Source organism: Anopheles stephensi, chromosome 2 (assembly GCF_013141755.1).
Source record: "Anopheles stephensi strain Indian chromosome 2, UCI_ANSTEP_V1.0, whole genome shotgun sequence".
In the NCBI taxonomy this organism is placed as follows: domain Eukaryota; kingdom Metazoa; phylum Arthropoda; class Insecta; order Diptera; family Culicidae; genus Anopheles; species Anopheles stephensi.
The window spans coordinates 70,489,844-70,602,005 of record NC_050202.1 but is presented as its reverse complement, the minus strand read 5'-3'; the positions used below and the strand labels follow the sequence as shown (position 1 = coordinate 70,602,005).

The window sequence follows — 112,162 nt, the reverse complement described above, 5'->3', positions numbered from 1 at the left end:
TGAACAAGGTTTTTGTTTCTCCTATGAAGACAGCATGGATGATTTTCTTTAGGGGTGTGTGCGTGTACGCTTATAATAAATGACGAATGTTATCCGTGGGGAAGGAAAGAAAAATAAACCAATCTCGAAGGAAATAAGTTTTTGTGTTACTTTGACCTGGTTGGAAGTTTTCCTGATGAAGTTCGGGGAAAGATTTTTCAAAGTTTGTTCTTTGTTTTTTTTTTTGTACTGGGGTGTGTAAGAATAGAAAGTTGAAAATACCTTAAATTCGTAACTCGTTTCTGGTGATAATGATTATTCCTGACATAATAGGAAAAATTGTTTGGAAACAAGTGTTTCATGGGAGGGATTGAGCGCATGAACTATGGCGCTTACTAGAGGAAACCTAGGACAAAAATACTGTGTTGGTGTTGATAACACATTGAACTATGTATTCTTACCCTCACATAAATTAAGCCGGTTCCTTAGGAACGCACTATCACACTATCCGGAAACATTGTCTGAAGATGAGGCAGCACTCATCTCATATTATAACATATTTATAATATTTAGTTCAAAGAGTTCAAGATATTTTAAATAAATTGTTTAATATTGAGCGGAGCATCGTCTTCTACTTTTGTAAAATTTGGAACTGATAAAGTGATTATGATTGATCAATAAGGTAAAGTACTGGGCGTCTCCATGATTAATTAAAATAAAAGAGTACTTTACCTTCAAATTAGATCTACCTTCAGTGGCATGAAAAACTGTCAAAGGTAACATATATAATTAATTTTTCCATAGATAAAATTCATTCAATATTATATTTTGCTTATTTTATGCCAAGTTTATATTATAGTTAACTGCTAACGTAAAGTACTGGGCGCCTCCATGAGTTTGTTTTTTTTTTTAAAGAGATTACTTAATTTTTAAGTTAGATTTACCTTCATTGGCATGACAAAATATTTTTCAATCCAGTGCACACATAATTTTTACAACGCGTAGAGAGGATATTCAATCACTAATCATTAAAATATAAATTTCAATCATCATGTTTTAAATGTTTCATCGTTAACACGACCTTCAGTGTTTCATATCTCCTTCGTATTTTAATTCATTGTACACTCATGCATTTCCTATTTTCATCAGAACAGGTAAAACCGTAATAGCACAATCAGAAAGCAAATAAACCCGTTACGATGAACGAAACATATTTTTCAATTTTATTGCCATCGTTCCACTAAATCACGTCGCGCGAAAGCTTACCGTTCACTTTCATCTCATCCAAAATTGCTAACCCAAGTAAGTGCTGTGCGCGGTCACACTATATCGTGTGGTAGAGAGAGAGAGAGAGATAGAGAGAGAGAGCCTTGGTCACCTTTCATCAACCGGTGGGTTGCGTTGGAAAGTTGGATTCGAAGAAAAGAAGTGCCACAAAAAGCAGCAAAACTCCGATGCAAAAGTTTGCTTTCGCAAATTGATTCAAGTTTACACCGTTCCAGTTTCGGCCAGCACTGCACGCACTGCTCATCCGACACAACCATCCGTCTGGTATTATTATTACTGACCACACGCCGAAAAGGGTGTCCCTTTTCCATGGCGAAGAGTTTCGTTCGGCTCTAAACAGAACACATTATGATAAAATCATCCAAAACATTGCTATCCATCCATCCACACTTGGTTCCCACCCACGTCTCTCCGCTGTTCTCGCTTTCTAAAACTTCGCAAAGGGTCACCGGGACACCGCGAAAGATTAACTCAATCTGAAACTGTCGTTAAAAAAGCGAGCGAGAAGCGAATGGGAGGGTGAGGAGCTTTCCAGGCGAAACTTCAGACAAATATCGCCATTCTTTGCGCTGGGAGAGGGTCGATTACGAGGGTTAGGTGGAAGGGTGGTAGCCAAGTGAAACCTGTCGAAGGAAACAGGGCGCCAGACACAGGAAAACATGGGGGCGTCTGTTGTTTTGGTTTTGTGGAAGTGAGTTATTTATTTTGCAACGTCTTTTCCTTTCGTCCTGGGAAAGTTTGCCCGGGCGCGTCTCAAGATGGGAGGTGAAAATCTGAGACTTGCCAACGTCCTTTTCCTTGTGCTTCTTCTTGCGCCCAGAATCAGCGATCCGCAAGTTGGGAAGGATGCAAAAGGAAATTAATGGGTAGCAATGGGTTCCGGCGAGTACTTCAATTAATTTCCTTCGCGTTCATTGCATTTGGCTCGGTTGCGTAAGCGCGCTTCGCAAGTACGCCAGTAACGACGGACAGAAGGGTTGCCAGAAGACTGAACCCCCTCGACCGGAGGTCTCATCCTACTGTGGCGAGTGTTATCGTTCGAGATGCATTTGCATAGCAAACCATTTGGGCAATTGCAGCAGTGCCACTGACGCTTACCGTCGTCTTAATCGGTTTTGATCCTTCTGGCTTCTGAGGGAGCTGGTGGAAAGTCAGTCATCGCGAGTCGCACCGAGTGTTTCATGGCGCTCGTGGTAAATTTAAGTGCTCGAACTTAGCCCGAGTTTATTATGCAGACGACCCTTTGCAGGAGAATGAATTGCATTAGCACAGAATGCATAAATTTCTCATATTCATTTACCTGACATTATTGGATTGTTCCCGTTGGTGAGGTCGCTAGGTCAACACAAACACCGAACTTTCTGATTTGAGATCCAATTTTTCTCTCTCCTCTTCTCGCTGGGCAAGTCAAAGATCTTGAAGCGTTTGAAAGCGCTTAAACTAATTTGTTTAAAGTAAAGACGTTGATACACTGAAGATATCGCTTATCGTGCATTATTATCTGTGGGTGGATTGTTGCGAAAAGAAAATCATCTTCATGACCCGGGTGGCAAGCGAATGCTGTACGATTGCTCTCTCACCGACAGCAGTTCGCAATTAGTCACAGTCTGGTTGTCATTTTTCGCTTTCATCTTTTCATCTTCATCCCTAGTCAAGAAGGGAGAAGGGTTTGTTTTTGGGCCAGTACGTTTCCTTTGGAGTTTTGGAGCTCAGGAGGTTTTAATTACCGTACAAACTGCATAAGTGTAGAGTGTCAATGGGAAAAGCATAATTTACACACCGGTTGTGAGCCGGAGGATCTCTCGGAGTAAGGATTAAAAAAAATAAACGCTTCAAACGGTCCCTACGCTAGTGTTGGTAGCATAAAAACGTCCCGATGTATATAGAGCAGTAGGGTCAGATGAATAGCATAAGGTATCCTGTTGGATTAATCTTTCAAGGCATTCTTTAGAAAAAAAGGAAAGCACCTCTGAGGCTGTGGGAAGGATGAAGTGTTGTGGGAAATAAGAGTATTTCTGTAAGGATGTGTTTGTATGTCCGTCCGGATCTTAACTACCACTTGCTCATCACAACACAAATAGTTGACTAGACTAAGCCTGCAGACAGTCTGAGGGAGGACTCAATCCTAGTGAGACAGTTCCTTTGCAGAAGCCCTCTGAGCTTACGGGAGCTATGTTTGATGTAATAATTTCTTAATTGAATTCGGGATAATTCTCAATCTTCCCCATGAGCACATTGAAGTTCTTTTCGTTCATTTCTCAGTACACCAAGATAGTAATTGAGGTGATAAAGCGTAGATGTTGATAATTTTACGATGAATCATGCTGTGAATGAACGGTTAGTTAGTGGAGGTGCATTACTTGACATTTTTGTACAGAGTGAGGCAGTGTTAGCAATTTGAAGGAGTGTTCTGACAAGTTTATGATTTTCATGGCTTAAATTAGTCCTTACAGTTGGTTTTTGCACTTCTCAGAATATTAATTATGAGATTTCTGACTAGCTAACGCTGAACATCTTGTTGGAAAGCATTGGAACACTTACGAATACAAGCTGTAATATAAGCTGAAGCTGTATCAAAAGACATCTAATGACGATCACAATGAAAGTAATAGTAACCCAAATTTCATGTTATTGTGATAAAGAAAGGCGTCTTTGCAAAACAAATGTTTTTGTCAAAAGAGAGTGATGTAAATATTTAAAAACCAGATGGCAGATGAAGGGCGTTGATCGATTGCCCACTCGTAAAAAATGGATAAGCGACCCAACGCGTCAAGGTTAGAGCGTGACAAGATTTTATTTGATCAGCCTGTGTTTGGTCCAGAGTTTCTTCCTCTTCTCAAACAACGTTTCGCCTTCTGTGACAGAAAGTTCCTGTTCGGGTTGGGAAATACGTTTTTTTTTTGCGTGTGCTATGCCTCAAGGGGATCATGGCGAAAGAAAATAAATTTGTGGCCAAACTTTCGTCCAGTGTGATAGACATTGGGTGGGTAATGTAAGCGATACATGGCGGCCATTGTTAATAGTATTGCTATTCCTCGGTTGGGAAAAACTTTTTCTGCCCCGTAGGAAAATGAAAGGAAAAACGCTCGCACCATTTCTTTCGCAAATTTTACTCCACTCCCGAAGTCAGGAACGATGGTCAGAGGAACAAGTTTTTCTACGTCGATGATTGCGTGTCATTAGCTTTTTGGATGGAGAGGCAGAGCGTTTCCCATCTTGGATTATCATTTTTGGGGAAGCAAGTTATTTTAAGCCCTCTGGATGCTTCGAATCAACGTCGAAGAAAGGCGAGTTTTGAGACGGTTCGCCACAATTCAGCAATCATAATAACAATATTTACTGTTTTTGGACAGATGTATTAAATTCTACGGGAGACTGGTGACTTCAAGACGGAATACGTAATGCTGTCTGCTGTAAATAGTATGCCTCACAGGCTGGATCACGATATTGAAGTTGTTTTTGAAGAAGATAAAGTAATTTGCACCGAAAAAAAGAAAAACAACAATTGATGGCTATGTTTAATAACGTTATCAAATAAATTAAAACTCACATTTCATCAGCCTGATACAGACAGATAATGCTTCTTTCGTAGAATATCTATGCTCATTTCATTACCGAGAAACCCGACCCGGCTGCATTTGCCGTTTCCTCTCGGTGAGTCGTCCTCATAATGCCGATGTAACAAATAGATATCATCAATCTCTCGGGTCAAAGATATCGATCCCGGGAATGTATCTCATTTCCGTGTCAAATGTGGTTCAGTGTGGTGCTGTCCCCGAATAGAAATACACCCCCGATTCGCACCATCATTCATACACTTTGCGAAAGAGGCAGGCAAAAAAGGCGAAGCAAAAAGTAAGCAAAATAAAATATGGGAATGTTGTGTAGTGGCAGTAACCCTCCGGAGGGTGAATTTTTGATAAGTCTGAATGGAGCTGGCAATACCGGGCAAAAAAAAAACAAACCCCGGCCTAGCATTCAGCTCCCAAACAGGGAAGTAAAAACACGCTGAACTGGTCAAACGCATCTTGTGTTCTGACCTCACGGGCAGAATTATTCAATAAACCCTCGCGCGATTGGGGAACGTTGTTGTTTTTTGGGCTTTGCTTTTATACCACTCTTTTGTATTAATGTGTACGCTTTCAGGGGCAGATTTATTTGCCGGAAGGTATAATTATAAGGTATAATATAATTGGCTATGGAAGGGAACATGGCAACAGAAACGAATTCACCAGACAAGGATCAGCTAAGAGCATATCGACATAGAAATTATCACTCTTTTCGACCTGTTCAAATGAATGATGGGTAGAGTATGTCACGGCGAATGAATCATGTTTTTTTTCAAGCTGGTGCTGGCAAAAGATACACTATTTTTCAGTTGTCGTGATTAGTTAGGACTTAGAGCAGGTGTGTAGAACTCTTGAACCAACCAGGACGGTTGCAATCACATTTGCATTAACTTGTTTTAAAACAGATATTCACTGATAAATAATAAATTTGTAAGAAATACTTGGGGTCTATGATGCATCTTCGAGACGGTCCGATGGTCAAGGCGCTAGCAGCACTCGTCCTCACAAAGCAAGACCGGCTTCACAGGAAGCCAGAAAGAACAGATGAAGACCTTTTGAGACTAAAATGCCAAAGCAGAAGAGATATATGAAGGATGTTCATCTGAAGTGCTGCTGTTACTACACACATACCAACATATTAAGTTGTTAAATTTAATACTTAAATTTACCCGAGATTCTTTGAAAATGGACATGCTCAGGAAACGCGGAATTTGAAACATTAAAATCGAATAACCCGGAGACTTCATTAAACGTCACGCACATGGCATAAATTGGATCGCTTTGTACGAAATAGGTTCGATAAATCAAATCATGTAATAGTTGAAGTGATCATCCCTTAGACTATTCGTTAGTTCCGTATGAATCTGAGTATGATTAAAAGAGATGTCGAGACGGTCGGATCCAAAAAGACACTGCGATAGTTTACGCCGAACTGGCAGGCCTGGATACGGATCTGCATCCCTCGAAGGGCTTTGTTGCGTAGCGAGTGAGTAATTGTTGACTCCAGACTACCCTAGCAAAAGCGAGTTTTTTTTTTTGTCAGAGGGTCGTGAAATTATCTTGCTGTTTGTTGTATTATCTAACTAAAGATTACTGATTCGATGTGGGGCCTAAGACTAAGACAGCTATCGAGTAGGATACTCAAATCACAAATACATTAACATTCATTGTTCCAGTGCTGACATGAAGGATGGAGGAGCGATGCCAAAATAAAGGCGAACTTTATGAGCTGTACGAAGATCACATCACTATGTAGTGAGTAAGATGCGCCGGGCTTTAATATTGTAGTTACGTCATGAGAGCGACACTGGGCGATCCAGTCCTTGAAGTATTGTTGCGATGTGGATAGAGGGCAGAATCCTCAAATGATAGCGTTAATGCACCTGCCAAAATGGTAGCTAATTAGAAAAATTGGGTAGCTTAGGGACGCCATTAGGTATTTAGCGGAAAAACAAAAGTAAGTAAAAAAGAAATAATTTACCGATAATTCTTGGTGAAAACAGATAGGACATAAGAGATACTTTCTTGAAATGAATATACAAAAAAGGAGCAATCGTACGAAAAGTCCTGTAGTCCTATATACTTTGACATACCAGCCAGTATAAAGGGAGTCAGAAGATGTGATGTTTTAATTTTTTTATTTAAACAATTAGCGTTATGATGTTCAATGTTAAGTAATAGAATTCTATCACGCACAGGATATATCGCTTCTGTTTGCATCACGATGGAAAGGCATCCCGGGCGCATTACATCACCGTTTTGCTGTCAAAGGTCGCACGCTTTGCTTTACATCATGCAAAAACTTATTCCATTACACGGTCCCGGTGTTAATAGGAAACGGAAGATTGCACATTGATTTTTCCTCCGGCCGATACCAGCCCACTCTCCCACCTTTCCTTCCTACCAGCTATGATGGACCGGATGTGCAATGTTCAATAAAGCACACCCCATTTATCACGCTTATTGATTGAAAATATGATTTATACGCATCGGTTGACATTTGTCGAGTGGTCCGTGACTGACGTGCCCTGGGCCTGGTTGCGCCTTCTCGCAACGATGACGACGTGACCATGAAGGGGTTGATTTGTGTGCGTTATTTTCACCGCAGCCCTGTACCGTCGCCCGCCGGCAACTCTAACTTCTTCGGTAAACACATGAAAACTCATTGTTGTGCACAACAGTAATAAAATGTGCTTTTTTTTTTGTTTAGAGAGAGGTGTCTGCCCTAGCCTGGTTTGCGTACCGTGCGAGAGTGTTTGGAGGTGGATCGAACGTGTCCTTTCATCGGAAAGTATTTATCCTCCGAACGGACGGAAATCAGGAACAAATCGATAGACGAGTTATCCGTGCGTAAACTGCGTGACCGTGTGTTGTGCTGCCTTACCGGCGAAAAATCCGCTTCGTAATCAATCAATCCAGCTGACAACGGAACCGATTAGGAAGCAACCGTTTTGCCACCGTCCATCCCGGTTGATAGATTGTTTGATTTTGAGCCCATCGTGCGCTGGAAGCGAAATTGAGACATCTTACTTTTGAATGTCTTACTTTTGGTGACTCGAGCTCAATTCCTGGATGATTACGTTCCTGGAACGAAACAGGAACTGGAAGTGTCAACCGTTTCAAGAATTCTTTTAAAAATTCTTGGAATGCTATTTTCTGTAAATATGATTCTTTCTTTATCGAGCACCAAATATGTCACACCAGTAGAAATAAAACTAAGATCCTTTTTCCTACCCCCCTGGAACCACATACGATGGGAAAAGATTTTTATGATGTGTTTGTTCTAGTCCCTATTCCATACTCCTACACGCCCCAAAATTCCAACTATGCTCGCAATTACTTACAACGACAAGCTCATAAAACCTGACTATCATCGCGATCGATTGTGCACGGCTCGATCCTTTATCTTGGCCTGCGGGTGAGAAATAATCGCCGACACGCCGAAAGCAATCACATACTTTCACGTTACGTTATTCATGGCGTTTGCAGTGGGCCACATTTTCGGCTTACCACGATCGGCCCCGCTTCCTTGCTACGTCCTGCCGACCTTCAACCGAGTGACGTATAGGAATGTGTGAGAGTGTTGGGTGTAAAGATGTGAAGCAATGGTCAGGTGGTTTTTGAAATATGACAAACATCCTTCGGAAAATGGAATGTGGCCATCATAATTCCGATGCGTTTGTAGTGTTTTATGGGGTTGGTTTGGCGAGGATGGCAAAGGCAGGAGGAATCCTGTACACAACTGGTGGCAATGGTGGTCTGAGTATCTGTGTGTGTGTGTGATGGCTTTTCACAATGTTCAAGCGTGAAAGCCCGGTGCGGTTGATGCTGTATGGCACTTTGCAAAATGCCTAACGAGCATGGGAATGTGTCTTAGGCGCTCGCTGGTGGACGCCTTTTGCATAGGCAATTGTTTTGGCACGCGTGAAATATGTTTATGGTGGTTTTGTGTTTAGCGCTTATCCTTTGAAAGTGAAAAGGTGCACGCGCGTGCGGGTGTGTGTGTGTGTGTGCTGGTAAATGATTTTACCCGTGAAGGCGTGCTCAAAACGTTGCGGGGTTATATCAACAGTACGCTGCTCGGTACGGTGCGGTGGTTTGATCGCACGAGCTTTGAAGCAGATTTAATGAACGAGCAAAGGCGTAAAAGTAGCTACATTTCGTTTGCTAATGTGGCACAGCGATTTGTTAAACTGAGCAGCACAATCATACTAATGCTTAATTAGGAAACGTTTCGCTGTAGTGTCAAGTTACAGGAGGCGTTTGATTTTGATTTTGACGTTTGACATTTCTTTTGAAAATTTAGAACGATTATTTTTTTTTGATCTTGATACTCTAAAAGCAATGATCGTTCTTTGTACCTCAGCAAATGATGTTGTTAGGTCAGTCCGGAAGTTTTACTGTTTTTAGTCGAATTGAACAAAAAAGGTAACAAGAGGCTCAGGAAGACATTTCTAAGATCTACAAAAATGATAACTTGAGCGGCTCAAAATGTTAAGAGAGGCTTTTTAAGATTAAGCTGCAAATTTAGTTCCTTAGATCTTCGATGATTGATTGAGCACTGCTTAGGAAGACTCAGCACGGCGTGATATACCATGCGCTATTAAGATCGACAGCTCTCCATTCGATAATTGTTTATTCCGCTCAGAAGCAGTTCCCAGTCACACGAGAACATTGAAAATTGTGTAGTTTGCCGGTAGTCTATAACGGCGGTTAATCCTTGAATTAAGAATAATAAAATTACGTGAAATAAAGCTTTTCTAAAAAAAGTCATTATTTTTCGGCTTAAATTTTGTTCATTTTTGTTATGACTGGTGATGGAACTCCCAACCTTCACAATATCTTATACGGAATTGATTATTTTAGTCCGTGGATTTTGTATGCACTGGTCGAATACAGGTTGAATGAACAGATAGCCGGTAGGTTGTAGTGTCGGTTGGCCTACTAACTTTTTATATATTTTATATATTTCTATAAAGCAAAACAATGTTAAAAAATATCCTTACTTACAAGAGGACCTGATATTTGCTGACTGACGAAAACTTGCATTAAAGATAAAATCCTCATCATTTCCATGAATGCTTGAGATGTGGTTTCGTGATCATTACTCATCAGCGCTATTAAACATTAATGGAAACGGCACCAGTCGGTGTGGTGCCAGTTTTGATGTTGGCTTTTGCATCCATTTACCATAAAAGATTGTTCGAATGGGCACATTCAACCGCAAACACACCGTCTTGCAGCTTCTGATGATAGTCATTCGAATTTTAATACAGCTTTGAATCACTTTTATTGCACTTATCTTTACATGAAAGCAGATGGTAAGGCATAATCTGTGATATATGGAAACGTTGCATCGAAGGACTCTTAAACTCACAAATCATTCAGGTTGTAGTTGGTGAATCATTCAAAAGAGAAATTGTAGAAGGTAGGAGCAGTTGTTTGTTCATGTTGTGTTTGTATATTTAATAAATCATTTTAGTAATAAATAGTTTCACATACACACACACACACATAGAACTGTACACTTTCCAATCTGCTCTTTATCTTCATTGATTACAGGTAAATGGACTCGATGTTTTTCATTTCCGTTTTCTTTTCCATATTTCTCACCCACCTGTGATGTCCCTGTGTGAAGGAATCTTTTCCTTGCGGCAACCTCACCAACAGCAAGTGGTAACGTTTTGCTGGAAGCAGGTGCTACGAATGGCTAGGCTAACTGGCACACGATTGCTCGTAAAAAGAAAAGTGAGAGCATCGGAACAATTGAACGAATCGTAAGACAATAAGCAAGGAACGGACAACGGAGTGAGGGACTGAGGGTGGTGGTACAATTTATTGCTCCAGAAGATAATAATTGTTTTTCGAGGTCGTTCGCACGACGAGAGTATGGAAAATCGGGGAGGGGTGGGCATTTGTGGCGCCATTCCGAAGATAACTGGATTGCCATTCTGGGCACACGTGAGCGAACCCACCAAAGCATTTATTCACGCTTTTACTCCCAGCTTGTGGGTGGCAAGAAAGGAGTCATCATGCGTTCCACGCTATGGCTAAACGCGCATAAATCATAAAACGCATTACCACATAACCGCAGATCAGTCAGGCCGGTGGGTGGTAGGTAGGCGGATAACCGGGGACGTCTTTACATCGCAATCCACACGCACGACGCAACCGTGTCCGTGTCGTTTGTAAAATGAATGAACGGTGAGTATTTCACCACGTTCTAAGCATCGTGTCGGTTGGTGGGTCGGTTGATTAAGAGTCGAGTTCATCTGGTGGTCAGAGTTGGTGGTTGCTTATGTGCCGAAGCAACGATTCAGTCGATTAACGGACAAACGCAATCCGTTGTAACGTGTGCGATGTAATCGTTGTGCTGGACCGGGTTGTGTTTTATGGAAGCTATGTACATATGTTACGTGATAAGCATCGGAAGACCATCAACAACCGACATAGGGAGATCGTTTTCGTATCTTAGGAGCTCTTTAGCTTAGATAGATTGTGTCTAGCCTTGCTTATATCGGGCCTTTACGTCTTTTTCTTTGAATTGAATAATTTCAATAAATGATTGTCTTTGGCCTCGCCTGGAGTCCGGTTTTTGTCAGATTTCAATATTTATTGAATCATCGAATTAAACTTTAACGTTAAGAAATACGAAGATTCTGAAATTATTTTCTTTTTTCTTAGCCTAACGGCCTCTTACGTCACGCTTGCCATTCCTGGCTTACTAGACTAATTGATACATAGTTGGATAGTCACCACTCACTACGGGGGAACGGACCAGATGGGATTTGAAACCCCGTATAAACATTAATGTAAATTAGCATTCCTTAATAAACCGAACTATACTTAGATTTGATTTTAGAAACACTTGCTACGACAATATCACGGGCATTAAATATATTACTTTAAGGCTTCTTCTGATTTTCAGTTTTGTTGCATATGTTGTGAATTAGAATCGCCAAGCTCCGGTGGGATGGTCATGTCATGAAAATGGCATCGGACGACTCAGCCTGCAAACTGTTGAAGTCTTTGAATGACAAATAAATTCATTTAAAATAATTCATGCGTGACAAACATTAATAGAATAAACATCAGTTTAAAATTGCGATATAATTCGACGTTTTTGAACCCAATTTAAACTGAGAACGGTAATGACATCGTTTTTTTGTTCAGACATTTTTAAAAATTAGCATTCAACTCGTTTATGGTTTTTTCCTCGTTAAGCTTAATAACGCACTTATCATTCTGCCTCCAGGGAATTAAAGCGATAATGTACCAACGCTGCACTTTTCCTGCCAAAATGGACTTTAAAACATTTAAGGAGACTTTCGGCCGGCTAGCGGTTCGATAAATTATCCTCGTCCTTTGCTTATCCCGTTGCAATTATTCACGTGGAGGCTTACGGCTACGAGCGTGTAATGCCTTACATGAATAATCCATTTCCACCACCCTCGTGCACTTGCGTCTCTTTTCGTGGCCGGCTCTCTTTCACTCTACCGTTTGGTGATGCGTCTCCGTTCTGGTCACCGTTTACCGAAACAAGACCACTAGCCACTAACATTTGTACACCGAACATGGTCCATTAGATCATTGGTGAAGCGAACGAAAATACACATTCTCAGGAGATGATCCGGGCCGTCTGTAATGGGCCGGGGAAGCAAAACAGGCGAAGAAAAAAAAAGAAAATGAAACGATTTTTCCCACGAAACAACCACTGATCTGCATAGCCAGTTTTAAACGCGATTTGGCAACCGGAATTTGTATGCCCTGCTGCTTATCAAATGATGCTGTCTGGTTGGCATGTTTTAGTAATTTAAATAGTAGACGTTGGTCTAGGAATCGTGCTCTGGTTTGGTGAAAGTAAGCTACACACCAAAAAAAGGTCCTAATTCCGAGGAAAAAAAACCCAAGGTAGCAAAGCATGTCCAACCCAATCCTTTCGGTATTTTCGCGGGTTCCAAGCACACACACACACACACACACAAAAAAACGCTCTTCAAACACACTTTACAATACCGTTGGCAAATGCGCTGTTCTGCAAACAAGCGTGCGGAAAACTTCCCCCCCCCCCCTTTTCAAAAGCTCCCTTCTCTCGACGTTGGGTGATAATGGTGTATCCCAAAGAGGGCAAAAAAGGGGGAAACCATGGATATTTTTAACATTCAAGTACGACGCGAAACGTAGCTCCCGAAACTTGTTCCGGTTCATTGAAGCAAAGCGGCATAGTGACACATTTGTACAACCCGAAAGGAAAAAAAAGGTTCCACACACACTGCCATCCTTCGTGTAACGTACTCGGAAAATGTTCAGCGCACCGAAAAGAAGATGAGAGCAAGGAAAAAGGTAGAACGCAGACGAGACTTTGGGAGGGAAGTAGCGCTCTAGCTGCAGCAGGTGCTGTACGCGTGTAGCGGGTTTCCTATTGCTGGGTGAAGCATCTCGCGAAGCAGACACACGGAAGGGGCAAGTTTTTCGCATATTTTCTCAACACCCCACCCTACGGTTATGAGCGTGTCGGGGTGCGAAAATGTAAGTAGGTGCTAAACGGCCTGCCGATCTTAAGCATGTGAAAATTAGGTAGGCGTCGTCTGGTTCCTATTTTACGCCCGCGGCACACTGCCAAGGAAACCAGAAACCCACACCGTTCGGTTGAAGGTTGAAGGTCGGGCTTGGGTAGTGTCAAGGCGCACTAGCTACGGTAAGCAGTATTTATAAGACATCCCGTGCGAGGGCCCGTAGGGTGAATTCGGACGACTCGGTGAAGTAAATTATGTCTACAAGCCGGTTTAAGAAATAGAGCGTTACTGTGGACGATAAAAATAAAGGCGGTGACTTCACAAGTGGCAGGGATTGATTTTATTTTACTGTGATTTTATGCATGTTCTGCAGTGGGATGAGTTAGTTTAGCCGCAGTTTTTAAAAATATAGTTTTTCTCTTTGTTTTCAGTGAAGGAAATCTTGACATTTTGCGGTAAATTGGCTTCGAAGTAGCTCTGCTCTTTGCTTTAAAATGTTATTTTAGGAAGAACATGATGGTGATTTTTAACTTTTCTAGATTTCTAGATAAGGGACAACTCTGGGTTTGGCTGATTCTGGTCATAATTGTGAGATTGCACGCGATATCAAATCATCAGAAAAGGTTATACCAATTAATCTGAAAAAAATCCCATGGAAATGGTGTGAGTTGCTACCAGTATGCTTTCTGGAAACAAAAAGCAAAACACTAGCTAAGCGTTATGCTGGAGGAAGAAAATGAAGGTTTGCGATGCGTTTTCCAGCTATTCTAAGCTTCCTACCTACTGGACATTCACTGGAGTTAAATTTTAACTCTTACTGCAAGGTCCAAGGTGGCCGTTATTCAGCAAGCAACGGCTCAATACAGGTGTCATGCCTATCAAAGTTATGGTTTGCATCATAGAAAATCTTTAGATCGCTTTAGATCTCTGGGTAACAAATTGTATAAAAGTAAAAGTGATTTTCATTTCAACTCATTGAGAAATATGTTTCAAATAGTTGGTGCGGCTAGGAAAAGATTCATTTCCTTTGCTTTTAAAGTTTAATCTAGTTTTTCTCAGCATTCACCTACATTTTCTATATTTAGGGCTTGTATGTTGCTTTCACCCAACCAGGAAGATTGCGATTTAATCATCCACACAAACAACCCAATCGAACGAATTGCATTTCCATGGAGCATGGCAAATTTCGTTCGGTGGCAGATTTAAGAATTGGTCCCAGCAACAAAATGAATGACCCCACCGCTCTTTGCCAAGTCTTACCTTTTCCATTCAGTATTTTTCGTTCCACTTTTTTCCCACTTATCCCCGTGCGCCTATGGAAACTCTCTGCGTTTGCCATGGATGAGTGCAAGAAAGGTTATCTTGGAAGGTGGCGTGCGTTCAGTTGCTTATTTTCGGGAAGAAATGTGGCCGCCTACGGAAGCTTCGGTCGCCCGGTTTTGTTGTACCTTTTCATCGTTGTTGGTTAGTTTTTTTTCTTAGTAAAATTTTCTCAGCAAACCTCACGTCGACATACCGTTGTGTCTAGGCATTGTGCGGTGGTAACTGGGACAGCAGCATTATTGTAAAGGATGATTGAAATTTACCGCTTGATTGCATTTCGAAGTAGTACAGGCTTCGTTGTGTGTGTGTGAGCATTAGAGCGGTACGTTCCACCTAATACACTTAGATACGAATCAATAACCTGGCGGTGGAAGTTAGACTTGAGAAAGGAGTGGTGGAAAACATGAAAGTGGAACAGATTTTGCAGAAAATTCAATGTAATCGAAATGGATGCCTTTCCTGCCAACAATCAAGCCCGAAAGGGAAATGTTAAAGCTCTTCCCGAGAGTGAAGAGAAAAGGTTGCCTTTTTTCCGGCTAATTCCGACATCTTATTTTTATCGGTCTGAGGCCTCATTGCTTGTTCGGAAATATACAATCTACCGCAGTATAATTTCCTGCGCTAAATCCACCAAGAATCTCCCAAAAGGTAGCGATTTATAGCGCGAGCTCTCACTGTGATAAGAATGACTATTTAACATGCTTGATTGTTCACCATAAATTGTGTGCCATTTATGTCCGCAGCCCTGGTGGTCTCGTCTATGCCAAGGGTACATTTTATGCGGTGCTTTAAAGGCCCACCAGTCATACGGCCGTCGACAGCCGTAGTAAACCAGACGTCACCGATTTCGCAGACGCCGCACGGGTTTACGGGATTTGACTCCGGAGTTCGGACGCCGGTTCGTATTTGGCGCACGATTAACTCCCGCGCAAGGGACGTTTCGTGTATTTTTCGTCCTCTTCCTCTTCAACTCAACTGTCTAGCACCATCTGCCGCGTATAGTTCCTGTCAGCCGTATTGTGAAGTGTATAGCTCATCATAAACTTGCTGCTGTTCTTTTGTGCCACGTTAACTGCCTCCGCCTTATCGCATGCGCTTCAACTCACCTCGAGTCTGCCGTGCGCTTGTATCACCTTTCCTGCCGTCACGACGAAGGAGTCTTATTTCACGGACCTAACCTTTAACCAACCGCCACCCCGACGCGTTGGGCAGATTTTGCTTTCCGCACGCGAAAAGAGAAAACCCCTTTTTCCGTCTTGCGGAAGAATTTTCAACTTTATGGTTTGGTGAAAACAATAAAAACCCTCCCAACCGGCTAACTGCTTTGCCTCGGTAACAACACGCACACACACACACACACAAGCAACACCATAACAGCGAGCTCAGAAAGCTCACTTCACCGCCGTTTGGGTTGGACGTGCGGTGAAAAATCCTCCCGAAGAGCATAAGTCTCTTAAACCTTGTCGTAACGTTTCCGGCAAGCGGGCTGACTGTGTGTGTGTGTGTGTGTGTTTGTGTGGCGTAAAGGAAAGAGGACATGAAGATGAGCCCAAAGCACTTGCACAGGAAGAGCCCTTTGAAGTGGTTACAGACGATGCAGCGGGAAACAGCTGGGGGGAAACTGGTAGCCAACTCAGCCAAGGAAACTGCAGCAACTGTTTGTGGACTGTCTTCTCGGACAGTCCTTTCTATTCCAGCACCGGTAAATTGCATCGTTCGGTGTGTGTGTGTGTGTGTGTGTTTGTGTGTTTCCTCTCGCCAAAGGCGTTGGAAGGTAGGTTGAAGGTCTTAGGTGTTAGGTCCACAAGGACATATCGAAAGAATTCAATGGCATTGATAAGAGCGCAAGGTGTAAGACACTTGAGGTGAGAAGTCGTAGCAGTTTGAGTGCACTTCAGATGGTGATCGTTTGCACAGCAAAAATGATACAGTCATTTAAGATAGCCGATATTGTAAAATCAAAGAGTCCCTAGAACCGCACAGACTTGCTTGGATTTGAAAATCATTCGCTGCACTATTTATTCTATTTAGTTGATAGTTTTGAGGAAATATTTCTCAACCTAGAATACACTTTCCGCATGTTACTACATCTCTGTGGAGTATGTTTTAAATCATTTTAGATTATTATCTAGATTGCTTGAAGGCCATCCCTCCCTCCCACAAACCTGGCCCAAGCTAACCAGGTGTATGCATTTTGTTACAAATCCATGGAGAAGCGTGAGAGAAAACCGGAACCGAATCAAATATTAAATAGTCTCCAGTGAAACATTAAACCACTTCCTTTACCACCGTTTGGCACGAAACATTTTCCATCGGTATTACAGTGTCTCGTACTCATGGGAAACATGGCAAAGGTAGCAGGGTGGCGCCACATTAAAGCGATGGTAGCTCCAACAAAACACGTACGAGTTTAAAGTGGGTAAAGTATTGAGATCATTGGGATTTTTCCTGGAGAAGAAATTTAGGTCTGTAAGTAGTAGTTATACTGGAGAGTGGGATGAAGCAAAACAAAACTAGAGTCTTAACGTTACTTTTATTGGAAAAAAGAATTTTTATTTTATTCAAGGTTCTACAACTGCATCTTGCTTTAAGTTGTGTCAAGTAGACATCATCACTGGACTACTAATAGTTGACCTGACAGCTAAGATCTCGGATTAATCATTAGACACCCGTCATTAAAAAAAGTTTCTAGAAATCTATGTTCATAGCATTTTTACACTTATCTATTTATATCGATAATATCTTCTAAGAGTTTCAACCCACGCTGGAGGGATAGAAGGAACCATTGAAGTAATTGCAAAAATAAAAAAAGCCCCCAACAAGCACCACTTCATACGTTTCGCTAAGAACTAATTTAGTAATTATCTTTATAATGATACGATTTTTCCCATTACGTGCATCAGCACCGTTTATCCCGAATTGAATTGATTCCGACACAACCGACGTCTTCAGTTCTCCATTCGCTTGCCGACGAACGACTGGAGTGGAGCTTATTTGCTTGTTTACTGACGATTTTCCCTTCATTGTGTGACCATAATCAGTGCCGTGGGGTGGGGTGGGTTGAAACTGAAAACAAATACATTGCACAGAGAACCCTGTGCCCCTGAGCCGAGAAGGCAGATCCACTGGGCGACTCGGAAACGGGATGGAATTTATTGAAGCCTCATCGGGACGTAATTTTCCGCTGCGACCCTTGCCGGTAATGTCTTAATCGTGTCCTCTCACGAATTAACACAGCTGTTAAGTGGGTGGGTAGTTTACATTTTCCCTTCCTGGCACGTTTCACCGTTCATACATACACACACACGCACGTATACACTTACAAGATGGTACCGGATGGAACGGTTCGACGCTCGGGAAAAGGAGCACAGCATAAAAAAATGGTTCCACAAACAATAGTAAGGCGGTTGGTTCGGAGGATGAATCGCGCATCGGATAATCGTTCGAGTCTCTGCCGAACCTGGTGCTGGTTGCTTTTGGGCTGGCGCTGGTGGCTTTTGCGTTGCGGGTGTCATGTAGCTGATTTTCAAATTATAACAATACTGCTGTGTGCCGGAAAAGGGTTCGTTTGCTTGGCGCAGCAGGGAAAAACGCTCTTCCTTTGCTCAGGTCCTTTGCCGCGGTTTTCCTTCCGCTTTCCATTCAAACAATCTCGTATTATGTCTCCTCCTAGCGCCCGTGTCCTATTATCCTGATCGAGCCAAGGGATCGTTAGGGTTTTCTCGGAACGCTCAGCCGGGCAATAACAATAGCACCCGCCACTCGTTGTCATGGTGCTGATCGTGGTACTTTAAAGTGGGTGTGTGTGTGTGTGTCGAAACCGGATGTGCGGTGGGGGGTCTGTGCTACGAGAGTGAAAGTTTTGCAGGAAAGTGACAATATCCGCACGAAAGCTGTGTATTCTCTGTGGAGGAGATATTTTTGCGTAAAATATTTTTGGAGCGTTGGGAACTGGTGGATCTTTTTTGCATTCGGAATTTGTACATGTTGTAAGCCGTATTTGAGAGATTCATTTTATCTCTTACTTCGCACTCTAGATAGCGATACCGGGGCTAGGTATATTTGTTGCCGAAGTTGTCAGAATTAGAGCCAGACAATTAAAGCATTATGCTATCTTGACGGCACTATGAGCAGGTTCGATGGAACAGATTGTTGCTTTGTGGTGGAGGTAGTTCTTCCATCAAGATAATCTAGAATGATGGTTGAATGAAAATGGAAGGTAGCAAGTGTAAACGTGGGCAACAGTTGAACTAACCAAGAGAGATCTGTACTCATATTAAAGTTTGAAGAATTTAAAATCGCTTTCATAACAAAATAAGTTCTAATTTGGCGGTATTCGGTTGAAGACTTTGGGAGCACGCGAGTGTTTCAAGAGTTTATGAAGCTTTTCAAGCAGGTAAGAAAAGCTTTCCTAGCTTTTCCAGTAGTATGTTTACTTATTTAATTGTTTAATTATTTACTTACTAATAGTTGATAACGTGACATGAAAGCCAAATAGATGCTGAGATTTGTTAAATGTATCTTGAGCTCTTAGAGGGTTATTCTTGTCGTAACGTGTTAGCCTAATTGAGATATGGAGAGGAGATCTTACACAGGCAGAAAGAAGCATCGATATTGTTTTATAAAAATCCTGCAATAAAGGAGAAATGGGAATCAGAATGGCGGGTTTATAGGGTTTCCATGCCTAATAATCAACAGCGTAAAGGATATGAGAGAATTGTCACATTAAGGTATCCCAGCAATCACTGTCACTCAAGCCAGTGACCTAAAACAGAAGCATATTCAAGGATCGATTGTACCATCAACAGTACAGTGTAGGACCTCCAAAGGATCTTGCAAATAGAACGACCTAACGAGATAACGTAACATTTTTGCGTACAAAGTAATAGAACAGTGGCAAAACACTAAACGAAAGAAATCGAGAAAATTTTGCGGAGGACAGTAGTGAGACGACGAGAATACAGGGATTCAAATTTTAAGATCATTTGTGTACATGAGCACACCGCAAGAGAGAAGCAGATCAACACAGTCATTGTACAACAACAGAATATCAGGGTATTCAGTATACTGCCGTGAAGAACCACAGATGATCCTAAGAATAAACCAGAAACCATGAAGAGAAAAAATGGCTACCCACGCCAAGTGTACCCCGTTATGCCAAACAAAAAATCTATCGGAATGCTGTGAAATACTGCTTCAAAGCTATGATAGATTTTCCAAACTCTTATTATCAAAAAACTTTTTTTAATTTTTAAACTAAAAATAATCATTATGCTTAACATTCGTATGGACAGCTATAAGATAAAACTTTAAATTTATCTACAGATTTTACATAACATCTCTTAGGTTAAACAAAAGGAAATCGCTTTAAATCTAAAACATTAAATGAAACACACGTGAGCAGACTGAGACATATAACTAACAGCACGTGTCCCTTCGTGATATGGTAGAACAAACGCAAAACCGCAAATCTCCGGTTAGATGAGATGTCGTACAGTGGTTGGTAGATAATACGCACAGAAGAGCATCAATCTTCTTCCATGCTCACACACACACACACAACCCGGCTGACTGGCACAAGTGGTTCTAATTAGCTATGCAATAGGATATATTACCAACAGCTCGAAAATGGTGCACCATCGAGCTCAGGGACCAGCATGATTGAGTCTAGCTCCCGGAGCGGATTACTGACAGTCAGAAAGTTTGAAATATGATGTTTCATTTAAGTGCAAGATAAAAGAATGAATACATTCTTTGATTCGGACAAAAACTGAATTGAAATGTCAAAGCTAGTGGATACACAATGTGCTTTGCTCTGTGCAGCTCACTCTGTCACGATGAACGAGCAAATAGTAGTCGAAAATGTTGTACGCCGCTGCAGGGCATGCGAGGATATGGTGGAGAGTGTTGGCGTTTTTGCATTTGAATTCATTGAAATCTTTCATCACATGGGACTTTTGTTAGCTTTAGCTGGGAGCATCATGCACGAGTTAAGCCTGTTGGCTAGGAATTGAAAATTTATACGATTCTTCCGAGCGCAAATGTTGCTCGAAGTAAGAATAGAATTTGAATTGTCTTTCACCCCAAAATGGTTGCACCGTACAACTTTATTCTCCCAAGATTTAAAATGAAGCCACTAGTCTTTTCTTTCTACAAAAATTATACGTTAATGCAGTTTTAGGGGGTAATTTTACCATTTTTTCTATTAGACATTTATTATTATTGAAACAACACATAAATTAACGAAAGGGTTTACTTAAGGGTTGCACTCAATTTATGACGGTCGATATTCAGTGCCTGTGATGGCTGTCCTATGTTATGAGAAGTCTAGAAAGATGGCCTAATTCGGTCCGAAAACATTCCGATCAGGAACAAGGAAAGGGTCTTTAAATTTAATACTTTCATGTTCGCACTCATGTTCTTATTTATTGCTTCAATTAACTTTGCAGCTCGAACCCTGATGATGCATGTGCCAGGCCGGCCAGAGGTGGCGTGCGGTTAGCTCGGCACATAATAATGAGCACATAAATCCGTAATTTTACATGAATCTTTGGGAAGTTCATTAGCAAAGTTGCTTTAGAGTAAGGTAAGTGCAGCAATAAATTGTCCGGACCCATGCCCCATTTTGAGTTCCCGGAAGGCGAGTAGACTTGCTGAGTGTGTGAGAGTTAAAAAGGGTTTGTAAGAACATGCTGTAATTAGAATATCTCCAAGAGTCCTAAATCAATTATTTGTAGTATTTTTTTTTGGTAAAGCATATGACTGTGCTCAGGCAATAAAGGAAAAGAAAAGGGGTTAAAACTCTTCAACAAAAATCCTAGTCTCACGATATTATATTATTTTTCAAGAATCTTTGTTCGTATAGCTCTAGGCCACAGACATAAGCAGACAGATTCAGCCTCAACCATCTATAAATAAGACAAGAGGCTTCATATGAACATAATACCTCAAATGGGAAGACAATAATTTAATCGTTTACACAACTTATTTCCAGCAACTCGTTTCCAATCTTTTCAATGTCATTTATTTTCTCACACATTGTAGCCTCGTCGCTGTCCGTTGTCAAACGCCATGTTCAACCGTCTTTGCTATTTTACATTCCAGTGCAGTACTCTCGGAACGCTGCAATAACTTTGCATTTGATGCTGCTTTTATTACCTTTCCTGGTAAATTTAATACGTCATCTTATGTCATGCGAAGCCAAAAGAACATTCATCACCGTTGCCGTTTTACAAGGTTCAGGTTCAGGAGCTTAGATGCTCCGGTTCCGGCCAAGTATTGCTTGTAGTGCAGACAAGCAAGTAGTACATGCACACCTTGGCTTCAAGTGATTGATGGGCAATTAGGTGGAAAGAGCGAGCACGGAAATGCGAAAAGTGAAGCAAAACTTCAGCCTTCCTTTCGCCATCAATTGTGGTTCGGTTAAGCGAGGGCAATTCGATTTCTTGTCTTCGTGTGCAGCCACCGTGGAGTGTCATCGGACGGAAGGATAAATTCCACCGATGGAAACGCTATTGATTTTTATACTTTCTCCCTTGTATGGACGAATCGTGGACACCACCATCACCGAGTGTGGGCAGCACCGTGGTGGTGATATCATCACTCGGTAGGGGGTGGGAAAAAGCTGAGTGCAAGGAAAAACGATCAACATAAATGCAACAACCGGATCGGGTTTTCACGATCGAATCGCCATTGCAATGCACCAATTCCGGAACGAGTTCGCAAACTGTAACGATGTCCTAGCAATGCTACGAAAAAAGAAGCTTCCAATCTGTCCGATCGATCGGAACCCAGTGTGTGTTTGTGTGTGGTATATACCGATTGCAACTAGTTGCACGTACACTAGCCCCCCGTTTGGTGCTCTCTCGAGCAGGGCAAAATAATCAGAACCACAACCCGAGGCCAGTGAACCGAGAAAACACCAAACGACGAAACCTACGTTGACGCTTGCGGTACAGTGTGTGTGTGTATATTTTTTTCCGTTTCACGAGTGAAAACCGAACCCGATATGTTATTCGAGTGGTAATACGCTTTTCCTATGGCGTTTTTTCTTTCCCCCTCCACCCTATACACGCTTTGTATCTGTAGTGGTCGATTTCTTGGTGATTCTAGTCTTTGCTCCGTTGTGTCAGGCTAGAGCGCCATGGGCGGTGGATGGCATGAATAAAATATCAAATGGAAAATTGCAAACATAAATCGTGTCAACTTACTTGCACGCTGTTATCATGCCGTTTCCAGCTACCTTTACCTTGCGAAGAATCGGTCGACCGACTGTTGAGGATGTGAATTTCACCGATGCATTCACACAGTAATGAATTATATCATTTCGGTAATTCAATTTCCTCTTAGAGTTATGCAATACTGAAATACCGAATTGTTTATCATCGATTTAAATAAATCGTTTATGAAAACGTTACCGTGCGCAAAGATTGATTATCGTCGATGTCAACAACGGGAATGGCACTTTTACTTGGAGAGCATGGAGTGCCTTCCGCACAGCACATTCAATCACTGGGGGTATGTTTGTGACATCTCTGACAACTCCACTTACCTTCTTTTTGATCTACTCAACCCTCGCAGGCAGCAACGCACAAACACGCACTTGTCAAAAACCGGTGCCACAGCGAGGTCCCGGCAATTCCCCAAGCTGGCACCCGCGAAGCGTCAGATAAGTCAGATAAGACAATTTTGGACGCGTTGTTCCCTGAGGCAATCAAAACTTCGAATCAAAACTACCAGCCACAGCAAACAATCATTAATCAGTCCGATCATGTTTATCGATGCGGTTTACTTGCTGCCGTGTACCGGGAAAGCGGGAAATCTAGTTTGAATGTTTATTTTTCCCGTGTCTCATACAGCAGCCGCCTACTCTTGACAGGTCCCAACTCCTGCTACTGTTCGTAGTAGCAGAAGGAGAAGAACCACCAAATACAGTTCAATAGGCAAGACACAAAGTCACAAAACTTTTGTCCATCTGGTAGTGACGTGACGGCCTGTTTCGTGGTGTTTGGACGAGCAGCTTCGCGAGCAAACGATTCCTCCCCTGAGGCAGCTCGCAGTCGGCATACGAAGTAAGAATTGAATGAATGGACGTAGCACAGCGGTAGAATCGGTTGTATCGTGTTGGAATAAATAGTGTCACTTTTTATTCGGACCGTCCGTACAACGTCCGCGATAGGGAAGTCGAGAGCCTGCAGCGCCTTAGGATGTCGAGGTTGCAGGATAAAGCTCCTTATCAATGGCGTCACCAATTCCCTCACATAGCCCCGGGTAGGTTGTGCTGCATTTGGCCTGCGATGCGGTAGCTACGCACTTGCCACACTGCGTTCCCTTCCGGTAGACGGGTTGACCGTGCTCGTTGCTGTGTGAGTAGTTACAGACGTAGTACACGTACGACCGTTTCCGCGCGTCGTTGTAGTAGCGTGTTGCACCGCACCCGACCTTTGTAATGCGGTCACTAGCCATCTGTGCGAAATGGGCCACATCCACGCTGCAAATGAAAACCGTGTCCATGGTGGAAAGTGAATGGATGGGACGAAAAAAAAAGGAAAACCAACCGGCAGTGATACAGCATCCATCCGAGCTACACTTACCCTTCGCCAACGGCCCGATAGTCATCCATGACGGTCTGATTGCTTTCGACGTACTCCTGCCACCACTTGTTGGTGAGATCGGTGATGGCCCGGTTCAGGTCGATGGTGACATTACCTGCCCGTGACTTCCGGCCAATGTTCTGACCCGCGCTCCGGTACCGGTCCGTGCTGCGACATTCGTCGTGCAGGTACTGGCACGTACGAGCGTTATACTCGGCCAGCGTGGCCAGTTCGTCATCCCACACCTGCACGGTTCAATCAATCGCGTTCGTTACACAGCGCGTGGGAACCCGCCATGAAACCGGGAAGATAGAATGGGAGATAGGAAAAAAAGAAGTGAATGAAACAGCTCCAGTACCGAGCACGAGGATTGAGCGACATCGAGCGGACAGCGACACAGCACGGCACATGAAAAACTGATTTGAAAAGTGTCATCCACCGTGGCGTTCCGGATCGGTTGATGGATCGGTGGTAAATTGCATTTGACTAAAGGGGGAAGGCGAGAAATGGCGATCCGGCAAACCATCCCAATTTGGAAAAAAGGAGCCGGTTGGGAAAATGCTTCCATTTTACATTCGTTATTCGGAGCAGCACCGTTAAAGGTGGCTGCAGCGAAAGGGTAAAGGTCAATCGGAATCGGTTCTCAAAATTGGTGCCTTCATGCTTCAGGATCAATAAAGCCACGATTGCATTTACTGAGCTGGATCAACCTTTCGCGCAATCAAAAAGAGGGGTTTGAAGGTTAATCAGAGTCGATATTCAACAATTCTTGATTAAATTGACCATCAATTTACAGAGTTCTGAAACTAGAGCAATTTGAACTGCCCTTAGGTTTAGATCAATTTAATGTCGTGAGTTGATGATACCTCAGGGAATCTATTTAATTTTATTAAAAGTCACAACAGGCTTTTCAAAACGGTTTTCATCAATACCTGAGTGGAACATTTCAGAGGTGGCATGATGCTCAAAGGCATCAAAATAATTTATTCTATACTTTACAATAACGTTGCACGAGGTCCTTCAATATCTTCAAAGCACTTAAACTACACGTGAAGCAGACACGTTTAATCACACTCATATACACACACACACATCCACACATACCAGCACAGCCATCCGTTCCGCTTCAGCGAATCCATCCATTTTACCGCTGGCCAGCTCACTCCGAAGCCCATTGTGCAGCTTCAGGATCAGCTCTTTCAGCGGTTGCTCCATGACCACGAGCTGCACCGTCTCGTTCGGACAAAGTTCACCAAACTGGTCCGTGGCATTGCATCCGATATGGGCATGGTTCGGTTTGCACAGCGACTGATCACAATAATCACTACCGTCCGCGCTGTCCGCACTGTGCACGGGCAACGGGGCCGTTACTAGGGCGACCACCGTTACCACCATTAGAACGTTCAAACCGACACGCCACCACCGTCGACCGGTGGTTAAGTTTCCCGTACAGCTTTTCATTTCGTTCCCGTTGAACGTTGGCTCGGCGTCGGATGCGGTGATTCGTTGACGGTGGAATCAAGTGTAACTAAGCGTTACATTTATGGTGGTCATATTTATAAACACTCGAGCACAATGGGCAAGCCGCCGTTTCGTTGCAATGTTGCAAGTAGCGCCGTCTGGGTGGGAGACGATAGACTTGGTCTGTTTGTTTCGCACGCTCATCATTCACATCGATCGGCTGTGACCTCGGCATGCGTGTATCGGTTCATCCGGGGTCGCGCCCGGGTGGAAATAAAGTTATTGCAAAATTATCATAATTTTGCTTGGGAGCATTTAAGCGGAGGCAAAACAGTTTTCCCAGCCAGCCCCGGTTGGAAACTCACTTGCACTCTCGCAGAACGAATTTGTGCGATAAACGTGGTACGTGGCGTTTGCGTGACCGTTCAGCGCATTTGAATTTACATCCTTGATTTAATGATATCGTGCACGTGTTTTTTTTTGTCGGAGTGTCAAACCAACGCTAGCACAGGTAAAGGGCAAAGTGGTAAAACGATTTGGAAATTAAATCAACACATACTAATTGCGACAGAAAAGGGGTGCGAACTTCATGTTTCAGTGTTTCACGGCATTCGAGAGATGCAAAACTAGCACAACTGTGTTTGTAAGTGAAGCTACTAGGAACAATCCTAAGCATTCAATGAACAAGGCTCGGTAAATATTTGAGGCAACAAGTTGCTGTTGAAAATGTAAAGCTCAATGGAAAAATAGCTCCGTACTTACAACGTTTGGCTATAAATACAGGCATGACTCGAACGATGATTCATTCACAAGAGCAGCAACAAGCGTTTGCTCCAATTGTTCCCATGCATTTTTTTGTTGGATTTTAAGGTATTATTGGCGAGGCGTGAGAGTTAATTGAGAACGTAAGCTATTTAGCTCACTTACCTATTAAACATTAAAAAGCACTTACAGTACGATTTGAGTATCAGGTGATTGTAGCTCTGAGTCCGGAAATTTAAATGAAAAATAATAAAGCACACAAAATTGAGACTATCACAAGCTTTTATAGTTTTCAGTCATTGCATTCCTTTTTCTAAAAAAAAAAACAATATTATTTTTAACTTTGGTAATTTGAATGCAGGTCACCCAACAGTGTTGTGCGATCCAGTTGTGGATCAAACTAGTAGCGATAGGAGCGGCCACTAGGGGCCTCGTCGGTAAGGGGGGCTTTATCTGCGAGGAAAATCCTGTGAGGTCCTACTCACAAACGAGTCACAATCAGAGGGCCTGAACTGCCATTCCATTCGGGGCCTCCAAAGACCTTGATCCGCTACTGGTTCGATCCATTAAATACTACATAAGCCGAAGAAGAGAGAGAGGCTTTAGTGTTTAAAAACTTAATTCCTGGAGTCTGACAAATATCCTTGAATCAATGCACTGTATCTAAAAGTCTTCTTGGTGAGAATTACTCAAAATATTTTACCTAGGGCGCTTGTGAAACAAATCTTTTTGACAGTGTGCGCATAATCGATCGAAGCGTGAGTAAACCTGACTAGATCTGACCTAGGCAGATTGAAACCTGAGACCGATCCAAATGACCTGAGTACCGATGAACAACATTCTTAAGTCTATTCTCTTTTAGATGTTTTACTGTATCCAAAACTGATTAACAATAGATCATCATCGGTCTGAAAAAGCTTATCATATAACAACCTTCTTCTACTTCTTCTTACGTGCCTCTACAACCTCGAGAGGACTTGGCATGGCATTGATGGTTTCTTGGTCATTCATTTTACCCACAGCAGGCTAGTCAGTCCTACGTACGGGGAGGTGGTCTGGATGGGATTTGAACCCTGCTTCTGCCGTATGAAGAACTGCATCGCTATCATCCCGATCTGGCCATTTTTTTTAACAAAATCCATGGTCAAGGACGTCGCTACCAATCCAAAATCAGCCTAGGAAGGGATGAAATCATTTTGTAATTTTTTTTCTCGATAGTTGATCCTTCAACCTATCGTGGGTTTCGGATTTTTTAGTAGTTTCAATTTAATGTTTAGCCCTTTTTTCAAATTATGTCTACTTGTTAAGATCTCAATGTTCCTCACTCAACGTATAGCCGCTACATTGTTCTTTTCAAATAATAAATAGAAGTTTTTATTTTCTCAGATAAGCTCATGGCAAATGAAAAAGTAAGTAAAATAAAGTGCAATATTACGATTGTAAAACTTATTGTACAAATTAAATAAAAACAAATTATATTTAAAAGACAGAACATGTGATTGTTTTTTCTAACTAGCTGAGCAGCACTACGGCATATTAAATATAACAATTCTTGCCTACCATTCTAGAACTATCAGACGTTTCCTGCTAAATCTGCATAATCTTAAAGACTTCTTCCAGCTCCACACCATTCACGACGCACAAATGAGCAAACAAACAGTCTGAAGCGAGGGAAATCTCTCTAGCATACCCCGGTTCTGACCGCATCGTAGCTGACCCTCCGGCCTTTGTGACCTAACGATCACCACCGGCTGCATTTGACTTACCGTTAGTTACGCCTCAACCGCTCACTGTGCTCCATTTCTGTGCAAATTGTGGTGCACGCGAAGCTAGCCCGTCGTACCTTGATTTTCCCGGCGCAACCCAGCGAGCGTGTTCGTGGTTGATCGGCGGCGCGGAAGGGGCTCGTGGCCAACCGACGAGACGGCACTGACGAGGGCGCTCGAGCATTGCATTTGACAATTATTCAAATGAGGTTATGAAAATGTAAACAAAACTCGACAAGCGCTTCGGTGCTGAGTGACGAAGGCGCTGCTTCCGTATCGCAAGTAACCGGCGCCCGCCACGAAGCCATTTTGCACCGACCGACATGATTGGAGCGTAACGTTCCGGTGTGTTACGGTGTTGTGCGTATCATATCCACCGCACGGTGCTCGTAACAGGTACAGGGAAACGGAACGGGCACTTTGTTTTAATGTGCCCAGGACTGTTAACTCAATTTCCGTTACGCTGTGCGCTTGTTTCTAACGATGGGTTTCAATCCTCAAAGGATTCTTTTGCGTACTTTGGTGCGCCGGTTCTTTTCTTCATTTTCTTTCCCACATTTACTCACGTGCTTGGTGGTTGGTGCCCGGGCCACCGTGGCTGTGGCACGTGTTTTCCACACAAACGTCCCTCTGTGTTTTTTTATTTGGGTTTTCATTTGGAGCCGAGTGATTTCAGTCTCGAATAAATGTGATATGCGTTCGGTGACACACAGAAGCCATCCATCAGCCGTATCAAGAGTGAGGTTATGTGGGTGTGCGGCTGTGGTATGTCGTCCACGAAACCGCACCATATACGCCATATACTCCAGCTCACACAGATAAGATGCTCTCGCTCTGTTTAAAATATTGCTCACTTACACTTCCTGAGGGCTCATTCGTGGAAAACTTTTCCCTTAACCACATTCGCGTCTCGGGCTCATTCATAATGAATTAAAAATTGTAGATTCGTAGTGATGAACACTCGCCACCAGGAAGACACCAGGAAGGTAATGTTTAGCAATTTTTCAAATGGATCTGCATAAATGTTGAAACAACTATACGTGACGGACGTAGCCCCGCGAAAGGTGACTGTAACGACGCCTGTACATCCACGTACGCTTATTGAAGAAATTCTTAAAACACGGAACAAAGCACTCGGGCAAAGTACTTCCGGGGGTAATGGGACTGAAAGGTTGGGATGCGCCAAAAGCAAGGGACGCGTACAAAATGAAGTTAATTTTATTCATCAGTTTTGTTTGTATGATTCGGCAGTTTTTTCCTCGACAAGGCGGAGTTCAGCGAATCGTGCCACTCACTTTTCATCGCTTTTCCCGGCGAGGTTTTGTTTCCACGAAAGTGTGTGTTTGTGTGTAGGGTGGTTCAGAGAGACACAAATTTCTGATTGAATACGATACACCTCTCGATGGAATTGGCTGAGTGAGCGAAAGGTAATTTTCCTTGACTATAATACAGTGCTGGAGAAAATTAATCTCACGGTGAATGCCAAAAATGACCTCTATTTGTTAATTTATACATTTTTAACAATCATACGATGATTTATGAAATTGAGAAAATACAATGAGATGGAAATTCTCCAAAAAGTATGATACGATGTCCATAGACATTTGGAAAACTGTATGAGTTGTTAAGACAGAAACATATGCCAGAGACGCACTTCAAGAACCATACATTTGGAAGAAGGTGAAGCTCAGCCTACCATTTCTGGCTTTCTGTGACTTGATTTTTCCGGTATCATGATAGTCAGTCATGCGTACGGGAAGGCGGCCTGGGTGGGATTTCCTCGAAAGTCCTGCAGTGTGAAGACCAGCGCCGCCGTCTTCTCAGCCACGAATCGCCACGAAAATAAAATAATTAAAAAGTCTATAACAAATTGCAAATTTTAGTTGATACGTAGAAGTCATGCAAGAAATCTGATTTATTATTTATTTTTCCAGTCCGCATTAATAGTTTTATCCAGCAATTTTTTATGTATCTCTTATTTTCCAAACCAATCAAATTTTTGTTTGAGAACAGAGCATCAACTTTACCATTATCAGATTTGTTGCAATTATTACATTAGTTAATAAATAAATAAATGTAGAACATTATAAAAAGAATATGAAAACGTATAATTAATTTTGTCCAGTACTGTACATACAATCATACTGTGAGCTTGGGGAGCTTGAGAATACATGAAAAGAAAAAGAATGAAGGGGACAATTAATTTGATGAACGCATGTTGTAACAACATTTTCCGTGCTGTTTGTAATGAATAAATTTTTCTAAGCCCAGGCACATAGAAGAAGCGAAACAAAATTCAAAAGAATTTGGCATTAAGTTTCTCAAATGATGTGTGTCTTGCCAAGTAAGTCGAATGAGAAAAGTCGCAGAATTTAAAATCAAATCAACATGTTCGGTTTACGCAGCTGAGGGAGAAAAGTTTAAATTGTTGACGCACAAAATTTCGGATCAATGTTTTTTTTGCACAAAAAAAGAGCGAACTCGCATACACAATGAGCATCATAATTGCGGCTTACTTTTCTCATTCCAAAAGTGTTTAATTTTATTTCGGGGGAAATTCACTCACTTTCACCATCAACGGCTGGCTTGGTAAGCATACGTTGGCGCATGTTTCATATCACTGCTCGAAATATACCCTTCACAGACCTCAACTTCTCTCACCAACATTCATTTTCCCTTTTTCGCTCTGCTCCTGTTTCCTTTTCCCATTTTGTTATGTGTGTGACAAACGTTTGTTTGTTTCGATGGCTGGAAATCAGCGTTAAGATTGTGTGTGTGTGTGTGTATTTTGTTCTACTTTTGTTAGTAAATCATAAAAATAGCTTTGCAATGCTTTCACTAAACCACGGTGACACCTTCCCAACCCAGGAGGAGGAAAATGCCTTCCAACACCTCCTCAAAGTCCTTCCTTCCTTTCTCACCGGCACAAAAACCATCCAAAATTTGTATCAACATTTGTATCCAATAGAGAACATATTGTAAGCGGTGTGCACATTTCGATCGTACTAACCGGCGATGGTTGTGTCCTTTCCTTTTAAGCTTCCTCTTCCCTTACTTAAGTCCCCCTTTTCTACCCGAGCTTGCACAAAGGAGTGAGGGGTTTTTTTAAATATTTTTTTGCTTTAATTTTATGTTGTTGAGCTTTGTCTGGGATGTTTTTGGTTTACAAACTACCAAAACGGACTGCTGCTGAGTCGCGATAGGAGCTTTGTTTAACGTTTGCTTTTTAATGCTTACATGTAGTTACACACATACACGTACACGGACACTCACACATACACATATTGAGAAATCTAGTTTATGTTTTTTGTTTGTTCGTTAAACGTTAATGCTTTGCCTCTGGTGTGGTTTTGTTTTGCTGCTTATTCGATTTTTTGAAGCAGACAATTTCAGCTTTATCAAATCCAGTTTTTGGTGCTTGCTTCCGATTTGCGTTTGGATTGCTGGAAGCTTACTTAATTTTACTATGTAAATTGTGCATGGTTGTGCGTGTGTTTTAAAAGTGAACCCTATTTGGTTGGTTTTTCCTCTTCTTGGTATGGTTTACGGTATGGTCATTTACTTTGATAATCGATTGCTGTTGCACCAAACTCACTGTGGTGTGAATCGTTGTCGAGCTTGTTGTTTTGGTGGTGTGGTTCACCTGTTTAGCTTTAGCTTAGCGATAATTGACATTTAAATTTAAATATTTACCTGGCTAGTTTAAACTCTGTTCAAAAGGGGGAAATGTTGAGTTAGTCGGATTCTTGTTTACTGTTTATTCCCACCGCTTTCCCCGGTTTAGTGTTTTGCCTTTTGCATGGTGCATTTGCGCCTTTTGTAGATGGTTCTTAAGTTAAAGTTGTTTGTAATTTCGCTTTGCTCGCGTTACCGATTCTCTTTTTTGCCACATTTTATTTTATCATAAATTTAGTTTACTCTTTGGTTTATTGTTGCGACATTGAGAGTTTTATTTAATTGGGTTTTCTAATGAATCTGCCTTCGAAAGAGTTTGGTTGTTTGGCTTTTTTGCCAGAATCATTGTACGACACATTTTACTTAATTTTTTTGTTTATTAATTTTGAACAACAATTCATGTTTATTGGGACAACCCCGGTTTGGGGGATCGTCTCGTTAAGTTATCCCTACATTGCTACGTTTTATTGGGGCTGTATTTAAGTAAAGATAAATTTTAAACGACAGGCATGCATGCATTTCCTTACGGATTTAGTGTACGACTACTAGGACAGTTCCATCAATAACACGTATATGTTGGTTTAGGGGAGACATCAGTTAAAGTACTTCTTTTACATTGGTTTAGCGTGTTTTTCAAGTGTCTTTCGAACGGTATCAACTACGCAAGCAGCTAGTGAACGTTCGGGGGAGGATTTTGTTTTTAAATAGTTTTGTGTTAATCATGTGCATCATATGTTTAGTGTTTTGTTATGCAAAGCGTCGTCCTCGGCAAGCTATGTTGAGGTGTTGTGTTAGCAACTGTTGTTTGTTTATTCACAAATTCCAGCACAATATGTTTCTTTTAATAGTAATTGTGTCGTATACAAAATATAATCAGGGCTTTGATGGGAATGGAAATAGTCACAAACCCAATTAGCAGTTTAAACAGGTTTGACTTTATAAAGCAGCATATGAAGTATGTAGAACAATCGGCCAAAAATAAAACGTATGAAGAGGACTTTGAGCAAAGATTCAACTTCATTTCAAATAATTTAATATAAATCAAATAAATCATAAAATTAATAAGTGTTCTCAATATCTTAGCAATAAAGACATCCATGCACTACTGCTCTTCTTTCTTATAAAGTCAAATTCCTATAGCACTGCCATTAAAATTGACTAATGAAACTGAGAGATGATATTGTTAAAGTTAAATTCGTTTTTAACATAAAAATTCTATCTCAAAAACCTCTTTGTTAAATTGAGTGGTTTTGAAACAAAAACCACGGCTCAAATTTAACATTATGGGTCAAGTCCAGTCAGTTCAGTCTAGGTTAGCAGCAAAACTTTTACCAATTTTTAAGAAAACAAGTGAATGTAAAAAGATTGACACAATCTGTTTGCAGGAATACTAAAAATATACCAAACAATTGATTATGGTCGGCTGGGCATAATGGGATGTGATCACTCTCGGGCAAGAATGTACATCAAAATGGTGCAAAAGTTCCGCGAACGGTCTCGTACAAAGGACCAGCCTTAACAAAACCTCTTCTAAGTATCAGGGCTAGACGTTTTTGTCTACGTAGGCCGAACAAGTCTTAGAAGTCATAAATAACCAGACATAATCTTAAACAATATTTAACAAAATGGGAAAACATCTTCTTTGGCTCTTCTTCTTCGAGAGGCATCAGCCAACCATTTCTAGCTTCTTTGCCATTCATTGAGCTGGGTAGTCAGTTTTATGTACAGAAAGACTGCCCGGAGAGGATTCAATAGCTTAACCTGTAGCGTGAAAATGCACCGGTTGCTCGGTAGGTCTTGAATATTGGTAATACTCAAAAAACATTAAAAGAGATATTAAAGTACTAAAAATATTAGGGAAATTTTAAATAATAAAGAAAATCTTTATAAAGAAAACTTTTAAAGAAAGTCACTTTTTAAGATTATGGAAAATGATTGCAAAATCTTTTCTCTAGATTGTTTAAGTTTTTGTTTTGACATTCTCAACATTGCTTAGGTACGATCAATAAACTATTCTGCTACGCGGCTGAATAATATTTTGAATAAAATTTTTGAAAAATTATAGAAGAAGAAAGGAGTAAAACATAATTTTAAATGATATTTAAAACTATATGTGCTTTATATTTATCTGCCTTTTAATTCATCTAGTTACTATACTTTACTTTCAAAAAACAATTCCTGCGATGCTTAAACTTACGCTTGTGTGTTATGATATTACTTCGTTCGTGCCTGTTACCTGTAAAGTGTGTAAAATATGTTATACAAAAATCTCTAAGCCGTACAAAAATGTGTCAACGAGCGTGGGGGCGTGGGGAAGTGGGATAACATTTTGCCAGTATTAACGAACAATATTCACAACAAAATTCATATCAATCTGTATCACTTTTAATGCGTCCGGTACGGAACGAGAAACTAGATGTGTAGAGGGTCCGTTTGCATGTTTAATCGCTTTTTAAAAATTTACATTACCCGGTGCACAATATTGAGCTTATCGTTGAGTAAAATTTAGTTACTTATCTCTGGCATTTTTTCCATTCTCGTTGCTTAAATCAGTAGTTGCATCGTGGCAATTGATCAGTAATGCTCTTGAGGGGTTTACTTGCATGGTTTGGTTTTAATATAAATTATCAATATATAAATTTTGTCTCTGGTTTTTGTGTTTTCCTTTTTCCTGCCTATCATAACGTGCTCTTAACCATGGTGTCTATGCATTTCCATTCGGTAGCATTTTACAGTTAAAAAAACTAGCATAATCGTCGTTCAACATGATAAATTGTGCGCATCATTGTGCGTTGTTTGGTTTTGTTTGTGAAATTTGTTTTAATATATAATTTCTACCTTACTTACGGTTTGTCATCTGGTTCAACGATTGTGTGTGATTGTGTGTATGGCTGTATGCATAATGTGAAACCGCTGTGTCGTCGATCTGGTACATGTATTCCTGGATGGTGGCAATGGTTCTGTAGGATGCCTTGGAGCGTTGTCCTGTTTGATGATGCAGTGCTGGTTGGTTGTTTGTTGCGTGGAGAAGAACCTATTGATCTACTGGTTAGTAGAAACTGAAATGAAAGTTATTTAGGGAGAATCTTAGCAGTTGGTTGGAAAATTGAAATGGGGAACATTTAAGATACAATGACACACATGTTTGCCGAGTTGGATTTTGTTCTGAGCAGCAAATAATTGAAAAAGTTTCAATAAATAAATACAGCAATACGACAGTGTTATATTTTACAGAATTTAAATCGAAATAAATAATAAGAACATAAAAATCAAAGTCTAAGCTTCGTACAAAAATTCAATCTTCCAGCTTTAAACATTGTTTGGTTAACAAATATCACGAAAACTGATTGCTTACATGCTTGCTCAACCAGATGTGTTCAATCGATTGATTTTGAGCAGTCCTGCACACCCACACACACAATCACATATAACCGAAAATCTCAATCACGTCACGTGCGTTACTGATTTGTCAGCTGAGAAAGTGCTCATCTGTCTGCAGTGCCACGTGACGACTGTCTTGATCTTCGGTGCGTTCAGCAATTGTTATTGTGGCACATTTACGTCACTCACGTTTGAAATAATATGAATAGCAATGAGCTTTACGACGACAAGTCGAAACGATACCAGCACACGTGAAGACGAGTTGAGCTGTTGTTGGTGCCTACATCTGTTACAACGTAGATTTTAATTAATTTTCAACGACTTACTGCAAATTAAAAAAGATACAAAACATTTTTTTTTAATAGATTTTCCAAGAAATAACGACCAGTAAAGAAATATTCAATTGCTGCTCAAAAATCTTTTGAAATAAAAATCTTCTAATATCTTCTGCAATTTTTAAGAAGTAAATTTCGGTCGTTCAATTAAATAATGGTGCTCAGACTAATCTTTAATGCTTGAATTCTCACTCTAGTTTCTAGTCAACAGTCATGTCAAGTGACAATTCCTTAAAGAATAGTAGAACAGATCGAAGTTAAGTACGGGAATGGAATATGAATCACTCTCTCCGAAACAAAATCAATACGGGAAGTAATTTGGTACGAGAAAGGAATAGTAACTTTACGAATCAGCAGGTACTGGCTGCGGTCACGTACATAAACGTTTTCTGCATGGCAAAACAAGCAGGTCAAACATCATTCCCCTGCTGCTTAAGCGAGAAATAGAGCCGTCAATCAGGGTCGGGTCAATATTGTGTCTACGTGGCTTTGCCGTTCCAAGAATTACGAAACGTAATTGTTGCTTCTACGTTCAACCGTGTCTGGCTTTAAACTTATTTGTTACTTATCAGTGACATAGAAACGATTTCAGTCGATGTTCGTTAAGAATTATTCAAAATAAAAAGAAAACACTGAAACTCACCTTTGCTGCCTAAAGGTATGCAATATGCTTTTCTTACATCATTTCTTGAACAAAACATTTTCCTGCCAGCTTTTCTTTGCTTGCAATGCTTCACATCATTTGATTGATGGGGCATAAACCGTGTTGATTGTGCAGTTTAAGTTTTCACCGATTGGCAAACACGAGTGCATGACTCATCATAACAACTGAACTTTAACTACTACCATTATAATCAATCTAAAACCAAAGCATTTATGTTTCCTGCTGACAGTATACCAACAAAGGGAATGAAAGAAGAAAAAAAAACAATCCAACACTCACTTTTATAGTTCCGTTTGCGACACAAACACACTCACTCACATACACACACACACACACACACACACACACACACCTTTTGTTAGACGCTTCCGTCCGTGCCTGCTAGTGTGCTGCTTGTTGGCTTTTAAGCGCCCTGCAGAATGTTTTCTTTGGCAACGCCACCGTTCGCCCCTGGCTGCAGTAAGTCCAGCGATGGTTGCAGAATAAGCGGCGAAGTGATCACCTGTATCGGTCTGGGAAGAGGATGACACACATACAAATATACATACATACACACACATACAGTGCAGTTAGTACAGGGTTCCGAGTCTGGAGGGTTATCCGGTATGCAGTAGCAAGGGTGGCAGAGTGGTGTAGGTGGCAGCAGTATGGAGGAAAATGGTGAGCATTATTCATTCACACGGTGCACGGTGGGAGCGAAATGAAAAGAATACAGCATCCGATACAAGCGCAATTAACGTGGTTTTCCCATATTGCCGTGCTCAGATTTGCATGCGAAAATGGAAAATGCTAGGTTATTGCTAACTTGGTGCGGTAGCGGAGAGCAAAAACGTAATAATAAAAAAAACCTTTGAAAAATCGTTCCTTTCTTGCCGGCTGGTATCAGGTGTACAATTTTTCATTTTCCAAAACCTAATCTTCTACCTAGCGTACAACCGAACCAGCGCATTTTCCTGTCCCGTTCAATTTGCTCATGTGAATAATTAGTGCATTCAGGTGAGTTTCAGCTTTGCTTCTTCCGATCACAGTAATCGGAAGCAATGATGGAAAAAAACTGGAATCTCAAAACAATAGGCAAAGCACACCGAACTTAGCATCATCATTTCACACAGCGTTGCGCGAAAACTTTGCGCTAGAACTACGGTACGTCCACTGCGGCATAATCAACCATAATAGATGTAAAACAAATACATTCACACACACACACATATACGTTTATAAAAAGCTGCACAGACAAAAACACACACACACACACACGGGAACACCAAAAAGGAAATGGGAATGGGATAGCATACGAAGCAGGATGGGAGCAAAAAGGGAAACTCGTGTAAAATGGCAATGGGTTTTTGCTATGCAGCGGAAAACTTACTCGCCAATCGGTTGAGCCGTCCGGGAACCGTGCAGAGCTTGGGCCGTGCGTGCACGTGCAATCAGCGTCATCACCGTGCGCTTGGTGGGATTCATGGTCGATCGGGGTCCTCCTAGCAGGGGCCGCTTACGTGCTGCAGTCGGTGAAAGGCATGAACGAAAAACACCGGCAAGAAAAATACATGTGAATGAGTTTTTTTTCTCTACCGCGCCCATTATTCTACCCAAACGCGGCAGGGGAAAAAAGGATCGCGTAATACAGAGGTGTCAAAGTCTTTTTGATTACATTAAGCATACAACATTTTCAACTTGTTTTCTAGTTTATCGTTGGGAAGAATCGTAGAAAATCCGAGAAAAATATATGCGATGATGTAGTGATTCGTATAAGAATTCTTAATGCTACCTGATATTAATTTTTATAGTCACACCATTCTATTGTATACAGCTTAAAAACTAGATAGTCAATGTTTCTTATTTGTTAAGAATAGGAAATAATTGCAAATGCGAAATGCAAAAAATTGATTGATTCGAAGTGTCTGCCGTCAGCCTCCTTATTCGTTTGATTTGTAGCAAGATAAATTATTTTCACAATAAAATATAAAATCACTGGTCTTCATACGGCAAAAGCGGGGTTTAAATCTCATCCAGACCAAGACCGCTCGCGGCAGGCTAAGAACTCTCGGGGTTGAAATGCCGTGTAATGTTACAGTTTTGTATTAATATTGTTTTCTATTCAGTCTATGCTCTTCTGACATTTGTGCTTGATTCTTTAATATATTATTTGTTTCAAAGAGCTTGTACTCTCCTTGCAATTCTCCTTGTTAAGCTTGAACTCCTAAGAAAAAGATGTTTTACAACAATTTAAATATCTTGTTTGGATCATACAATCTATGGAAGGTGAAGAAATTTCGTTTTGTTGTTTTATCGGCGCGGCCATAGAAAATGGTATCAGTGTATAAGTAAATTGTTTCCTCTCCGAGACGCACTTAAAGGATATGTTTGACACGCCTGGCGTAATGAGAATCACACCGGAAACACTCTTTACTGTGAGTACGTGGGTGTGTGTTTGAGTGTGTGTGTGTGAGAGTGTTATGCGCTAGGCGATTTTTATTATACTTTTGTGGAAATTAAACGAGAGCCAGCTTCAATTCCCGTGCAGTTTCCCACCCGTAGGTTCTCAGGAGGTCAGCTGGGAAATTTAGATTTTTGCGGTTGCGATTCGCAGAGTCTCGGAAGAGTTGCATTTTTTCATTAGTTTTTGCGAGCGTGTTTTTTTCCTACCGTGTCCAGTGTTATGGTGAACTTACCTAAGCTAACGGCTTTCACACCGCGCAACGCCGGATGCAGGAATGCATTGGCCGATTCGACGAACGCCAACGTTTGCGCGTCCAGGTCACTCGTAGGTAAGGCTGTGTGTGGGAAGAAAAAAGTTTAGTTTTAATTGGTAAGAAAAGAAAAACAAACGAGCAAAACTGTGAAGCCTGACCGCATGGTGTTGCTTCTCATTGCAGCAAAGGAACGCTGCTTAAAGATACATTACTGGCACTTGGGCAGAGTTAGTTAGGAGAAGCAACAAAAACGTTGTTAAACGTGGCCACAGTTGGGCTTAGCACGGTATGGTGGCGTGGTACAACTTTTGGAAACATTAATTACTGTCAGAGCTTTTGCTTGTTGGAACGTGTCGATTTTTTTGTAACGCTTTTCTCCCTCTCTCTCTCTCACTCTTTATCCATAGCAAACGAGCGTATGAAAGGGCTTTACGAAACGAAAGGCTTATTGAAGCGCAGAGTGTTCGGCTTTAATAGCGTTACTTCCACTTTTTCTGCCTTCCTGGGTGAAACTTCTCTAGCCGTTGGCTAACTTTTGGTGATCAAACAGCCTTTTAATCCTTTCACTTCCGGGTTATGGCCGGTTTTAATCTGCTGCTCTGAAAAAATCGGGCCTGTGACTTACAATTCACAAAATGATTCGCCGAAGTCATGTTCACGTCCATCGGTTGCAGGAGACTGCTCATGTCTGCATCGTTCGACAGGAACTGGTTCTGCGATTGTTGGTGCTGATGGTGCTGTTGTTGCTGCTGTGATTGCTGTTGCTGCTGCTGCTGATTATGGTGGTGTTGATGATGCTGCGAAAGGTTAAGAAAAGGCGCACACAAGATGAGATAAATGCGCTCAGCTGGAGCTCAGCTGGAGGGTGACGTATGATTTCCTCACCGTGAGCGAGCTCGTCACATGCTGCAGATCCGTCACGACGGACGATGGTTGCGTGCTACCGTTCGTGCCAAGTTCCGATCCGACGCCAATGGACGCCGAGGCATTGCTTCCGGTCCCGAGCCCTGTGACACCGTTGGATACGACCTGGGCTGCGCTGACCACCACACCGTTCAGTCCGTTGCTGTGCGGCCCGTTAGTAGGCATGGTTCCGTTGGTGGTGCTTCCGGTGCTTCCGGTGCTACAACTGCTTCCGCTGCTGCTGATGCTCATGCCATTGGTGGAGAGACCGTTGCCGCAGCCACCGTTGAGCGTGTTATCATGGGCTGAGGATAGATTACTGGTCGCTATGGGATCGCCATCGGAAGGAAGGAGGAAGATAGATACGACGCATTCCAGATTATCCGTGTGGCATGCGGGTCCTGGTTATTCGAGCTTACCGTTTTGTGAATTTAATGCCTGCATTTCCCACATTTGCTCCTGTCGAATATCGTCATGGTAGTCCTGGAAAGGAAGAACAAACAGCAAGAATGTTGTTAAAACAGATGCGTGCAATACCTTGAAGCTTTTTAACAATTTCAAAATTAGCACCATAATGAATATTGGAAAAAGCTTGTCCAGCAACACATTTCAAGCCGGATGAAAAACTACACCAAATCAGGTGTGTAGCAACCGGACAGTACTATTTGTCTTATTAGCAAGCAATTTTCCCCACAATTGGTTTCGAACGATAGAAAAAAGCAACTCGAGGAAAGTGTCACCTACGCTGGGCAAAAAAACAAGCCACCACGTTTCACCCGAAGAAACCATAACTCAGCACAAAATGGTGGAGGCGTCTGTGTTGCAAACACAGTGCCGTGTGCAGTGCTCTCGTACAGTGCCGGGTGCAAGGATGCATTTTTTATGCACACAGCGACGAAAGCATATCATGATGCAAATGTCACAAAACACTTCTTCTTTGCTTCTCTCTCGCAAGAAAAGGAGTGCGGTTGAACGATCGCTTGTTGGTTCTTCTTTTTTGTATATATTCTTGCCCATTCGCTCTGCTGTCCCCATTACAGCAGCTCTGGCGTATCACAATGAACCGAGCGGTGCACTCGCGACCCGGACTGCTAGTACCATTACCGTGGCATATTTCTATAAAATATGCAAATGAATTGTACCAGTTTTTGTGACAAGTTGAAGCCATTACCTTTGAGTGGAGGCAAGTATCATGCTCAGCATTTCTAGCACACACTATCCCATGGTACGTACTACGATTGCTTTACAGTTGTAGTAGTAGTCTGTTGCACTCTGCATCCTTTCTTCATTTATCATGGATTGTGTGAGTGTGGGTATGTGAAGCACGACGATACAGCCAATTGTTCCGTGTGTAGTGTTGTTCTGTCACCCTCGACCCATTATATGCGTTTGAAGAGGGTTGAGATGTACGGTTACGGTACGCCCACTCGGAATCACAGGCAATTTCTGCTCGGCAAAACAAAAAAAGTTGCGGTACGTTATGTTGGAAGTCATTCCGCGGTTGGTTTTTATTTGAAGTAAGCAATAAAAACAGATTGAAAAGATACAATGACGGCGCACGGTTGGGTAGCGGAACTCTAGTGCTGTAGAATGCGTGCGATCGTAATTCATGTACGAAATGGTACGATTCGCTTGGAATATTCAAATATTTGTCGTCTCTACTGGGTACTAGCAGGAGAGATTAATTTTTATTTCAGTAAAATATTGCTTTCTGTTTGCAAAGGTTGGTTTGTTCTTGTTACAGACGGATGTTGAGTCGCCTTATGCTTCCAAAGCCCGCGAATATTGTTTATTATTAAATAAATTCATTGTATGCTTCCAAGGGAATGCAATTGTGGATCAAATTAAAAAAAACATGTCAGATAAAAGAATCCGTTTCGCCTAAATTACATCGTTTGAAGTACATACAAACTTGATACACTTGAAACTAGGAGAATAATCTAGGGAGATACATTAAAAGAGAAACATTATGCAAGAAGAAGCCAGAAGTAGCCAGTAGGCGTTTTGAGGTCGCAGTGCCAAAGAAGAGGAGGAATAAGAAAAAGAGAATAGTTCTGGGTACGAGGTGGCTTAGGTGGGGTTTGATCCACAGTCCTGCAGCGTGAAGCCGGTACCGCTATCGCCTCGGCTACCGGACCAACACTGCTTAATAATTCAGAATTTATTAGTCAAATTATGTTTATTTTTAAAATAACTTTTAATGAGGTGTTCTGGATTGTTTTGTTCCAAAAAACTTTCAATATCGTAAATTTATTATAATTTGACAGTTGGTTCAGACACAGGACTGACTATCCAGCAACGGGTAAAATCAAGTCTCAGAGAGCTAGAGGTTGCGTTCCGAGACCTTTTGAGGTTGTAGAGCCAAAGGAAAAGTAGAATAACAATTGAGTAATCTAGTTTATTTTTATTGTGATAAAACTTTATATAGTTTTTTGAAGCAATCAGATGACTGAGTCGGTAGTGGCACCAATCTTCACACTGTTCGATTCGAAACCGAATCTCGTCTGTACTTTCACCGGCCACAGGGCATATGTAGAACAGAAATATAAAGCTTGGAAAATAATTAAATCATGAAAGTATAATGTAACACTGTCAAGGAACACTTCAAAAACTAATCAAAGCCAAGAGAGACATGTCGAGGTTGTGAAACCAAAATAAAAGCCTAAGAAGCTTTCTGAACAGCTTTTTTAACAAATTAGCTCTGCTATTTCTAAGTGAATCATAATCATTTTTAGCTTGAAATAATGTAATATTATTCGTACAATCCATAGCTAAGAGCAGAAATGAAAGATTACATCTGCCACAGATGCTTTGCGCCAGAGATCACATTAGCGCTAAATGAATTCGCATTCCAAAATCCTTTCGCTTGTTATAAACGGATTATAAACGGTGACAGTTTAAGCTGAGGCGCTTTGCTTAACGCTGTTCAAGCGATGGCTCTCACTCTGCTGGTGAATCCTTTTTTATCTCCCCAACCGAAGAAGTGCATCCAACAGTTGCACATCCTCAACATCAATGACATTGTCATGGTCACGGAAGTAAAGCTAGTGCACCGAAGCTAGGGACCGAAGCACTTGAAGAAACTAAAAGAGTGATTTTTCAATCCTCTTGCTTGGAAAGTAATCCGATTAGCAAGTGGTCGAGCCGGACCTTGGCCACTTTCAAAGCTATTGAAAGACCTAAAAGTCCCGGTTTCCGGTGCTGGAACGTTTCTGCCAGGATTTCGATAAACGTATGGCCGGTTGTCAATCGCTTTGTAATACTTGTGCGATGAAGTTCTGTTTGTTAATTAACAACTTAGCTTACTTTACAAAAACTCCTCCAGAAAATTTGAGGAAGTAGCCACTTGAAACATTTATTTGCATATTTTGTAAAATCAAAGGTAAGTTAAATGATATTTACATCAGTAAAACGAGGCTCACACCTTTGCCTGTTTAATTCAATGTACTTGAGCACCGGAATCAAGAGGTGTGTGTGTGTATATCAAATGGAATAATTTATCTGCTGCTCTTAAAGTCTTCGAAAGATCAAAGACGTGTCACGTCTCTAATGAACGAAATTCCTACGAATTTTTCAAGTAAATCACCAAAAGCCACTAGGTACGGCGAGTTCGGTACAGTGGATTGAAAAGTTTACACCCAACACCCGTTGGTACGCTGAAGGATCTGTTGAAGGGTGCCACAGGTTGGGTGCCACTGGTTGTGTAAGTAATTGCTAAGAGAATCAGGCTCGGAAGCAAACGGTTCCTACAAAATTGCTGGTGGGAAAAGTTTTACAACGATGTGTAGACGATTATTGACGCTGATCATTTACTGGCTGTCGAGGCTAATGGAGCATTAAAAAGCGATTCGAAAGATATATTTAGCCTAGGCATGCTATTTTCTTGCCCTCTCGTGTGCTGGTAAGAGTGTGTTTTTTGATTGATGTTGGGAATACTTTTCCTTGATTTTGTTTCAGCTCAAAGCAAGCGGGAAGTATGCCACACAGACTTGTTGAAATTCACACCGTAAAGGGAAAAATAAAATTAATTTCCATTTTTTTCTGTCTTAAGAAAAGTAACAGTTCTATATATATCCAAGTGTAAACGACTTTTCCTTACTAGTCTGCAAGCGTAAGCGATACTCGTTTGCAATAGCTTCCAGTTATAGTACAATTAAATTTGCCAAACAAACTTTCATAGCTGAAGCTCCACGTTCGTCACCATCTCAAACACTCGTCTCTCTTCTTGAGCAATTTTCTCATCCACATCAAACGACTCGTCACTCGTGCAGTTAGCGTACGCAGGCCACCGACCGAAATTTGTAACGTTGGAAGCCAGAGCAAATCAAACGGGCGTCCTTACGCGGCCATAGAACTGTTTAATTAACGACCCAGGGATGCCGACGGCCTTTCTACGTCTTCACGGATTCGAACAACTTTGTTTGCGCCCAGTTTCCCATCCCCAGCGCAGCGGTGCGTTGGTACGTCGGTGTGGAAGGTGGAAGAAGGATTAGCAAACTTGAAAAGCGACAAAACTTCGTCTGAACAACGAAGCATCCACGCCCCCCCAAAAACCGTCTCACTTTACTGCTCCATTACAATGGATAATTGTGTTCTATTGGATGGAAACGGATCACGTCGCTCTACATATTTTCGTGCACTATGAACGCTCACATCGGCTATACTCTATCGGCGGTGATAAGCACTGGGCTGTGGATAAGGTTGATCGTATCTTTATGATAGAAAGCTAATTCCTCTGAGTTAAAAGTGAACTATTTTCGCTGGCAGGGTAAGATGCACACTGTTGTGATACTATAAACTTTCTTGGAGTAAAGGCGTGAATCGATAATATAAACAGATCAAAATGATGAATCATGCTGAAGAATAGAGCATCATTTCCTCATTTACTCAAAAAACAATCGAGTGAGAAGGATTTTTATGAGAGCGCTTAAACGAACACAGTTCCGCTATTAAATACAATCAATGTGAACGCTTCCCTCCATTTAACATCGATGTAATACAATCTTATCCTCTCCAATAGCTATGAATTTCCCTATCCCGAATTCTTTTATCACCTTTGCAGTAATTGCATTTGTTCCACTTGAACGCGATGCCACCTTATTGTTCTTCCCAACGCGACGGATGAAACTTCAGCCAGTTGCAAATATTTAATTTCTACGAATGCAGCTCAAGGAGCAATAATTCGACAAGTAGATAAAGCCATCCAAAATCGAACGCAAAGAAAACTTTGTACAAAATCTGCACGTTTCCATTCGTTCGTTCTTGGGGCATTTTTGCCTTCGCTCAAAGATCGAATGGAATCGGTCGATCGGGGCAATGTGGAGCACAATATTTGGGGGCACGCAAAACGTTACGTTTCGGGTGCCGGATACGTAGCTGTGAAGCGTCTTGAAATTGGATTTTGCGATAAATCGGCACAGCTAGCCGGGCAGAGCTCATCTTGATCGGAGAGTAAACTCTGTCTTACGGGCGTACGGTCACGAACGTGGGCCAGCTAGTTCATCCCCGCCCGGCCGTATTCCGTATTCCGGGTGCTGGGCACAAACACACGACGCGGAAGTTCTTCAATCATACCGGTTCAAGTGCGAAAGAAAATCGCACTGAATAGCGAAAGCGGCTAGCTTTAAGCATTTCGGCACGTTCGGCACATTCGAATGTCACGTGCAGAAGGCAAGCGTTTTGCCCTGGCAAGACGCTTCCGTTCCCGAGGTTCATCAATTGGATGCTTTCCTCAAGGACACTCCACACGGGACGGTCCTGCTGTCGAACGAATGGTTTTCCAACCGAAGGAAATAAAGCTCACCTCACCAGCTCTGAGGCTCACCGTTGGACGAACCGATGCTTCCAATGGTGGAAGTTCGTGCCGAGTTGCACGGCGTACCCCAATCGAACGATAGCATCGGTTTGTATTTCATCAACCTTTCAGCCCGGATCGTACTTGAATGGCGGCGTGGTTGATCCGGTGGCTGAGCATCTCGATAATGCAAATCGGACCCGGGGTTGTGCCATTCGTGCCGGGATACAGATTCGGGCGGATAAGGATAAGAAAATCTACATTTTAAATACCGCACGTAATTTGTGTTTCAATGAGCAGCGAATTACGATGTGCAAATGTGTGCTTTCAGAGCCATTTTAAACTTAAACCCTGGAAAACTCAGGGAAAAGGCTTACAATGCACATCGGAGGGTGTGTGACATTAGTCGATGGTGTGTTGGTTTCGTAATCGATGCAATTGTTGAATATATTGTTTGCAATGGAATATTCAAACGGGAAGCGAAGCTGGAGTAGCTTCTTTCCGATTGAGGTTGGCAATTTTATTGTCCTGTGACTTCATACTTCTATTTGATGAGTAAACTTTAAAGTTTATTTTATTCAGAAGATTCTAGATGTTAGTAAACAGCTAAAAATAGCAGACCGACTCCTATTCAGCTAGTGATGAAGAAGAAGAGAGGTTTCGTTCCAGCATATATCAGCGAAAAATGCAATTAAACTTTAATAGTGTGGACGCTCATTTATCCTACTTCAAAAAAGTTTGAAGCTCGACGATTAGTTATTCTATTGGTCTCGACAGTATTCTGAAACCAGGTTTTGAGATCTTCAAGGAAAGAGAGTAAAAGAAATGACAATCTCTTGGAAGTAGGTCAGTAGAGTATGGTGAGCACTGAATACTGATTTCTCGCTGGAGCTCTGAAGGCGTGCTGTTGACGAGTTTTGTCCTGGATTTGCTGAGAATGATGAATGAGGATGATTGAGGTACGTTGCAAATAGCACTGGTGCGTTACATTCGAACATTTCCCAGTGGCTTAGTTCCATCTTGAACTATCAAATGGCTGCAAGGTCTTTGTTAGATGGGAATCTGTTAAGACTCATAATTTGATATTTTATTGAACTTGAAGTCTTAAGTTCTTCAACATGTTCCTAGGATTTCATTGCAAGTAATCCATAAAAAAATCAGAATTTTTACATGATTAGTCGCTATCGACAGACGAAGAACTCACCTTGTAGAAAAGCTTTTACCTGTATACAAGATATCGAGTAGCGTTGAATGTCTAATAGCTGGATGTTAAAAACCTCATGCCAGAGAACTCTGCAAACTTATTGGAGAGCTATATAAGCCATATAAGGAGAGCTATATGGTACTAATCATTGCTAAAAATGAATTTAACAGCTGGTAACATTTTAACATTGCGAGCAGATGTATCGTTGTAAATTATTTGCCTGTCACAAAATCCTTTAATTGATATATGCATCACAAAAGACTTGTCCCCACTCCCTGCAATACCTATCCCTCATCTCGCATCAGCACAAAACAAAAAGCAAATTACGCTGAAGCCTCCATTCATCATCACTTTGCGGGGAGCATTTTAATGCCAGCCAAGGTACTTAACTTCGATTTAGTCAGGGAAACGATAGGCGCACGGCAAAGTAGATGAAAAATGACATCTTCATGCGCTTTTGTGTGGGTGAGATTACGCTCGAGCAACCATCCTTCAGCAACTTAAAGAACAGCGAGCGCGGGCGAACCGTTAAGCTCAAGTGTGGCTCCGGCTGGGGTAGACCAGCCATGTTAAGAGATGCTGTGCGATAAAGACGATGTCGGTGATGGTGTGTAGCTGGCACTTCCGATTAGTCGCTTTCAACTAACTTTCGGCTGCACAGCCGTCAGCCAGCGTCCAGCGTCCGGGACGATCTGACGTCGACTTGACCGGGGAAGCCATTTATCAAACCACCTGAACCGTTTTATTAGCGGTAGCAACATGCATCCATCACCCACCGACCCCAATGGACATGGTCCCTTTGCCCCACGCATCTTGGCTCATCCGTCGAAGGCTGCCATCCCGCCGGGAACGGCAGCATTCAGCGCCGGAGCTTTATGACTTGCTCTTTTGACCGTGACTTGGGTACGGTGAAGTCCACCGCTCAACTTTGACAGCAATTCCCATGCACACCTCTAACCTCCATGAAGCGTACGATGCGGAATTGGCTTAGTTCACCGGTTTGTTAGGCTAATGTTTCGATGGGTGATTTTTAAATCCATACTTTCAACCTTAAGAGGACTCACGCTAAAAGCTAACTCGCGAAACAAATTCGGCAGCAAATCCATTGTTTATCATCCTCATCGTTCGTGTATTGATTCTATGAAACTGAGTCCTTAAAGTACAGCTGTTGTAGCCCGCAGGTGTTGCCGGTTCAGTAGCAGTTGATGATGAATTTATGAGCAAATTAATTAGCTTCCAAGTAACGACCGTGATTCGGACATCTGTTGCCCCAGTGCGCAGCGATATCCTGCTAGCTTGAACGCTAGCCGCCAGAGGTGATATTATTGAGAGTGACATAAGTTGTCCGAAAGGTATCCCTCTCTCTCTCTCTCTCTGTCGCTCTCTAATCCAGTTAATTGGAATTTATGTGACACCGCTGCCCAATTTTCCTGCAAACCCATTTATTTCGCTCCAAACGGACAAAGGAAATGTTGCTTCTTCGCATTGGCCAGTACTGAGGTTGGATGCAAATATTGGTGACGACGGGTTTTTGGTATTTGCTCAACTGACCACCAAACTAATATCGAAGTTCCACGACCGTCACGATAATAAAGGATCCTTTTTCGCAATCTTCATTAGCTGTTCGTGCGAAAAAGTTTTTCATTGAATCAACAATTCATCAACACCACCATATCTCATGACAGTAAACAAAGAATCAGGGGAGAGTTTGGTGGATACATTTCGGCCATTTTATTTCTTTTACTTGTGGCAAAAGTCTCCCTTTAGCCAACGAGAAACACATACTCACACCTAAAGAAGTCGCTCGCAAAAACACAGTCATGTGAGCCAGTTCTATGTCGTTGAAACGATTTGCCATTCTGACGTCGTGAGGCGTAATTTATGAGGTGGAAATGTGATTTAGCCGACTCGTCTCACATGGTACGTTTGGCCCGACGCAATGCCATCCGTACCGCAATGCTTTATTTTTACGGTTCCGGTGCACTCAGTCGGTCTGCGGAGTGTTTTGATTTCCCGAAAGGATGCCAGTCACCACAAAACGGAAAAAAGCAACAGCGCAAAAAAAAAAATCTGGACAGCTTCTGCGCTGCATTAAAATGCATGACCTGACTTGCATTGTGTTACTGCTGAGTCACTGTGGAATGTCAGACAGACAGGCAGAAGAAACAAAACGAGCGGTCGAACGGTTCTTGCGAAACAGTTTCGCTTAACACATAGCAAACCGACGCGTGGGAATCTTTGTGAGGCATTGCTGGAATGCGGAACTTTTTGTGACGTTTGCAGTTCGCACGAGGTAACGATCAAAGTCAACTTTGACACCCTAGGCATGAAACGTCAACACAACTGTATGAGTGTTTCTTTGTAGTCGTTTTTTTAAACAATCTTTTCTAATTTTGTGGTTCAACTTCAGACATCTAAGTTACATGTAAGACACCACAGGCCAATAAATTACTCCCTTAAGGTCCGTCTCGATGGCAGGTAGAATCGAAAGCATTGAACAAACGCTACCAGTACAGGGTTTTGACAGGTCATACTGTAACATCAAAGAAAATGATGGGCATGTGGTGATGGCCGTACGCGTTCCCTTTTACCATCGCCACCAGGTTGGAGGCGCCATACAATCAACAAACCAGCCGCCTTTTCGGGCCCGATCAAGAAGAAAGTGACTAGAGCTAATTGATTTTGGGATGCTTTTCATTGGCAGAACGCAAAAATGTGCCTCAGGGGAGCTGTGTTTCAAACAAGGATGCGCATCAACGGTGACCATTTGGAAGAAAGTTTCAATCGGAAAAGGATTGCTCTTTGGTTTGGTGACCTTACCTCACATTGCTTTGAAGAAGGTCCTTTTGCTTAAGTCAATGTAGCGTTAATTTGGTATCGGAATTAATTGGAATCATGGAACAAGTGATATTTTCACTTTGAATTCCACACTGTCTGCTTTATCAAACCTCTGTGCGTTCGTTTGTTTTGATGATGTCAGGAGCACCATTTGTGTTACCTTGCCACATTAGATTTAACATTCTTGTTTACTATGTTCGGTGACCCGTTGCGGGAACAGCCCGAAAACCTGGAAACCATTTAACAATTGTCATTAGGACGGCTCCCATCTCTCTCGTGGATGTTGTTTTCAATTCCCGATAGCAAGTCAGTATCTTTTGGAATGTTATTCTACTGTAATCTACACAGTGACTTACCAAGAATTCCCCTGCTCGGCGTGGACAGCTTCCATATAGCCTTCCCACTCGTAGCATGAAAAGGCCAGCGTCTCCATTGGGACGAAGAATGAAAAGTGCCTGTTCGGCAAATTTCATTTTCAGCATCATGTTCCTGCTTGTTTGCTAGTTCTCATACAAACAACACGCGTTTTCGCCCGTGGTGACCTTTTCGAGGCTAGAGAATAAAGGCACGCACTAACGGCTGTGACAAACAATCGAACGGCTGGAAGCAAGCGCTGGAGCAAAAGCGACGTGAAAGCCGGTACGCATTTCATGTTACAATTTAAATGGATTCCTTTGATATGATCCCTTCGCCAGTTTAGGGAAGCAGGAAACTGGGTCGAAATCGAGTGACCAATGCGGAGCAGAATAGGTAAAGCAATCGTCATCCATGTTGCCTGTTCTTTTGGGCCATGTTTGGAGTGAAGTTTTGCCATATTGTAGGGGTAGAAACTTCGGTGGGATGGGTTTTTTTTGCTTTCGTAAGCAATTTTGCGAAAAAAAACCTTTCATCACAACATTATGGTTGATTTCGGTTGTTTGTTGTAATAGAAACTTGTGTCGGTCACCAAACTCCGCGATCGGAAGCAGGGAGCAAATTTTCTGCCATCACATTGATTTTAATGACCTACTCGTTTGTTGGCAAGAAGTAGGGCAAGGTGACATAAGTTGGCTTTCAGAACCCAAGTAAAAAATAGTTTGAAATTCTCTTTGAAAAATTGTATCACTTAAATTAAATCAAATTAATGCATTTTCATAAAACCACAAAAAATAACACAACATAGAATCTGGTTTTTCATACTTTATGCTAATTTTTGAAGTTATGCCGGGTATAACAATGCTCGTAAAATACTGAACCCAGCAGTATTGTTTTAATCAAAACGTCTAAAAACATTGGCGGGTTGCTCTGTCAGACAATAAATGTTAACTAAGGTAACGTGAAAATTATGAGCGTCTAGCAGAGATATTAACATTTTAAGTCCTTATATACTTATCAGTTAATGCAATTCGGTTGGTTTGGATAGAAAATCTTGCTAGAATGCATAACTCTTTTTGAAATGATAGCCGATGAAAATGGATAGCATATTTTGATGGGATTTAGATAGATAGATGTTTTAAAAATTATCAAACGATGAAGTACTAATTTTTTTTTAATATGTTTCTAAGCTTAAATATGCTTATATTGAGCAAATTGGCCGGGCCAGGACTATTTAAATTGAATAATATTTATAATCGCCCCAAAATAGCGTAAAGAAATTGTGAAGCATATTCTTAATTTTTGAGTAAGATGATTCTTAATCTTTGTTCTACTTTGTTATGTTCTTCTGAACATGAGAATAGTTATGTGAGCCACTCAAACCGTGCAAAACTCATATAAATTTAAAGAAATGGCAAATAAAAATTTGTATCCTTTTTTGATCTAGGAAGAGATTTTTTCATCAGTAGCTCATCAGCTCATTGCTCAAAAGAGAGCAGCATTTGTTTATGTTAATGTTTCATTTTTTGTTCATTCAAATGTAACGGTATCATTAAAGTAAGTCGTTCCTTATGAGTATAAAAAGTAACTGTAAACTTTTATATTTTTTATGCGTCTCAAATAACTTTGACGTCAATCTTTCAATTCCACGGCTCAATTGTCTGTACAGCAAACCAACACAACCAATTCATCGACTACGGAAGATTAAATACACTGTAAAAGTTTCTGCATTTGTGAGTTTCAAGTGTTAATAAGCATGAGAGGAACAGTTTTTATCTGAGGTCTAGGGGATCAAGAATCTAAAGAGTATTGAGGAAATGTCTAGCCAGACCAGAATTGGCTACACATTGGGCAAAAAAAGTTCTTCAGTCATGTCGAAAGCACTTCAAAAAGTATCTTTACAATAAATAATCTTAACAATGTTTAACTCTTAGCTCTCACTACCATTATTCAATGTATGGAGAGTAACAAGTAATCAAAATGTTGCACAACGACTAGATTTCGATATAACTCTCATCTCTGTCCGATTACCAATAAGTTGGATAATGGAATATTCTGTGGAGCGCGTTGTAAACGTGACGTGAAACAACAAGACGCGAAACGAAAACGAAAAGTTTTATGAACTCGTAGGTGGTTTTTGTTGTTGTTGTAGCTATATTTTTCTCTTTGCTTTGCTGCAGATACCATGGAAGCAAGTTGCGAGAAACCACTTTAATTTAAGCTTCAACTAACGTTTTACTACCACATCGCCATCGGCACCGGTTAGAACACTCGCCTGATGTAATAATATTGCCTTCATTGGATTTTTCCTCGTAAGAACGTCCGGCGCCTTGCACTACTGAACATCGGCTGAACAGCACTAGCAGCAACAACCATCCTCTGTGACTTTACTTCCGATTTGTAGACGCACCTAGCCCTAGCCGTTTCCGTATCTGGTATCGTACACGCAGCGATGGCCAATGGCACTAAGACATATATCTTTGGAGTTGAGGCTCAAACAAACTCTAACATTTCGCAACGCTTCAGCTATCGTCCGTTGCTTCCCATAAAGCAAAAGTGAGCAGCTTTAAGGGTTAAGTGTGCTTTTAAAGCTTTATTAGCCTGTTTCTGCCACTAAAAGCATTTGCTATGAAACGACGCATCCAGACCATCTACTCTGCACGATGTGGTGGGCGGTGGAAAACAGTGTTGTAAAAGTAGTTACGAAAGTCCAGAGCTGGTGATTCCGCTAGCCAAGCCGAACGGGGGGTTCGCAAAGCGTGAAAAAGTTTTCCACCTACCATCGTAAGGATGGGTCATTCCTGCTATTGTTTACAGTATTGGCACTTACCGGAACCAGAAACCGGCGCACTTCCGCCAGGGCATACGCGATACGAGCGTGTGCTTCCGCTGGTGCGGTGTAGGTTGAGATTTCCACGTGAAGGTCCTCGGACAGATGCGCGTATCGTGGATCACCGCTGAGTCGAAGCTCTTCCTCCTTTGGCGAGACGAGACAGGACAAAGGAAGGAGAGAAGAGTTAATAATCGATTCCTTATGCTCGTTCAACATTGTTGAGGGCACAGAGACGCACGGAGAAGATTCGTGGCTCGATGAGTAAGCGAAACTTACCTTCTTTCGGTCGCGCATCGATCCCTTGCCCAACACGGCCATTTTGCACATCGTTTCTTCCTGCAGCCGTTTGAGTGAGTTTCCTTTTGGTCCGAGCAGTTTACCGACAAAGTTGAACTGTGGAAGATATTATGCACATTCCAGAAGGATAAGTACGCAACTTATATTGATTATAACAAGTTGAAAAATGCATTACAATATAGTTGGTAGACAAAACTTATTGCATTATTTGGCTAGGAAAGTAGAAAAAAACCATCACTAATGATATTAATGAACAAAGTCTACTACACCTTAGGATGATCCCGCACAGGAACTTGCACTCGAACTGCAATTTTGATGGGCCTGTCTCGCGTTATGTCCAGCATTTTCTTTTTCTCGTGTACTACTGTGGGTGAACCTGAAACGCGGAATCAAAACAAATAGATGATTAGTTGAATTTTGTAATTTAAAAGCATGAAATCAAACAAATAGCCCTGTTAAAACAAAATCTTTCAAACGCCGAAGTCCGATTGTGCCGCAAATCGCTCAATGTTTGTCTTCCCTCGTAAACCCTTATTGATTGTTTTCTTCCACGATGAGGTTTTTTTGCAATGTAAATGCTTTCCTCCCCAGTCTCCCCCCCCCCCCCTTTTCCTACGTTGTGCTGCTTCATTAGACAATGCTTTCGTGCACTCAAAGTCGTTATCCTTTTACGTGCCTGAGCCACCGTTATGCTTGAGCGATCGATCCACTTTCTGCGGCCTGCGTAGCATAATGGATGCAGAAGGATAATTTTCACATCCTTTCTGATTAGAATATCCCGCTCCGTTTGACCGGAAGCGCAAGCGAACGGAAACCACCTGCGGCCGAAGCTATGAACATGGCCCACACTGATTGATATTCATCACTTCAGTTTTAACGGGATAAAACATGGTGAAAGGGATTGTGTGTTTTTTTTCCGTTTCGTTCCGTGCCGTTCGTTACAGCCGGTTCTGGCGTGCTTCTAACGGGCGGTATCTCACCACACTACCCGTGGATCGGGAGCTTCTGGTAACGAGCACCGTGAAAAATAGTCATCGTTAATTTACGTAACGTGAATGGAAAGTAAATGCGTAAAAGGTATACATACTGGCTCGATAAGGCGTGGAGAGCAAAAAAATCACCACAACCCACCAAATGCTTCATCGTTTAGTTTTGGTTTGTTTTGGGGCGGCTAGTTCATTTTTTGAGGAAAGAAAAACTGTACCAATAAATTCAAATAACATCTTTTTCTAGAAAATCATCATCAACGACCATGCGTCTCCATTCGTGTGGTATGTACAGCCTACCATGCGTCTCCATTCGTGTGAAAGCTACCATCCACCAAGCGTCTCCATCCACAAGCAACCATGCGCCTCTTTCGTAAGAGATTCTTTTCTGCCTCTCCAATACGTCAGTCAGGATATGCTTAGCGGTTGCGATACGTGGCAGGCATTTTTTGTGTCAATTCTTCTGCGAATAATATTTTTTCGTTTGATACACCCGTCATCCTGGATGTATATAATGTAATTTCGGGAAGGGTTGAGAACTACAACCGCGGAGACTTATGTTTATAGATTTGCATTTTCACTTCACACGTTTCCCGCTGACTGAAAGTGGGCTGAAAGATTTAAATATCGTTGTACCTCTCGCGGGATGTCTCGAAAGGATCATTGCTAGATGTATGGTACACCATCCATCTCTTACTTCCCACGATACGTTCGCTCGCAGAAGCATGGCAGTTCTGAGTTCTAAATAGGGTATTCTGCTGGGGCTTTTGGTTCTGACAGCTTGTGTTATGACAAGCAGCTAGATGATATTTTTTTGCATTCGCATCCATCCGCTAAACCCAGTGCGTGTGTGTGGGTCGAAGAGATTGCAATATGGGAGTTAAACTTCCTTTTTTTGTCGGAAGCAAAGACAATTTAATACACTGCAAAACAAGTACTGCAGATTCCCAGGGACAGCGAAACTGTTCAGGCAAAACTTTTTGAGGATGGAAATGAATTTTTCCCTGAACCAGACGTTCGTAAAGATTTCCGCCCTACTGTATCTTACACTGAAACACCATGCCTGTACTGGTGATGGCCAGCTATCATGTCTTGCTTCACTGAACATTTGACCGCACAGAACGTAGGCTGCTCGCACTCCCTGCGAATGTATACTTTATCAGGAAAATTTGATGCGGTAAAATATTGATTTGCTGACGAAATGCCTCGGATGAAACAGTTCCCGGTACGAAAGCGCGCCTGTACGACGAACGATAAGTCAACGAAAAACTCACAAAACTTGAACTTGTACGCAAAACCGCAACACCGCATCATTTATGGGATGTACCTTTTGCACGTGTCACAAACACACACACACACATACATGCTCATGTGTGGAGCAAAATTTACGAGCAACGTCGGTAGCAACTGCCGCGAGTGCGTGTCAACCGGCGTCTTGAGATGGTTGCTCTTGTACCGGAACACGTATCGAGCTGAAGTCCCAGAGAAACCCATCGAAGATTTATACATCGGTAAAATCAAACAAAACTGTACGCACATCACCACAAGATGCTCACATACGCCACAGACACGACGCGACAGGTCGACAATCGAAACAGAATGTTGCGCTACCACCATTGCAGGATGGTGGTACGTCGATGGAACGTGCCACTTGGCTGTTATGTGAGGCACATGAAAGAATTTGTCACCGCGGCAAAGGTGATGCCAGCGGGCGAATGCTGCATTCGATAACTGAATCAATCGTTGAGCGCTGTTTGGCGGGTAAGGCAAGTGAAGAGTGTTAAAATGTGTGTTAAGATGGCATTAAAAGTAAGCCCCTGTTACTTGGTGTGGTGTCGATGTTACTTTCGCTTGAGAGTCGCTCTAATCAAACATTGGCTGGTGTGTTGGTTCAACAAACGTTAAGTTTCATTATGTCTTAAAGTCTTTCAAGTTTACTTATCTTAACCAAAACAAGGGTTGTGAGTGATATATTTTCACTGCGTGAAGAGCTCCTAGGGCGCGATAGTTTATTGTCAGAATCCTAAAAATTGGCTAGGTTCGTAAATATTGCCACCGTAAGCTTCCACACTTTTCGTACGAATCAATCAGCATACATCAAACACAAAGTTTGCGCCGTGTGTGTGTATTACACTGCACGAGGGCACGAGTGTGTGCTGGTTTCGACGGTGGAGAAAAATTTAATTTCCGGGTTTTTGACACGCGGAAGCGAACGAGCTTAATCTTGTATTGTGAAAAATTCAATTTGCGTTGGCTGCATACAGGAATTTTTACTTACGGAGGTTACGAACAAACACATTTTTAACTGAGGCAGTGTTCTTGTTACTCTCAAGTGTTTGAATGTACATTTTAACCGTGATCGTCAAATGTCGGGTTCATGTTTTAATAAACTTTTTTATAAAAGAACTATTTTTTCCTACACATAGCTCTTTTGTTTTAGTAATGCACTGGTATCACTTCCTTTGGCCATACTTGTAATTTAGTGAATCTTGATTTATAAAAATGTTTTTCTTCTGTTTTACATAATTTTGTAAGTAAGAGCAAGCACATATTGTAGAGAAATCTTTAACCAATGTCCTCTGAAATCTTGATGACTTTTGTTTAACTTAGTAAGATATTTCTCCCATGTTTTAAATATCACAGTATTCACAATCACCTCTGTTACGGCATATACGGCTAAGCTGTGAATTCAGCTTCTTTGGATTTTTCTTCTTCTTCTTCATTGGCAATACAACCTCGAGAGGTCTTTCTTGGGTTTCTGGGACATGATTTGACTCGTAGCAAAGTAGTCAGTTCTACCTACGGGGAGGCAGACGGAAGAGATTTGAGCCCCGGTCTTACCGTATGAAGACCGGCACCGTTGTCACTTCTGCCACCAAACCACCCGACTCAGTTGGATTCTCGACCTCATCTATATATTTTTTTATTTCAAATACTTTTCAAACATTGCACACCTAAATTGCACTTCCTAGCATATAAGTTTGTTTATTTGGTTTGGAAAGCGCTGTTTTCCACTCAGTTTTCAGTATCCTTCAGACTAGATAAGCTATTACATTTTGATTTCTTTGTAACAACATGTTGTAGCAAACCCGTGAGTTCTGCTGCTTCAGAAATTTTGCAAGGAATTCATCAAATTTATGCTGACCGTCTTTAGAAAACCAACTATCATGAAGATGGCCGTTAGTTAGCTATACTGTTGGGCTGATCGAGTTGAATAAATAAAAAAAAAACAAATTACAATCAGTCGATATTTGAATCAGAGATAGAAGAATTGAAAACATAAAACTCTGGAAAGCAGCTAATCATACACAAGTACAAACTATATTTCACTTGACACTCTTATTTTTTTAGTTCGCATCAATTAACTTGATTGTTTAGTGGTTCAATCTTTCCTACTTGCAACTCTTTATACAAATATTGTACCAAATTATATATAACTTGAAAACTGCCAAAGCAGGTGATATTTCAACGAATTTAGCCACATAAAAATTCGTCAGAATTAGAATAATTAGGTGTTCAAGCATATATAAGGAGATTTATAGATTATGCCTATCTGATAACTTTTGATCAGATGCAGAGCAACAACCAATGCACAAGTGTACACACTATTTTAGGCAAGGTAACAAATAAATCAGTAATGCTAGTATTTTGCTATACTCAACATATCTGTTACATTTTGTTTTTCATTTATTCGCTCAGGTTGCTTATGCAACAATATAGATGACTGAGTAAGGCACAATCAAAGTATGGAATTTTAAAAATCCGTTTGTTTCTGGTGTCAAAGAAGAACACAAAAAGTAATCTTTAAAACTTAAAAAAATACACGCCCCGACCTGTCCTCTCATTGAACAGCTTGCCAAATGAAAATAAAATACATTGCTCTATCCAGCTTGATTTGACAAGCCATCCGGAACATTCATATGCCCAGGACGCAGAGAATCGCTCGATTTCGGTGCGGAACTGTTGGTTATATTTCCTTTTTTCCTTGTGTGCAGTTTTTTGAGAACAATTCACTCAAATCCTCTACCCATATTTGGGATCTCGTTTTCTTCCTCGGGCTATGTAAACCGTGCCCGAGCCCACTTTATTCGGCTGCTACTCTTTGTTTTGCTTCGGAGCGTGGTTTGTCCGCGCTTGGAAAAGAAAAATCCTTCTTGTTATTGTACCAGTTGAATGAATAAATTTTGCACAAAATAATCAATGGGAACCATTTCAGTGGTTTGCATCGTTCCGGGAGAAACAATCAAACTACATTTACATATCCTTCGAGCGATTGCCGGGAAAAAGATTGTCCGATTCGGCGAAACAATAAAAGGCAAAACCATTCGTTGTGTGTTTTTCGTGGCCTTTTTTGATTCGAATATGTTATGAGTTACAGTTTTCATTCGCATTTATTCAATAACAATGATTTTTAGCTCAAAACATTTGCTAAACTGCTAAAAGTATCAAAATCGTTGTACGCAGCAGAATATGCTGTATTTTTTTCAAGTTTACATTTCATGCTTTAATAAAGGTATGAAGCTGTTATTTGTACATTGCTTTGGCAGGACTTTTGTAACATTAAATCGCCTCAAATACGGGGTCCGTTAGTTCCAATCCACTCGGTCAGCCTTATGGAAAGGCGGACGTTTAGATATGCGGGTGGTTATCGGATCGAAACCGTCTTCGGCTACAACACGTGGGATTAGGATCAATATTCTCGATCGCAAAAGGAAATCGGTCCTTCGAAGCGAAAAAGACGTCAGGACTAAGTGTAAGAGGGGTCTTTGTGCATGATACGGCACTGGGCTCGGCGTAGGAATCCTGTTATTGGATTAATCAAGGGCGGTTATCTTGCGTCGTGTCCCTTCCTCGCCCCCTTTCCACCCCTCTCCCTTCCTAGTGGTGAGAAGAGGAAGAAGCAGAGGGTCCAACAACTTTCCCTCATCTGCAAACTTTATAAACCTTCAGTGCGGCAATGGCGGTATCGACGACGGTGCCGACGAAGGTTCCGGTCGACCAGCCCTCAAGTATGGATATTTTGTCCATTAAATCCTCCACTCGGCCTTCAGATTTGCCGAGAACACCGTACCATGCAGCGTTCGCTACCGCTTGCCAGACGTCTCGCCAGAAGCCCGTGCGTGCGTCCATTTCGATGATCCGCTTTCGCAAAATAACTTCCGGAATAAACTGCTCAGCCATAAAAATACTTCTTTTATTGGCTTCAAATTGATCCCAAAAGCGAAGGAGCGAGACCTGCAAGAGAGTAGGTGAGCGGTTCACGAGTGAGCGGTGTGTTTTGTCTTTTGCCTCCCGCCAGAGTCCATATTTTTATCGCTTTAGCATCTCACCGTAACGATGCAAACTTGAGGTGTGCGTCTGCGAACGGACGAACACCATTCATCTTGGTCCGGGTTTGTTTGTTTTTTTACGATTACACGAGTGATGATGGATCCGATTGGAATAATTCATCTTTCCGGTCGGCCATAAACATCATCGTTATCGTGGTGTAGCCGATAAGTTTTATTGCGTTACGTTCAAACCGGTTGCACCCCGAAACGGTGTAATTACATGTCATCAGGTTATTGGTATTGTTTCGTTGGCCGACCCTGGGGAATTCTGCTCTGGGTCACATAGATTCGTTCGCGATTTATGCCCTTAAAACTCGGCACAAACGTGCGTGAAGTCATCGGAAAAGGTTTTGTTCGATCCGTCAGGAAACGACGATACAGGCATAAAATTTAGATTAGAATTGATTTTTGCTTTCGGGATAAACGGAGCGCTGGACTAATAATCATGCATTAGCACGTTAGCACCACAGTCAACATCACTATTGGAGTGCAGTGGGAGTAGCATAATAACAGGCGCTCGAATTCAGCATCAGGAGCTTGGTTGTTTATTATGTTCGCGAATCGACGCCCAAGTCAAACAGTGGCCAATATCAATCTCAGTCCTCGCCGCAGGGTAATAGCTATAATTAAACCGTCCGTTTCCTTTCGGGGCGCGTTGGGTATTTGCTTCCCAGTTTAATTATCATTTTCGCCTGATTGGAGACAGTGAAAACTGAATTGTGTTCCGAAACCATATTCTCTCATTACTTGCTGATGAAATACAAATCCCCAGCTTCAACCGTAAGCGAAATATTGCACTCAGTGTGTATTAAATAATTAAATTCTCTTCATACATCTCGCACCAACCATTCCCCTTCGTTAATAAGTGCCTCAAGGCAAAACAAATGACTTCCATAAATAAGACATAATTTTAGGTAAGTAGTAACGCGCCACATCTTAACCCACCTTAATTTTGTTAAATTAATTCAAGATCGGATGCTGTTGGTGCCCCCCCAAAACTCATTAGTAACACGCTGTTCCAATATCTCTTACAGGAATGCCAGAAATTGCTTCCTGTCGCGCTTCTGCCAAAAGTGCACCGGGATAGGAAATGCACTCAACGTATGAACATCTCGTAATTTGCAACTTCACCTGAGCACACCGGCGTCGAACACATTCTTCCGGCACATACGGCGCTTGGGTATTCAAAACACAATCCACAATGTGCTACCTACCCGTAGCATCTCACGAGTCTAGTGTGAGCGAATTGTTCACCTTCTCGGGACACCCTCCAAAACGTACAGTGCACTGTATGCACGATGGTCTTTGGTCTCTTTGGTCTCTAGCAAATATGCACCACCTTGCACCGAGAGGGGTTTTGCTACATTTTGAATGAGCTCCAAATTGGAGTGTCACCAGGGCTGCCGGTTTTGAGCACAGGCACGCTGTACACAGGTGGCGTAACGACGTGTGCATTAACTTCCCCCCGCAGAGTACTGCCGGCATTGTATGGCGGTATGGCTTCATTACATGGCCGGTACCTGGCTGAAAGTCAAAACCGACCGTTCGACTTCATTGTTTGCCGTCTTGTTACAGTTTTTGGACCGGTTAAAAGGGGTGCTTCACGGGATGAATTTAGCACCGAGCTTCTCATTATATACCATGTCCAGGGCCTTGCTGATATTTTGAAGGAATGATGGACAAGATCTGCTATCTGTTGTACGTAAAAACCCTTTCAGCGTAGCTTGTCAAGTGGAGCTCATGTGTTTTAAAAGATTCTTTGCCATTTTTAATGTTGTAAAAGCATAATGTATTATAGTGGATTTTATGATAGCACAAGATAATGTATAAATGCATTATCAGGACTTTAACTTACCCGAACTGCTACTGTTGCTGTTCCGACTGGACCGATCATCGTGAAGTCCCATGCTGGTTTTCATCATATTATCCATTACACTGGCTATTTCCATACTACACACTCACACGCTTGCTCATGCACTTTAGCCAGAACAATCTTTTATATGCTTAAACACTTGAGACAATTTAGCTCTTTTCCTTCACTGACACCTCGCACGTTGATTTTTTGTCACAAACATTATTATTTTACTGATAAAAACAATTCACAATTAATAAAGCAAATACATTTGCAATTGAATAAAAACAGAAAGAAATAATACTTTTGATCGAATAAACTTTAAGTATTCAAACTTTTTCAACTAAAATTTCTAAAACTGGTGCTAGAAGAAGTAGTGAACTGATGTGATATGCTTGACTGGTTTAGTGAGTCACACGCCAAATTTGTGAAGTCTGAAAAGAAATAAGAAAACAAGTTGTTTTTTTAGTATTTTTCCCAAGTTTTGTGCAAAGTTAACTTAAGTTTAATAAACTTTAAATGATATTTTTTCACTTGACAGTTGTTATTACATTACAGGATGCAGTGTTAAGCTGTCAAGAGCAGTGCCGGGTGCTATCATGCCAAACCAACCGAACCAAGCGGCAGGTCAAGTTTCTTCCCAGCGAAACTTTACTCCACTCCGGTTCTACCTTCCTCTAGCCGTCCATCTATCCTGACCGGGCAACAACTCGTGGCCGACTACGCTCGAGTGGCGGTGGTACGCATGGAAAAAGTTATTCAACACTTGCCATGTTAGCCACTCGCTCTCGCCACTCGGCAAACGCATCGTTTTGTAATGCCGTTCTAGAATGGAATGCGGAATTCCCATCCCATCGCTAAGTGACGCGGGAAGGTTGGCGAGGAAGGAAAGCTAGCTGGGGAACCCGGGATGACAGCAGCAAATTATTTAAAAACCCCAAGCGGCAAAGTTATCGTTTTGCATTGGCAGTACTGATGATTCAATTTATCAATGAGGAAGCATGAACTTCGTCAACTTCGTTATCAACTACGGTGCAACTGGCAGCACCGTTAGCTGGAAGTTGTGGCATAGTTGAAAAGCGTGAATTAACAAGACCTTTCTGAACTGCATTTACTCGTGCGTTGTGCCAGTCGAGGGATTGCATAGGGGATATAATAAAATAAAACGGGTTTGTTTTTTCTCTGCCACTCACGAAAGGAAAAAATCACACATGCGCTCATTACATTAATTCTCAGTACTAAAAAAATTCAATAAAAATAATGTAAATGGAGTAAATGGATATTTGCCCAAAACAAGCCAGTTTCATAACAAATAACTTGTGATACAATAAACATCAGTTGGCTAACTTGTGGTATTTTATGGAGCTGAAAACTTAACGACGGCGAAAAATGATGTATATTATATGATACCAGGTATATCGGTGACTTTTTGTATTCAAATAGTAAAACCTGGCCGAATTGCTATCCTGGCGGCTTTCAAGATTAGCATTTGTTTTTGAAACTTTCTATTCTCTTTTCTTTAGTTCAAATATTTGAGCAAATAAGGTTCTATTCATATTATGTTGTGAATTGTTTTTGGCTTGGTAGAACATTCTTAACAGAATTTTGAACCAACATTTACTTTTATCATTTGTAATTATTTCCTGAAAGTTTATCATTTTCATGGACTTTTTTAACCAATTGAAAAACTTGGGAACGTGAAAAAAACTAAGGATGGGTAAATTCAATCACGTTTAGCTTATTTACTCTGAAAGAGTTTCCAAGAAGCTCCAACGTTCTTCACGCATGTAAGCAATAAGTATCACAAGTACCATGATGCATTTCCTCTGTAAGTGTTCTGTACAACATAGGGTGGAAAATCATTGTTTTTTCCTTAATAATATCAATTTCAGTACATAACAGCAAATTTTTTCAGAACCAAATAAGCAACAAAATTGCTTCAAACTTACATCCAGTACTGTACTTTTAATAACAATCAACGCATCAGTGCTAACGAGTAAATCACACGAGTGGTTAATGAAAAGTTGATTAAAATTTGCAAAACTTCATTAATGTTTCTCGACGGACCCGTTTTTTTGCTACACCAAACCCCGATTCAGCATTCCATCAACCGGTGCGAATGAAGGCACTGCGTTTAAAACAGTCTCGTGCCTGCATTCCGTCATTCATATTTAACCCTTTTCCAATTTCCACGGGGGGAGGAAACAAGGGACTGCGGCTGCCACATTTTGTGCAATGCTCTGCAAAAAAGTAAAACCTTAAAAAACGAAACGAAAGAGAATCATCACACAGGAATATTTTTTTACGTCGATACGCACACCGAAAAATCCAATTTGCAGTCAGCTTTCACTCCATTTAGCAGCCACACACGGCATTGAAGAAAGCTTGGCACAAACGTCCGGCAAACAGTTGGTACATCGTTGACAGGGGAATTCATTAAGCAAATTTCCAGCGAGCCGATGCAATTTGGTGGGTTTTATTTGGAAAGTCTCACTGCCGGTTGTTATTTATTGTTTAACCGTATGAGCAACTCCGCTTCATGCGAAATACATTTTCGGTGCACATCACATCATTTGTTTGCCTTTGCTGGCTCGTACTACCTGGAACAAGGAACCACAACCATTGCTCCGGACACAGAATTGCGTAATCTGCAACATCTCTTTTTTAATCGTAACGACATGACACTGAATGTATCCCGAATGGCATCGGTCAGCTGTGTGTCAATGGGATGGTGCAATTGGATGCAATTGGGTAGATCTCGGGGGTATTAATTGGATGCTGTTTGAAATAAAAGAAAGGAAAATAAAATGTGCAGTATCGTTACAGGAATTTAAGTATTATGGTACAATTTCAAACAATTGTAATTTGATTGATTTTGATATGTTCAGAGACTGATAAGCAAACAATTTAATGCCGATAAATTCAAAATTTCATTTATCATATGAATAAAAATATTTTGTTTTAAAATATATTTGATGAGCCTTATTCCTGCTACAGTTCGCTATGAGCCAGTTGTGTTGAAAAGTATTAAACCAATTATTAGTACACACTTTTCTATAAACGTTCATGACTGTCAATGAATGTCGCTGGTAAGCTTACAGCCGTTGTGCCACATGCCGAAGGTGTAATAGAACCCACGGTACCTGGCCATAGTGTGAACGTTAACTATTCGCCGCTATCTTTCACTGCGGGGAAGCTCATCTGAGGGAAAAACCTCATCAATCACGATCCCGCACGCATTCCGCCGTCCTTTTTCCCCCACCCAGTGTACCTTACCTTCAAACAACAGCTGCAAATGAATGAAACTCTAAACCCACGTCCGAGAATGGTTTGAAGCTCGGCCCTGTTCAGCCACATTTTCTCGTCCCATTTTATTCTTGCCCGTACTTCGGAGGGCGTTTGTCTTTGGGCATGGAAAAGTTCGTTCCCCGCTTCACGGTGGGTCGCTTCAGTCGGTCGTTTGCTATGGGGGGGCAGCGGCATCAAATCCCGCCACAGGGACAGCTGATACCATGATAGTGGAAAGCGCTCCGGATGCTCTAGGTGCGCATCGCCCGTATCGACTGCACCCGGTGCAGTGGGTAGTTCGGTAAGGTATAAAATAGCAATTTTCAATTTATATCAATTTTAAACCCACCACCACCCGCACACCCACCCACTTTACCAACGTCACCACATTACGAAGCGGCTGTCAAAGCGTTGGACACTTTATCCCTTCGGCTCACGCTTCCACCATTTCGATGCTGGTGATCTACCCTGATCTATGCCGAGGAGTTTCCGGTTGATCGGTTAAATTTCCTCACATTCTAGCTGGTTCGCCTGCAGTGGGAAACCGTAATACGGTGGCAGCACCGGGTTGGTAACTTCACCGTGCACCTCGCGCAAGGTGCTGGCTGGCTGGCTGGCTTGATGAAAAACAGTGGCAAACCACCGCTTGGAAAATCGTACCACCAGCGTGTGTGTGTGAAGGGGTGGTTGGTGAAAAAAAAACCCACCGAGAACAAACTGCTCTCGCAGATAATCGTTTCACTTGTGCACCGCTTGAACAGCACGTGAATGCAGCATTTTCCACAACTTCGGGGGCGAACGGCAGGTTGTGTGTGAGGTTGGAAATGTTCTTTGGGCGATAAATGAGTTATCTTCTTCACACCGTGTAGCGGCAACCATCGCAACATGCTTACGGAGCGGGGACGACGACCACGTCACCAAATGGTAGCATTTTATCACGCGCAGGGCATCGCTCACTGGAGGATGCTCGTTGGTTTTACTTTGCGCACTCATTATGCTTTTGATTACCAGAACTCTTTCAATGGTTGGGTGGAAATACGAAAGCATTTGTGGTGGTGGTGGTGGTTTTTTGAGGAATTTTCGGTCGGAATTAAGCTTTCGATTGTTGTCCTGAATGCACGATATCACGGGAAAAGGATAGGAACGCTTTTCGTTATATAGTCATCGATAGTCGACAAAAACCAGGTGGATTACACCCTTTAATGCATCTGTATGATAATTCTTTAAACGAGATTCAAACTTTCTTGAGGAATTTGGAGGATAACTTCTGCTTCTATTAAAATTTGTATATCTGTAGACATGCACTTCCTACCAGTTGATAAAGATGTTGTGGCTTTTTCCATTATCCAGCTAATGTTTTTTTATGGTGCTGATTCTGTACAGTTTATTAGCGCTGTCATCATTCGATGGACGGTTTTACTTACGACTCATATAAAACATAATTTTGCCTTAACAAAATGTCCCTAAAGAAGTGAAACATCAAGAAAGATATTGTTCTAAGATATTGTACATACAAATTAGACAAGAAGAACTTTGCAAACTATCTAGTAGTGAATGATTTGACCTTACACTCATCTCGTTAAATATTTGAGATAGTTTCTTAATATGAGGCCAGATATATCATCAAATCATCAGTCAAACATGGCCTAGATACAAGTCAGAACCAAAGTAAGTCAAATTTGTTTCTGTTTCTAAGCATTGAAGATGAATTCGACAGCATTCACCACTTGATTTACACCACAAATCTGCAAATTCGTCTAACGATTTTTATCACGAATCTGCGTGAATAGCAAACTTAATAAAGTGGATCAAAAGCATCCTGACAAATTAGTGTTTTGTTATGCAGTTTTGAAGTTAATTCAAAATTGTATTCACATGTTTACAAATTAATTAGAACAAATAATCACGATTTCAGCGTTATTTTACACTTGGAAATATCACCACAGGGCCAATACAAAAATCTAACAAACATGTATTCCCAACAACAATTTGAAAGACCTTTTTTATTTAAAATCGTAATAATGTAGCTTGATTTGTCTCATCAACGCTAATGCAAATCAAAACATCACCTACTTTAGGCATCAAAAGTCTAAAAATCCACATAACAAATAGCAAAAAGGCTTATTATTTGTGCTAGAATTATTGCAGTAAAAAAGGACGTGTAGTAATTTCATTTAATTTAAGTTGATCACTGACCTAGCCGACGCCTCATTTATCTTCTCAATGTTAAGTTTAACTTTTTCTGACAGAACTTGAAGGTCAAGAAAGACAGCTTCAAGATCTACAGAATTTTTGTCTATCAGGCTTAAGAACCTGCAGGATGGTAGTTGTATACTTAATCAATGCAAGAGTTATGAAAAATAGATTGCTTGTTATATTTCTTCGATTTATACAACTAAACGCTTCAGACTCAGGAGCTATGTGTGTGTTGATCGAGCTTATCAAGTCAAGAATCCCTTAGATGGGTCTGAAAGTTGTATTTGTTCGTTGTAATTTTAGTCACAGCTTTTCTCGTTAAGTGTATAAATAAGAAAATAAATAAAACTTATGGGCAAATTGTTCCTGCACCAAAGTGACAATCAAAAAAAAATTGTTGTTTATTAGTTATTACGAACAGAAACCGTATTGTCCAAAAAGAAATACTTTTCAATAAATTTAAAGTATACAAAATACACAATTTTCTAACCTTTATATACCCTTGATCATACGAAAGTCACTATTCAGCATGCAACTATTTCCCGAATGCTACTTCTACTTTTACTGCAGGGTTACCATTACAGTACACTTTCAACGAGCGTCTGTAATGGAATCCTTAATGAACATAATGCAGTGGGACGTACTTTTGTGTCTAATTGTTAAAATTAATCTTTCGCAAAACCGCACAACTTTTCCCCCCTTTTTCCCACCAGCGTACCAGTATCCCTTCGGCAGCTACAGTACCAAAGCTCTACCTCGATTACCACTGAGGGCTGGTGAAGAGTTCAACCGAAGGAAATGCTCCCTTTTGGCCGCAAAATTAGAAAAACACCAAAAACCCATCCGCATTCGGTCCATCAACAAGGACCGCCGTGTTTTGCGTGTTTTTCCTCCTGCTCTCGCTTTATTATTTTTCATGAGTGCATTCTACTGCCACCTCTCGCTCATTCGCCTTTCAACACTCGCTTACTCTCTCGTACTCAAATTCCCTGGCATACAAACACACATACACCATTGAACCAGACGAGTGTATGTAACTCACTCACCGGGGACCGATACGGAGCCATCCTTTTTACGCCATCCCTCCTCGTTCCGACCACTCCATCTCACCCGGATGTCACCCATTTCCGCAAATGTTACACTGGCACAATATTTTTGAGTTTTGGGTCCCTATCTCTGTTGTTGATTTTTTTGTTGTCGTCTGTTGGGTCCCACCACTCAGTTCAACTACATCAACCCCATCCCCCGAGGCTTCTAAGATCAGGTTTAGGTTGAGCTTTACGTCCTCGAATGCTGCGGCAAGGGGTAGAAAACGGATGAGCTAATTAATTTTGTGCCGTACAGTACGGTCGTCCGTCTATCGTGTCGAGCCGTCATGTTTCATCGAATAGATCCTTTTTTATGTACCCTTTTTGCTGCGCTTATGCTTAGGGATGTGTTGCTGTTTTTTGCGCTCTCCCTTCGTTCTCAACGTCAAAAGTTGTATGGGGGTGATAGCGATAGCATGTTCGGAAAGTAAGTGCCGACGGTCAATCCTCCAAGCGATGTGTATGCCGGTATGCGGTAAGGGCCGAACTTGGAAACAAAATGACATAACCACAATCAATCCTTTTGTGGGTTTTGTGGTTTACAGTCATGTTAAATTAGCATGAAAGAAATGGTGAACGATATCTGGCATGCTTTCTATGGAAAGTTTTTTTTTTATAATGTCCTAAATGACCATCATTTAGAAACTAAAATCATAAACTATGAAGATATGAAGGGGCGTTCCGGTGGCTGAGGCAATAACAGCGCCGGTCTTCACACAGCAGGAACGGGGTTCAGATCCCATCCAGACCGCCTCCCCGTACGTAGGGCTGACTATTTTGCTACGGGTAAAAGCAAGTCACAGAAAGCCAGAAAAGGCAGGCCGAGACCTCTCGAGGTTGTAGTTCCAAGGAAGAAGAAAAAAAAGATGAAGGTATCAGGAATGTCTACTAAGGCATTTGGAAATTTTCTTAAGCAATTGAAAATATTTTTGTAGTGTAAAATTACATGCTTTAACGATACATGGGATTATGGTTTTCTTTTTTAGATTTGATGTTGAAGTTGTCTCTATTCTATACGCTTGCACTAAAATCTTTGAGGTTCTTGTTTCTCGGCTCCTGTTAAGCTGATTCAAGTCCATCTTCTCGATCAACCAGATTCATACTAAATCGCAACATAGAAACCAATCTCTTATCTCTGCTGAACTCCTGCTATCCGAAACATCATCCTGCATGTCTTGCTTGCTAACCTCTCGAATTATGGTGTAAAGGATGTGTTAGTTTGATGGTTCTCTCACATATTAACCTCTCTTAAAACCTCTTTTTTTGGACCGGCACTTGAATCTGCCAGATTTATTCGGAACCATTCACAATTAAAATCTATTTGAAAAAATACTCTTTCACTTCATCATCTGCTACTATGGGCCCGTGAGGCTTCACGTTCACGTTATCATTCTAGGTGCCTTCAATTCGTACTGAAATTCCATTACTCTATAGGCCAACTTAAAATGACCCTCTTTTGGATTTGATTTAAACTGACAATCGTTCTAATAACACTGTATATTCTCAACCTTAGTTTCAAAAACCTTAAAAAAAATTTGTCAGGAAATTTCAAAATTGATTTGTTAGACGATTCTTGCTCTTTAGGTCACAAAGGATACGCTCAAAAATTTAACTATAAGCCATTGTGAAATTAAATGGATGAGTCTTAAAATTCATTTTAATTTGAGCAATAAGGATGACAAGAACCTACCAGTTTCGTTTTAAATTCAAACATATGTATTGAAGCTGAAAAGGAAACCATAAGTACTGAAAACTATCTTTTCTCAATTCTCATGCTTCATAAAAATATTCATTTGGCGTTTGGCTGATGAACCTAAAACCTAATTTTCCACCAATCATCATCGATAAACGAACCAATGAGTGGTGAAATTTCGGTACACATCCCAATTTATACCGAACTATTTCTCCGTTTTCCGATTCACACCCGACCAATCTGTGCCACACGAATTGCCGCCCGTCTGGGGAGTACGTGGAACTTAGTCTATTCCCAAACATGTCAGATACAATAGTAACCATTTCGATGCTAAAAGTCAAACAAGATTCACTGTCGTACGTTCGAATCTGGTACATAAATGAGCGGTAGTCATCATACCACACCATCATGCCAAACTCTCCCGGGGTTTGGGAAGCAATGGCTGTGGGTGTTTCGCGTCTGGTCAACAGAGCAACCTCCCGTTCGGTCCAGGATAATTATTCCAATCGAGAAAATCCGATAATCACACTGGTGCGGCTCGTTCGCCCTTGACCAATTGCTCCAACGCTTCCATCACAGCACAAGACTTTTCCGAAGCCACAGAACTGCTGCTTCTACCAGAATACAGGAAACGAGCTCGAGTCGTCTTCGGTCTGAGCAATGTGTTTCCGACAGGCTAGTTACCGCTCATTTCCGGTTGACCACTGGGCTTGGCACTCACTTGTCGACAATTCACTAATTCAGCACATCTTTTCCACCGCTTCGGCAAAGGACGATCCGGTAAAAGGCAGATGATTGAACGTGTGATGAACGTTTCCTTCGATGTGTGACACCGTTTTTGAACAGTGGCTACGGACTAATAATTGCTCAGCTAATTTCTCATTCGATTGCCAAAACGCTGATGTCAGCAAAATGACTTAAACGATGTTCGATGTTTTTGCAGTAACTATTGACATTCGAATGATATTTTTGGGCTTCATGGTAAAGGACGTTCCTCAAACAGCAGCCTTCTTGAAAGCAATTCTAAATTTGTAATGAAGGATCTAGACACAAAAGCAAACGCAACTCATTTCAGTTGGTCTACAAATAAACATTAAATGTTTCAAAAAACATTTTTAAGAATTATTTTAAGATTGAGTACAGACCTTGTTATTACATGCTCACAGGATGTTTGATTAAATTTTACTTGACTCCAAACAAACAGCTTTGACATGGTCTTTACACAACTCGAAAAGATTTTTTATCAGCTGAATCATTAACCTTTGCTTTGAAAGTATCCTCATAAATCCTTCATTTCAAGACGTACAATGAATAATCCTCTTTGCTACCATTGGTAAATCAAATGCGCATAAAGGTGCCATAAAAACCAGAATGTACGGTAAACATCGATTTAAAAACATACTTTCCCAAATGGATATCAAAGAAATGCTTACGGCTGAAAAAACCGTTCAAGAATTGAAATTCTGTCGACAGAAAAACATGTATTGTATATGGATGTGAATGGTGTTGTCAAACGTTCAAATGCGTTTCGTGAGCTGGCGGTGAAGTAATAGGCTTTACAAAACCGCCCCCACTTGTGCGGTTGTGGCCATGTTTCCACAATCTTTTTCATCAAACAGTTTTCTAATCCGATTTTTTGCTACACCATAAATGGCTACCACCCTCAAAGACACCTGTCACCGACCGCAAAACCGGGGACAAAGCTTGTAATGCGCACGTTGGGTTTCACTGTCCACCACGAAAGGGTTGTTTACTTTTTTATTCCTCCGGTAGGATTCTATTGAATTGAAGGATCAAAGTAACAGAGCACAAAACAAGCCCCAAACAAGGGACCCACCGTCAAGAAAACCGAATCAATTGATCTTTCCTGTCAACAAGCACAACCATTCAACAAAGCATTGTGATTCGTGTTTCTTCTGAACCAGTTAAATCCATCCAGCAACAAGGATGAACTGGTCTTAAGGATGGTTGTAAATTTGGTAAAAACTTTGGCTTAGGCTAACCACCACACTGTGCTGCCGGGCCGAAATGTCTACAATGTTTATCGGAGGTGATTTGTAGACGGCACGGCCGGTTAAGTGCGTAGGTTTACGGGAAGCTTATTGACCTTAGCGTTATTGCTGGTAGGCCGATCCCTTTTTCTATCATCAGGCGCCCGGAGACGGCCAGAAGCTGTAAGATATCTTTCAAACGCTGTCAGGCTGCCATCAATTCATCAGGAATATTAATCAGCTTTGAAATTTGCCTCCAACGTCAACACTTCGCCGCTACCGGTAGACAGTGAGAAAAACAACAACAAACCACCAGGCGCCTCCATCCGACTGATTTCCATCGTACGGTCTGCTGGCGGCACTTACGGTGAGGTTTTAAATCGCATCGCCAGGCTGCAACCATTACCATCCAGCCCGAGCTTGTGATTAATTTGCGCAATATTAATGATAATCGTTGAATAAATTACAAGCACCGTCTTCACCCTGTGAGCTGTGTCCTTCGGTGTTTGGTTTAGAAATGTTTTGGCTAGCTGCTTCAACCAGCGGAAGTAGCGGCTTATGGTATTTTTCCCCCAGCCTTTTTCCTGTGCATTGTTTTTCACGCTTCTGAGTAAGCTTTCCACCCGCAGGCAAATCATGGTGAAGATAAGTAAATTGCAGTTTAATTAAATCACTAGAAAACAGCTGTTGTCATGCTAAACTTGTTAAACGACACCATTTGTTTACCCTCGCTACTGTATCTGTTTGTTTGAAACGAAACGTTCGAATATTTTATGATTAATTGCAATCTCAATGAGTCAAACTTTGTAAAATTAAGTGAAATTTGTTATTTCCAAGAAAATAATAATTTTACGATTCGATGAGTATTGGATAGGCCTTACCAAAACCACTGTAAAAGTCAATTAAATGGTTGCAAAGTTATGCAACGGGATTGCAATATTCCATTCGAAACATTCTACAGATTGATGCAACAATTCAAAATAGGGGTTCAGAAGCCAATAAGTTTTTAATTAACAAATAAACAAAAAAAAATTGATAAATAACAAATAATTAAATATTTCGTTTATGACTAAAATCAAGCTTGTTATTTAATATTTGTATTGTGATCATCATAACCATAGCATCATTCAATTTACCTGTCGACAAAACCGCGACCCCATATTGATGTAAACCCTACATTTCAAACCGTTTCATACAAAAGCCCTCCAGACCCATTTCCCTGTACGCATTTCATTGTTTTGCGCTCCCGAAGCCTGCTTGTCTCCCGCCTCCCTCCCACACGGTTCTATTTATTGTGCGGTTTTTGTGTTGGAAGGTGGCCATAAAGAATGAATTAATCTCCTACCGATTTTCCTCCGTTAAGTGCTTTCCCGGAGGCAAAGTGCTTGATGTCCTTGTGGTTCGTTTCTTTCTCTACAGCGCTCAAGTGGTAGTTCTTACGCTCGTGACGCTTCATTCAAGTGGAATAATGATTTTCCTGCCCTTTCTTCCCATTCCTCCACCCTCTTCTTCTCTAACCGTCACTTTCTACCTTGTGCTGGTTGGTACCTTGCTCCCCGAACGATTTAAGGTCCATCCAGGCATCCATCAAACTTGACCTCATTTAATGCGGGAAGCTCCCGGGAGGTAATTTTATCTCCTGCTCACTTACGGTTAGCAAGGCGCAGCAAATTATCCTACCTAATCCGATAGCTTAACAAAGACATTTGCGATGCATCATTCAAACGGACACACACACATATCCACACGCTTAATAGTTACAACATGTCTGTCCGTTTTCTTCACCTTCATAAATTCGGTGGAATAATGCGTAACCGGCCTCTTTTCCCGCAGCAAGTTTTTCGCAAGATTAATTTTACCCGAGAGGCCTCATTGTGGCTTTTATGGCGAACAGAATGAACCCCGAAAGCGGCGGAGTTTGTCGTAAAACGAGAATGGTGGATTAACTACAGCGTTACCATACAATTAAACGCTTCCGGATGACAGCCCGGCGTAGGTTCGAAAGGTAAATATGGTTTTATGGTCACTGTCGAGACGACGAACTGGCTGTATGCTGTCCAGAGTAATTAAAGCCGCATTTGCCTCAAATCTGCCCCTGACTTCGGTGGCTTTAAATCAGCTTCACAACTTCCTCGGTTTGAGGAACTACTTTCGAGACCCCTTGCTACCTTCATTTCCATCGAGCCTGAGCTTCATCCAGAAAAAAATGGTAGAAACACACTAGCTTTGCTTTCATCGGTACTTCACGGGCAACGATTAAAATCAATTTATTTTAGAGTGGTTCCAGTGCGCCGAGTAGCAAACGATGCAAAGATTTTACGGTCCGGCCCAAAACCACTCCATGGCAGCATCCACGGACGAAGAGTTTATGTAAATGCTATGCCTAAAAATTACACAATTTCCCATTTTCTGGCACTATGATTCAACATGGCTCTCGGCCGGCAACCGTCCGGACGCTTTGTTTGCCGTGCGCCAAAACCGTGCGAAAGGTGTGCTAAATGAATGGAAGTGTTGTGTTTTTCCGTTACCAATTTGCCTCCATTCGTAAACCCCCTTTCTGGCAGCGAAGAGTGGGACTTTGTGTTGCGATGAAACCACCATCGGTTAGGCTACAAATTGCAAATTCTCATTGGGGTTACCATTGGGGTAAGTGCTGCTAAAACCCCAAAACACTACACAGAAAAAGAGAGAGAGAGAGAGAAAGTGAGGTTCGTAATCAGGGGTGGGTTTTGAGAATTCATCCCGGGCTGTGTGTTCGATGCTGTACCGTAAAATGGCTACCAAGCGCACCCAATCGGCACTTTGCTTCCGCCCACTCCCTAACCACAATCAATAGCAATAATAATGATTCGGCAACCCTCCCGGTGATGCTGTGAGCCATTTAATTACTTTTTCCTCGAAGGAATTAAAACCCTCGAAGAATATATTTCTATTCGGCTGCGTCGTCTGCAAGGGCACTAATTTTACATTTCAATTTATGTACACCGAGCAGTACAACAGTAGCTACAGCAAACCTCAGTATGACCCTTATTTCATCTCCTTGGTGCTATCAATGAATGATGGGGATGGTTTTCGGATACTGGTTGAACGCTTTACACCTCATGGTAGCATACTTTTTTCCCCCCCTGAATGCCATTCGTCTATTGTTTGATAAAACGGCGAGTTCGTGTATAATTTATGAAGCTTTGGTAGATGGATGGTTTTGGAGAGAGTGCGTCTGTCAGTCCCTCGTTCAAAAGTAAAGTGGGCGTAAAATTGCGTCAAACCCTTGCAGCTTCAGGAGTATGGTTGTACAGAAAGAAGGTTAATCAAGGACACAGAAAATAATTTGAAAATTTAAAATTGTTCTCTGTCTAAGAAGGTGAAGCGGACGTGACATGGGTTCATATCAATAAAGTTTAATTTACTTGCTGTACTGTAAAGGTACTGCCCTGAAATGTAACCAGCTATGGGAGAGTTTTCCTACATATATGTCTATTAACGCTTATTCTCGATGTGAACATGATTTTCAAAGAAGATAATAATTATTAACTAATTTAAATAACATATTTTGCATGCCCTAGGGTCTCTAATTTGTTTTAGAAACAATTTGAACATGTTTTTACCCTTCACAAATTTAATAAACTTTGGAACTGGTTGAGCGTCAAGTTTTTAGACATTTAACGCAGAGAAGGAATTTCACTTTAATTATAATACAATTAAATATTTGGCATGACGTCTCATACTGTCAGACGGAATCCAGAGTTTGAAAATATTTGTTCTCTCGCTTTGTTGACCAAATATATAGTTGATTACTACTTATAAACAGTTATTGAATTAACTTTAAATTTTGTTTTTATTTTCTATAACATAAAAAAAGTTGAAAGTATCATCTAATTTAATAAAGATAATTTTTTCTGCTACTTATAGATATTAATCAGATTGGTGTGTTAATTTGATCGTTTTTTTTCCCAAAAAAAGGGTTAATAATGAGTAAGTAAGTGAAAATGAAATCGAAGAAAAATATTTAAAAAAATAATAAATGTAGCAAATTATACGCTTTAAATCATAAATCTTTAATTTGTTTTTGAATATCATTTCAAAATACGAAAACGAATACTACTACACCAACTCATTATTCTTGCTTTCAAACACTACTTTACACACTATTCCGTGCATGATGTGGGCATGTAACTAAAGCCAACTTTTTGAAAGACCTCTTCTTAACCGATTCGAGTATGCGTTATTTACACTGTTCCTACCAATTTTATTCATTTTCCCTTAACGTTACACATTACTCCGTTTCCCTCGTTCCATCATTTACGCAACATCACGACAGCCAATGCCCAGGAAGCGTACCGTAACCTTTGGTAGTAGCCCGAAGCGGCAAGTAATTTATTTTTTAATGAAAATAAATTAATTCGCCATCGATCAACTTCGTTACAAATTCATCTCATTTAGTAAACATCAGCTGCAAATTTTCATACCCTCATCGTGAAGTGTGACGAAGGATAGGAAGCTGGTTTGCGAAGCAAGGAACGAAGAAAGACAAGTCGTTTGCACGTATCCTCCGTTCGAAAAGTGTGTCTGTGTGAGTGTGAATGTGTGTGGGAGTTTGAAAATTTGTTTAAAAGCGGCCTTCGACGAACACGGAGCAATTTAATTTCATTTCGCTTTGCCTATAGCCTTCTGGCCGGATGTGGAGGCGTGCAAATGAACGCAGGACTGTATATAAAAATGAGGAACCAATGTTTGGGTTTCGGCTGTACATACATACACAGCAGAACATCTAACCTTTAGCTGAATTGAAAGCAGCAACGAACTAAGCGCGGGATGCGTTGGATAACATTTTCAATATGAAACCCACAACAGCTGTTGGGATGCGAACGAAGAGGCACTATTTCGAGCACACATTCGTAATAAATCTTGCAAACCAGCAACGAAAAAATTCAATAAGACGATGTTGTTCAAAACTTCCTCCACTTTCCACCATGCGCGATTCACCGCCAATGTTTCTAGATTGACAAGTGCAGAATATGTTCAAAAATGAACGCCAAAGAAGAAAAGAACGCCCAGCGCCTACCGGCACCGAAAATCGACGTAACGGTTGAGTTACTAAATCAATTTAAAAACCCTTCAATCGATTTGGTTGATTGAATGAAAATTTTGACTTAATTTTTGGCATCTGCTTCTTGCTTCTCGTTTCGGGAGTAAAATGGCTTGGAATTTGAGGATCAAACAAGAAAACGCGAATGTAACATCATCAAACACATTCCTTTCCAAAACACTTTGCAGCGGGCCATTGTTTCGGGCGAAGAAGTGATATTAAAATAAAACGACACAATGCAAGGGAGTCAAACTGCGGGAGTTAAAATATGTAAATAAAACCTACCAGTAACTAAATGTCAATTCCAGCTGAATGTCACGGACCAACGTCCGTGGCAGCAAGTCGTGCTAAATTATTCCACCGAACACAAAAAAGACACTGACGTCTAAAACCCTTTTTGCACTGTGTTTCATCCGTTGGTGAAGAGTAGTTAAGACAGGAAACAGTTAACGAGAACCAGTTGAGTTAAGCAGTCGACGATATGGCGTCATTTACAGGGTAGACTCACTTTTTGTCAACACTTTATCACTGTTTGTAGCGCAATATTTAGAGCACTATTCGTAGAACGGATAGAAAAACATCCAATGCACACACTCTTTAAGAATGATTCACCAATGCTCTGCAGGAATGTAGCGTCAGCGACTTACAGGCAACGAAACAAAACAACAGTACACCGAATCGTTGTATGCGTTGGCTGAGTTGGAACGTTGGCCGTCACCAAAGAATAACACTTCTGCGGACGGATGGAAAACGAGAAATTTTCTTCGCGCACGTGCTTCGCTCACAACAACCGGGCCCCGGGCCAAACGAAAAAACCCCGGCTTCTCCACGAACCGACGATCCGGCCGTTTGTCAAAAGGTGCTCACACGCACACACGCGCACTAGAGCCGGTTTGCACACGGACCTGAGATGGGCATCTTGCTGCGACGACAGCCTGTTGCGACGTGCGAGGGATGCCCAGATTCAAGCTGATTTTGGCCCGCTTTGTCTCACAATCTAGAACCTTTCCGAGGAGCTCACTGCACGGGGAAAAAATAAATCCACACACTACCTTAGCAAAACAGTAAAACCACCAAACTTCAAACCACCGTATCACCCAGAAGCCGAACAGCCGAGAGCGCGCGTCCTAACTGCCGAAAGGATCTCGTTGAACTGACGGTCTCCGGTCGGTACCAGCTGTATGGGAGTACTACACAATCTCGCTGTCCTGGTTCCAGCATCCGTGTCCCGTGGTGAAATGCTTATCTTCGGCCAAACGAAAGCTTCATCTCGGCTGCTGTTCGGCTCGTTCGGCGAAGAATCTTCGAGCAAAGCTTTCATCTCACCCGCACTTCTCACGCTGTGAGTGAGCATAAGGCTCTCATCTCACGCTCTCGCGTGAGTTACGATTAAAGCGTTACTCACGCCGGGTTCGTTTTGATTATTTACACACACTTTTGCCCAGCAGCTTCCGGCTTTTTTTAAGGTTTTTTTCTCAAAGCAAATCATACATTACTAGTTTTCAGAAATGTATTCATTATCAATATTGATCTACCATGTAAAATGTGTTTGTTATTCAAATTGTAGAAGGATGCTCGCATTCGCATTACTTTCAACAAACGTTGTAAAACCACCGATAGAGACATATTTACAACTCATTCTCCGAACGTTACATAATGAACGGTTTATATGAAAACTAATTGCAGGAGGAGCACCATAATAAAAATTGGCATTGGTGTATTGGTGCATGTACATCGGCAACAAAAAACCGTCACTATTTTAACTTTAATCAGCAGCGTGTGGTGTGTGGAGTGATTAAAATTTCAGTGAGTCAAACGAATAATTAATTTGATTAAATTATGTAAGTTTAATGCAATCACAATCAGGTGGTGGTTGTCATATTTGTTAGCTGCTTGCTTCGCGATGCATCGCGCTTACATGGCTTTAAAAATGCAATTAAATTCGAATCCAATAATCACCTTCCATTAATGGGCTCATGCGCTAGCGTGCATTAATTTTCATTTCAATCGCTACCTCTCAATCTTACTGGATTTTGATGTGATTTTCGTTTTGGAAATAACCTTTGCGTTAATCGTAACCGGACTACAACTTTTTAATGCTAGGCTTGTTTACTTGCAATACACGTAAGTAGGTTTTAAAACATATTGCCTTCACTACTGCACTCTGTGTACAACATTGTATTTTTCTGTGTACATCACACCATCTGCATGTTTGCGTAATCATAAATCATACCGACGTGTTCCATTCAACTCGTGTTGCACCTCGCGTCTACATCGAAGCGATTCCTACATCTTTGTGCAAATAAACTTAAAAGCTCCAATTAAAACCACTCTCACGCCCCTTCGCTGGAACCACTCCACCTCGGCTGTATTTGCTCATTGACTGACTACAGGCTCCGGAAGAAGCAACAGGAGAAAGAAACGTGCCCGGAGGACGGTTCACTCATTGATAGTATCAGCTCGTGATCGTAGCCCACTTCACCATCCATTACCAGGGACTGCCAGGGCTGGGCAGGCTTGCCTGGCTGTACCTCGACTCAACTCAGGATTCAGGAAGCAGGAAGCATAAAGCAACTGGCCCGGATGCACTTGGTCAATGTTACACCCGCACCGGGTTGGACCTTGGCCAGAAAGATTGTACGCCGGACCAGGATCCACTCAAAACGACCCTTTAATTATCGCAAGTGTTCTTCTCCTGCAGCGTTCCACACAGCCCGTCCGCTGCATCCCAACTCGGTTTTGACGTTTTCTGATAGTTTCTCTGAGCTAGCTGTCATTAGATGGAGTTGCCCATCTATATATCTTATCCACGCTTCCAGCATACACAGCAAGTTAACAGCAGTTCCATTTCTAAAGCGCTCTGATATTGATGTAGTAATTAATGCTTCCCTTCAAACCTTACCCAATGCATGGGTGTGTGCGAGTCTACATGTGTGTTGATTCAATGAAGAGAAAAGTATTCTTTGGTGTGATACATGATATCAATGCCCCGGAGGGCTGGAGAGCTAGCTAAATACCAGGCTAATGAAATATGAATCGGTTTTCTTTCACCGTATTCTATCGCTTAAGCCAGTGGTGCTAGGTTTTCTGGGCACAAAAAAAAACAAATGGGAAAAAGACATTCTCAATAGCTACCAGGCGCCTTAGTTCTAGGATTTGCTCGATTTCGTGCTTGGTATTCATGCTCGGAAACGGCTTTCGTAGGCACGATATACAAAGCACTCAATTCAGAGGTGAAAAGTATGATTAGCACCAGATCAAAAGATTAATTTCTAAGACGATAAAGCTCAGTGCAAAACCTGAAAGAAATAAGAAAATACAATCAAATTATAGAAACTATGAGTAAGTTGGGGCCATTCAAGCTTAGGAGTTGTTTCGACAAACATGCGTATTCGTTTGTTCTATGAACGGTTTTGTTTAGAGATTTGGTTTTGCTTCATACTCCTTAAGACGATTAGCAATGTTGAGTATAATGTTGCAAATATCAGACTAGAGTTGCTTTAATAATGCTATAATTCACACCGAGTTTTGACCTACTAAATCTACAACCCTCCAAGAAATGATGGTTAAGTTTGAATTAAGTTCCACCCAAACAAGACATCCACTCGCTTGAACAAAGTACCGCTTTGTTCCGAAAACCAATCACAATTCGATTATGCTTTGCATTGTATGTGCACCGATCCAGGCTCAAATCAACAACGACGCCTACGCCTGTCATGTTTTGCACCTTCAACATCCACTTCCGTTCATCCTCACTGGCATCCGTTCGCAAGTGTCGCAAGTTTTATCTGGCACATGTTGTTGCGTATTCTTAGCCACAGTGTGTGGTGTGGCTGTAGAGCTTTCGTGTCGCGTCGCTACAAGATCGTGTGTTGCGATTGCAAGTCTGTTGTGCTGCTACTGTGCATCGCGGAGCGTGGTTGATTAAGTTTCGTTGCGTCAGCATCGCGTGAACCGCTAATAGGATTAGAAGGTGTTACCCCGTGGTTGGTGCAGTTTGTCGTCAGGTATATTGCAGTTCATCGAGAATTACTCGGATGCTTATCCGGCATCCATCAGGAGCTTGTTCCTAGCATGGTTAACTACTGCATGGGATCCAAATGCTGTGATTGCAGGGAGTTACATTCAGCTTTGTTCAATTGTTCTGCTAATTAGTTTAGTCAGGAAATAAAACGAAGCTTTACTCTCGATGCATTGCAATTAAGTGAAAATTCAGAGTGATTTCTAGTTTAAATTCAGACTATTATTCGTGCCGAATAGTAAAAAAGTGTTGCGTATAGCCTAACCACTAGGCGCATACATAATCCATATAATTCTAATTTCAAGTCATCCCAACATCTTTTTACTCACCAAAAATGCATTGTAAACGCTTGCTGTTTCGGTCCTCCCTACGCAGAATAGAAAACGCACCGTAAAGAGTAGTGAGAAAAGTCCCATTTTACTTGCATATTAAACCATAACCGGAAGCTTCGCTAACTTTTCCACCAATTTACCTCTGTAATGGTCTAGCAGCGAAATTTTTCGAAATTTGTATAGAAACACAATTTTAAAACCCATTTGCTCGCAGCATAGCACGGCCACAACTCCGAGCAAACGGAGCATACACACAAAAAAACATGCGGAGCAAGACAACAGCGCCGAAAACCATTCGCCGCTGTCGAATAATAACCCGCAAAACCAAACTTTCTGTTGTTCGTAGCGGAAAATTTGGCTCACCATTTGGCTGCATTTTTAACAAGTTTTACGTGCGCCCGGTGGTTGTTCCAAATGCTTGCTGCTGTCGGGTGGATTTTTTTCTGTTCTTCTTCTTCTTCTTCTTCTTCTTCTTCTTCTTCTTCTTCAAAAGTTATCCAAAAACCATGAAACCAAAGCCCCATGCGCTTCATTGAACTGGGTACCGGGCGCATATCGGTGGTAATGAGTCGTGATAAATGAAAACAACAAGTAAGCGGCACCGAAAAGCATTTTGTGGTACAGTGAGAAACAACAAACAGGAAACGTAGAAAGCAGCTGGGATGGGAGTTGGTGGTGGGAAAAAACAACTTTTCTCATAAATTATCCACATCATCGGAAAACCATCGGACAGAGCATTGATTTATGCCGGCCCGATTCGGTGGAAAGTGAAATCGAGCGCGAATCATCACACGGCGAACACATCACAGATCAATTGCATTATTTGTGCCTCGATGGGCTTAAATTAACATTTTTATTCTTCCCCACTGTTTCCATTGCTCATAGCTAACTTTTGAGGATAATGGCCGCTGTGTTGCGAAGGGTTACAAATAACCCCATTGCTTGATTTTGAAATTGAAAAACTTTTTTGAGAATCAGTCAGAAAGAAAAAAAGGACAATGAGGCAATCGCTCTCAAGTTCACTTCGTTGTTGATGGTTTCAGAATTTTATTTATTTCTTGCTTGGTGCAATGTTTATTGCCATGTGCTACCAGTTTATGGTGGGGTCCTTCAAATTCATGCCCCTTTATTTTCGATGTAATCATAAACAATACAATCATAAACGTGTTTCATCGCCTATAAACGACCGTAGCAAATCGGCCCAACATCCACACACATATACACCTGTAATAGGTAACGTCAAATATGAATCTGCTTGTAGCTCCCGTTTTGCTGAGCTCTCACGAAGGGCCCTTGAATTGCCCATTCCCGGTTTTGCTGGAAAGGATGACTATCGAGCGTGACCTCGGCCATAAACACGTTGCACTTGGACCATTTGCAAGACAAATAAAATGAACAAAAATAGCGCCAAAATTCAGCATCACGTTCATAACAATAAAATTCGTCTCCCATCAGCGGGATTGGTTATTATTTTTGAAAGATGGCAAGAAAATGATTAATAATTTTTATCATGCTATTCGAAGAAACCTTTCAATATTACTATGAATTAAGGTATATTGTACAAACTGGTGATGTTCCAATATGATTTTGATGCAATACAAACAGTTTCTGTCGGGATATTACAAGAACAAGACCTGGATTCCTTGGTAACAGACGAGACAATGTCTGGTAACTAACCCCTTTTAAGAAACCCGAAGAACCTCAGCGAATGATGTCCACCTCCCAAAAAGACAACCGTTTGCCTCTGGCTCTATCACTCCCCCGTGTCACATTCCGTACGCTCGGTAGCCATTTTGTCACCCGTCTGTCATCATTTACCTCCATAAATGGGACGCCGTTTCGATCTATCGCAAAAACTCTCACCCGACCCATTGTTTCCGGGGTTCGTTCCTCTCTCATCCACCAGCTTCGGGAACGAAAACACGGTGGGCGAGCGAAAACTAACAAAGTAACACGCAAACGCTGTTCATGAACAGCGCAACAGTCATCCCATTTCTGTGTTCCTTGGGGAGGGCTAAATGTTTTGTCGCCAGCACCCCGCCCGTCCAGTCGGACAATCTGGACGCCCTTTTCGAAGCTGTTAACAAAAAAAAAAAGAAGCAAACTATCTGTTCCATACTCCGATAATGATGATGCTGCTGCGTTTGGCCCAACATTTCACCGTGACGCCATTTTTCCCAATGGGCCAATAGTCAACACCTTTTTTGTGTCCTCGCGGACAAACCAGGAGTTCGTCCCACCGGGTTGCGCGAGATGCTGTTTGTGCAGCTAACGTACACAATCCCATTCGTTTAATGTGGTTAGGAATGGGGGACATCTGTTCTGGTGAGGTGAATGTGCTCGTGTGTGGGGTGGCTCTTTCGTTTCGGCAGTCCGAATGCTGTCGGGATCATAATTTTATTGTTCGCCTGGTATACCAAACCGGGGGGCTCGTTCATCCGTCACGATGTTATGGTTTTTGGACGAACTAGATTTCAAATGATTCCTTTGAGGTTATCATCATCAGCGTGAAATTCGTCGGCCACCGAGTAGCGTAGCGAGAATTGTGAGAAGCGAGCCGAAAAAAAGGCGACCTCGTAGGCAAGCTTCCCCAGACAAGCCTTTTTTGGGCCGAGGGACTTGGATCCCGAACCCAGCCCAACACGATGCAGCCCTGACCCTCGGAAGCCAGCGGAAGTATTACGTGAAGGAAAACTTATCCTGCCTTTCGGATCGAATGAGCCGCATCAGCACGACAAAAAGAGAAGCGTCCGAGCGCAGGACGTGTCATAAACCGACGACAGAATTCGTGGCCACCGGCAGAAGCTACACTAACAGCAGTCAGGATTATGGCCGACCGTATCGTGATTTTCACGACACACGACATTTTTTTAATGTCTTGCACGGTAGTCGAAACGCGTTCGGAAGGACAAGAATCTCTCATTCTCGCTTTCTGTCATCTTGCCCAGGGTTCGGTAGGGATGCGACTGATGCTGACTAATCCACTACCATATTCTCACCCGGCAGGCAGGCAGCCAGCCAGGCAGGCAGACTGAACGGGGTTGTCTAAACCCTTTGGTGACATATTTTTTATCCGGACCTGGTTGCACCCTCACAAAACCGTATCAAACCCGTACCGGACACCGTGCTCATCACGCTGCGCCTACGGGCCGGCCAGAGAACCGATGGCCATTGCGGAAACGATCTGTTAATTGAATCCAACGAGTGCCTCGAGAGGAAAGGATCGTGCTAAATTATGGCCACGGCGCACATTTACGCTCGGTGCGACACCGAATCATTAGCCGTGCCTCTTGGCTTTCGTGACGTTGTTTTGCTCGCTACCTTCTGGGTGCTAAATTCTAATGAACGGTTCTGTACACGTTTTTCCATTATTGTTTCCCGGCCGGGTTTCTCATCCACCTGTTTGGCAGGTGGGCAGTTCGGGTTTTTACTGCCTTCTTCGGCCACAATTTGCTATTGTTTGGGATGGGGTAGCTTATTTTTGCGCCGAAAGGGCCATCATTGCACGGTATGAAAATAAAGATTAACTTTAGCAGAAATGGTCCAGCTGGGGGATTGGGATTTTTCGGACGATTTCGAAACAGGATTATGACGATTCCTTGTCCAAGCACACGCACACACACATACTCCGTGGTACTGGTTTCGGAAGTGATCACTCCGCAGGTGACCGAACAATGCTCGTGTGAGCATTACGTGTAAGTTAAAAATATTTAAAGCTCATTTAGCTCCGAAAGGTTCATGTTTAATGGGCAATTCGGGTCGTACCAGAAAGGGTCTATCTTGGATTTGAGTCTCTTAGCCGTAATTCTTTTCCGCTTGAGAATGAATTGTTATTTAAATTGGTAAATAATTTTGTAATTATTACACTTCTCCCAGATTCAGGTCAGTTAAACTTAATTCAACAACAATTGCATTCAGCTAAATAATAAATCGATTTTATGAGATTTTTTTGAAATGTGACTTGGTTATTTGAACACATTCAATTCAATTTCAATCTTCCGATTCCAACACTGTCCCAATAAGCCAGAAGAAGCAAGATCCATCTTTTTTATTCTTCAAGTAATGTTATAGGCACTAATTTCATTGATCAGAACTTTATTATGGTAAAAAATTGAAACGCTTTCAAGTCAACAATTCATTATTTTGGTATCATATCCGTGACACATGGTCCCTGGAAATTAAAATTGCAGATGACGCTAAGTATATTTGAAGGAAAAGTTGGTGTTACTTTCGCTCTTTCTTGTTCGATGAATTTACTTAAATTAATTTATTCTTGAAGCCATTACACTGCTATCCTTATAATATTAGTTCAAACCGTGTAGTCTACATTAGTCTACATAAATCCTAATCCAAATCTAGATCTAATCCAAATCGCGTTCCTCGCATTGTCTACCTTTAGGCGCAAACTGCAGGAAAAATTTGTTTTAATCAGCTCGGCAGAAGTATAAATAATGTTGACTCTGATAGATATCTAATATGTTATAAAACATTAACATAAGAAACGTTTCTTCAATAGTTATCGAAGGGGCAATATTTTATCGAGCAGTTGTAGTTGTGATTTTGCAAATATACAGGTGTGAATGTGGTTTTAAAACAGAAGACTGTTCTTCATGATTTATTCTGTTAGAACTACTTCCCAAAGTTTAATATTTTTCAATTCACTCTATAAGTCTATCATCAGATTTTATCACGCACTAGATGGAAAGAAAATATTTTCCAAACACGCACTTTACGGCTTATTCTGGTACGCGCTCCTTCGCGTTCGTCATCTGCATAGTGCATCAATACACCATGTCGCGTCGGGCACCTACCGTATCAGTTATCAGCTATCAGTGTGATGGAGTTTGCCGAAGTCAATCAGTGAGTTATGCGAAAAGTTTCTGATCAATTAGCGATAAATTTTGCATAAACGTTTCAACCGCTGCGACGTTTGCTGATAAGCTATTCTTTCTGTGGGTTGTTATTTAAGAATATTTTCAACAAGTTTTGTGATGGCCCACCGAAACAAGCAACGTTCAACGAATTCTTGCTCGAATTTTAAGGTTTTGCAGCTGATGCGATTGTTAACCGAGTTGAGAGAATGACACACATAACACAAAATTAATGATACTACGATATTGAACCGAACGCTTAGTGCAGAAATCTTGCAGTTGAGTTATGGCGACGCTAGTTAGCGCTTCAGTGCCAACAAAATTAGCTAATTATATTGTTTGCCTGTGTTTTTCTTCCCCCAACTCCATGCCGCCCGATGGCTAGGTGATTTGGGTTTGGAAAAAGAAGCAACCATTTGGCTATTGCTTCCAACCAACCTGCCATGCACCCAATTTCGTGGCTTTACTGCGTAAATTAGCCTGGTGAAGGCTGGCACGACCATCATTTGCCCGCCCGAATCCTGTGCAGCCAGTGGGTATGTTTTTACTTTATTTTTCGTCCCAACGCAAGACGCTCGCAGTGGCTGCTGCACAGCTGCCCTTTCGAGAACCTTTGAGTAGATAATTCCCGACACTGGCCGGGGTCGTGTTCGGTAAACATTTGCTTCAGCTTCCATTTACTTCATTTTCCTTGACAGGTTTCGCAAGCCGAACGTTAGTGGTTCTGTTTTTGTTTTTTTTGTGTGCTCCTTTTCGCCTTTTCGCAGCGCAACTATCTAATCACAATCGCAAAAACAAACCCAAAACGACCGGATGCACACAGCAACGCAAAAAAAAGAACGAAACTCCAACAGCAAGTGAAGCGCTCTCCAGGAAGGAAGACATTTCGTGCCAAGTACAAAAGTTCTTTGTGAGCGAGGGCAGCTGTTTTGCCTATCGCACGCTGCCGGCCATTAGTCGATGGTTGGATCATTCCATTTATCATTCTGTTGTTGTTGTTTCATCTGATGCCCTTGCGTACGGTGCGAACGGTGGATCATAAATATTAATCACTGAAATCTTGCTGCCCGGGAGCGAGACGGAGCGTTCGTGCGCCATATCGATAGTGGCGGTACTGGTGTTGGAACGGGACCCGTATGCTGGGACGGATTTCTGCGCGCTGCATGGCAAGTGTTTAAAAGTCAATTTATGCCACAACTGGAAGGGCCGATCAAGGTGCAGCTGTGCCGCACAATAGAAACAAAGAGAAAACAAGTGCCGTGAAACTAATCCCACTTTTGAAGAGTAAGAGAGCTTTCCAATTACACAAATGGAAACAGTTTCTTTGTAACTTGGCGTAGTAAGTGTCAAATTTTAGGTTTAATTAGACAACTTTTTCTTCTTATTTTATTTTATTTATTTATTGAGTATTACGGTCCGATGCCGTATTGTCACCACCGCATGTGGTGACTGTGAATTATATTCACGCAGAAAAAACAATTAACAAAATTAACTAGGCATTTCCTCCTAGTTATTTGCCATATCCCGGGCATGCTCGGTTGTGCAGGGAAAATGGGTGGTTGCTGTCCATTTCTATTGTGAGGGTATGTGTGTGTGTTGTAAGTTTTTTTTGGTCCGGTTCTATTGCTGTGGCTATGGCTTCGATGGGGGTTGGTTCGCTCCGGTTGACTATTGAAGTGTGTGATGTGGGTCTGGACTGAAACAAACAAGCACAGTTATTTGGACAGTACAAACATGAATTTTTCTGCGTGCAATGTTCTCCAAGTAGCCCAGCCATGACACAGCCTATGATCGACCAAGTCAACATCGGACTCAAAAGCGATCGGCGGATTCCATCTCGCAACAGCTGGAGTGACTCCACTGTTTACGAGGCTGTACCCGCCGACCACTCCCGAGCCCAGCACCAACACAGGTGGCTAACTTGCAGCACACTGCTACAGACGAAAAAGCCTGCCTCCTTTTACGGCAGTATGGACATCGCCCTCGAATTATACAGCCCGGTCAACGCAATACCCGTTGCACTACATAAAACACTTACCACAAAGACAACCCAACATATAACAAAAGGAGTGGCGGATGTGGATTGGAAGGATAATAGGGATGTGGAATCAAAGGATAAGACCGTTGTCTCTGGCGAATCGGTAGACGAGCCTCATGTAGGCGAGGTCCCTAGTTGCCAACACTTCTCTTATTTCTATACCCGGTCGTCTGCCGATGCTCTCGACTGCGCTTAACAAGGAGGGTCTTGCAGTTTCAAACTCCACGCAGGACCACAGAAGGTGATCCACATCGTGAAATCCGTCACCGCAGCCACACACCTTCGTCTGAGCCAGAGTTATACGCTGAAGATGAGCATTCAACGCGAAATGATTCGACATAAGTCGAGACATCATGCGTATGAATGCCCGGTCAACAGAGAGCCCACCGAACCAAGACCGCAGGGACACTTGCGGAGAGATCGAGAAAAGGAATCGCCCGAGATCATCCGCCTCCCACATGCTCTGCCAGCGAGACAGGAAAAGTTGCTGTGGTAGGCGAAGAAACTCTCGGGCCGAGATCGGACGGTCGTAAAATGCGCCTTGTTGGACGCCTGTTTTGGCCAGTGAGTCTGCCTTCTCGTTGCCGGGAATTCCACAATGAGAAGGTACCCAAATTAGCGAAATCCTGAACGCCTTGTCGAACATGGAGCCAAGCAATTCTATGATTTTAATGACAAGAACATCCTGGCTCTTAACAGCCTTCGGGGATCTTAGTGCTTCAATAGTGCTAAGGCTATCTGTAAAGATGAAGTACTGATCCGAAGGTCTCGCTGCTATAATCAATAGTGCGTACAAGATTGCGGCTAGTTCTGCGGTGTAGACACTACACGGCTCCCGCAATTTGAAAAATGCTTCGGCGGACTCACTAAAAACGCCGAAGCCGGTGCCTTCCTTAGAGGATGATCCATCAGTATAATACTGGCTACTTTGGTCTAAATGGCCATACTTATCCCTGAAAATGCCCGGAACTACCATCGGGCGAAGATCATTCGGTATGGTCTTAATTTCCTCGTGCAACGAGGAATCTGTTGTTAAAAGGGAACTGTAGGTCTCAGGAAGGGCAGCACGGTTTAATGCCTGTGGAGCGCTAGGATGCACTTGTAGGGCAACAAAATCTTCATAGATCTTCAAGATTTTGCTCTTAGAACCTGTCTCTAGAAGCGCTTTAAAATTTTCTTCGATCAAGGGATTTGATACTGAAGAACGGACTAGAAGGCGAAGCGACAGCATTTCAAAACGTAGTTTCAGCGGCATCACTCCGGTCATCACTTCTAGGGACATGTTGTGTGTTGATTTCATGCTCCCTAGTGCGAGTCTAAGACAACGATACTGTAGCCTCTCTAGCTTGAGGATATGCGTGTTGGATGCCCAATGGAAGCATATGCTGCCATATTCCAACACGGATAGTACCGTTGTCTTATACAGTCGCAGGACGTCTGATGGATGTGCGCCCCACCAGAATCCTGTGACTGTCCTTAGAAAGTTGATTCTTTTACTGCATTTTTGCACCAGATGGGTGATGTGTGTACTCCAGTTTAGCCTTGAGTTGAACCAAACACCAAGGTATCGAAAATTGTCGGTAGTTGATATCTTTTCACCGTACAAAAAGACATCAATTTTCGGGTCAAATAGTCTTTTCTCCCTGTTTTTCGGCGTGTCGCTGAAAGGAGAAAAGACTACCATCTCAGTTTTCTTTGCAGAGAACTTGATACCAAGGTTTTCAGACCACTCGGAAAGGTTGTCCAAAGTGGTTTGTAAAGCCAGTTGTATTTCGGCGGCGTCCCTGCTTGCAAAAGATATTACGCCGTCGTCTGCTAATTGTCTAATGCTGCAGTTCGGAGCTAGGCAAGAATCTATTTCACTGACATAGAAGTTATATAGCAGGGGGCTCAAGCAGGACCCTTGTGCTAGTCCATGGAAACTGGTCCGCTTTAGCTGAACATGACCATTGTTGAAATACATAGCTTTCTCCGACAAAAGGTTGAACAGAAAGTTGTTCAACTTTGGACCCAGCCCCACATTTTCTAATTTTTGACTCAGCTTGTATGGTGATACTGAGTCAAATGCCCCCTGTATATCCAGGAAAATAGATCCCATGTTTTGCTTGCGTGCACGAGCAAGCTCTATTTCTGTTACCAGAAGGGCTAAGCAGTCATTAGTACCCCTGGCTTTACGAAAACCAAACTGGGTATTCGAGAGAAGGTTGTTTGATTCCAACCATTCTTCTAACCGAGAAAGAATCATCCTTTCAAGGAGTTTCCTCAGACACGACAGTAACGATATTGGCCGATACGAATCGTGTCTTGATGGCGGTTTGCCAGGCTTCAAGATAGTGACAACTTTCACTTCTCTCCACTCTTGCGGAACGCTGTTGACCTCCAACATATTGTTAAAGATGCTTAACAGACGTTTCCTCCCTATGTCGGGCAGATTTTGAAGCAATTTGCTACCAATCTGATCCAGACCTGGGGAGGAATTTTTGCTTGATAGGAGAGCAAGTGACAGCTCTACCATTGAGAACGGTGAATCCATCCTAGGGTCACTACCAGGCGCATGTTGTGTAAAGCTTTGCGCAGGAACGAAATCGGGACAAAGCTTGTGGGCAAATTCATACAGCCACTCGCCAGAAAAGCTTTCGCTCTCATTGATGTTGTTGCTGTTTCGCATCCTTCTAGCCATTCTCCAAAGCGAATTAAGTGAAGTGGCAGGGTCTAGATTATTGACATATCTACGCCAATAACCCTTTTTCTTCGCCTTCAACAGGTTTTTGCACGTTCTCTCCAGTCCTTTATATTTTTCATATAAAGACCTCGAGCCCGTGTCCCGGAAGGCTTTAAATGCCTCACGCTTCTTGGTGAAAGCCGCTTGGCAATCCTTGTCCCACCAAGGAGTGGGAGGTTTTTTAAATGTCCTTGCTTGGTGGGAGCGCCTTGTTTGGGCCTCAAGGGCGCACTTGTTTATGATTGAAACAAGTTTTTCGTACTCCTTGACAGGAGACAAATCTTCCACGTCAAGTGAAAGCGAAGCGGCTATTAATTCGCCGTATCTCGTCCAGTCGATGTTCCTCGTTAAGTCACATTTAACGGGGATTCCTTCTACTGGACATCCTCCCTTGATGTAGGAAATTTCTATCGGCAAGTGGTCACTGCCGATAGGGTCCTGGATCACCTTCCAACTAAAATCCAGGGCCATTGCTGATGGACATAGAGACAGGTCCAGTGCACTCGCCCTACTTAGAGGTGTCTGCATCCTAGTTGCCTCTCCTGAGTTGAGAATTGAAAACCCAAATCTGTCGCAGAAATCTCGGATGATAGGAGTGCGAATGTCATCCTTATCGCACCCCCAGTCGATTCCATGAGAGTTAAAGTCTCCCAGGATCAAAAGCGGTACAGGCAAGACCGCTGCTAAATTTCCAAGATCCTCTTTGAACTTTTCAATTTTTTCTTTTTCATTATTGGCTATCGGGGGGATATAGATGGATGCAATTGTCACGTGAAGAACGCCCAGTTTTGCCTTAACTGCGACAGTTTCTACCATTTCTTGTCTAGGGGTGGGTATTCTGGTGAAAGTGTGACCCTTTCGAACACCAATCAGTACCCCTCCACCCCTAGTAACGCGATCTTCACGGATTATATTATATCCCGGGAAGGTTAATTTAATTTCATCCGATAGCCAAGTTTCACAGAGGGCAAACACATCGCAGTTGTGTTCGCCCACTAATGCTTTAAAGGAGTTTAGCTTGCCAAGTAAACTCCTACAGTTCCACTGTATGATAGTAGCCGTAGGAGCCATTAATCATCCAAACGGACCATCATACTTAAGCATGGCCATTGAGCCAGCCACTGTTTGATCATCCCCTTCAGGAAAGGAAGGGCCCAAGTTGCGATCATGTGCAGATGCTGCGGGAGGTTGAGGGTCAAAAGGAGGGACTCAAGGATCTCGGACAGGGACGGGGTGGGAGTTCTCGGGAAGCTCATGGGCTCCGTCGGAAAAGCCAGGCTTTCCACCGGAGCTTTGGTCCGAGAAGATCGCTTCTTCTTGGGCTGTTTCCTGGCAATTTGTGGGACGGGAGTTTTGGGCTCAGCGTCGCGTTTCGGGACGGTTGGGGAAACTTTAGCGTGGCGCTGTGGTGCCAAAGGTTTGTTTTTTGTTTTAAGTACCTTCCTTTGTACCTTTTTGTAAGGCACTCTTAGTACTTTTGCCGATCTCAATGGCACCTACTCGAGTGCAGTCGGATTGGCCTCGCCATTTGCAGCTGTGTTATCTAGCACAGCAAAGGGGTTTGACGCGATCGCTCCTTTTAGGGCGTCGCTGTAAGAGCCGCGTGCCCTCTCGGCTATCGTTTTGGTCTGTTCCCTCTGGAGTTTTCGATACACTGGGCACAATACTACCTCATGCCACTCCTCCCGACAATGCGAGCATTTTTGGGACGGAGCTTTGCACTCCTCAGTAGAATGCGCACCTCTGCATTTCCCGCAGCACGTCTTGCGAGTGCAGAACGGATCGGCGTGTCCAATCCGGCTGCACTTCGAGCAGGTAGCCACCCTTGGCACGTATGGCCGGTCAATGGGTATCCGGAGGCCTTCAAGGATGAGGGCCTGCGGAAGTACCGTTCCCTCAAACGTAATCCGGAGGGAGGAGGTCGGGATGTATTTTTTCTCATTTTTGCATGAGGCGTCTAGCTTAAAAAGCTTTTTTGCCTCAAGCACTTTAACCCTTGGGGTATCTGGTGCTAGAAATGCACCCACCCCGAATTTTAAAATATCCTCCTCCGGGTAATCGAAATCCTCGATTACGCCGGTCACTTCAACCAGACTACCGGGAATATAAACCCGGTAGTGCTCCGTAAAATCTGGGTCAGCCGCAATGACGTTGGCTTGAGCCCGGTCCTTTGCGGTGACCCTAATCTTGTTCGGGCGCACCCGAAACACATCGGCAACACCTGGGTATTTTCGGAACAATGATGCCGCGATCGTCCTTACATCGAGCTGTTTAATTCTCGGCATGAAGAAAACAAACGGCTTACCCTCCCATGACGGCGGGTAAGCACGCGCGCGGTGTTCGGATAGTGGCTCATTATTCAGGGTCAGCGGGGCACTAGATGCCAGCGGGGCACTACACGAGGCCTTCGAAGTAGATGGCCTTTCTTCTAAGGCCACTTTTTTTGTCGCAGGCGCAGCCTTAGGGCGTCCTGGCTTTCTCTTCACCTCTCTACAGGGCTCAGCCTCCCGATCCGACTCAGAATTATCCTGCTCTACCCCCATGGTAGAGCCGGATACAACGGTAGGAGTGAAAAGGATAACTCACCGTGACACACGACGCACAAATAAACACACACACTCACACACGCTCACTGAGTACAAGTGTCGATCGATGCGACCAAGCTGCGTGGATACGCTTGTTTGTCGCAACGATAGACAGGTACACACACTCACGACACTAAGAACAACCGTCGATCACCACTTGATCGATACAGGCAACGGCACAACTCCGAGCGAATATCGGAGGGAAGACGAAACACCGATTAGTGCGCTACGAGTATTTGCGCTGGGTACGCAATAGCACACGAGAGCGATGACCACTTATCTGCCTTTAGAAATAATTCGTAAGGACGCTTCCGAGCGAAACACATGCTCTCACTACGGAAGCTGGAGGCAGACTGACTTTTTCTTCTTATTATCTCTTAAATATTTTTGAAATACCTACACCTTTTGATAGCACAACTTCCGTAAAACGGCACACCTAATCACTAGAAACTATGTAATGAACATCACTTCAAAGTTTTCTTCAAAGGGCCATCTAGCTGACATTTCCCTGCCACTCTCGAACGGTACGCCTTTCAATCAAACCCCGATCCAAATATGGACAGTCCAACTAGTCCAGGCTCGGAAAGCAAACCCGAACCAGAAAGATCATATAAATTCATGGTTCATAAATTCATGCAAATCTTTCGTGCACCTGAGGGAGTCTTTCTAAGGGATGGTTGACGCTCTAGCACCCCTTTTTACCATGATGCCATCTAATCCCGTTTCGAAGGGCTACCGCCTTGGACGGTGGTGTGCTTCATCTTTAAATTCTTCCGGCTTCCTTCGTCCACTGGTGGAAGTCAATGGGATCGGAGGCCGTGACTTGGACGATTATCCGACCGTTGTTGAGCGTGTTGAAATATCTCTATCATTCATAAGCAATCGTTAGTATTAATGAAGTGTAAATTTTAATAAAACCCGTATCCCACCGTACAGCCAGCACAAATGATCTCTCGAACTCCAAAGGGGCGGGCGGGTGACGACTATCAGAATTATGTTGCTGGTTGGTGGTGTAAAGCATTTGGGAAATCAGAAATTGACCTCGGATAGTTCTCCTTGCAGTATGCACACAGCAGCATAGTATGCATAATTATGATTGATGGTTCATCAGAGATAGCTTGGCGCAGTACAAGGTGTTACATTAATAATTTCCAATTTCCATCTTGATGAAACGAGGCGCTGAAATTTATGCATTTTCGTAAGAGCAGAGAGAAAAACTGCATTTGCTCGTTAATAATTACGAAGCATAATGTAGCTAAATACCAAGAATTGTGATCCGATTGGGCATCTGGTATCAATCTCTAAAACTCTGCAAAAAAGCTATATGTTTCTCCAGATTTTGATCTTGATTTCACAAAACAATATAAATCCTCCACAATATCCTGCATAGTAGTCACGAAGATCCTCAGCACATATTCATTCGGTACCATGTTTCAAATATATTTCGGCAACAATAGCCTGTGCCCTAACCGCGCGGCCACACAACTTGCCAGAGATAAATTTATCCCTTTCCCAGGGAACCCAGTTCGCATGGGTTCAACCATCCCACAAAAGGGAAAGTGAAATTTTGACGCATGTTTTCGACAATCCTCGCAGTTTCCATCGCGCCTGCCGCTGGCGTGTGAAAAAGAATCCTTTCAATCCTTGACGGGCATTTATGATTCCTTTCGTCAGTCAGCCCAGAGTGTGTACGGTGCCCGCAGCGCAGAACAATTTAGTGTTCGTGGTTTGGCTTCGTTCCATCACACGCCACGACGGCATTGCATTAACATTCCACGGCCTCATCGTTCACGCGTCACCATCCATTCGGCATCATCAACAGGCTTCATCATCTACGGATCATGACTGGTGCTGTAGTTGTGTTGTACAGTTCTCCGACTCTCCACAAAAAGGGGGAAAGTGTCACAGACGGGCAACGGGGCATTCGGGGCAATAGAGATGAAGCGCGGCAGTCCATAAATTTCCACTCGCTTGCACGCTGGAAACGTGTGAGCTTCCACAACAACAACAGCAAAAAAGAAAACTCCATCACGCGGTCCTTTGGTGAGCGCCTCACAGCTAAACATATGAGTGAAGTTGCCCTGACTGACACACGTAAAATCATTCCCATCCACATCTGATGACCCTTTTGCTCTACATCATTTCACTGCTGCACAGCCCGCCGAGGGTGCGGGAAATCCTGGCTGGAATTGCTCCAGAAGGAAATGTAAACCGGGTGAGCGAAGACTACGGTAGAGTTGGTGGTAAAAAATGAGCGTTGATGCGATGCATGAACATTGATAACGCTTTATGAACTCATCATCATTTTATCGAATCCGTCCCGTACTCCACCTCAACAGCGGGACGCTTGATTGAGTGGTTCTCAGCGGCAGCTTGTGTACACCCCAGTCTTCCAGTGGCGTTAGGCATTGGCAGCAACCGCATTCTTTACGGCGAAACTATGCGAGACGCGGCAGTAATGGGAGCCGTGCATTCTTCTTCGAACCATTTCGTGCGACAGCCGGATGACCGTGGTGTGCTAAAAAAAAGTGAATCCCATAGATGAAAGTCATTGACGGAATGACTGTGAAAATGAGCTGCCACCGTAAAGGAGTGGACATTTTTTACTTCCAAACTCCCAATGAAGAATGATGTTGACGGAATGTGCTGACCGGGCGGTTTCACATGGCTCATTAAATCGCACGGTACATTCTATCGAAGGGTAACGCGTTGTAAAGAGAGTTTTCCGCGAGTCACAGTATCATTCCATGATGAATAAAAGCTTGGGAAAAGTGCATCTTCTGAGAGGAAGTTTTTATTTGTCATCGTATAGCTTTTACTGTCAGTATGAAATGAAGCTCATAAACTAAAGCTCTTTCTTGATTAAGGATTTCAAAATCCGAAGAAGCAGAAATAAGGCATTATGATCAAAAAGTGAGAAGTGATCGAGAGATTTGCTTTAATAGACATTTGATCATTACACGTCCTGGAATTTAACCTTCATGTGGGACATAAAGCTGATAAGGTCAAATCATCCAATGACGATAAAGTGTTCATCAATGGAGAAAATGATTCTCAATTATTCCATTCAGCTCAATAGCCCTGACAGCTTTATACAAAGCCATTGGTATGAAGATTTTACTTAGATTATTTTTTAGAGTAAAACCTGTTGCCATCTGAATCTTTCAAAGGCTCTTCACCAATGCCCAGAGCCAGATTCAAATTCAGAGCCTAACACTGTGCCTGTCGGTCGACTTCAGGAAAGCACGATACTTTATCTCAGATTGATTTATATCTCTGATCTTATAGTCTGGATATACAAAACAAGGATCTGATAGTTATGATGTAAATCAACGTGTTTGCCCAGACATCCTGGGCATCATCAAGGGACTTTATTCATTGATCTGATTAACAAGTATCACTTTGGGCCTCAAAGATCCTCAATATGAACCGTGTCTCATTTAAGGAAGTATGGGAGCATTGATTCCTATTCGCTGACATCACTTCCAAAATGAACTTAGACAGCGATATCCTGAGTCGCTATAGAAGATCAACAAAACAAGAAATGTACAACATACCGCATCAGGTATTATATATCCGAGCACTATCTCTCTTCTCCTAGACCCTACAAAAACAGAAATCAATATTGTACATATATGAAGGCTGCAGACCCTTTAAACTATTCCTTTCGATGTATTCCTGCAACTCTTCTGGAAGAATAAGCGGTTCTCCTACTCCACAAGCTAGGAGCTCATAAACAACCGGTCAAGAACTCGCCACAAGGCAAAGAACAAACCTGTAGCACAGTGAAAGCAACCGTGCGTGAAAGATGCAGCCATTGTCCGATTTTACCGGAAACATGTTGGTGACCTCATCAGCGGAAGATGAAAAGTCCCAGTCACCGAACACACTCTAGACACATAAAAATAAACACTGCAATAACGCCATCACAAAGCAACACGCTTCACGCTCCATGTTGTTTAAGTACAGTTTTGGCCGCAACGCACTACCTGTTGGTTGCCAAGAATGTTCCGCCTCGGCACAAGTTCTTTCTTATCACTTACTATTTTCACATAAACCCTGCCATCTAACTACCGCGAGCCCAACTTCTTGAACGTTTGCAGAACGAAAGGATTTTTGTTCGCACCGCGCAACAATTGTTGCTTCGCATGATACCATCTGTAAATCGCCAGTCGCTTGCCAACATTCTACGGCGATGTTTCGGCACAACAGCGAAACCATCAAACTGTGCTGATACCATTGCGGCCGAGAGCGAACCACCGTTTTTGCAGTGCCGGCGGGTTGGATTTAGTACATCGTTGAAATACGCTTCAACGCGCACCCATTCGCTTCGCAGTCCAATTCCATTAAATTGATGCGATTTAATTCCCCGTTTTGCCTGGTTTCGTCACCGCTGCAAGGAAAAGCTGACGGTCGCTTCCTTTCCCTCATTCATGTGGTACAGATCTTTTACTTGCTTTACATTACTTGCCACCGCGACAAACCGCGACGAGTGGGATGTTACATGGGAATAAAACAGCAACAACTGGAGCAAAACATACAAAACAGTGCGCCATTGTTGTTCCCAATTCGGAATTCTTCTTCTACCCACGAGAGCAGATATTCCGTCGATGGCGTCACTGTTCTTCGGCTGCGATAACACCGACGTCTATTTTTATACCGTTCGCTTTTATTATCTGCTCCAAAATAACTACATGAGCGAATTGTACTTGGCATTGGTTTGTATTCTCCACCCCAGTTCCAGGATATATCTGTCCTCCGCGAGGTACTTGCATACGTGGTGTAGTTCAATTTGAGGTTTTGCAAAAATCCACCACTAGCAGCTCCTCGCTTCCACATGTAGTCTTCTTTATTCGCTGGCAAGAGGATTAAACGAACATACAGACCATCCGTAGAGTAGCCCAACACAAACTTACGGAAAAACTATACACTACCACAGCACTGTATGTTTTCGCATTAGCCTCCAACCTCTCACTGCAAACCGGATGATAAATGGTTTAACGAAAGACTTTCCTTCTTCCAGACAAACCCTTCCTGGCAACTGTTTCTATTCCAACCGTCAGCACGGGAATGGTTAGTGTTTCTTGCGAATTTCGAAACAAACCGTAAGCATCACTATACGCTTAGGAACGGGTATTTATCGCGAACGAATCCCGCCAGAATTGAAGGATATAATTTGTTCTACAGCAGATTATCCTTGTTCCTGGCGTGTGGGAAAACAGACAGAACATGATGTAGAAATCGCCACACCGGCCAATTCTGGCAAGCGCCGAGAAAAGGAAGAAACTGCAGACGTTAAATTAGCACCACTATCTCGGTACTGAATGAAACATTGCAGTACAAGTGCTTGGTCGGTAGAGTGGACTGTCCAAACCATATGTCAGACCGGTTTCTTATCTAATGAATTACTAGAAGGTTTCGGGATTCCTGGCATTTCTGGATTAGCGACGTAGGAAAAAAGCAAACTAAACATAATGTACTTGTTACACGGCGAAGCTGGGATGGCGTCCACAGCATAAGCTGTACTAGAATGTGAAGTTTAGAGAAATGAATCATTAGTTTTTTGGCTGGCACCATCAATATACTGTGGGCTAGAATGTGAGAATGGTACGTGAGCAAATAAAGGTATTTGCACACTATTTGTAACACCTGTATCTTGAGTGTATCGAATACATTGCTGTTGAGACAAGGATGTATGGAGTTTCACACTCTCTGAAAGCTGCTTAAAACGTGCAATCTGTTAGTTGGGACCTCTTTCGGGAAATCCCGATACTTTAACTCTCAGACAATCGCATGTTCAGAAGTGCCTTTAAAACCCATCGTGAAAATTTGAGATCTGACACACTGCTTCAGCAAGTCATTCTAAGCACTTTCTTAAAGCTCTTCAATCCTTAATATCCATAGTTAAAGCATCTTTTACATTCATCCTCTTTTGTAGTAAATCTTAAAAACAGCTTGCGAGAAAGGTGCTGACAAAAGCTAACTCTCTAAGACTCTTACGGGTTACGAAACGATGGCAAGACGGACACGCTTTATCTCTGCCAACTCAACCGTGTGTGTGTGGCTCGACTCAATTAAGTTGCACACTAGGTCCGTTGCCCGGGGGCGTGTACCTTCCGGGCCAGCTACCTTTCCGAGTGGCTAAGTGAGCAGACTGCTGGCCCTAACTTAAAGGCAGTTTGGCTATGACTTATTATTCACCGTGAAACTGGTTGCGGTTTTGGCGGAACGCTTTCTACGCTTAGCTCCAGAATGCAGAACGGCGGACCATCTCTTTGAAGACACTTTCCTTCACCGGGGTTCGCTGTTCGGTGCGCCCTGCATAACGGACAGACGGCATGCCTTTTCGCCCTACGCTCAATAATGCCAATCCTTTCCGTACTAATCCGTTCCTGAAGATGTGAGGTTAACGGCTTGGAAGTGAATCTTCGCTCCGGACCATTGACCCATTAGTAATTCCTCAATCGTCGTACACCGGTCTAAAAGCCAGCCACGGTTCAACATTCGGCTACACGCCCACCGACAGACGTTGGTTCACCTTAACGTCACGTAAAACGGGAACAAGCGGAGGCTGTTCGACGCACTCCAACCTTCCTGTCTTTTACCTAAAAAACAGAAGAACTCAATATTTTTTACCACCAAAGAAAATGGGAAAGCGAGAAAAAGCTGCATAGAAATGGAGGAAGAAGACAATGAAGGCCTTTGCCGAGCGCGCGCTGGTTGACTAAAGCTGAATCGAGCGCGTAGGTAAATGTAGCGTCTAATTTATTCAACCCAAAGGACATCCTCCACCCGGGCTGCCGTGCGTGTGCTAACGGACACAAAGGGTTGGAGACGTGGAAAAATGCGCTCTTTCTTAGGAGTTCGTTTTTCACCCGGGTGTGAGATGGTGAATGTTGGTTCGGTTGATTAAGATTTTACAGGCATAAGCCTTTTACGTGGCCTCATTACTGGCTCTTAGTTGCGTTGCGGATAAGGAAATTTCTCACGAGAGCACACAGGACTACAGGTAACACGTGAAAGCACTGTTGCAAGTAGTTGCCAAAAACAGAAGAGGTGAAAAAGAGTAACACAAATTGCTAATGGATATTAAAAATACAGCAGCGGACGCCTCGCGAAACTGTGCAATATATTGATTGTAGCATGATTACATAAAAAGTGTGTGAGCTTTAAAATTAATTTAAAAAAAACATAAATATTTTGAAAGCTTTTTGTTCATTGTCCTTCCGGTGTTCTTCTCAGTATGTAAACATAACTCATGCGTTTAAGAAACATAAATCTGGTAAATATTTTAAACAAGAATCCCTGAAAACCAAACCAAACTTTCCAAAAATGTGTGTGGACGCCATCGAATTTCCACACCGATGCCTCATTCAATTATTGTTAAAGTCGCCGCAGTTAGATTGTACCGTGAGATGGGAAGCTACGAACAACTTAATAACAACGCGTAGAGTAAACAGATCTTGGAGAGGCTACGACCATTTGTTCACTTACTTTGTAGCTTCACACGGCATTTCATTTAAATTTTTGATTAGCATGGTAAAAACGGGATGGGTATAAAAAAGTACAGCGCTCTTTACAGCAATCAATTCCTTTTGAAATGCTCAATCTCAGGCAGAAAAATGTGAAAAAAGAATCAAGAGGAAATCATGTTTTTTAGCAATGGTGAGTCTGACGTTTTTGTTAAATCGATAGTAAAAGGCAGATTCTACCTGCCTATTTTTGTTTGCGGACAAATCTTCAGGAAATTTAGTAAGGCATAGTGTCTGATATTATTGAAAAAACGGTCGAAATGATAGAGTTCAATCTGTTGATAACTATTCAAACACCTACCTTTTTTATCAGTTAAGGTGCTTAAAATTATTTAAAAAAAAAAAAAACATGCAGCTGATCAAACGACTTTGGCCAACTGCAATAAAGATTTTATAGCAAAGATAATACTTTTTCATAATTTGATTATTGTTATTTTCGATATCGTATCTTTTCAATTCATATTTTATGTCTTAAAAAAAGTAAAACCCAGCTCGGCAAGAAATTGACAGACGAAAAGATAATTAGATAATCATCGTATTTTTTTTTCTTTACATGACTGCAGGCAATTATAATTTTTATGTAAAAACAACAAAATCGATTTTTCAGAAAGGTCGAATTTTAGAAAATATTGGAAATATTTATTTATATTTTAAGTATTTTGGCTTGACGCCGTATTGTCAACATCGCATGTGTTAATATTGGAAAAATATTGCAAAATAAGTAAATAATTAAAAAATAGTTAAGAACTGCATGTAATTTATTTTCGCTGATTGGAGGTTTAACTTATAATTTGAATTTCTTCTTCTTCTTCTTTTTCTTCTTCTTTTAGCTCTTCTACTTCTTCTTCTTCTCTTTCCTTTTCTTCTTCTTCTTCTTCTCCTTCTTCTTCTTCGTCTTCTTATTCTTATTCTTATCCTTATTCTTCTTCCTCTTCTTCTTCTTCTTCTTCTTCCTATTCTTCTTCTTCTTCTTCTCCATTCTATTCTTCTTCTTCTTCTCCATCCTATTCTTCTTCTTCAACTTCATCATATTCTTCTTCTTCTTCTTCATTTTATTCTTCTTAATTTTCTTCATCCTCTTCTTCTTCTTCTCCTTCGCATTCTTCTTCTTCTCCTTCCTATTCTTCTTCTTCTTCTTCTTCTTCTTCTTAATCTTCTTCTTCTTCTACTTCTTCTTTTTCTTCATCCTATTCTTCTTCATCCTATTCTTCTTCTTCTTCTTCTTCCTCTTCCTATTCTTCCTCATGCTATTTTTCTTCTTCTTCTTCTTCTTCTTCTTCTTTTTCTTCTTCGTCCTATTCTTCTTCTTGTTCTTTTTTTCCTGTTCTTCTTCTTCTTAATCTTCTTCTGCTTCTTCTTCTTCTACTTCTTCTTCTTCTTCATCCTATTCTTCTTCATCCTATTCTTCTTCTTTTTCTTCTTCTTAATCTTCTTCTTTTTCTTCTTCTTCTACTTCTTCTTTTTCTTCTTCTTTTAGCTCTTCTAATTCTTCTTTTTCTCTTTCCTTTTCTTCTTCTTCTTCTTCTACTCCTGCTTCTTCTTCGTCTTCTTATTCTTCTTCCTCTTCTTCTTCTTCTTCCTATTCTTCTTCTTCTTCTTCCTATTCTTCTTCTTCTTCTTCCTATTCTTCTTCTTCTTCTTCCTATTCTTCTTCTTCTTCTCCATCCTATTCTTCTTCTTCTTCTCCATCCTATTCTTCTTCTTCAACTTCATCATATTCTTCTTCTTCTTCTTCATTTTATTCTTCTTAATTTTCTTCATCCTCTTCTTCTTCTTCTCCTTCGCATTCTTCTTCTTCTCCTTCCTATTCTTCTTCTTCTTCTTCTTCTTCTTCTTAATCTTCTTCTTCTTCTACTTCTTCTTTTTCTTCATCCTATTCTTCTTCATCCTATTCTTCTTCTTCTTCTTCTTCCTCTTCCTATTCTTCCTCATGCTATTTTTCTTCTTCTTCTTCTTCTTCTTCTTCTTCCTGGTCTTCTTCTGCTTCTTCGTGTTCTTATCCTTCTTCTTCTTCTTCTTCTTCTTCTTCTTCTTCTTCTTCTTCTTCTTCTTCTTCTTCTTCTTCTTCTTCTTCTTCTTCTTCTTCTTCTTCTTCTTCTTCTTCTTCTTCTTCTTCTTCTTCTTCTTCTTCTTCTTCTTCTTCTTCTTCTTCTTAATCTTCTTCTTCTTCTTCTTCTACTTCTTCTTCTTCTTCTTCTTCATCCTATTCTTCTTCATCCTATTCTTCTTCTTCTTCTTCTTCTTCTTCCTCTTCCTATTCTTCCTCATGCTATTTTCTTCTTCTTCCTATTCTTCTTCTTCTTCTTCTTCTTCTTCTTCTTCTTCTTCTTCTTCTTCTTCTTCTTCTTCTTCTTCTCCTTCTTCTTCTTCTTCTTCTTCTTCTTCTTCTTCATCTTCATCTTCTTCTTCTTCTTCTTCTTCTTCTTTTTCTTCTTCTTCTTCTTCCTCCTGTTCTTCTTCTTCTTCCTATTCTTCTTCTTCTTCTTCTTCTTCTTCTTTCTATTCTTCTTCTTGTTGTTTTTTTCCTGTTCTTCTTCTTCTTTCTTTGCTTCTTCTTCTTCTTTCTATTCTTATTCTTCTTCTTCTTCTTCTTATTCTCCTTCTTCCTTCCTTTTCTTCTGCTTCTTCTTCTTCATGTTATTCTTCTTCCCTTTCTACTTTATTTTCCTTCTTCTTGTTCCCCTTCTTCTACGTTTCTTCTAGTTCTTCTTATAGTTTTTTTCTTATTCTTCTTCATCCTGTTCTTCTTCTTCTTCTTCTCCTTGTTCTTCTTCTTCTTCTGTTAATGCTTTTACTTCTGCGTCTTCCTTATCATTTCTTCTTCTTTTTTATTCTTCTTTTTCTTCTTCACCGTCCTGTTCTACTTCTTCTTCTTACTATTCATCTTCTTTTTCTTGCTATTCTTTTTCTTTTTCTTTTCCTTCTTCTTCTTCTTATTCTTCCTATTCTTCTTCTTCTTCTTCATACTTTTCTTCTTATTATTCTTCTTTTGCTTCTTCTTCTTCTTCTGCTTATTATTCCTATTCTTTTCTACCTATTATTATTTTTCTTCTTCTTCTTTTTTTTCTTATTTTTCCTCTTCTTAATCTTGTTCTTCTTCTTCTTCTTCTTAGTTTGCTTCTTCTTATCCTTCTTCTCCTTCTTCTTGATTTCTTTCTTCTTATTCCCCTTCTTCAACGTTTCTTCTAGTTCTTCTTTTAGTTTTACTTCTTATTCTCCTTTATCCTGTTCTTCTTCTTCTTCTTCTCCTAGTTTTCTTCTTTTTCTTGTAATACTTTTTCTTATGTTTCTTTTTATTCTTCTTCTTCGTTTTTTTCTTCTTCTTATTCTTCTCCTAGTTCTTTTTCTTCCTCTAGTTCATCTTCTCCTTCTTCTTCGTCTCCTCCTAGTTCTTCTCCTTCTTCTACGTTTTCATCTATTTCTTCTTCTTCTTCTTCTTTTTTTACTACTTATTCTTCTTCTTCATCTACGTTTCCATCTATTTCTTCTTCTTCTTCTAGTTTTACTTATTCTAGTTCTTCTTCTTCTAGTGCTTCTTCTTCTTCTTCTTTTAGTCCTTCTTCTTCTAGTTTTTCTCTTTCTAGTTCTTCTTCTTATTCCAGTTCTTTTTATTTTAGGTGTTTTTCTTCTTCTAGTTCTTCTTCTTCTTCTCATTCTAGTTCTTCTTCTTCTTGGTCTTTTTCTTCTTGTAGTTCTTCTTCTTCTTCTTCTTCTTCTTCTTCTTCTTCTTCTTCTTCTTCTTCTTCTTCTTCTTCTTCTTCTTCTTCTTCTTCTTCTTCTCCTTCTTCTTCTTCTAGTTCTTCTTCTTATTCTAGTTTTTCTTCTTATTCTAGTTCTTCTTCTTCGAATACTTCTTTTTCTAGTTCTTCTTCTTCTTCTAGTTCTTCTTCTTCTACTAGTTCTTCTTCTTATTTTAGTTCTTCTTCTTCTTCTTCTTCTAGTTCTTCTTTTTCTAGTATTTCTTCTTTTCTAGTTCTTCTGCTTCTTCTTTTCTTTTCTTCTTCTTCTTCTTCTTCTTCTTCCTCTTCCTCTTCTTCTTCTGCTTCTTCTTCTTCTTCTTCTACTCCTCCTTGTTCTTCTTCTTCTTCTTCTTCTTGATTTTCTTCCTCTTCTTCTTCTTCTAGTTCGTCTGTTTCTAGTCCTTCTTCTTCTAGTTCTTCTTCTTATTCTAGTTCTTCTTCTTATTCTAGTTCTTCTTCTTCTAGTTATTCTTCTTCTTCTGATTCTTCTTCTTCTTCTTCTTCTCCTTCTTCTTCGTCGCCTGGTTCTTCTTTTTATTCTTCTAGTTCTTCTTCTGCTAGTTCTTCTTCTAATTCTAGTTTTTCTTCTTCTAGTTTATGTTCTTTTTCTAGTTCTTCTTCTTCTACTTCTTCTTCTAGTTCTTCTGCTTCTTCTACTTCTTCTACTTCTTAAACTTCTTTCTGGTTTTAGTTCGTCTTCTTGTTCGTGTTCTAGTTCTTCTTTGTCTTCTTCTTTTTCTTTTTTTCTTTTTTCTCTTCTTCTAGTTCTTCTTCTTCTTATTATCCTTCTTCTAGATCTTCTTCTACTTGTTCTTCTTCTTCTGCTTCTTTTTCCTCCTTTTCTTCTCTTTTAGTTCTTCTTCTTCTTCTTCACCTAGTTCTTCTTCTTCTAGTTCTGCTTCTCCTTCTAATTCTTCTACTTGTTCTACTTCTTTCTAGTTCTAGTTCTTCTTCTTCTTTGTCTTCTAGTTCTTCTTCTTTTTATTATTATTATTCTTCTTCTTCCTCTTCTTCTAGTTCTTCTTCTTCTTATTCTCCTTCTTCTAGTTCTTCTTCTTCTTCTTCTACTACTTCTACTTCTTCTTCTTCCTTTGCACTACAACCTTGAGAGGTCTCGGCCTGCCATTTCTGACTTTCTGTGACCGGTGGCAAAGTAGTTAGTCCGCGGAACTGGGAGGCGGTCTGGATAGGAGTTGTACCCGGTTCTGCTGTGTGAAGACCGGCGTAGTTATCGCCTCGGCCATCGAACCGGTCCTTATTCTTTTTCTAGCTAAAACATTTTTTTAAAGAAGGGCGTTTGGCTTTGGATATCAGATAAAGCAATTAAAATTTCCTGTTTTTTGTCTTGTTCTCTAAACACTGTTTTTATTTCAGTATGCTGAGTTGGTACACGATTATCTTCGTCACTAAGACATGATTCATTGGTTTGATTGATTCGCTTCTAGTGGTCGGTCGATAAATATCGGCACTTTATATCGAACAGTTCACAAGCAACACTGCTAAGCCTGTGAAAACTTAAAGGAGCTTTTGGGTTGGCATCGCATTCCTCGTTTCCGTATCCGCTATCCCCTGCACAAAAGATTGCAAGAAACTCAACCTTCGGCACGATACCTTTCGTTTCGCTATCACCTTTTTTAACCGTCCGTACCTGCCAATGTGCTGCATTTTATCACTATTTTCACTCGTAAGGTATGGAAGTGCTTGTGGACGTCACTGAGGCCCGCCGAGGTAAAAGGTAAAATCCAGTCAAGTATAAAGTTGTTTTCTTAGGAAAATTTATGTCTCACCTTGCCGAAGCAAAACGCTTTGCTAGATCTCGCTTGCCCGACCCGACGATGGAAGAAAACCTGCCATTCCAGACATTCTGTTGCACCATCCGTACCGTTGGTGTGAAGTGTATCACGTTGCAAAGCGTTTTCATGTACATGTACTGGCAATGGTATCGGCTTTCCCTTTACTTGCCCACTCAGAGTTCAACTGCAGTGGGGGATGCAAATCTGGAGCTTAATACAAAAACTCAAAAAAGACAACAAAGAATGCTGAATTTTAAACCGACTTTCCCCATTTCTATGCACTTCCGAGTTTGTTGCAATGTTTCGCCATGCTTAACGCTTTTCCATCGATAGTCTTTGATGGCTCGAGGTCCTGTTACGATCACTGCTGTTTGCTGTCCCCTGGGGAGGGAGGCAACCAAAAGCTTACCATATCAACCAGATCCTGCCAGGACGACATTGAGTGCAAAGTTTAGAGGATTCGGTTGGATTAGCCGTCCGGTTGGATGCCATTTTGTTGAGTGGATAAATAATACAAGCCGTACAATGCAGTGTTTTCGTTTATTCATTACGAGGGATGCTGATGTATTTTGCGGCTGAAGCTTTACCGAATCGAAATGAGCCGTGAAAAGTGCATAGCTTTGGGGCAAATGTGACAAGTTGAAAAATCCTTGAAGTGCTTGAAAAATGTTACTTCTTACATAAATTCATATTTTCATTGATTTATTGATTTTCTTTGAAATTCGTGATTAGCTAACGCACAAAGGGATCACTTGGAAGACAATTATATTTGAGGTTATAGAATTTCAAATTCAGGGTCTCCAAATATTTACCTTCTGCACATGTAGAAGGCTAATGCTTCCATTGTTCCCGTTCTTCTCATTCCAGTGCACTGATTGTGAATGCAATGACTAACTTTGTTCAAACAGGATTGATTTATGTAGCATTCATTGACAAACCGAGATTGGTTTGAACACCGAATGCACTTACTGGCACTGGTTCGAAGCGTTACATTGTGCAGCTAATCGTACGGGCAGGTGCAGGTGTACTACCGGTAAACAAAACAATTACCGGGAGTTGAATTTGCGGTTTCTATACACACTCCACACACACACACACACCCACACATATTCAATATCTAAACGCTTATCATCCTCGCTTGATTTATCCTCAAACCTCAAGCAACGGTGTACACCTACATCCCAGGACAGTAATCTAAGACAAAATGCAGCGATCGAGTTGACAAAGCCTGAGAGTTAATCAATCTTCCGGTTCTGGTCACGCAACTCGGCTCCGAAGCCACACTACCATTAGCCCTGACCAGAGTAAGCTAACAAATTCACCGACCAAACAATCAATCAGACATGATGAGCAAGCCAAAGATTCGTGGTAGCCGGGCCCCGGTCAGGACCGGTGCCGCCGGTAGGCTCGACCACTGTAAGGAGCGCTAGCGATGAAGCTTCTGGTAGGTACATGAATTATGCAATCGGTGATGATGGTGATGATGACTCGTAATTGACCTGCGTTGTATGATGAAGTGCCGCCAAAGACCGGTTATAGCTGGGACCTCGAGCTAGTCCGCGCTAGAAGTAATCCGACAAGCTTATCGTCGGCTGCTGGCGAATGGGCTAGCCTCAAAGCTATCATCCCATTTCGAGAAGGACTTTTTTTGTCCTCTTCTTGCTCATGACAACGTACAAAATTAGTGAATGCTATGAATGGCCATTCTTTTGCTACTGCTGGGGGGAGGTTTTACGAGGGCTTTTATCTGGATGCTGCAGCAATGTTTGTTCTAAACGCTGCGACGAACAAGACACATCGGTCAGCGAAGCCGACCGACTTACGACAAGACATGAGTCATTGAATCGTTCAATCATAATGCTCTTTATCGGCAATGAAGGAACGTTTGCATGTCATTTTTGCTAAGATGTAGGCTGTATTGTGGAGCAGGAATGGGCGAGCCCTGTTCCTTGGAAACGGTGAATTGCTCCAATCGATTTCATTGACAACAATGGGAAAAATCAACAGTCCGTCGTATCTATTGGCCATCGATTGAATGCCAGCGTACAGCGTTTCTTCGGAAACAAACGAGACAATGAGTAACTTGTCGTAGTACTGTCAGGTACACACATTTGCTATCATATTTGGCCTTTTCTTTGTGGGCTTCTAAACTTGACAAGAACAATAATATCATACTGGCGGACATTTTCCATACTACCTTTGCAAGCGACGTTGGTGTCTTTTTAGGTGAAATATATTTTAATAACATGGTTTATTGAAAAATCCTCATCAATATTACATCAAAGCATTGCCGGAAGAACCGTTCACATACCTTCCAAGAGTGTGTCGCATGGTGCCTTCAGGTCCCAACCATCTGTCGAACGATGCGTGCTAGGTGGTAAGCTCAAACAGTTTTCCCCCCTTTCAAAGCGCCTCAAATCCTCATGAATTTTTGTTAAATAAAATTCAATCCAACTTGTTGCTTTCCCAAACAACGTTTGCTCCCCTACGCAAATCCTTACGAACCTATCAACGATACCCGGATTTTCCCATCTGCCTCCGTACAGCTGCTCACTTAACATAAAATGGGGCGTGCGGGGAAAACCGTCACCGTCAAAAGCCGCCCCAAAATGATTACTGTTCATTTATCGCTCAATCTAATCACGCGTACACGTGTGCGAGTTGGCAGAGCCCAATTGCACCATTTTAACCACCAATACCGCAATCGATCGGCCGTGCGGAAATAGGGGATGGCAAATGGCGGAAAATATGGTTCGTTCATTCGCTGTTCGGAAAAGCCGTCTTTGCAGCATGTGTTGTAACATCTGTAACCCAGCCAACGGCTTGCCGTGATGTGGTAGCGGAACACTGTTGGCGGATTAAATTTAAATCAAGTGTGTGCGTGCGTGGCTGCGTCCGTGCTCTGTGCGAACGGGATTCAGCAAAGGTCACGTACCCGAGCGAACGAGAGAGAGAGAGAGGCAGGAAAAAGTTGACAAGCTTATGAAATAATCACAAAAAAAAAACTTTCAATTACAAACAAACAATTTTCGAATCCAATCAACATTGATTTCCATTTTCGTGATGAAATGCTTCTCACCCCATTCGTGTAGAGTTACGATTTTCGTTATAACTCGTTTGGCATATTTCCTCCTTTTTTTGTATAAAATTGTAATGGAATAATCATCAAAAATCATTGGAAAGGCATAAATAATAAAAACTTACTCGAGAAGATTCCATAGCATTTTTAGTACCTTTTATGTTGTATGTGTTCGTCACATTTAACTTTATTTAATTCGTTTTGACACAAATTATTACTAGCAATCTCTTTTTGTTTTTTATCTTGTTAAGTAGTAATATCTCGAGAGCTGACCCATCTGTGACATCCTGAACATACTTTTTCGAAGATAAATAGTGTTCGAGATTTAACGCGCCTAAAGTTAGACCGCCCGCATTACACCGGGGTTGTTTAAACACGAGTCGCGCCATCTATGGTGCGATTAGGGAACCATAAAGAACCTGAATGTAATTTACTAAACATCGCTAGTACAGCACGGCTGCTTCGAGCGACTATGTGAAAATAAAATGCGATTCAGGGGGACTGAGACAAACGGCAAAGAGCTTAGGAGTTGAAATTTATTTCGCATCCCAAGGTAGTCCAGCTAAAGAATCCTCTGAAGGTCCTTGACGGGCAACCAACATTGGACACTCTCTAGCGCTCTCCGACCCCACCTTGAGCTCGAGCTACATCTTCCTTCTCCTTCCCTTCTGGTGTTGACCTGTTCGGCATTGTCCAACGGTCTTCATCATTCCCTTCCACTCCTGGTGTGTGACCAGTTCGGCATTGTCCAACGGTTCTCACCATTCCTTTCCCCCCTTGGCACGAGGCCTGCTTGGTTTCACCATCAACTCGTGCCATTCCTTCCCCAGCAGTGGATCTGTTCGGCAGTGTCCAACGGTCGCTGCTGATTCTCTCCCGGTACCGGTCCACCACCACCAAAGGCCGTACTGTCTTTCCTTTTCCTTCCCCCTCCCGGAGTAGGCCGTACCCTACATTTTGGTCCTTCGAACCGGATCAACGCGAGTGCCAGTTCGCGAATCGCCGCGTCTCAGTCCGCGATCGAGCGTTGATCACAGTAAACGCGGTGTTCAGTGTGCAGTGAGCAGCCGGTCTACACGGACCAATCGGACGGATTGGGTCCACATCGGTGAGCAGCGAGCGAGGAAAGCTCCAACGCCAGTCCTCCAGTTGCCGCCATCTTGTGAGCAGATCGGTGCTTCGTCCAGCGAGGGAGCTACAAACGCCAACCCTCCAGGCGTCACCATCGTCATCGAGAGAGCAATCGGACGGATTCGCTCTACAGCGGTGCGCAGAGAGCGAGGGAAGCTCCAACGCCAACCCTCCAGCTGCCGCCATCTTCATCCAGCACCAACTGCAAGTTGTGCGCAGATCGGTGCTCGTCGAGCGAGGGAAGCTATACACGCCAACCCTCCAGGCGTCACCATCTTCATCGAGGGAACGATCCGAGGGATCAGTTCCACAACGGTGCTCGTCCAGCGAGGGAGCTACAAACGCCAACCCTCCAGGCGTCACCATCTTCAACGACGGACCAATCGGACAGATTGGGTCCACATCGGTGCGCAGAGAGCGAGGGAAGTTACATCGCCAACCCTCCAGCTGTCGCCATCTTCATCCAGCACCACCATTGTCATCGAAGGAACTATCCGACGAATTAGTTCCACAGCGGCGCTCATCCAGCGAGGGGTTACAACCGTCAGCCCACTAGGTGGAGCCGCACTGCAAGCAGTTTCCGAATTCGTCATCGGTGTTTGTGCATCAGTGTGTATTTTCGTCATCAGTGCTAGTGCAGTGAAACGTCATGCCAGTGACACGTGCGTCGACAAAGGACATGGACACCGTGGAGTTATCTGGAGCAGAAACTGCAGTAATGCAGCAACCAGAAGTGTCCATGCAAGTGCAAGTGTTGCGCATCAAGTTGAAGGTCGTGCATAAAAGGCTGATCAACATGCAGACCGATCCAACACTTGCACAAGTGCAATCCAAAATGCTGGAAGAGCTGAAGGCTGAACAACATACACTGCTGAATCAACTCATCGAGCAGCTACCGTATGATTTGGACAAGGACATCGCTGAGGACGAAGTGTTCCAGGCCGAATATTTGGTGAAAGCGGCATCTCTTCAGAGCATGGACGTCAAGCCTCCGCCGGTGGCAGCACAACTCGTAATGCCGCAACACCGTCTCCACATCCCGATGCCTACGTTCGACGGTAGCTACGAACAGTGGCCAAAGTTCAAGGCTATGTTCCAGGACATCATGAGCCGAGCCAATGAGTCTGATGCTGTGAAACTTCATCATTTGAACAAGGCGTTGACAGGAAAGGCTGCCGGCATAATCAACGCCTCAATGATGAACAGCAACAACTTCGAGAGTGTATGGGAGATCTTAGTCCAGCGGTTCGAGAACCCCCGGTTGATCGTCGACAAACACATCGCCGGGTTGTTACACCTCAAGGCGCTACCCCGAGAGTCTGCAAAGGATCTTCGTCACCTTGCCGAGACTTGTAAGGCGCATGTTGACGGTCTCATCTTCATGGAGAAGCCCATCGACGGAACCAGCAACCTCATCATCACCCACATTCTGTCATCGTGCCTAGATGCGGAAACTCGGAAGTTGTGGGAACGCTCGTTAAAGCATGGAGAGTTTCCTGAGCTGTACAAAACTCTTGAGTTCATCACTCGGCAGACGGAAGTGTTGGAAAGCTGTGCAACGAAGGAGCCTCAACAACG

The 112,162-nt window shown here is 42.0% G+C and overlaps 4 protein-coding genes and 1 pseudogene across 9 annotated transcripts in view; 2 read left to right on the top strand and 3 right to left on the bottom strand.

Moving 5' to 3' along the window:
* Window positions 1-23,447: 23,447 nt before the first annotated feature.
* Window positions 23,448-25,796, bottom strand: LOC118504614 (antigen 5 like allergen Cul n 1-like). The gene is made up of 3 exons (XM_036039295.1): window positions 25,372-25,796; window positions 24,268-24,512; window positions 23,448-24,164 (listed from the first exon to the last, which is right to left on the bottom strand). The coding sequence occupies exons 1-3, from the start codon at window positions 25,726-25,728 to the stop codon at window positions 23,876-23,878; spliced, it is 891 nt and encodes a 296-aa protein (XP_035895188.1). The 5' UTR covers window positions 25,729-25,796; the 3' UTR covers window positions 23,448-23,875.
* Window positions 25,797-30,761: 4,965 nt separating this feature from the next.
* LOC118504613 (KH domain-containing, RNA-binding, signal transduction-associated protein 2-like) lies at window positions 30,762-77,932 on the bottom strand. 6 transcript variants are annotated; one of them, XM_036039292.1, is made up of 12 exons: window positions 77,793-77,932; window positions 61,402-61,631; window positions 53,500-53,606; window positions 53,210-53,326; window positions 52,931-53,077; window positions 40,330-40,393; window positions 39,893-40,236; window positions 39,633-39,804; window positions 38,987-39,088; window positions 37,681-37,813; window positions 36,664-36,823; window positions 30,762-34,990 (listed from the first exon to the last, which is right to left on the bottom strand). In XM_036039292.1, exons 2-11 carry the CDS (start codon window positions 61,493-61,495, stop codon window positions 36,715-36,717), a joined length of 1,389 nt encoding a protein of 462 aa, XP_035895185.1. In that variant the 5' UTR covers window positions 61,496-61,631; window positions 77,793-77,932; the 3' UTR covers window positions 30,762-34,990; window positions 36,664-36,714. The 6 variants fall into 6 exon arrangements, with proteins under 6 accessions (XP_035895185.1, XP_035895181.1, XP_035895182.1 ...); XM_036039288.1 differs by having other exon boundaries at window positions 77,388-77,911; XM_036039289.1 differs by having other exon boundaries at window positions 77,830-77,898.
* A 24,850-nt stretch (window positions 77,933-102,782) lies between these two features.
* On the bottom strand, window positions 102,783-104,889 carry LOC118504612 (nucleolar protein 58-like; the record flags this gene model as incomplete). Its single annotated transcript, XM_036039287.1, has 5 exons — window positions 102,783-102,992; window positions 103,112-103,340; window positions 103,960-103,989; window positions 104,546-104,634; window positions 104,824-104,889. Coding segments are annotated over 5 exons (624 nt in total), but the record flags the coding sequence as incomplete, so codon positions are not given.
* Window positions 104,890-104,945: 56 nt separating this feature from the next.
* LOC118504610 lies at window positions 104,946-105,665 on the top strand (annotated as a pseudogene).
* A 5,568-nt stretch (window positions 105,666-111,233) lies between these two features.
* LOC118502451 overlaps window positions 111,234-112,162 on the top strand; it is an 8,246-nt gene continuing 7,317 nt past the window's right edge. The window contains exon 1 of the mRNA XM_036034680.1: window positions 111,234-112,162. This exon is cut by the window's right edge and continues 3,170 nt beyond it. Coding sequence (XP_035890573.1) covers window positions 111,234-112,162 — 929 coding nt within the window.

Excerpts from the sequence above, each read along its gene's own strand:
- LOC118504614 (XM_036039295.1), bottom strand. The coding sequence starts at position 25,728 with ATGAAAAGCTGTACGGGAAACTTAACCACCGGTCGACGGTGGTGGCGT. Across the intron at positions 24,513-25,371 it reads CGGAACGGATGGCTGTGCTG|GTGTGGGATGACGAACTGGC; the intron begins GTATGTGTGGAT and ends TGAACCGTGCAG. Across the intron at positions 24,165-24,267 it reads TATCGGGCCGTTGGCGAAGG|CGTGGATGTGGCCCATTTCG; the intron begins GTAAGTGTAGCT and ends TTTCATTTGCAG.
- LOC118504613 (XM_036039292.1), bottom strand. The coding sequence starts at position 61,495 with ATGGAAATAGCCAGTGTAATGGATAATATGATGAAAACCAGCATGGGA. Across the intron at positions 53,607-61,401 it reads CAGCAACAGTAGCAGTTCGG|GTTCACCCACAGTAGTACAC; the intron begins GTAAGTTAAAGT and ends TCCGCGTTTCAG. Across the intron at positions 39,089-39,632 it reads GGCGAATCATTTTGTGAATT|CCTTACCTACGAGTGACCTG; the intron begins GTAAGTCACAGG and ends TCCCACACACAG.